At 37.2% G+C, this 144,179-nt stretch overlaps 1 long non-coding RNA gene across 1 annotated transcript; it reads right to left on the bottom strand.

The window, feature by feature from the left end:
* Positions 1-1,982: 1,982 nt before the first annotated feature.
* On the bottom strand, positions 1,983-79,069 carry LOC121232558. Its single transcript, XR_005931212.1, has 3 exons — positions 79,054-79,069; positions 10,616-10,629; positions 1,983-1,992 (listed from the first exon to the last, which is right to left on the bottom strand). It is a non-coding gene; the product is annotated as an uncharacterized LOC121232558 (long non-coding RNA).
* Positions 79,070-144,179: the final 65,110 nt, after the last annotated feature.

A 144,179-nucleotide genomic window follows, 5' to 3' on the forward strand; every position in this document is an offset into this window, starting at 1 on the left:
CTTGAAGAAAAAGTAAATAAACCACTAGATTTTCTCCAGCAAAAATCAGCTAGTTTATCTGACCTAAGTCTCAGATGAAAACTGTGCTTAAAGAAAGTCATAATTTATTTTCCCCTAATTTTTGCTGGAGATAACCAGATTCACAAGCCCAGGAACAGTATTCCTACACAAGCTTATTATTAATGTCATATAGTGTATTCTTGATCAGCCACACATAAAGAGGATTTGCTCTGAATGAATGTCTTATGATGTGTCAGCAGCCCTAGTTTTAAAGGCTACTAAAAAGAAAACATGAAGACAGTGCTCCAACTATGCCCCCGAGCGTACCTAGGAGGCTTTAAATCTGCCTGTTTCTCAACATACATACTCTAAAATATACTTACAAAGTTTTAAATATTTTCCTTTCTTTCCTAAATAGTACATGAAATAGATAAAGCCAATATCTGAGATCAAACTGTTACCTGTATCAAAGGTTGAAAATGCAAGAAGAACCTTGGAGTCCTTAATCACATGGGTACAGGAGAAGCTGGTGGCCTCCATCGTATACAAGAGTTCTGGATCAGGCTGGTGAACGGCCATTCAGGTCAGCTACAGATTGACAATAGTTATTCTTTTCACAGAGGTTCTTACTAGTGCTTGTAAGGACTCTATTGCACTAGAAGCCGTATACATAGAGGGATAAGGAAATCAATCACCGTCTAATGGCAGATTACAATACAAATGTATCATGTTTGTTATTGTAACAGTTTAATGTCACTGCTAGCATGGCAAAGTGGGCAGTAAGAGGCATCCACTCCCAATGCCCTTTTTAACTTACCCTTTGCACGTGACTGTTCCTTTGTCCATAATGATTAGCAGTATTTGGCATCTAGCAGGATTGTTCTAATAGGGGAAACTGATAAAGTACCTCATGCAAAAAACATACACATAAACCCTGTTTCCCTAGATATACAATTACCAAAAGCAGGCACTTCCCTCATTTGTACTTTTGAGTCTATTTCTCCAAAATATTCTGTACCTAAGCAATTCTGCTGCACGTCTTCTTCACCCAGTTTACCAAACAGCTCCGAACTCCTGGTTTTTGCAAAGAGCAGACCTCACAGCCCTCACGATTTCTCTTCTGATCAGGCCTTGCTGGGCAGTGCAAAGCTATGGGTGTTAGCCACTGCTATTTTTGTTTGTTATTGTCTCCAGTTGTTTCAATACATAAAAGGAGCTAAAATTACTCTTTCAATTTAGAAATAAAACAACTCACCCATTTGCAATTGTCTCTGTAGCAAAGATAACTTTGAAGATGCAACATAAATACAATTTCTTCATGCCTATATTCCACAAGAGACCTTTAAAAGGTTTGTAGATGTGCTTGAGGTTATGGCACTTTCAAGAAAACAGTGGCTTTTTCATATAGACCAAAAGGGTCATTTTAGTATGTGTTATACTCTGTATACCTTGTGGAAATTAACTCAAAGTACATACCCTCCTTCCTTACGCAAAGTATTCAAAACAGGCACATTGTTATATTTTTTTATCTTATTGTTTTATATCTTAAAACATGCAGAGCTCATTATGTGCTTAAACAGTAACTTAAATTGAAATGTTATGCAAACACAAATTTGATGTCAAGCAACTAGGGAATATTCTCTTTTGGGATGTTAAACCAATAATGCAATTAAACCGTGGCAGAGAACCAAGATAAGCAATTACAGACAACAGTGTCATAAAAGTGAATAACCCTATATCTTCTTTCTTTTTATACCTATGTGTATATAGCAAGAAAATAGAGAAGTATATATTAGTATAATATATATTTTGGTTTATTTTTTATGCACATAAATATGCACACCAAAATTACTATAAAATATAGGGGGAGGGAAGCCAACTTCTGTTCACCACCTATAGTCACCTTCCTGAGAAATCTGAGCTAGAAAAGCAAAATGTGAGTGACACAATCAGGGATCACAGGTGAACAGAATTCTGTCCTCATAACAAGAGCTTTCAAAAATCTCTTTAGAGGTTCCTGATAGTTAATCTCATTGAAAACTCACTCTTCAAGAAAATAAAACACCAACCCACAAATTTTTAGGGGTGTGTGAATAGCATTGGTAGAAACTGCAAAAGCAGTCCTAGACTTTTTGACAGAATTTGAAGAAACACTAGGAATGATACAAGCAGGTTTTAGTACTTTTCTTTAGTGTATTGGGTGGCAGAGGCTGATGGCTTGTATAGGAAAGCAAACAAAAAATATTGTAAGCCCTTCTGACTTCCAGAATGTGATTCTATAAATAGAGTTAGGTTTTACTGTAAATCATAGGTAAATTGAAGGGCTCTTCCTCCCTATTCCCCGCTCCACCCCACTGAATTTTAAGAGCATGTTCTTGCTCTTTTGACTGCATGGGGATGATTTATAGTGAAGACATCAATTTAGTGTGATTTTCCCTTCCAATGTGGACAGTTGTCCTGGTTTCGGCTGGGATAGAGATAATTTTCTTTCTAGTAGCTGGAATAGTGTTATGTTTTGGATTCAGTATGAGAAGAATGTTGATAACACACTGATGTTTTCAGGTGTTGCTAAGCACTGTTTAGACTAAGTCAAGGATTTTTCAGCTTCTCCTGCCCAGCCAGCAAGAAGGCTGGAGGGGCACAAGGAGTTGGGAGGGGACACAGCCAGGGCAGCTGACCCAAACTGGCCAGAGGGGTTTTCCATACCATGTGATGTCATGCCCAGTATATAAACTGGGGGGTGGCCTAGGGGTGGATCGCTGCTCGGGAACTGACTGGGCATCGGTCAGCGAGTGGTGAGCAATTGCATTGTGCATCACTTGTTTTGTGTATTCCAATTCTTTTATTACTATTGTCATTTTATTATTGTTATTTTTATCATTATTATTTTCTTCCTTTCTGTTCCATTAAACTGTTCTTATTTCAACCCACGAGTTTACTTTTTTCTCCTGATTCTCTCCCCCTTCCCACTGGGTGGGGGTTAAGTGAGTGAGTGGCTGCGTGGTGCTTAGTTGCTGGCTGGGGTTAAACCATGACAACAGTTTAATTACTCTGTGAAAATAATAGTAATGGAGATATATCTCTGTTCACTATCAAGCAAATGATCACAAGCTGAAACAATCGTTAACATCAGGGAAAACTTTTAGTGGATGGAAGAGGGGTATCCTAACCACGGTGAAGGATGGATGGATTTCACAGTTATCTACAGTGAGGACGTTAGATGTCAAACTGAAATATAGAAGGGAAATTTCTATGGCAGGATTCATTTCATGTTAAAGTTCTTGCCTCAAATAGATGACAAATTTCTCTTCAGGAAAGAAAGTAGAATACTGTGATCAGCTAGAGCAGTCACTGTAGAGAAAAAGTTTGTCACAAGCTAAACGTGTCTATATTTAGTTAGGTGCTAGAAAAAAAGCCAAAATAAAAAGGGATAACTGTAAAAATACACAATGCAGTTCTTTCTCCACAGTCTTGATTCCATTATCCACTTTGGTATCCTTTCAGAAACTAACTCCCTGCTGTGAGGAATTTGCAAGAAATCTGCATTACAGTAATTGTTCATTGTAATTTTCTGCAAAGACTGATCTCACAGAAAAATTGCTTCTTTTCCTTTTTTTTCTTTTTTTTTTGTCCAGTTGCCATTGCATAATTAATCTTGCATGCTAACATACAGGACTCTGAATTACCCATATTTAATAAAACATTACAAAACTCAAACTGTGTAACTCCTTTATCATTTCATCAAATATTCCCTCCGGGTGGTTGCCACTGGAAGTCAGTCAAGGAAGACTTCTGCTATATTTATACACCTTTAGTCTCTGATTAGTGTTTGAAGCATGTCCAGAGTATAGCCATTATAAATTACTTACATTTATAATAACTAGGACATCTTCTTTATTTTTTCCTCTTGAAATATCAATATTTCTTCTAAATTATTTACATTCATCCAGTTCCACACCACAAGAAATTTAATCTTTTTCTGTTTTCCCACTGGGCTTCCCCCACACTCTTAAATTTGATGGTCTGTTAATGTTGAGCATGTAAGTTAACTTCTGTGCAATTTTTGTATAAAGTTTCTAAACAAGATTGTACTTGATTCAATGAAAAAACTCATTAGTTCTAGTGCCAGCAGGATTGCTCTTAGAACTTTATAAACAATGTACTTCTAGTATTACTACTGACACCTTTTTATTTAGGACTGAATATACACTTACACATATACATATGGATTTGCTAACACTTTGGATCGTACTTGTAAGTGTCTGTGAGCTTTTACTGACCTAATCCAATATACCCATAATTCCACTTATTTATTATAAGCCTTTTCATAGTCTCTCTAGGTAGCATTTCTTAGATCAGGTCAAGCACTGTCTGAATGTGGCCATTCTGTTTCCAGACATAACACAGGGCTAGCTCAGATGTCTGCACCATCTTCCCATCTTGCAGTTCTAGAAGGAGCATGAGATTTTGGCAACTTTGCATCAACAGGGTAGGTAGGCTAGAAGATTTCCAAAGCTTCCCTGTAAGTAACAGAGTATATTCATTAGTATCAGAAGAACTATAGTATTAATTTAGGAAATTAAACTTTAAATTTCATCTTTTGATACATATTTTTATGGCATCTCCTTTGGTTTAAAATGTAGTATGTAACAAATTTTATATATACTGTATCAATATAAATTTATAAATAAAATTATAGTAAATATAAATTATAGTAAGTCAATATTGAAATAAATTAACCATATCTTTTTTTAAAAAAGTGAAGGCAATATCTTATAGTTTTACATTACTGCAACAATTTCCTTTATAACTTCAAAGTTTATTATAAAGATGATGAACTAAAGTTTTCCTCCCTTGGACCCAGAAGCTGCATGAGCAAGTGGGAAGAGGGAAGCGTGCTCTGCCAAGTTCAGCTTGTTAAGAATAAGAAAACGGGGTGAAAAAAGGATGGGTGAGAGTCTCCCCGCTTGTTACTAGAGATGGCTCTGCTAGAGATCATGCTCTGCTCCAGGATTTCTGTGTGCTTCATGGACAACCTATCTGACAGTGACACAAAATGGTATATTGTACTCTGCACTCTACACACAGTGCTAACAGCTAGAAAAACTAACTGCTATCCAGTTGTGCTCTAACTTACATTAGCAAAACTCCATTGACTTCCTTACAGATGCTTCTAAACTAGTGGTGGAAGTAAATGAAATGGGATGCAGAATCGTTCGCTACAAGAATCTTTTCCAGTTCCAGTGGGCATGGTCATCTCCTGCTTGATTTGTCCATTTTTCTCTCTGTGAAAATTACTGCAAGAAGCCAGATAAAATCTTAGGAGACTGGCTAAAAACTCAGCTAATTCATATAAATAAATTAATTAAATGAAATGAACCATAAGATTTAGATGTTCAATTCTACAGCATTCCAGGGTTTTTCCTAATAATATATTCACAGACTGTATTCATACAAAGACATAATTACTTGCTTTAAAATAAATACATGCACAGAAAACATTGCAAAGCTGATAAGAGCAGACTTTCTTTAATCTCCTCATATTACATAACTTTATTAGAGACACAAATGATTACTCAAGATAGAAGCCAAAGAGGAATCGTATGTTTCCCCTCTGGACAGCTTTCTAGGAAGAAAACAATACACAGTATGACCATGAGCATTTCTTTAAGCCAATGTGAAAACACTGAAAAATATTCGGGATAAACATAAGAAAGCAGTGAATACAGTGAGTCCTTAAGGTGCTTCAGCAATGTCATTTTAACAAGTTAGATCTGTAAGAGAGATCTGACTATTCACACTGCCATTTGGATAAATTCACTTAATGCTGCCTTGTTGTTTTAAGTTTTTACGTGAGTCAAGTCTTTGAAGTGCCACTTGGTATTGAAGTGAAAATGTTTCTATTAATTTTCATGATAGAGATGCCACGTTAACTTTGTCAATACCTTCTAATTCTTCTAGTTCTAATACCTTTCAATTCATCCAATAGCAAAAGAAAGACCCCTTTTTCTGCTGTGAAAGTATATTTTTTTCCTGAAGTATTCTTTTGTAAAAATATATAGTCCAAAGGGCACTTAGCTCCCAGATGAACAGACTTGCTAAAACATTGCTCTTGAAACTGAAGAATGATATAAGCATTTCTAGACAATCCTCCTAAAGAGCTCAGATTCAGAAAGTATTTAAATATGTATGTAAGGATGTGAGAAAACCCCATGAAACTGAAGTAAAGCTAGATCTGTGATTATGTACTTTTTAACTTGTAGTCTGTATTTGCATTTATTTTTACTGTAAATGCAAGCTGTAGGAAGAAAAATACTAAGTTATTTTGAAACTGAAAACATGTGATGCAAAAAACTGGGGCAAAAATGTCTTTTGGAAGGTGGTAACAGCAGTATGCTGCAACCAGTAGTACAACTAACAGGGACAGAATCACAGGACCAAACTAGAGATCTCTTCTGACATATGTCATAAGGTGCAAGTAATCTTAATAATTGACCTAACATTAATCAAGTGACATGTGATTCCTGCAATTTAATAATATATGCTGGTTCATAATTGGCAACTACAGAGCCTCGTATTCTCAAAAGAGGAGTGTCAGCAGGTGAGGAGGAGGAGGGGCAGATGAGGTGTTCTAATGGGATGCATCTAGCCATGAGGCGTGGTGTGACTGCTGCCCCTGCTGTGAGAGCAGCCACCATTGATAACAACGCTCAGTCACCCTGATTTCAGTTCCTTCCTAAGCAGCCTCAACTAACATCACCTGTCATGTGTGAGACAATACTAAAGGTATTGTGAAGCTCTCTTGAATTTCAGCATAACTCATAAGAGCAAACGAGACAAGACAAGACTATGTAATACTTATTACAACAGACATGAGTGTTGGGGGTCAGCAAAAAGCAAAATCTCTGTTAATTTCTTTGATAAGTCCCTATTTTTTCTCCTAGCTTCCCAACATCTTTACAAATCAGCAATAACAAGGGAGAAGTCTGACCTGCCTCCCTCTGAACTCATGCATTCCACCACCAAAGTTTCCTGATTCACTATCATCACAGAAAATGAAGATATTCTCTTTCAGCCTCCATTTTATTAAGCTACAGAAGCCAAACTTGTTTGCTTTCACAAAGCAGATTTCTTCTTCCCTCACAGTTATCCAGATTATATTACCTGTTGATGCCTTCCCAACTGTGAGCCATTAGCAAATTTCACCAACATGCTCCTAGCTATTGCGTTAGGTAAAAAAATTAAACATGACTGACTCTAAAGTGACCTTTGAGGAGCCTCTTTCCAACACAAGATTAATCACAAGCCTTTATCACTCTAAACACTCTCTTTATCAAAACGTGTTTGAATCTTCACCTCTAGTCAATGAATGCATGAACAAAAATTTCCTACTAGTTAATCAGCTACTCTTTTCAAGATGAACTAGTAAATTCGGTGTGCCGAATTCAAATATGCTGAAGTCTAGGTTCAGGATTAGTGTCTCTGTGTTAACTTCATCTAGAAAACCAGTCATTTTAAAGAAAGATACCATGTTACAGCAATATAATTTCCCATTGGTAAAACATTTGGATGGGTAAAATGTTTGCATGTGTCCATTTACATCTGTAATTCTTTCCGAAAAAAAATGTTCTAAAGTCTCTCATGTTATCAAGCTCAGAATAACCCGAATATTCAAGTACTAGCTCTTTCAAAATCCTGAGAAGATATTGTCCATTTAATCTAATTTGAGCACATGGCATTCTTTTCATTCTACTTCACACATAGCCATCAGTCTTTTTTTCCCTGCATTTTTTTCACATTATCCACAGTGCTTGTATCCTCAAAGGTGACAACACTGTTCAATTTTATTTTTTAATATACCTAGATTATCTTTCTCATTTCATAATGGCATGCTTATTCTTCTTTTTACCTAAATGGCTGAAGAGCTTATTACTATTTATTTTTATTCAGTTTGAAAGCCATAAGACTTTAAACTGTCTTTTTGTTTCCTCTCTGCATTACAGTCTTATGCATTAAATGAACTTCAATACCTATAAAACAATTACTTTATTAAACATGTAGTGGGAAGACTTTGGGGTAACTAAAACACCAGAGGAAACAAATACTCACATATTTTGGCAGCTCACCGTTACAAAATTAGTAACTTCTATATACTGTGGAAGACTGACTGGACTATTATTTTCCATCTGACCCTGACTGATGTAGTCAGTGGTTTTTAAAAGTATTTGTTGTAAGTCAAGAGCACCTTGTCCTTGTCACAAGCAAAAGTATTTGTTGTATGCCAGAGCACCTTGTCCCTGAGAAAGCATGAGCTGGTCTTTGCAGAAAAGAAGAACATGTAACTTGAGCTTCATTTAGAAGTCATCATATTAGAAGTCTGTGGATTTTTTTTGTTTTGGGTTTTGTTTGTTTGTTTTTAAAATCAAATGCACTTTTGTAATCTCTTAGTTCTCCTGTTTGTAAAAATGGATGAATGATACCTGCCTGTCTTTCCCAGTGAGTCTTCTCACAGTGATGGCTGAAGAAAATCAAAGAAACATGAAACGATGGAGACGTTAAAACTTGTAATTCCGTCTTTTAGTCAAGATCAACCTTTCTTATATCAAAGCTCTGTTCCTCCCTTCTATCCTGCTCTCATCTGGAAGGCTGTTGCTCCAGTTAGTCTTTCCTGAACACAAAAGGTAATTATGTGAGCAAGCACAAAGTTTTAGAGAATTTTGTGGGAGATATTAAACAGACAAAACACCCCAAATTGCTAAAGGGAAAAATTCATTGAAAAAATCCAAATCCCTGCTTCAAAATTCAAGAGTAATTTAGAAAAAAACAGTTAACAATGGCAATAGCTCCACAAACTAATTATTTTTATCAGAACTTTTCAAAAGAAAATGTCATCCTGAGGTGGAGGTTTGCCATGGAAAATATCCATCAAAATGGTTAAAATTCAGGATTTCAAAGGGTGTCATGGAACATTATTTCATCATCTGACATCTTCTAACAAATTGAAAATTCAGCAGATCTTCTCATAGACCGAACTAAAAATAGTTAATACAGTAGTACTCTACCTTTTAAGATTTTTATTAGGTAAGTGAATCACCAGAAGTGCTGGGGATTCACTGTCCATAGTGATCATGTGAAAGTTGAGAAGAGCTAAGTCTTGGAAACCAAGAAAAGGTCCTCCTTGCAAAGACATTTTTTCAAAAGAGTAGCCGATAACACCTGTAACATGTACTTATCTTGGGCAAAAATATGCATCCATCAAATCTGTGACTTACTTACAAGTTCATTGCGTGACCTTATCTCAGTATATTCCTCACAAACCTACAAGAAGTACATATACAAAATAAAACTAAACAAAAAAACCCTGGCTGGTTTTCTTTTCTTGTAAAGGACTGCTATAATCACTGAATCAAACCAAGTATTATAAACAGATGATTACGTTAATTTAAAATGGCTTGGTTGATGTTTATGCAGCATTTATGCCTGTACTTATTTTATTATGAATGGTTTGTTAAACAGCTATAACTGGTCAACCACCAGCAAAAGTAAATTCGTTTTAAGGATTATTGCCCAATAAATAATTTGCTGAGGCTTACCTAAGCCATATTTAATAAAATTCCTAACCCTTAAAATAGAGAAAATTCATCTGCAGCAATTACTGAGGGTTTATAACTGTCATGTGCTCTGTGTGTTTTACCCTATACTTTACAGAGGGTAATCAGATACCTACAGATAGTTATTAAAATTAAGCATTTTTACTGTGCCGTTAGGTTATTTCCAAAATGATGCATTTACTATCTGTAGAAAATTAAAGCTGTGAATAATGTGTTCACATTATTTCAAGAATGCCTTGCTAAGGATATGCTACTTTTCTTCTGGAAGAGAAGAAACAGAAAATTCAGCAACAGCTAAAATATTCACCAGCAAGAGGAGAGAGAGAGACAATTCTACCTGTGACTCCTAAAGACAAAATGGCCCTTTGGGTCACGGCAGCAGCTTTTCTCCTAGATGTAAAAGAATAGGTAATAAAAATATAGCAAAAAAAAAAATCCTCTATGGAAAAGTTGACAAGGCATTCATAGAAGATAACAATAGGATAAGGGAGAAATATCTTTCTTTCTTAAGAGCAAAAACAGAAGACTAGATCTGCAGTTATGGAAGTAAACTCTGATGCTAGGTTCTGATTTAATTCCTGGATTTAACAGAGAGTCCTGAAGTAATCTGGGACAAGTCCTTTGAACTTCCCATGCCCCTGTTATTTAAACTTCAAAATAGGTTTGTTAATAGAGAGACTTCTCTGTTTCAGAAGGGTGGATAAGAAAGTAAACTTTGTGAAAAGCCTGGCCACATCCATTTTGGCTAAAGGTACACTTCTAGTCAACGGCTGTTTTGAGATGGGCTTTTACCTTGTTAGTTTCTGAACATACTATGTGATATCTTCACTTGGGGGAAACGGTATTGGCTGGCCTGCTTCGACCATGGTCTTGCTGTATTCATGAATAGGTGCAAACACCTTAAATTGTGCTAGATGACTTTTGCAGTATTTGGAATAAAACCTTCCTGAAGTTGTGCTGTGTCAGCTGAATGCTATGATGTTCAAAATTCAGTTTGTATGGACAGTAACAAAGGTACCTGGAATCACAAGGTGAACACTGACAAGTCTTACCTGTTTTGGGCGTAAAATCAGAATACCTGTTAAGAAATTATGATGACTGGTAGATAGATCTGCTTTTTTTGAAAGAAAAGTCCAACTGAATTACAACTACAGTTGAAAAAAAGGAACTAAATTGGTTCTATGTATGTTGTTAGAATCTCCTGAATATTTTATGATTGCTGCCTTAACCTGAGTTTCCTAAAATCATATATAATCCTCAACGTAATGAGATGTAAATGTAATACCAGTTTGTGAACTGCCCTACTTTGTTAATTGAAGTGATAAATTAATTTACATATTCAATTATTATAATTGTAAATATAAATTAATTGCAATTCTTCTACCTGGAGGCTGGTATTGATTAATAAGATTTTTAGTCAGTAACAAAATACTGTCTTTTTTAATTTTTCTTTTTTTCTTTTTTCCTCAAGAGAAACTCCTATCAGTTAAAATCTAAAGATTTTTCAACTCTTAACGTCTTTTCCTTTCAGGAAAGTCTTATTAATGGCTAAACTTATTTCCTACAGAGGAAATGAAAGTAATACTATTTGTTTCCTGAAAGGTTAATAATATCTTTTGCCTTAAAACACAGTCAGAAAACTTTTCTTAGGTCATTGCTGAGAAGTTAAAGGTTTTGAGGCAACTTAAAATTTTATATGCCCTTATGGTTCTACAGTTCACCATTCCAGTATCCAAGAACTAAGTGGGTAGGTGCAAGCTGTGTTTTTTTTCTCATAATACTGCAACTTAACTAGAAGCATTTGGTTTGCAGATTGATATAAGAAAATTGTATTTCCTTATCGCCTTCTGGGTAGATAATGTATTGCAAAGGGAAACTTTAAAAATATACTAAAAATAACTGCAGGGAAAGAGCAACTAGTCACCCTACTTTGGCAGTGGTATAAAATGTGCAAAAGGATCAGAGCAGACCAAGTAAGCAGTTTTCAAAGTAAAATAATATTGCAGCTATCATTTGGTTTACACTGTTTTGGTAACTGCAAATTCTGGCATTTGCCTATGAAATTATAACTAGTGTTGACACAAAACATTGTTAAATTTATACGTTCATTTTCACAAATTAGAAATAATTTTTGTTATTTACCAGATTGAAAAACAGATTTTTCAGACTTAGAGATCTTGAAGCTTTTTTTTTTTTTTTAACTAACAGAAATCACAGCTGTAACAAAAAGCATCTTCTCTACAGATAATTCAGGGAAGAAATTTGACACTTGTTGCACTTCATCATGGAAACATCTTACCCCAAGCAGGCAATGTGATTATATTTTTCTTTTGACCATTTTTAAGAGAGAATATTTGCCTTTTTAACATTTGCAGTGTTATAACCATATTATCATCTGCAGTACTGGCACTCTATCTGTTAAATTATGTAAGATGTTTTATGGAAGGGAAAAAAAAAGAAAAAAAAAGTGTGTGATGTCTGTTTGTAGTCTACATTTTGTTCTCCAAATAGACTTAAAGAAAACCCTGGGAGAAGCAGTGATAAGAAATTCAAGTTCTCCACTGAAATTACAGTGCCATGTAAGTAAGGAATCTTAAGCAACTTTCAGTGTTCTAGCTCTAGAGATAAAACTGTACAGGTAGATCTCAGTTCCATAAATCTTTACGCAGCTTTAGCATTACATGTATGGTCAGCCTCATTAAGCACAAAGAGTACACGGCTTAGGAAATACATTAATAATTTCAAGACTAGAGACACATTTTTTAAATAATTCAGAGACCTTGAAATATGAAAAAATGTTTGTAGACATTTGTAATAGGGTATTTTTCTTTCCTCTTCTATGTATTTTTTCCTTCCTGTTGTGGAAAGTGCACAACAAAAATGTTCCTACAAAACTCAAACAGCAGAAGCTGATCACTTTAACTTGTAGACAGAAACAGCTAGAAATTTTCCAACATAAGATTTTTAAAAAGGAAGTATGGATCAACCCAAATCAAAACTTCTCTCACAGAAATTTAATCAGGAGTATTTTCTTCCACTGAAGGATAAATTGATAGAATAAAAAGAGATGGGGGGGGGGGGGGGGGAGAAAAATGCAGACATCAGCCTTCTTGACCAGATCAATGTGGGCTATAGGAGATTCAGTTCAGTTTGGCTTAGATATACCTAAGCGTCCCAGCTTGCATATCTTAATGTAAATAACTCACTATCTCACTACTGGAAGCATTCTATAGATATACATCCCTAATTCAATATGTATTGGAGTATATCTAATTCAATATATAATATTATCAGAACATTTGGCTTTATCATTAGGTAATAGAAAAATGTAGAATATGGAATAGTAGAGCTGACATCATCCACTTTGGTCTTCTGCTTCCGGACGTGACTTACATATCTATGTGATACCTGACAAAAGTTTATGCAGCCTCTTCATAAATGATGAGAATCTTTCCACAACTTCTTCAGGCAATCCACTCTAATAATCCACTGTTCTTCTTACTAGAAAGACTTTCTCAAATTAAATCAATCTCCCTGACTGTGAATTAAACCTCTCAGTCTTTGTTCTCATTACCTTTGATTATTCTCTTCCTTATGACAGTAGCCTTTTACACACTTGCATAATCGTCTCATTTTTTCCCTCCTTCTGTGTCCATCTGTAAACTAGAGAGACATAAGTCTTTCATTTTCTTTTCACAGGCAATCATTTATAAACTTATGATCCTTCTCCCTGCTGTACTCTGGACCACAAATCAGCACCATCTTTATCTTTTGTGAAGTCTGATGCCCAGAACTGGACACTTAGGATGTTGTAAACTTTGCCTCCAAATTCCTAGTTCTCTATATTAACTGTGTAATCAACCTAGAATCAGCTGTCCTTTGTCAGATGAACTTTAAATTTACTGTTTCTTCTTTATTCAAAAGATTTGTTAGAGGACCTAATAAATCCACGTCGGTTTTCATTGGTTGTATTGCTGTGCTTACAAATCAGTTGGTTATCAATCTGGTATTCCTGTTGGAACTGAAGTAAAGCTGAAGAAATTTTCTTGGCTCACTTTTACACCTATTCTTTCCACTGTGACATAAACCTCATCATACATTGTCTGCTCCGGATATTCATGGTTACTATACATGGGTGCTAAAATGGAATTCTGTCTCTAATTGCCTCTCTGGCTATTATTACAAGAGTAAATTAAATTCAGTATTCTTTGCTAGTTAAATGGCCAGAGTTGTCTATATTCACAGTGTACCTTATGAGCAAACTATTATTACTTTATTAATGTCCTTCCCTACCAAGGCTTCTCTAACTCTAGAACTCCACAAATAACAACTTCCCCTTCTCATATCACGTGGTCTTTCAAGGAGATTTAAAAGGGTCAAAAAGGTATTCCAATCAGTAGAAACACAGAAGTATGAGAATTCTGGTTTTGCTTTCAACCCAGTGCCTTTCTAATATTGTATTTCTAAAAGAATTTTTGCTTCATCCAAGGTGTAATTCTTTGGCATATTCCTCTACCCTAGAATGTCTTTTCCCCTTTCCTTTCTATATAACGACTCCCCTCCTAACTAATTCCCTACACTCCATAAATAATGAAACAAAAATAAATGACCTAACCACAACATTGCTGCCGTCAAACACTACAGTTCCTACTTGAGTATTATACCTGTCCCGTATTTTGGTCTGTTCTGCCTATTCAACATGTCATCTCTTCAAAACTACTGAAGTATTTGTACAGTTTCTACCACAACGTATACTCATTCTTTGTTGGTATTTAGGATCTAGTTAGTGTGATAAATACAATTAGAAATTAACAATGTTTCATATTTCTAAATTGCTGTCATCTTTGCCAGTAGTGGAAATATACAAGGAGGGCGGGCGGGGGGAAGGAACCGAAGAAATGATTACTGAATGCATGGAATACTGCAAGTACTTTGGCATTTTAAATTTTTTTTCTGCAGAATCATAATCTGTTCTAGTTTGCAAATAATACGGACAGCAGGGATAGAGGGCCCTTACTAGGAGCAGGAGAAGATCAAGTTCAAGACCACCTGAGAAGCCTGAACATACACAAGTCCACGGGACCTGATGAGATGCATCCCAGGGTCCTGAGGGAATTGGCTGACGCAGTTGCTAAGCCACTCTCCTTCATATTTGAAAAGTCATGGCAGTAAGGCAAAGTCCCCTGCGACTGAAGAAAAGGGAATATCACATCAATTTTTAGAAAGGGTAAAAAGGAGGACCCTAGGAACTACTGACCAGTCAGCCTCACCTCAGTACCTGGTAAGATCATGGAACAGATCCTCATGGAAGTTATATTGAAGCATATGGAAGACAGAGATGTGATTAGAGACAGCAACATGGCTTCACCAAGGGCAAATCATGCCTGGCTAATCTGGTGGCCTTCTACGATGAAGTGACTGCATCAGTAGACAAGTGCCGTGGTTCAACCCCAGCTGGCAACTAAGACCTGCACAGCTGCTCACTCGATCCCCCCCGCAGTGGGATGGGGGAGAGAATGGGAAGGGTAAAAGTGAGAAAATTTGTGGGTCATGATACAGACAGTTTAATAGGTAAAGCAAAAGCCGTGCACACAAGCAAAGCAAAACAAGGAATTCATTCTCCACTTCCCATGGGCAGGCAGGTGTTCAGCCATCTCCAGGAAAGCCGGGCTCCAGCATGCTAAGTAGCAGTTACTTGGGAAGACAAACGCCATCACTCCGAACGTCCCCCCACTTCCTTCTTCTTCCCCCAGCTTTATCTGCTGATCATGACGTTCTATGTTCTGGACTATCCCTTGGGTCAGCTGGGGTCAGCTGTCCCCGATGTGTCCCCCCCCAACTCCTTGTGCCCCCCCAGCCTGCTCGCTGGTGAGGCGGTGTGAGGAGCAAAAAGGCCTTGGCTCTGTGTAAGCACTGCTCAGCAGTAATGAAAACTTCTCTGTATTTTCAACATTGTTTTCAGCACAAATTCAAAACATAGCCCCATACTAGGTCCTATGAAGAAAATTAACTCAATCCCAACCAAAACCAGCACAACAAGGAAGGAGCAACTGATGTTATCTACCTGGATATTTTTAAGGCCTTTGGTATGGTCTCCCATAACATTCTTGCTGTTAAACTGGAGAGATATAGGTTTGATGGATGGACTGTTAGATGGATAAGGAACTGGCTGGATGGCCACATTCAAAGAGTCAATGTCTCAATGTCCAAGTGGATACCAGTAACCAGTGGTGACCCTCAAGGGTTCATACTGAGACCAAAACTATTTAATATCTTCATCAATGACGTACACAGTGGGATTGAGTGTACCCTCAGCAAGTTTGTGGGTGACACCAAGATGAGTGGTACAGCCGATACACTAGAGGGAAGGGATGCCATCCAGAGAGATCTTGACAGGCTTGAGGAGTGGGACCATGTGAACCTCATGAAGTTCAACAACGCCACGTGCAAGGTGCTGCATCTGGGTTGTGGCAATCCCCAATATCAGTACAGACTGGGGGATGAATGGATTGGGAGCAGCCCTGTGGAGAAGGACTTAATGTCCACCATACTGGTGGATGAAAAATTGGATATGAGCCAGCAATGCATGCTGGGTCAATGGTTTTAAACTGAAAGAGGGTAGATTTAGATTGGATAGAAGGAAGACAATGTTTACGATGAGTGTTGTGAGACAGCAGTACAGGTTGCTCAGAAACGATATGGTGCCCCATCCCTGGAAGTGTCCAAAGTCATGTTGGACAAAGCTTTGAGCAACCTGATCTAGTGAAAGATGCCTTTCCCCATGGCACGGGGGTTGGACTAGATGATCTTTGAAGGTCCCTTCCAACCCAAACCATTCTATGATTCTATGACACTATGACTTACTATTTGGAATAAGTGGAAGTTACTGTTCTACTCATAGGAATCCAGAAAACTTTGTAGAAAGACAAAATCACAGTGCAAGATAGGTAGAAATCTTAAGAACAAACAAGTGCTGAAGTAGTTAAAGACTTCTTTTGCTAAAGTTCCTAATTTTGCTATATACCAGTTGTAGTTCTACAATCAGGAAAAAAAACTCTTTTAATGCTGATATTCAGGTAGTATACAGAAGGCAAGGACTACTGATTTGATCTGGGAATATTTAGTCATTGACTACAACAATGATTTTTTTTTTAATAAGATACAATATATATTTCATAATATCATTCTAATACTACTGAGATTTAACAACTATATAAAGATTTTAAAAGATATGAAAAAAATATTCCCATAAGTTGGCCAGATAAAGGGGAAAATGGACATCATAGACGCTTGAATTTTTTTTCCTGTTGATGTTTTGTTTGTATACCCAAAATGGACACTTTTAAAACTTTGAATAATATGTGTTCCCTAGGTTTTATAAAAACCTCATGGTAAAACCCGTGGAGGAATTTGATCTAGAAATTATTATTTTAAACATAATCTCTAGTTAAAACCTAGCTCCTTAAGTCAGTAAAATGAATTTTTGTCTACACATTTTTAATCATGCTAATAAATCCTAAACGCAAAGTTTTGATTTACAAATCTTCCTTGCACTTGGGATACAAATGACAAATTTATAAATTGGGACTTGAAAGCTGTTCACTTAAGATCAGCATTATAAACTCTTACCTAATTTGAGGTTGACATTCCAAAAAAAGTATCTCTTCAGTACCATGTATCAGGACTCACACAGCAAGACACTTTAAAACAGACACTTTAAAAAAGCACCTGTATTTCAGGTGAGCACTCTAACAACACTCTGTATACATAAAATGAGGCATAAAACCACTTATCACACTGAATTATTTCCTTTCAAACCTGTAGTGTTTTAGAAAGCTGAGAGCATGGAAAACTTCTTAGTATACAATGAATTTTAAACAGCGCTCTCCTAACCCTCAGTAGATATTCAAGCTGGAAAAGAAATAGGTTTCATAGAATATAGGGCACAATGGAGAAGCTGTGATTCTAGCTGTTGCTCAGGTGCAGGAACTGTCTGTTGAACAATCCAGCTTTGGCAACCATCATGTACCCTGCCTCGAATTGTATAATATGGTGCTGCATTTCTTCCATTCTCTTCACTCTAAATCTGGGTTAATAGATCAAGGATGCCAAAACTGCATCGCTTTAGGATCATTCATACTGGGGGGGAAAGGCTGCGTCAGGTGCTATCCCGGTCAAGTAATAAACACCGAAGGGGTTATAAACCAAAACTTCTGTAGTTAGATAGCCACCCAACTTCTTTCTCATCATCCTTTCTGGGTCACTGAGAGTAGCTGCTCACCTGCTTCAGTCTCAGGTACCAACACTATCCGGGGACTACAGCAGGGACAGGAAAGTACAAAGGTAAAACCTGTGTCCTTTTCATACAGGTGTTCATGAATATGTTGATTTTTATTGATCACTATATCTATGTCTGTGAACCTTGCAGAATCTTTCCTGCCTCTGGTGTATTTTATGTACTAAGAAATACAACAAAATGCTATCAGAGGGAGAATTTTGTTATCACCTTAACATGAATCCTGATGGCACTGCAAGTGATATTTTCAGAATAAGATGAATCTTCTTGCCTTATTAAATTCAATCTGCTAGGTGAATTTTCTGTCAGAAGTGTTAGAAAGGACTGCTGAAAACTGTGATTACAGTCAGAAAAGTGGCTGTCAATGTGGAGCTTGTTATTTAAGATATTGGCTATTCTTTGTGTAAATCATGACTACTCTCCTGCCTAAAGTAGGCTTTTACAATAGCTAACACTAGAGTACTAATTCAGCTATAGAAGATGTTGGATTTTACTCCATTTCATGCAGATGTTATTTTTGTTGATGTTATATTTGATTCTGATTCAAGAATCCTTATTACAGATGATGAGAGTCCAGGAAAAAGGAGACAGAATAGACCAATTTTCTAATCTGAGACTGAATTCATAGCTCTGACAAGAAGTAAAAAACCCAACCCAAACCAAAAAAAACTAAAACCTAATCACTTTGATACTGAGCAAACTTCAATAGTAAAGGCTGAGTGAGAGTCAGGAAAGAACCCTGCATTCTCACATACTGTAAAAACAGTCACTCTCTAGAACACAGTCTCGTTTCATCATCAGTATAAGGTTAAGAATGTTTTATCTAAATTCTCCAATGTTAAATCTCTAATTTCTCCTATAGGTTACATCTACATTACTAGAAATGAGCCAGTCACCTGTTTTCATAAAATGCACTACATTTTCCCTCTCACCATGCTTCCTAACTGGGAAAAAAAGGTGGCGTCACCTGTACTACCTAGTAAGAATGGCATTTAGCCCATAATAGCCTCCAAACTATGCTCAGGTAGTGTCTGGGAGGGAGCTCATTGGCATGAGCCAGAACTGTGCCAGAGATTAGATGGGGAGGACAGAGGTAGGGATCTATATCTACAGCTTTAACAAATGTTAAATTAAATTAAACTGAAGCATTTTTGTGTGCAGATTAAATCTCAGTGACATAAAAAGATTAAAATCTTCTGAAAACTTTATTTAAAATTGAAGCAAAAGCTCTTATTCAATAAAAACTCCACCAGATACCTGAAATAATTTGGAATCAATGTCCCTCAGGGAAAGGAATTAGGAAGCAAGGAAAAAGAAAGACTTTGTGACAAAATACTAAGCATTTTCTCATCCAAATTAACTCTGACTGGCTAAAGTAAAAATCCTAACCAATAACATTAAAAAATTTAAGATAACTAACTGAAACAAGTTTTTCTTCTGTGGATGAACTTTTAGGTGCTGTGACTACATTAGGAAGTAGTGCTTTAGTGCTTTACTAGTTCAGAAGTGCAAGATACTGCGTTTATGATATGGAGCAGGAACTGACATTGTATGTCCAGTATTTGTACATGCAGTTAAGAGTCTGGCTGGTGAGTGAAGATAATTTAGCTCGAGTGCATTGAGAAGGTTACCTTCTCTACCAGTCATCTGCTTCATCCTCTGGGTCATGGCCAGCTGACTTGGTCATAGGTAAGCTTCTGACAACTAGAGTCCATTGCATGGACTAAAGACAAATTAAGACAAAGCAAAATCAAACTGACCTTTGAAAGGTTGTAAGAGAAATTTAAACAGCTTAGCATTTGATTCAAATGAAGCTTAGCATGGATGGAGGGTGTTAACTTAGGGCATGACTTTTTTAGATGCCCCAAGATATGTTACTTAATTTTGTACAGCCTAGTTCTTACCTAAAAAGGGCTCCTGTAACTTTCTAATCAGTTTTTTCAGTCATGACTAATAGCTGAAATAATACTGCAAAAATCAGCATGGCCACCTTAATGAAACAATTGTCTTCTTTTTGATTGTAGTAACATTTGTACCACTGGTGCGGTGATATATTCATCTGAGAAGAAGTTAATGTAATTTTCACTTTAATCCTTTTTTTATGTTGTCAGAATTTTATCAAAGAGCTTTTGTGTAAAAAGCAATTGAGTGCTGGTAATGGTCATTGCTGGAAAGCACACATCAAAAGTTCAGTCTCTGAAGTACGTATTAAAATAATAATATATGGTATTTGTTCTCAAAAAGCATTAGTTTTCTAAGCAATAAACATGAATAGTTAATCAATGCCTAATTGCATTTATCTGCATTTGAATACAAGAAATAAATAATAGTAAAGTAGTATCTGAAATTCATGTGGTAAAACATTGTTACACATCATTTATGAAGTGTCTCCAAAGCTCCTTGTGTGATGAAGTGACATTATATATCCATTGTTTTTCTTCTGAGATCAGTCAAGGTTCAAGCACTGTCAATAAAACGGCATTCACAGCCACTTACCCATCCTTCATGTAATAGCAGACACCATCAATCATTTCCACTTCAAGAACAGTTCAGATCTGTCTACGTGAGTTCTGTTCAAGCGAACATCACTATCGTATTTGAGTGCCTTATAAAAAGGAACTTTAGTTTAAGATATGGATGAACAAGTGAGCTGTATTTATCCCTACTCTCCAAAATGTTATTGAGACACATTTTTCCTTCTTTGTTTTTTCCTTTTTTTAGTGTGTATTTCTGTTTTGAGCTTCTTCTTTTGCTGCTGTTTCTGCATTCTGGGAAGAATAAATAAGTATACTTTAGATTCTGTTCTAATGATCATGACGTCTGGGACTTGTCCTGTTTTCACTAAAATGTTACAGTTAATTTTTTCATTTTGTAAAATGCAACTCTTGAAGGAAATCAGGGCCACTAATCAATTGAGACTTTTAAGTAACTTTGTACTCATACATTAAGTACAAAGACTTGCAATAGCTCAGCAAGGAAATCATTAAGAAGCAGACACCCAGTCATTAAACAACAAAAAGATAAATAGTGTTTCCAGCAAACACCAGTGAAAAGGTAATTTTGATAGCCCATGCTGTCCAAAAGCAGAGAACTTCAGAAACTTTCTTTGATTACCAGTATTCCTCAAAAAGTACTGCAGATTAGTCATTAACAACAGATTTCAAGGTTTGTCCTACCACAAGAATCAATCACTGTTGTCCCCTTCTTTGGATTAAAACTTTCTCATTGCTTGTCTTCAGTTTGGTGATTTCAGCCTCCAGTGAAGATTAGTAGCTGATAGTGATATCCTGGCTACAGAATAACCTGGTGCCCGTTGCTTGCTTGTGAAAAGAGTATGTTACAGCAGAAACTGGGCAGTCTTCACTGTAAGGAGAAGAAATTATTTGGAGGGGAAGCAACTCATCCCTACCGTCATTGCAAAAGAAGTAATCCGATGAGATATTCATTCAACATATTAATTAAACAGTAGCCCTTACCACTTTTATGAAGTAATTTGTTCATGGTACTGTCTACTGCTGACTACTTCAGACATACAAATGTCCTCTTCCTGTTGGTCATTTAAACAAGATCATTGTCCAATGTCTTTACCAATACTCTGTACTTTCTCTGTTATAAACTGATGCTTCCTTAGGAGTCGTATAGCACATGAGGGAAGGAAGAAAAACAGATAGCTTAACAATTACTTTCTATTATTTCTTTTCTTGAAAAAAGGTTGGATATTCACTAATTTTAGAGGCTCTAGACAGTTTGTTAAGTGATTTTCAAACCACTGTAATTTACTACAAGCTATTCTAAAAAATGCCTTCACAGTTTCTGTTGGAAAAAGTCAGATATGTCACAGATTTCTTCTACTAACCATAAGGAATATGTTTCTGAATAACACATGGCTTCTGTTGCTTTGTCATTTTAATGGCCTTTTGTGCTGGAAAACTTAAGACTTATTCCTCACAGAATGATATTTGGTGACTGTTTTCCAAAAAGATTAACTCAGATTTGTACAATTTTCTCCAAGAAGCAGGCAGATAGTTTTTAACAATCTGAGGTACTGATTTTAGATCAGTGCACAAGTATTTGGAGTTCATATGATTTACCTATGTTGATAGCACACTTCAATTCTAGATCAGAGTTGTGCTGGTCATAGTTCAGTAACTATATTATTTGAGGATAACTCTCTCTGAACCAGGCTTAGTTTTGGACTAGGCTGAGGTGAAATTCTAGTCATCTGTGTCTGATATGGTCTTTAATTTTCCTCATCATCTCAAATTTTCTTGTTTACCCCCTGACCTGCTACAAGTTATCAAAGGCTCCAAGCAGTTTAAGAGTGTAGTGACAGTCAGGATTTGCATAAATAACACTATAGCATAGCATAGCATAGCATAGCATACCACACTACGTTACACTATATATTTATTTGATTTGATTTACATGTCCAACTCTCTTACCCATGCAAGTTGGTAGGATTTGGGGTACTTTTCTTGTGAAAAGAAATGCCTGTAAGAAGTCCATTAAAAATGTGTCTTCTTACTGCCCATCTACTGTTCCCCATTGAGACAGATAAGAGAAAGATTCTGGTCACAACCAGGTAGAGATGACTTCTTTTTTTTTGTATCCTAACTAGTACTGTATATATTGTCCAGAGGGGGACCAACTTACCGTGTAAGGCAAGAAAATAGAAATACAGGAAATACAACCCAATTCTTAGAGAACAACGCTGATGTTTATCAGATGAATGGAAAGGGAGGTAGAGACCTTCTCAGGCAACAGAAAAGAAGAAAAATGAGATTAGTCTGTGACATCATATCTCAGACCATGCTTCCAAAAAACATTTTAGTTTAGAACAGTTTTTGAAGTTTCTGAGTTCCATTGCTTTCTTCAGCAGGACTATCAGCAGAGGAGAAGGCCTAGTCCAAGGCTGACTGTAATAAACTGAAAATCTTCCACGAACTACAGCAAGCTTTGGAACAAATCCAGAGTTTATGATATATGTTCATAATGCACAGAGTCAAAATTCCCTTTCAGTCATAACATCTCATTAGCCAGATCTTGTAGATAATTATACGGGCCCAAAACTCGTAAGCAGTATTCACAAAAATTTTGAGCCCAACACGCAAAAAAAAAAATCTCAGAAAAACAGGTGTTCTGTGACGTTTCTGAGCTGCAGCCGGAACCAAATCCTCCTTGTAGCTCTGAATCAGACACAACCACAGTGCGATGGATCCTTACATCAGTCACCGATGAGTGGCTGTGTGATTAGGGCCATTAGGGCACATGTCTGTCTCACATGAAATTTTATACTTAGTATCAGAAATAGTAAAAATATAGATGCATCAATGACTTAAGTGGAAAATGGATTGGAAGAAAATTTTCAAATGCCCAAGCGGGAGCTGGCTACTACCACTAGTGTCTTATAAAAACCTTCCTATGATTTCTTTTTGTACTCTTAAATTATGGCTTGGCAGCAGAATATCTGCCAGTGAACTGTGGCAAGCAATAGGTTCTTACATTATACTCTTTGTCACAGGTCATTTATAAAATTAATTCTTTAAGGAGTTCTGAAAAAGGGCAAATCCCACTGATTGCTTGCATTTAAAACAGGAGAACAAACACCTGAATAACACAGCTTTTTCAGATACAGAATTATTTCTTTTCTAGTTCAAACAATACACAATTTCACTGTACCGATAATTTCTTACAGGAATAATTAGTGGTCATATGTTTTGTTATATAAATTATATTTTTAAAGTCACAACATGCAGTTTAGGATGTTCTTGCAATATAATTTATGCAGATTTTATTAAAGAGTCAGACTAGTATCTTTCTAAAGATATGGAATAGTCAATTACACCATAATTTCTAATTACTTTGGGGAACTCTGAATACTCTATGCCTAAAATGATAATGATGTGTTGCTTTAGTCATTATGTGAAGATTTGCACTTTGATATGGGTGCGCTGACCCCATTTTTATCATTGTTTTTCTTTTATTTAATGCCACGTTCCACTAGATATAACACACAGATGTTTTTATAAAAGGTTGGAGATAGGGAATTTATTTTTACCTAATAATGAGGTTTGTGCATTTTTCTTTTTCATTCACGTATCTTTTGACTCACCTAAATCAGTGTGATAATTACAACCAAAATCTCTTAAAAAATAAAAATCTATTTACTATATATGTATATATGTCTTGGAACAAGCATTTCATTAACCTTAACAATGGAAAATGCACTGTATTCTGAGGTACAATTGCATGCATTTTCTTATCTGTTGATATGTAATTCACCTGTGTTTACTGTGATCATCTGATCTATATAATAGAAGCAAAAAGACTTCCCTGAATTAAATCACCCTTCAGTGAGAATATGTCAGAAAACTATTTATTCCTGATATTAAATAGAGGATGCACCACAAAATCTGATAATGCAACATTGGCAATATATACCTGCCATAGTTAATAACTGTCATTTTTAAAAATCTTCACTGTATTTCAAGTCTGAATCTGTCTTGTTTCAAAATTATCAAGGAAGAGCAACATATTGATGTTCACAAAATAGCTCTGCCAGGATGTAATTGTTGAAGGTTGTATTTAAATTGATTTGTTCTTTTATATATATATTATAGAAAAAACACAAAATTGGCTTCTAGGAGTCTGTAAAAAAGTTGATGGGATTGTACAATGCTTTATAGAGGTGCAAGAAAAAAATAAGATGCTTATGGCTTTAGATATCTTTGCACTGTATGAAGAGTTACATATCAGCAACATTTCTAAATCTCAGGTTTTTGGGGGTGGAGGACAGCCTTTTTCTTCTTTTTTCTTGTCTTCTCTTTGTTGCATGGAATATTTAGACTTTGTCACACAGGACATGTTCAGGCATGAATCGAGAGAGTTGCACACCAGTACTTATTTCCTGAACGTAAGCAGACTAATGATCTTTCAGTAGAGTCCTTTACACCAAGGCACCTTAGCACCTTAACTAATATATGATACCAGGAGGCTGGACTTTATTAGCATTTGGAAGGTGAAATTTACTGGAACACAGATTAGGGCAAATTCTTAGGCCATTTCAGTTTAGCACAGCATGAATTCTTAAGCATGGGTCCCAGTGTCTTACTAAATAAAAATGTCTCCTGAACTCAGGTTCTTTCCAGACAGTGATTTCCCAGCCTGCGATCAGTGTATATCACCCAGCTTCAGTCCAACTCACCCGAGATGATCTGAATAGCTGGAAGAGTGAAAAATACATTCATACTATTTGCAAACCATTACCTCCAAAGTTTTGCTAGTTCTTTTTGGATTTTAAATAAACACTTGCTATAGAAATACACTGTAGACAAAAGAAATTAGTTTCAGAAAACTAACTTCATGAATTGACTGGAAGGCTTTTCTTTTTTCCCTCGTTATTATTTTTTTGAGATGGGTAGCCATTTTCTCCAGATCATCAACCTGTTCCCATGGGTACAGTGACAGTGAGCTATGATATATACAGCACTTTGTATGTTTAAAGCCAATTGTAAGTTTATTAATAATCCTTGCAGATCCACAGTTTTGCTGACCTTAAGAGAGGCATAAAAGTTAGTCTGTTTCCTGGAGGTGTGCTGATAGGCAGTCATGATATCTCTTTTTTCCAAGAAAAACAGTGCAATACTGGTAATTTGAAGGCTTTCTTTCTATCATCAGAGCAAGTGAAGTATAAATCATGTGTGTGGTAAACCACATAATGGAAAAGTAAAATGACATCTTCCTAAGCAAATGATTTCAAAGCCCAGTTAAATAATAAATCTGTGAGTAATAACCAAGGACAAGAGAAAATAAGTACTGTAAGCACAAAGAGATTCAAAAGCAATTTAAACAGTTTAAGATCAACATATTTGAGGCTCATTTCCAAAGCTAGTAAATATTTAAAAAAAAAACCCTTCAAACAAACAAGGTTGCTACCAGCATTAGATACACAGTGAAAGAACATTTTTCAAAAAACAACACAAATCCAGTACAGGTTTAATTTTGAGGGAAAAAACCAAACCAAACAACCCCTCCCCCCAAACCCCCCAAAACACAATCAAAAAAACTCCCACCTTTTATACTATGTATTTATAGAGAAACAGCTGTGTAGCTAGTTACCCAGAGAAGCCAGCACTTTGCTATAGAGCCATCATTTCCTCAAGGAAAAAAAGTAAAGGATAGATGCTAGGTGACAAAGAGCTGAAGAAAAGGAACACATGACCACAGAAGGGCTTTTGGGGAAAATATAGAGAAGCTAAAGTTGAAGGACATGTGATCGCAAAAGCTAGGACAGCTAAAAGCAAAGATTGGTAGCAATGGATAATGAATATTCTCAAAGGTTATCCCTTTAGAGACTAATCATTAATTACTGGACATGTTTAATTAATAAAAATATCCTCTAGCAAATAAAAATCCCTTTCGATTTCATAATTGAAGGTCCAAACCACTTTGTCTATAAGCAGCTAAATCTTCTGATTTTCTGAACTGAAAATGTGACCAAAACCACCATTATTTTGCTCAAAATAAACAGAGCAATATGAGCAAATCAGTTTAATTATCCTCTCATGTATTTTGGCATTCTCCATTTATTACATTAATAACTAAATATTTTGTTGTAAAAATATGTTAATAGTGTGAAATAACATTTTTTAAGACTCAGAACTTGCTGAATATAATAAGGGTAAGCAATATATTAAGATTTAATAATGATGGTATAATTTCCTAAAACAAAGGCATCCAATATTAGAGAATGAGCACCTGTCACTTTATAAATAGTTAGTCACAAAGTCTTCATAAGAGTCTAAAACACATAAAGAAGTGCAAGAAGACCAAAATCTGGATTTCCAGATAGAACACGATGTCCTCACTGCTGCAACAAGCAAACCTTAAAATTAATGATCTTCTATCAGATGGTTTAGCATACCAGGTTATTAAGAATATTCAGTCTTCTTCTGTCAGCTTAATCGAAAAGAGTTAATGATACCTGATTCAGTAAACATGACACTGAAAAAAATAAGTTGTAGTCAGTCACAGAAATTTCTTTCCTCCCGTATGGATATATGAGCTATGTATGTATATGTAGCAGTAGGACTTTAATGAAGCAAATAAAAATATAACAATCCACTGTGGAGGAAGACATGTATAAGGACTACTTAAGCAATTATAAGGCATACCTCACAATCCATAAGACATATACAAGTTCACAGGACCTGAAGTGGGACACTCAAGGTGCTGGGAAGTCTGGATAATGACATTGAAAAGCTACAATCTATCACCTTTGAAGGTCGGCCATCACGACAATCAAGGAAGGTACTTGGTGACCGGTCCCTTCCAACCTACCTTATTCTGTGATTTGGAGTTCGGGCATTCTTGGCCAAGGAATTTCAGTCTTCAATCACTGGAAAGGAAAATAGAATGTGAAGGGTTTCCCCAGATTCCTTTTTTTTAAATGTGAAAAGGAGGTTTTCCATTTCCATTTTCCATTGGATGGGGGCTAGAGTATTTTTGAACCATCTCTATTGTACAGAAAGAGGTACTAAATAAGTTATGAATAAGGATGGCAGGTACTAGCAATTTTCTGTAAAAAGGCTTAAAGGAAAAAACAAAAAAGCAAGTAGTCAATAAATTAACTCTTTGTCATGTCCTTAAGGATAATTTATTTTGGGTGTGGTAAGATGTCTTGCAGAACTGAAGGAACAGCAAATATTGAGATGCTGGACCCAACATGTAACTTGCTAAGAGATCTAAAATATACCAGGTTTGTTCTGCCTTCTAAACTTACAGAAAAGACAAGTCTTGTACAGGACTCCCTTGCAAATTTGGTTGGTATGCCTGTAAAAAAATTTCTCATTTAGACTTCTCTGGGAAATTTCTGATGACAATCATTGGTGGAAAAACCTTTGCTTTGTTTTTTTGCCAGTTTCAAGATGAAGAAAAAATTGTAGAATGCTGGAATACACGTATGAAAACAATGTCGATATAGAAAAATCAAAAACTCTGGGTGTGTTTTTTTTTTTTTCTGAAGTGCCATCTCAGGCATACCTAGAGAGTCAGAAATGTGAAGCTTTTCAAATCCATGCTGTTAAAGCAGTCCACACCTTGGGTTTTACCACACTTCCCTGAAGAAATAAGCTAAGAATAGTAGGAGTACTGCGTAACATTCACATAGAAAGGATTATGTGTGCTTACAAAGACAGTATTTGTTTTCTTTTATGTACCCAAGTTTTACAATGAAATATGAGTAGGCACTGAATCACAAAGTTCAACTAGAATGCATGGTACAGGGTCAAGTGACCATCTTTTTATAGATAGTCTAAATTATTTTATTATTGCTGCAGAGATTAACTGCTCAAACACCAGAATCAGCAGACAGAAATCTGACTTCCTTGCAGAAATTACATTAAAGAAGCATTCTTTAAAAAATATATTTCTGTCATAAGAGTCCTCCAATTTGTGCTGGTTTGTTTTGTTTTGTTTTTTTTTCAGCTGTGATAGGCTAAAGCTATCAGTAAAGCAAAGCATATAAGGAAAGATCTTATTTTTTTCAGTATGGTTCCTAGAAATGTTGAAAGACAATCCTAGCAATGATGATATTCCCATCTCTGAACCCAGGCAGCCAAAAAATTCCACACAAATTTTCACATGGAGAAGAAAAATGTCATAGATGCCACAAACACAGATAAGGATATTGATTTTCCTTGAAGACACTTGTGCACAAGAGAGATGGGCAATAATACTAGAAAAAAAAAAAAAGGAAAAGAAAAGAAAGGAGATAGACTGTTTTCAGGAAAACTAAAAAAAAAAAAAAAAAAATTGGTGGAAAAAGAATGTGTCAGTTAAATTGGTATCTGACCTTTCCTTTTTGGAGGGCATTAAAGAATTCCCTATTTGCTACAGCCTTTTGCTGGATGCATACTGGGTTACTTTTCTTGGCTTAAACCACTTGATCCTAAATGTTGATTCAAAGAGCAAAGCAAAACAAAACCCCAATATTGATTCTGAACAGTATCCAGCTACTAGCTCTAGAATCCTTATTTGGTATTACTTCTAGACACAAACTATCCTGAGGTGTCCAGCCCAAACATTAGGCTAACAACTTCCCACATTTAGGTATTAGTGATTACAATATGCCTTCTGCAGATGTAAGACAGTTTAATCAAATAAGAAACTGGAGGATGTCTATACCAAGAATAGGAGCCCTATCAAAACATTCTTTATTCTTGGTGTGACTATATACAGATTAAACCCAAGAAGTACACAACTGCATGGAAAAACAATTGCCTTACTTTGTTCAAGACTTTTAAATTTTTCTTCCTTCAGTGAATTGTTTATTTTTCATGAGGCTGTAGCATTAACCTGACTCTTAACTTTCCTCACTTTAAGAGTAGAAACTGCTGTGAGAGTTACAAAGTCACTCTTTGTGTCTGATGACCTTGTCTCTTTTCTTTCCTTCTTCCACATCATTATCCTCTGTTTTGCCTGGTAAGCTTCTTATTAAAAGCAAACCCTGTTTCTTTTTTAACTTCCTGTCCTTTTCCATGTGGCCATGTGGTCAGCTTTAAAGCCCCTAGGAGAAAAAAATCCCACATCAGGAGATCAAGAACTTCGTTACTAGTCACCTTGAATCCAGGAGACAATAAAGACCCAAAACAAAACCAAAAAACCCACCCCAAAACCAACCAACCAACCAACCAACCAGAAAAACCATGAACAGCCTGGTAAATTCTTCATCCTACTGTATTGTTAAGGAAAAAGTATCAAATCATAATGCCTCATGCTCAGTATATATTTTCTCTACATATTTCTGTTATCAGTAACATTGCTACTATGTAGCATATTTGGCTGTACCTCAAAAATGTGATATTATAATAAAAGAAGCAAAATAAAAGGGCATACAGAAAAGCATATTAAAATGCACATCAGGAGGTGTTTGAGGTTTTTGTGGGTGGATTAATCCAACATTTCAGTGTCCTAATGTATATCCTTTAGTTTATTGCTAAAGTGGAATATAAGCAGACTACAGAGTGCTCAATGAAAATTAAATTGGGGGTTCTTTCTCTGACAGATTGTTTTCAGTGAGATTTTATTAACATTTTAATTACATTAACAGAATAAAATGTAAATATATTGTGGGCTTTACACACCTTTGTGTTCATAAGAAGTGAAGTAGTTTTACAGATGTTCTTTTTGAGACTGGAAAGGAAAGAAGCAATTAATTCCTTGAGATGGTGGATGAACAAATGTTATTTAGAGAAGTCTACTGAAGGAAAGTCTATTAAATATAACATTTTCTCTATATATTTTATACTAAATATCTTTTCAAACAATGAAAAATACATCCTTTGCCTACTTAAGGTTTTCAAACAAGAGAATCATGAGAAAAATTATAGAGTTGATGGCAATAAAGAATGTGAACACCAGACAATACAGAAATTATAATTAACAATTTAAGGTAATACACTAAAGGCTAAAACTCCTATAAATTCCTTAGAAAATATACAGAAAAATAATGATGGGATTCATTACCCCTAACCTGGGAGGCTAAACATGACGTATGTATGTTAATCATTATAGACTCCCTTAATAGTTAGTAGAAGGATATGACCACTTCCAGGAAGACATTCTTCTCATCCTAAAATATGTGCATATAATTGTGGAGATTAATTCCCTTAATAATTTTTTAGTTCCTCATGCTGACTTTAAAGGCAGTCTAAGGCAACCATCTAATTTTTAGAAATCTAAAGATAGATAGAGGCACAAATTTAAAAAAAAAAAAACCAAACAAAACCTATAAAACAGTTCTTTAAAGATAGCTACATGAATGAAATAACCCAGTTCTCCTTGTTCTTCAGTAAAACACTAATATTTCAGATGCTTTTAATAATTTATTGACACATAAGCCTCTCAAAAAAAGTTGGTTTATCTCTCCTGTTCCAGATTCAAGATAACTATGTATTCATCTTGATTCATTTCTGAGATAAATTCAGAAAGCACAGATAAATCATTGGATTTTCAATCCAGCTACAAGGGAGAAACCTACTTTTGACAAAAAAATTCAATCAGTGCACATAGCAATCTTGCCTGTATCTCAGATCTCATGCATATCTGGATCAAAAACTTGCATTCTAAGCCTTCCATTTTTTTCCCCCAAAAGATAAGTACTTTGAAAACAAAAATAATAATTAAGCACAAGATCTTTATTTATACTTATATACTTACAGTTATTTGTATGTATGCATGTTGTGGGAATCAAGACATCTGTAGACCTTTGCAGAAAGAATAGATTGAGGAGAAATAAGAGACAGATAAAAAGAACCCGAGTCTGTTTGATCTAGTAAATAAAATAGGTCATGCAGGGATATGTGTATGTTCTGGTTTCCTGTTACGGTTCCATATAGAAACAAATGTCAGAATAGGAAATGTTAGAAGGAATTACATCTGTGGAGTTCTGGTTTTGGAGTCTGTGCCAGGATGAAAACCGATACGGCTTTGGACGTGCTTCTTTGCTAAAATGGTAAAACTTCAGTGAGGAATAATTCACTCGATCACTCAAAGCTTTATCTAGTGTTACTTGAGACGGGGAGGCCCTGAAGAGTGTACTAAGCTATAATTCTCATTAAGAAACATTCACTGGCTTGTTCATCCTATAATTTACTTAAATGTAATGGGTTTATGTTGCTATGATGCCCCTTAAACTTGACAACTAGCTCACTACCAGTGTAATAAAATTACGCCAATGATCTTAATGTTTCCTTGCTTTTCTTGATCAGTGTGCATCAATTCATTGCATCTTCAGTTTATGCCAATACTCTAGTCTCTGAGACAAGGACTGTCTTTACCTGTTACATTTGTGTAGCATTTAGCAGGAATAATTTATCATTTGAGACTAAGATCCCTTGACACTACAGCAGTGCAAATTATTATAACTTTGTAATTCCTTGTGAAACAATATAAAATTACCAGCAAACCATCTGCCCTTCAGTGCCTATGGGCATTGAACAGATTCATGTGAGGAAAGGCTCAGTCAGAGAATTTGAGTGATCTACTCAAACAATGCAAGATTAGGATGTAATTGCTGCCAGAACATTTGGCAAATGTGGCGAATTCATGCTAGTTGTTCTAGAATAAGCTTGAATAGTCCCTGGGCTCCTGCTTTGATTTTTTATGGCTAGAAAATGAAATTAATTCCTCTGTAAAAGGCTAGTATATGAGTAAAATAATATTAGAAAAATATTCTGGGTGATGGGACTTTTGGAATAAATGAAGCTGGTTACTGACTTTGAAATATCTAAAATTACCCGAGGAAATGAAAAACTAAAATTAGTAATGCATTTGAGCTTGTGAAATCAACTACTGTTCAAAATATTTGGAATATAATCTAATAAATCTTATAATAGATGACTTCAAAAACACAAAAGGCTGAATGAATTCCCCTAAAGTGCTAGAATTAAAGGGCTTAATATTAATATTTTACATGGACTAGGTTTTTTGCTCCCACTCCTCCAAATGATCATTGTCAAAGGTAATAATAATAGAAACAACTAATAAAAGGACAACTATGGGCACATTTTCTGCTAAGGGGTGTTGTGAGCAGTTGCTCCTCTGCTTGCCTGGTGCCCCTGCCCAGACCAGGGATTGAAGGAGAAGACAGACCGGGCTGGGGACGTGAGGCGCAGGGCTGGGACGGACCGGCCACGGCCTGCACACAGCCCACACTTATAGACAACCCTGCCCGCCTGTTCTCCCTTCGCTCCTCCCCTTCCTCTTCCTCCATATGCTCCTCCCACACTCGCCTCTGTGTCCCAAATCCCCATGTTCTTGTTCCCCCTTCTAACGAGTGACAAAGCCCAGGCCGTTCCTCTCCAAAGCTGTGCCCGCAGTTTCCCAGTCCGTCGGTGACTGGAGACTTTTCACCCTTGGCACTGTCCCTGCTGTCCCTCGTCTATCGGCTTCGCGTCTGTGTGTCTTCTTGTTTATCAGTTCCCCCTTTGCTTGTTATCCCCTTTGCACTGACGAGGTCCTTGATGGGGTCACCTCCATGAAGCAGATGTTCTCACCTTCCACATATGTTTACAATTTTTTTTCCAGACATATGATTTTATGGAATATTTTGAATTTTGATAAATAGGCAAATAAAAAAATTATTAGATTTTGGAATTCACCGTTTACTATATATGGCTAACAAACCACAGAAGGAGTATAACTTTATCAGTCCCATCCAGATATCCAAGACATCTTTAATAGCCTAGAGTATGCAAAATGTCACATACGTTCAAGACTAGCAAACTGCTCGTTATGAATTATTGTAGATTGTAAAAAAAAAATCCAAAGACTGTAAGCAAATAAATTTTATGTGATAAGATGAGAATCTGTTCTTTATGTCTTGAGTTTCCCCCTCCTTCCCCCAAAAAGTCTGTTCTATTGACATAGTAATTTCAAAAGTCTAAAAATTAAGTTCCAACCTTTTCCTCTGCAAAATCTTACTCAAATACTTTTGAATCATATTGAAGATGTTAGCAGAATTTAACTAGGGCATAGCTATTTTTCTGAACTTCTTAGTAATCGCTCCTTAAGGACCTCTCACAGATGAGAGTTCAGGATTTTGATTAAAATAGGGATACTATACTAGTTGCTTGTATAATACTTTTCATAGTGGCATTATGATTTGGATGTGGCCTTTAGCCACTACCCAAATGCATACAAAACATGGTAAAAAAACATATATTATAACATGTTATAATTTTTATAAATACTTTGGTGATTTTCCAATCTTGCCATTCAAAAATTAATGCTCTTGTGGAACAGAAGATCTTAATTTTTATGCATTTAAATTAAAAGGATTAGGTAAAAACACATAGTCCATAGGAATCGCTTATGAAACTTTGGAATGGAAAAATATTTCCCTTCTTTTCTGTCCCTTATGTATACTGTAAAATTATTACACATATAGAAGCATATAGCAATAATAATAGCAGAAAATACAGCTGGTATATTTGTATCAGAGTAGTTTAGAAATATGATGAGACATGAAGACTACCTCTTTATGTCTAGAGTGACCTATAAAGAAGAGAATACATTTTGCAGTCAAAATGATTTAACTTTGTAATAATCCCTTTCTTTCCTCATGTGTGATGAAAACATTGTCTTGGGAAGAAGAAGGTATATGGGAAATAGATCTTAGACAATACAGTTACGGAAAATTTTCTGTTCTGAGTAACTGATAACTGAAAGATCATATTAGGCTAATATCATAGATGTCTTTTTGTTTCTCAGTTGCTGCCCTCTGAACTTAATTCAATTTCTTGGGAATATTTTGTATATTGAGCTGCCTAATCTTGTACATTACACGTTTTGCTCAGTAAAAAGAGAAACCCTCTTTTCTTTGTGGTGCTTCAACTGTTGTGTGATTCCTCATTTGCAACCCAAAATTCCATAGGCTTTTTTGGCTGATGTCTTGTACTCTGCTGCAGCTGCTTGAATATGTATGCTACAGTGTTTCTCACTATCGCCAGACAATTTTCTAGACTCTCTTACCTTTCGCATATCTCTTTTTGTTATCTCTTTTCTACTGTTTTGCATTTTCCTGGCTAACTCTCATTTTGTAATCTGCATATCTTCCAGTCTCCACAGGTAACCATATTGTTAGTGTAACCAGTTACCTCTATTTTTGCAGTCTGACCAAAGTAATACTGAAACAGCACTGAAAATTGAAATGATTTTATGATTTTTACTATTTCTTCCTCTTCTTTAATCAACATATTAAATAACACTATGCAAGCATTTAGCCTTGCAAAACAGCAATTTATCTTTTAATTCACTTTTTTTAGTGAAGCCTTATATTGTGTGTATAATCATTAGAATAAGTAACGTAATACAGTTGGAAAGTCTTAGGGGTTGCCAACTGTTACGGGGCTGGGGGCAAAGGGAGGCTCACCTGTCCCTGGCCAAGTGTTGCATCTGCTGCAGTTCCACGTCCCCAGGTCCACCCAGCAGCGAGGGTGAGCGCCGTCTCCACACACACACTCGCACGCACGCCCACACGCACTGCGATAGCACAGCCGACCACAGAGTTAACACGGGCAGGGAACAGCACCTTCACAAGCTTCTGCACAGCACAGATGCTCTAGCCCTGTTTTTCCTCTCCAGATGGTCAGAACTGAAGTCCACTCTAACACACGCACACATTTCTCCAGGAGAAATGGTCTTCGACATGCAGTCTGTCAAGTAACTTGTAGGGTACGGCATTCGGAAGATCTCGCGATGTCACGGAAAAGTAGAAGGCTAGTCGTCACCTCCCTATGACGTATCAGTGATCCCACCTACCGTTGTTAGTATAAAAGGAATTAACTGCGCAATAAAAGACGAAGTTGATGCTCACACCATGTGTGTTATCTGTCTCTTCCCTGGTCCGGGCCGACCAGTGATCTAATCGCGGCACCTTGATATGTAGCAACGCTACATACCTGACCCCAGGTACCTCTCTCTTCCAGTTGCTGGCACCTGGACCTTCAAGCTGTGGGTATTTCATGGTCCTACTCCAGCAGCCGGTACTCACACCTCCTTTCCTACTTGCTGGCTTGTCCATCTTGAGGCGCAGGAGTGACAGGACACCCGCACAGAAGAGAGGTAGGACTAAGATTTGATAAGAAAGTGGGACAGACTGCACTGACCAGATGCAGGACTCTCACCCAAGTGCACTGACCAGCACATGTTTACATAAATGTATCCCCTTTTCCCTCTGTTTTTCCCCACTTGTTCCTCCCTGATCCACCTTCCTCCCTCCCTTTCCTTGCCTTTGGTCCTCCCCCTAAACATTCCATAATAAGATTTACTCAATCTCCAAATGCACTTCCCTCCTGCATCCCATAATAAGTCCTAAATCTCTTTAGGTGTTAACCCCCTTCAGTCTGGCATGTGTTCTGGGGAGTTTTTTTTTGCTTGACTTGGAGCGTTACTTAGAGGTAATTGGTTCCCTTTGACAGTCTTAGGAGCAGCCAAGTCAGTGTACCCTAATTTCCACTGACAAAGTTTTAACTAATGAAGTTATTAGGGTTCACCTGCCTGTTGTTGCTCCTCTGATGCTTGTGTAATCTCTGGTTTTAATTTGTTTAGTGTTTTGTCAGATCCCCTAACCAAGGCATTTGATATTTTCAGGAGTCCTCATGAAGCATGTAAGTCTCCAGGACACTTTGAAAATGTTGCCCGCTAGTCTGAAGCATTAGGTGGTATTTTGAAGCTTACATAAAATAAAACTGTTTTCCAGAGAATTGTATCAGTATAAGCAGTGAAAGCAGAACATAGTACTATAGGGTAGAACTTCTTTTTTCCTATGCATGTGTTTGAATGACAGCACAAAACTGCTGTATTACAACCCAGAAGTACTGTAATGGACCAATAATTATTCCAACATTAAGCCTGTTGCTAATGGAGTTTCTGGCATGCAGCAATATATAACACCAACTGTTTTGTTTATCTAGAAGGGACTACCAAACAAGTTTCAGCAAATGGAAAGTGAGGCTTATGATGTCTGAAAGCATGAATAAACCAACATATTTTCCCCTCTTTCTGCAGTCAAGAAATATTGTAACAACATTTTAAAAGCTTGGGTTTACTTCAGGTTCTTCAGAGTGTGAGGGCTTGAACATTCTCAACAGCAGCAGCAAGACTGGGGCAGAGCACAGAAACTCGTACACACACTTTTTTGGGCCACTAATGTGACAAATCATTTTAATCTTCCTCCATGCTTTTTTTCTTTTATTCTTAAATAAGCTTTCAGCCACATGCTAAAATTAATATTGATAGATTTCTAAAGCTTCCTTTGGTCTCTTTTAACTGTACTGCCAACCTTCTTCTTCTCTGCAGTGCTAAATTAGCCCATGCCATTTTTGCTTTTAGTTGCCAGTTGTGTTTCCAGAGTTGCAGAGAGTGCAGTGATATACTTGGACTGATGATGGTCAGGACCTGAAAAATCAAAAATATCAAGTTCAAAATTTGAGGACAAAACATAACCAAACAAATATGTAAAGCATAAAGGGGTGGGGAGGGGGGTGCAGGTGGGCAGGAGGAAGACAAAGAAAAAGAAAACAAGCAAAATATTTAGTTTTATTACCCACCTGACAAATCTTCCCCCTTCAAGAGCTCACTGACAGCACCATCCCCTCCATTGACTTACAGAAGCATGGATTTTACAGTTTTCTTACAAGTGTAGAGATTTACATGTCTTAATCTGAAAGCTGAATCCTTTTCCCAAAGTCAGAAGTGGCTCATGACTAAAATATATACCAGTGGCACACCACTTTAAAAAGGGGAAAAAAAGTTACCATGTGTAAACAATTCAAATTGTAACCAATAAAATATAAACAGCAAGTATTAGCAATCTGATAGGAAATGTGGCTCTTGTACTGTTGGTTTTCTCCACCAAGCTGTCCTGTACTAGTTGTTATATCCCAAACATACTCATCATTTATCAAGAGTTCTTATCACCTGTCATGGTTTAACCCCAGCTGGCAGCTAAGCCCCACACAGCCACTTGCTCACCCCCCCTGCAGTAGGATGGGGGAGAGAATCAGAAGGGTAAAAGTGAGAAAAGTCATGGGTTGAGATAAAGACAGTTTAATAGTGAAAGCAAAAGCCACGCACACAAGCAAAGCAAACCAAGGAATTCGTTCCCCACTTCCCATGGGCAGGCAGGTGTTCAGCCATCCCAGGACAGCAGGGCTCCAGCACGCGGAACGGTGACTTGGGAAGACAATCGCCATCACTCCAAATGCCCCCCCCTTCCTTCTTCTTCCCCCTTCAGCTTTATCTGCTGATCATGACGTCCTATGGTCTGGGATATCCCTTGGGTCAGTTGGGGTCAGCTGTCCCGGCTGTGTCCCCCCCCAACTCCTTGTGCCCCCCCAGCCTGCTCGCTGGTGGGGTGGGGGGAGAAGCAGAAAAGCCCTTGGCTCAGTGTGAGCACTGCTCAGCAGTGACAAAAACATCCCTGCGTTATCAACACTGGTTTCAGCACCAATCCAAAACACAGCCCCATAGTAGCTACTATGAAGAAAATTAACCCTATCCTAGACAAAAACCAGCACATCACCTTAATCTGAAGGCTAGAGAATGTTTTTGAAATCAGTAGCAAAGTATTTCTATGCTTAGACCTGACATGCAAATGGTATATGAGATAGAAAGGCTCAAAATCAGGAGCACAGGTAGTGTTCTCCCCTATCCTTCCAGTTGCAGGGAATGATAAGGAAAGAAACAGGAAGAGCCAGAAGATCAGTATCTGGCTCTGAATGTGGTGTCACCAGCAGAATTTTGGGTTTTTTGATCATGGGTTAGTCTACCAGACACCAAGCCTGCTGGCAGCAAATGGGGTACACCTGTCTCAAAGGGGGAAAAGGATCTTTGTGCAGGAGTTAGCAGGGCTCATTGAAAGAGCTTTAAACTAGATTTGAAGCGGGAAAGTGATAAAACCAGGCTTGCTAGAGATAAGCCTGGGGGCGGCACACCAATGTTTGAGGGACAGCGTGCTAGCGAGGTCCTTCGGTCTGCCATCTCAGTGGAGGCAGGGGATGGAAATTCACACGGCAGCAAAGACACAAGGGTTATTGATGTGTTAGAAACCATGGAAGCACCTGAGAACAGTCACATAAGAATTAGCGGTTCCTCCCCAGAAGAAACATGGTGGGATGACTCTCACAACTGGAGTGCTGCAATGGATGGGTGTAAACTCTTCAGAAGGGATAGGCAAAGAAGGAGATGCAGTGGGGTAGCCCTGTATGTTAGGGAATGTTTTGACTGTCCAGAGCTTGATGGTGATGAAAGGGTCTAGCATTTATAGGTAAGAATCAGAGAAAAGGCCAACAAAGCAGATATCACGGTGGGAGTCTGTTATAGACCACCCAACCAGGATGAAGAGACAGATGAAATATTCTATAAACAGCTGGGAGAAGACTCACGATTGCTACTCCTTGTTCTCATGGGGGACTTCAACTTACAGATGTCTACTGGTAATACAATAGAGCAGAGAGGAAACAGTCTGGGAGGTTCCTGGAGTGTGTGGAAGAGAACTTCCTGACACAGCTGGTGAGTGAGCCAATGAGGGAAGGCACCCCGCTGGACCTCTTGTTTGTGAACAGGAAAGGACTTGTGGGTGATGTGATGGTTGGAGGCTGTCTTGGGCATAGTGATCATGAAATGATAGAGTTTTTGTTCTCAGAGAAGTAAGGAGGAGGGTCAGCAGAACGGCTACCTTGGACTTCCAGAGGGCAGACTTTGGCCTGTTTAGGAGCCTGGTTGACAGAGTCCCTTGGGAGGCAGTCCTGAAGGGCAAAGGAGTCCAGGAAGGCTGGACATTCTTCAAGAAGAAAATCTTAAGGCGCAGGAGCAGGCTATCCCCATGTGCTGAAAGATAAGCCGGCAGGGAAGAATTAACCGGCCTGGCTGAACAGAGGACTTTGGCTGGAACTCAGGAAAAAAAGAGTTTATGAACTTTGGAAGAAGGGGCAGGCAACTCAGGAGGACTACAAAGATGTTGCGAGCTTATGCAGGGAGAAAATCAGAAGGTCCAAAGCCCAACTAGAACTTAATCTGGCTACTGCCGTAAAAGACAATAAAAAATATTTCTATAAATACATTAGCAACAAAAGGAGGGCTAAGGGGAATCTCCATCCTTTATTGGATGCGGGGGGAAATATTGTGACAAAGGATGAGGAAAAGGCTGAGGTACTTAATGCCTTCTTTGCCTCAGTCTTTATAGTAAGACCAGTTGTTCTTGGGGTACCCAGCCCCCTGAGCTGGTAGACAGGGATGGGGAGCAGAATGAAGCCCCCATAATCCAAGGGGAAATGGTTAGTGACCTGCTACACCACTTAGACATGCGCAAGTCTATGGGGCCAGATGGGATCCACCCAAGGGTACTGAGGAAGGTGGCGGAAGTGCTCACCAAGCCACTTTCAATGAAATATCAGCAGTCCTGGCTAACCAGGGAGATCCCAGTTGACTGCAGGTTAGCAAATGTGACACCCATCTACAAGAAGGGCTGGAAGGAGGATCCAGGGAACTACAGGCCTGTCAGTCTGACCTTGGTGCCGGGGAAGGTTATGGAGCAGATCATCCTGAGTGCCATCACGTGGCATGTACAGGACAACCAAGTGATCAGGCCCAGTCAGCATGAGCTTATGAAAGGCAGGTCCTGCTTGACTAACCTGATCACCTTCTATGACAAGGTGACCGGCTTAGTGGATGAGGGAAAAGCTGTAGATGTTGCCTATCTAGACTTTAGTAAAGCCTTTGAGACTGTTTCCCACAGCATTCTCCTGGAAAAACTGGCTGCTCATGGCTTGGACAGGTGTACTCTTCACTAGGTAAAAAAACTGGCTGGATGGCCAGGCCCAAAGAGTTGTGGTGAATGGAGTTAAATCCAGTTGGCGGCGGGTCACAAGTGGTGTTCCCCAGAGCTCAGTACTGGGGCCAGTTCTGTTTAATATCTTTACCAATGATCTGGATGAGGGGATCAAGTGCACCCTCAGTAAGTTTGTGGATGACACCAAGTTGGGCAGGACTGTTGATCTGCTTGAGGGTAGGAAGGCTCTACAGAGGGATCTGGACAGGCTGGGTCGAGGCCAGCTGCATGAGGTTTATCAACTCTAAGTGTCACATCCTGCACTTGCATGACAACAACGCTACAGGCTTGGGGAAGAGGGGCTGGAAACCTGCCTGGTGGAAAAGGACCTGGGGGTGCTGGTCCACAGCCGGCTGAGTATGAGCCAGCAGTGTGCCCAGGTGGCCAAGAAGGCCAACGGCATCCTGGCCCGCATCAGAAATGGTGTGGCCAGCAGGAGCAGGGAGGTGATCGTCCCCTGTACTGGGCACTGGTGAGGCCGCACCTCGAGTCCTGTGTTCAGTTTTGGGCCCCTCACCACAGGACAGACACTGAGGTGCTGGAGCGTGTCCAGAGAAGGGCAACCGAGCTGGTGAGGGGCCTGGAGCACAAGTCCTATGAGGAGCGGCTGAGGGAGCTGGGGCTGGTTGGTCTGGAGAAAAGGAGGCTGAGGGGAGACCTCATCGCTCTCTACAACTACCTGAAAGGAGGCTGTAGTGAGGTGGGTGTCAATCTCGTTCTCCCAAGTAGCAAGTGATAGGAAGAGAAGAAATGGCCTCAAGTTGTGGCAGGGGAGGTTTAGATTGGATATTAGGAAAAATTTCTTCACCGTAAGGGTTATGAAGCATTGGAACAGGATGCCCAGTGAAGTGGCTGAGTCACCATCCCTAGAGGTATTTAAAAGATGTATAGATGTAGCACTTAGGGATGTGGTTTAGCAGTGGAGTTGGCAGTGCTACATTTATGGTTGGACTCTATGATCTTAAAGGTCTTTTCCAACCTAAATGATTCTGTGATTTTATGATTCAATGAAAATATGCGCATGATTGAATATCTTGGGTTCAAGTATTTTTGTTGTTTTTTTCCTAAAGAGTTGGGAAGATATTGAAAAGAAATACCACCACTCCCTCACTACTGACAAAGATAACCCAACTATATAAATTGGTATGTTAAGAAGAGGTGAGGAGATGCCAATGTCTTCAGGCCCAGAATGGGCACTAGCACAGTGATACCACGATGCTCAATCCTGATGAGTTGCTTTGAAAATCCTACTTAATAGCTCTTTTTCTTTTTCTGGAGTTTCACCTCTTCGCACAAATGTCATGAATAATGGGACATCACCTGACCTCAAATGTTACATTACTCACTGCAGAAAACTCACCTAAATTGTTGTTAGGAAGAGATTGTGAAGAAGCCCTGGACATCACTCATCACTTGATTTGAATAACTTCTTATCCCCTTTCCCCATTCCTTGACCCTCCATTTTACTCCTCTAATTCCCTTTCTCTGCCCCAATCTCCTCCCAAACAACCCACAAACAATTACTTTTCCCCATCTAGTCTTAGTTTTGCTGCATCCATACCCAGATTTGTTAAGCCTGACACTGCTACCTAGGCAGTCTTGGCCTTGTGTGGTTTCGCTGACAAGGTTAAACTGGTCCCTGCTGGTTCTGTCCCATTCAGTTACTTTGCCTTAGAGCCCAGCCAATGGCCTCTTCATTCACCTTCAATCTTAACATATTATGATCTCTAAATACCCTATTACACCTATTATACCCTATTACCCTGTTATTTTTAAAGTATGAAATTAAACAGAAATACAAAGTGCCCATTAGCAGCACTTTTAGCAGTATTCCAGTAAATAGGGAATAATGTGCCAATGCAGAAAGAGATTTAAAACCCCATTGATAAACTGGGTGCTAATGGATTGGCAGGAGCAGGAACACAGAACAAGTAGCTCCAAAAGAAGGTCACATAACATCCCCTAAACACATCTGTGGGATAACCCAGGGCTCAACACAGTGTTGGTCCCAGAAGAATAAATGATGAGAAATGTAGCATCTAGCTTTAAGATGTCTCCTAGAATAACTCTAGGAATTATTCTGTCATTTGTACCAAGAAAATTAATATAAAATATGATAAACATAATTATTAAACAGATGGTCAAATATCACACATAAAAATGTTTCTATAGACTGACCTAACAGAAGAGCATTTGAAGTGGCCAAGATTGTTGTGGGCGAAGATAACATACTTGGTATGACATATTTGAATTGACAAGCCTTTATTTATTTATTACCAGATGTATTAAAGCAACAATGAATCCCTGCAGTAAGAGGTATGGTTTTCTTTTAGACTAGCAACTAGTTAAGACAGGAAAAAAAGTATAGAAGTGATCTGTTAACAACAATGGAAGGCAGCTGCTACAGGGATCACCTGAATGTTTGGACTGCAACTTTTGCAGTTCAACATAGCCCTCTATTTTCTGGAAAAGAAGGATAAAAATGAAACAAATGGCACAAACTTGTTTAGGATAGCCATATCTAAAGATGATTGGCAGATAAAAGTCAGTGTTAGGTAAGTATAAAATAATGCAACTCTGACTATTCACACATAGTGACAGACTGTAAATCCGCTGTTACTACTTGGGAAAGGGGTCCAGGAGCCATTGCAGACAGAGCACTGACTACAACAGTTGAATGCTCAATAATGGGGGAGAAAAAAAAAGAAAAAAAATGCTATAAGAATGGAATAGAGAACAAAAAGAAAATATAATCATGCCACTTGCCATTTATCCTGTATCCATGATTTTCACTTGGATTGCTGTGTCCCAGGAGGAAGTGGAGTGGAACTGATGGTCTTATAAAGGTAGACAAGATATGATGAGGTGTTTGCTGCTTGGCAGTGGGGAGTTGGGGAAATATGGTAAGTATTTCTAAAATCACGTGTGTAAAAAGTTGACAGAAAATACTCATTTGCTAATTATAAAATACATGAAGTAGAAGGAAATAAATTATCAAACAGTATTTTTTTTTTAAAGAAACAAAGGTACTACTTCATCTAAGGCATATCTAACTCATGACAATATTTATTGGACATTCTGAAAGTGCAAAATACAAAGAGGTTCTCAGAAGGATTATGAAAGTGAGCAGAGGGTTGGTTTAGGGCTCCAAAAGCTTCTAACATTGTGGATGCTGACATTTATTAATCTGTCATTATGCTCAATATTAGCATTAAATTTGCCTTTTTGGACTCTAACAAAGACAGAAAATTTTCTATAAACAAGCTTCCCCTTCCCTTAAAAAATGTTTCATTACCAATAAGTCATATATACACACAGATATTTTAGGGGATGCACTATTATGCATTACTATGCACACACTCAAGAAGCATATCTAGTACTACTTCCAGATTGGAACTGTATGTTAATTGCTAGTTTGGAAGATATTTTATTAAATTTAAAAGAATTCTGACTTAATTAGTGAAGACAAGCACCAAAAAGTACAAATGCAGTTGATGGATTAAAGACATAATCAGAAATGTATCTTTGCAACAAGTTAGATATAAATGCATTTAGGGGATTGGCATCAGTAGTACATTTTCCACCTTGCTCCTGGTTCAGAGATTAAAGTCCTGGCAGAAAAAAAGTTCAGCATGCAGTCAAATGTGTGATTAGGCTGTCATTTTGTTCCCATACAGCTGCATGACTGGCAGCAGCCATCTAGATTGCTAAAATATTGCCCTTGGCAAACAGAAGATGGGATTTCTTCTCCATTTCAAGTCCAACCTTATTCGAAGTGGTATCTTAAACTAAAAATGACATTTTTTTTCCTCTCAGAAACCTGTAATGAGGACCTCACGGGCAGCTAAAAGGAATGCTCTCTGACTCATTAGCACCATCATAGAAAGACTAAAGAGTATTAAATAAAACTTACAGAAATATTCATGTCACCTAAAATTTCTTGCCCTGGCAGATCAGTCTATCCAGTCACGGGTTTATCAGAGGAAAATGAGAAAGATTGCCAATGTCATAAATGAAAAAATGCAGTGTCTTAAATTTATCACAGGAAGGGAAGGCACTATAGTTTTTTCTTCTGGTTTAAATGTCTAGTAGCCCTTACACCAGCAAGTGTGTGACATGGTTATTTTCCAGATGCTGAAAAATACCATCACTGTTATGCTATTTTTTTTCCTAAGTCTTGTCCACTGAAATCCTCTTCAAATCTTCAGAATATTCCTCAATGTCCTTACATTTTCACTGAATTTTCTCAGGAGAACCTAACTCCATCCAGTCTTCATGAGGTTATCTAGATTGCTAAACTCTTACTGCCTGCAATTCAAAAAAATTAATTAGCAATGCAAGGTTTGGGAGGACAATTAATAGACCACCTGAGGTACCTGGAAAAACAGGCTAGCTTTTTGGCCTGCAAGAACCTGCTTGGGTCTTTGGGCCTGTATTTTCTCAAGCTATATATATATATATATATATATATATATATATAATTTTTTTAATTTTTTTTTAAATTTTGTACATTATAATGTTTGGGAATTAACTAAAATAGAAACTCTAGTCTTCATTTTATTTTAGTCAATGTATCATCTATAAACCTTCAAAAACCTCATCATTCAAAGCATAAACTGAAAAATCTTTGAAAGAAAGCATCTTTGAAAGAATTGAAAGAATCTTTGAGATAAAAGTCTTCATAATTAAAAATTAACTGTGTATCAGTAATAAAAGAGCATTATCTTCAAATATCTTACCTCCTCTGATTGTCAGCTGAATAAAAGATTCTGGGATAGTGACGTTCTTTGGAATAGAAATAATAGTGGTAACAAAGATTTCCTTTCCCCTTTTTGATAATCCCAGAGAATTTACCTATTTTGCTTGGAAGTGAGTGATCCACTGCTTAATAACTTATCAGCCCCCTCTTCCAAAATGATTGCAACTTGTTTCACTCTAAAATGAAGTACATATCTTTAGTTTATCATTTGTATAAATAGTATAAATAAGTATGTCTTTGGTTTACTGCGCATAGTAACCTGTAGTTAAACAAAAATGGCTTATGGGAACATTTCACAGCAATGCTTTGTTCATTTCCTGATGATTTATTTGACTGTAGAACTGCTTTATGATCTTGATATTAATCTTCCAAACCCTTGACTAACTTCAGTGCTTATTACATGTGAGACCATTTCTCAGTCCCTCAGTCTATGGCCCGTACTGCCAAGAGACATTGTGGTAATGGGGTTCAGACCAAAATTCAACCAAAATCTGAGTATAGGGAAATATCCAACATGTCTTATTATCAGATCTTTCCTTCAAAAGAAAAGCTTGAGACAGAATATTGTCAGACTGTAATGGAAGATAGGCTTTTCTGTATAATAAATTAAGTAGATCTTGAATCGTAAGTAAGTGGTGAATGCTGCTTACATTTCAAGGCTGTGTCCATGTTTTATTAAAAACAGCTTTAGAAATATGTGAAATGGAAAAAAAGGAAACAAGCTGAGTGAATATTACCTAAACAGAACTGGAGTTCATAACTTCCTAAATTGTAAAATGATTGTGAATTATAAAAACCAAGAACAACAAAAGAACAGCTTTCATTTTCCTCTCTATAATGTTATCATAACAATTACTGAAAAATTAGAAAAAGAACATGGTACATGTGGAGGCCAAATAGAGGTAAATGGGCCAACTTTATTCCTGGTCCAGCAGTTGGAAAGAATTGCCAAGAATTATGAACAGAACTAAACTCTTCCTCCTCCTCCTCTGTCTCTACTTGGTAACTTATGGCAGAATTTTCTATGAGAGGTTGTCTTCCTAACTTGCAGCATTTGTGAATTTCATACTTAGGTATCTAATTCTCCATTGGCATTGTGTAACTGTTCAACTGAGGAAACTGCAAGGCAGTAGGCCACAAAGATACTTATTTAATAAATATTGCAACACATGCATCATTTTGAGGATTCAGGTCTGATGAGCTTGCTGCAAGTCACCAGGACGTTTGTGGCAGAGGTGGAAGATGACTTCAGCTGTTTGTAATTCACCAATTAGGCCAAAGTGAAAAAAGTTCGGTGCCATTTCATGCACAGAAAAATAAAGATCATCTAGTCGAACCCCCCTTCCCGTGGGCAGGGACATCTTTCACTACATCAGGTTGCTCAAAGTCCCATCCAGCCTGGCCTTGAACACTACCAGGGATGGGTCATCCACAACTTCTCCAGGCAACCTATTCCAGTGCCTCACCACCCTTATTGTAAACAAATTTATTCCTTATATCCGATCTAAATCTACCTTCTTTCAGTTTAAAACCATTGCCCCTTGTCCTGTCACTACAGGTCCTGCTAAAAAGTCTGTCCCCATCTTTCTTATAAGCCCCCTTTATATACTGAAAGGCTGCTATAAGGTCTCCCTGGAGCCGTCTGTTCCCCAGACTGAACAACCCCAACTCTCTCAGCCTGTCCTCACAGGAGAGGTGTTCCAGCCCTCTGATCATTTTTGTGGCCCTCCTCTGGACCCGCTCCAACAGGTCCATGTCCTTCTTGTGCTGAGGACCCCAGAGCTGGACGCGGTACTGCAGGTGGGCTCTCACCAGAGCAGAGTAGAGGGGGAGAACCACCTCCCTCGACCTGCTGGCCACACTTCTTCTGTTATGGTCCTATTTAAGAACAAAAGATCTTGATGGGAAGAGTTAGACTGGGTAGCTTTCACTTCAGAAGGGCTTAATGTTGATGTTACTGGCCTCACCATAAAGTGAAAGAACCTTATGATGTCATGCAAAAGGAAACAGAATTGATTAGAAATCTCTAACAGGATTAAGATGTTAAATTAAATAAAGTAAAAGCACAATACGAGCAATTGAATCCACTGTAGTCAAATTATATTTGCTCTATCATTTTAGAATCTTTATTCAACATGAAAGAAGGAATCCTCTGCTTAATAAGTAAGTTGCACCACTAAATGAGAGGCAGCAATCAATTAGAGGTCTAAAAGAATCATAAACAATTTAACAAAGTTTTGGATATTTTAATTGCTTGTGCTTCTCTTTTATAATCGCTTTCAAACATAATTCCTCTTTTTCCAAGTGTCTGAGCATTGTGTACATTCTCCTGGGAAATCTGAAGCCAAATTAAATTTTCAATTATAAATACAAACATCTGTGTCAGAAACACTTAAATTATATGATAATAAAAGACTTAGGATTTATTGTTCATGTCTTTTTGTGTCTAAAAAAACAAAGCAGATATTCTTTACAAGCTTTCCCCCATCATATCCAGCAAATAACTTTGCATATTAATTGATTCCTGTATGCTGAAAATAATATGACAAGTAAAAGTGATATTTTCAAATACAAACATGACTGCCTGTAAATATTCCAAGCACAATAAAATATCAGCTACCTAGTTTAATTCCTCCTAGGGAACTTTATTTAGCATCTATACCTAGTATAAACAAACATCTGCATCATCAAAAAAGTTTGATTTAGAAAAAAGTCAAAAGGCTCAGTTTTTACATAGAATAGGCAAAATAACTTGTGCAGCACCAAGACAATTTACAGAGAAAAGGAAATTACAATTTTATATTTTAGAAGGCAAAATGTGGATGGGCAGTCAGAATAAAAGCCATTCAAAGCCTGGCCACAGTAATGGCAGGAAATCAGCATCTTTGCAGTTCTCTTACCTACAACTTTCCAGTTTTTATCTACAATTCAGATATGATGTATAATTTTTTTTGAATGGGAATAGAATGGCAAAAAAGAGTGGCTAGGGGTGGAAGAATAAGAACTGCCTGGAGCTAACAGTTATTCTATACATTTTTCTTTCATGGATAGTTCCAAGTTGCAAAGTAGCACCATAAGGATCAAAAAGTTCCTTTAGTGCAGCTTTGTTGTGCTATTTGAGATTTAGCAAAAGAAATCACAGTCTGTTACTGACCTGCTGGAATTCAATAGATAACAACAAAAAAAGGAGGTGATGGGAATGAAAAAAATAATTGCAGCTTAAATATCCAAAATTCTCATAGATGCAGTTTCCTAAAAGTGGTCACCCTGTGGTCAGTACTGCGTCCAACCACATTGCTGTACGAGGTAGATATCATATAGCCCAGTGAAGTAAAAAGTTTGAAATTTTGTATCCAGGTACAAATATTCTGTTTGTCTATGAATCATTGGAGTCTGTGTACCACACTCCCCTACATACTGTAACAGAACCTAACCACTCTAGTTTTTTGGTTTTCCTTAGGTTATGACTACAGGTGGATGAAATTTATGGTCTGTGGTTTATTCTTCAAGTAGTGTAGCATTGCATTAACCACATGATGACTTCCTGAATTATTCCTGAATATAATGAAAAGGCCTGGAGGGATAGGAAATCTGGAAAAGTAAAAATAAAAGATGACACGTTTTACTTTTTTCAAATGTAATGGAGTAAATGGCATTCTGAAATTTACTTAAAACTAAAGGAAATCTAACAAAACCATAAAATTTCAAGAATTAATTAAACCCCTTTGTGCATAAAGTAATATATTTTGTTTAAAATGAAGCAATCCCCAGATAGTTTATTTCATTCTGCCAATGGAAAAAACAAACAAGTTTTTTAAACAACTTGAGCTATAGCATTGCATCTGCACTGCAATCTGTCCAAGACATTTTTAATTTTTTTTTAAATGTAAGTCTAAAATACATCATTTGGGGTGGGTAACTTGCATTAAAAAAAAAAAAAAAATTACATATGAAAATGTTTTTGCAGAGATGTAACAAAAAGACTTTTGTCAGGACCCTCAAACAGTGGGCAGCACAATGCGGGCCCAAAAATGGTTCTGGCTGCGATAGACAGCTTCTACTTCTCAGCATCCCTGCGGGCTCCATGCAGCATTTGAGGTCACCTGACGAACATGAAGCCAGATCTCTACTTGTTCATATGATAGTGGTAATGAACCATTGTTCATTATTGTTGCTGCGCATCCCATTATGACTGTGAACTTCTAATTTAGCAGGAATACCTGCACTTTAAGTATATGATTTTGATGTGCTTTGCATTGCATTACAAGGACAAGTCGTTAAGCTCTCATTTAGCCTCCCAGTACACTGACTATGCTCAGACATGAGTTTCGCCATAATACATATTAAAAATATGGAATAGCATCACCACCAATACCATGATTTAATGCCGACTGAGAAGAGGTCATCGGAACTGGCGTAGAAGAATGCTTGTACAGATAATTGTGTTAGCAGGCAGCTAGGAAAATACTGGCTGAGAAACTTTGCAGAGTAGCTCTTACGTATATAGAAAGTGTATTTAATCACATCTTCCATTCAAGTGTAAGACAGACATAAATCCTTTTCCACTTTTTTTTTTTCCAGAACAAAAGAATACCTTCATCTAAATATAGACAAAACACAGTCACAGCTCCTGCTAAAACTTCTTAAGATCATGTGTAAGAAGATATTTATATACAGACACTCCCATAGCACGTTGGTAACATAACATGCGTCAGCTCCAGCTCTCTTCCTATGAGCTGGGAAGGCCTAGGTAGTCATGGAGGGTGGATTACTTGCAGATTCCTGTCTCAAAGTGCTTGCTAGTTGCCGTGTTGAGTATGTATGGTTATACAAGGTCCTGTGAGTCTGAAAGCATATGCTCCAGATAGTCCTGTTGCTGTGATTATGGGCTTTAAGTCTGCATAATTAGCATGGTCTTGAATACAACCTTGTGCTATGTTTATGAGACAGAAAGCTACAGCCATAATTGCGTTGTATTATCCCTTAGCAATATCTATACACCAAGTTCAGAGCCTTAGCCATGCCTGAATAATGGAAGATAATACTAAAATAATTAGCCCCCTGGTCTTGCATTAAACACCATAACTTGAAAGCAGCTCATGACCCATTCCTTTCCTCACATGTATTCCAGTAACTAACAAATCAAACTTAATGTCATTGTGGAAAAAAATTAGATATCATCTTTCTGCTCATGATACCTTCGTAAGGTGGTAGGTGAAGATCAGTAGCAGAGGAGAATGACATCTCTGCAGGGTAATTACCCTCCCCTTTGCTAAAGAAGTGATCTATTTTCAAGTCTACATCATTATTTCCTGCATTACCTACAGCAGTTGGAATGGTTTTACTCTTTCACTGTAGTCTTTTTCATTTGTTATTTGTTGCCAGATCATATCAGAATGTTAATAAGGATAATAACAACAAAAATATGTTAAAAAAGAATAATTTGATTATTATCATCCCTGTTAAGTTGTCACTAATGCTATGTCTGCATAATAAATACAAGTAAATAAAACAGTCCAGGGACTTTCCTGCTCAGCCAAGACTAGATGGCATGATCCAGCTTGTGTCCATATGGCTAAGGTTTCTTCTCTCTTGGAGCAGGGTGTCAGGGTTCAAACTCCTTTTGAGAAAAGTCTGTGGCTTGTGTAATTTCCTGGGGATTGACTTGTGCCCACACTGCAAAGCGGTTGGAACAGTTTCTAGCTGGGTAAATGACTGGAGGTCTTTGTGGCTACTTACATTATGCTCCCAGCACACGATGCATGCCATATGTTAGGGCGTAAGAAGTGCTGGAAGAAAGCCTGAGGACTGTGTTAGGTAGAGGGACTGAGACCTGGCATCGTCTGGTTCTTATTGCCTGCAGGACCAATTGCTTGGTTTTCTCAGAGATGGAGTTATCCCATTCCAGAAGGGATCCTGACAGTCTTCTAGCATAAAAGCACAGTAGGTAATGGAGTGAGAGGACAAGAAAAATAAGGTCCAAGCTGACAATGTAGGAAAACCCACAAACAGAAGTAGTTGATGAAGTCATATGGTCATATGTAACATGAGAACTGCTTCTTTTTTTCATACTCTTTATGTTTCTGCTTCAAAAGCAGTAAGCAAACTGGTGTTTAACGAATGGATGGGCAGAAACGGCCAACAAAATGCATCCAACTCCTTTCATGTTTGGGATTTATTCAACATTTAAGGGTGATAAAAACACTGTGGGCTTGAGCTTACAAAGGCTTCAGACGGACATCTCCATGATTGCAAACTGTTGTTCAGATCTCATAACTAATGCTTTTCTCACCTGTACATGAAGACTGCTATCCAAGATGCTTTATTCACGCTCTTTTTTTACTCTTTTTAAAGAAATTTAGAAAGAGAAAATTGCTGTCCAGCTTCTGTTCCATCTTTTTGCCTGTTTTCTGCTAAATGATATTCAGAAAGATTTGGAAGTTGCTTAGTCACCTTTGTAAAATGTGCAAGTATCTATTTACTCATGTTGTGTCAAAGTGACCCAGGGGTTTCTTTTCCTTTTTGACCTACTACCACAATTGATTTTAAAATGTAATTTAATGACCACCTTGAGAGGTCTTTACCAAGTTGCTTTTACTGCTTAATTTCTTCTTCCCCCAATGTTCTAATTTGGCTGTAGTTAACAGACTGACTTCAGTCTGAGTCTTGTTTTGAACGTACTGTGATACAGGGACAAGTCTTTCTGTGATATATAAGCTCTCCTCCAGGAGGTGAACTGTGATCACAAAGCATCACTGAAGTTAGGTTGCAAGCAGACTCTTTCTGAGGCACAGACAGGCACTACAGTAGGTGATGACATCTGAACATTTCACAGTACTGAGACCAAAAACTGTCCTCCTCTGATCTCAGTAAGCATTATCACTAAACCTTTGAACAGGCAATCAGTAAGGCCTGAAAAGCTGTGGGTGAAGGATGTAGATCTCTTTCCTTTCCTACTCTTCAACTGATTTAATGTTACCAGAGACCTTCCTCTCCAGTGGAAGCTGCCGCGCAATATGAAATCGAAGAATTATGACCCCATTCTGGGGCGGTATCGCTCTAAGCCATGAAATCCTTTATCACAGATGAACTCCTCACCTGGTCTCCTTCCAGCCACCTCCTCCAGTTCCACACTGGCAGTTCACATTCAGCAGCTCTTTTCCTTTTGGCACCTTGCTGGAGAAGATACCCAGTCCCAGACCTTTTCTCTACTCTCTAGAGGCAGGGGAAAACCATGTGCAGGTAATACTGTGGCAATTTCCTGGAAGAACAAGAGGTGTGGAAGCATATAGGGTGTGAAGATTTGTTTCAGAAATATTTTATTACCATAATTGTAATAGTACTTTGGTTATTTGTCAGACAATATGATTCTTCTTCTTACTAACATTGCAGGAAATCACAATCTCATTTTTATTTAACCGTAAATGTCATTCTTAGAAAGACAAAATGTCTTGGAGAGGCGGCCTAAGCATAGTTAATACCTTTCTAGTTTTATGGATAACCTGCAGTAACAACTCTGCAACCTCTCACTTAACTTTACTTTGAAAATCTGTAACAGCTTTTAAGAGGTCAGGATCATGGGAAATGGAAGGCCATAGTTTGAGTGTAGGCCTTTAAGGAACCTCAGGCGAGATAGATATTTCTCTAATTTGTCTTAGCTTCAATTTTGTTTTTTTTTTTAAGACTGGGAAACATCAGCTCTTCCCACAGCTATAGACACCTTTTCAAAATGACTTTTTTTTTTTAATCTTTCTATGAATCACTTCAATTAAATATGCATTGCAGTATTATAATATTAAATAGGGAACTCTAATTAACACCTAAATTAGTTCTCAGCTAGTATACACTACAATTCAAAGATACACTGAATCGCAAAATAAAACCAAAAAATAAAAAAACACAGAGCCCCAAATTAAAAAAAAAAAAAAAAAAAAAAAAGTAAACCAAACCAAAACCAGCATACAGTTTGCTAATGGCATTTTACATACAGATGAGTCTGATTCTGCAACACACTTTTTGAGACAAGATGTGTAAAAGTATTGAAAACCCTTACCGCTACAACTAGCTAAATTATTTTTAACAAATAATAAATCCACCAAAAATGGACTGCTGGGAAGGTCAAAATAGTATGTGATTCACTTAAGTTAAAGGAGTTATTTCTGCCTTAATGAAACTGAGGAAAGAGCAAAAATTGCATTGGAAACATGTTTAATAAAGGACATTGAATCTGTCCCTCTCTAAACATTTTTTTTAATCCCTGACTTTCTTATTAATCATAATAAACCATAGTTATAAAGAACATTGAATTACAGTACATCTGTCCATACAAGTGCATTAGACATCTAAGATTGCATTATGACTTTAGAGGCTCTAACCTTTCCAACAAAATACGGAAAAATGAATGCATGATACACCACAGAAATATATTGTTTCAGCCTCACTTAAAACAAAACAAAGCAAAACAAAACAAAAGTTACCCACCCAAGTTAAGGTTGGTATATTGCATGATAATTCTTGATCTCGGTAGGATTGTTATAACTTGTTCTAGCAGGTAGACTAAATCAATGGAGTATGAAGCCCTGAGACACAGCATATTCTTTCTTCACCTGAAAATGCTTGGAGAGTATAAAATACTCCCAATTATAGTAGAGCATCACTTACAATGTAACACTTAGCAGTACATTTTGACCTATAACGGAGAACCTGTGTGAGTATGTATGTAGTAAAAGATGATGAGTGAGTGCATTCCGCTGTGGAGCTACCTTCTCTACTCAGAAATTAAAAGATAAAATATGTTTGGTTACAAAACCTGCAGTATCAGGGAGATTGGTGAGGAGTCTGTCCGTCCAGCTATGCCTCTACTGACTTTTTAAAAAGTTAAACAAACTGGTTCAAATTACAGAGTATTAAAACCAAGAATAACAGCAAAACTGTAAAAGCATAGAAAGGCAGTACAGAGAAGCAAGGAAAATATAAAGTGAACACATTCCTACAAATAACTTAAAATCTATTAAACAATGAATAAATTAAAAAAAAAATAATCTTTGTTTGAATCACAGCACTGCATGTGAAAACTGAATTTGGGGGGCAAAACATGCACTGATTTTTTCTTAAAAATTGAGGCTTGACAGCAGTTATACTTCAGGGAAGCAGTGGATTAGATAGGTAATTTACTGCTGCTACTTGCAGCTGGAAGATAAGAGTACACTAAGCAGTCAGGATGTGAATACCATGCAACTATTATCATGACGAGCCATCTATTAACTGGAAATTATTAGAGTACAGTAGAACTATAAACATGCTTTTCACCAAAGAAGGCTGAAGATCCCTTTTTCACAGAAGATACTTGGCATGGTGAATGGTAGAATGGGATAGGAATTAAGTCAAAAGGAGATTTTTATTCATGCACACTACCCAAGAACCTAGTACAAGTGTTAATATTGATCATCTACAGCAAAGCTCCAGAAAATGTTTTCCTAGCTTCACTGACTTGCATTTCATAACTTAAATCATAACTTTTTCTTTCTTCCCCCCCGCCATCTTATGTGAAAATCTTCACTTTGTCATTAGCTTTGTATCTAAGGGGACTAACTGGCCATTGCCCTTCTGCAGTTGTGCAATGTCACTTATGGAGTGTGAATTAGCAAAGTCACAACTCAAGTCCAATGACCATTTGTAAATGATTATAGAAACAACAGGACCCCAAGACAAGATGTTCAGACTTCTCAGATTTCATGATGTCATTTCTGCAATGTAAAAAACCTAAACAAAAAAGATCTCTGAAAAGGGTGGGAGTTTCAAAAGCACTGAAGGGGATCTCCGTACAACTTTAAAGGACAAAAACTTGAATTACTGCTGAGATGCTTTGGCTGCACAGAACTGTTTTTCATTTTCTGGACATCCATCTCTTTGCACAAATGTCATCAATAACAAGCTGAGACCCACCCGCAGATGTTAGCTTGTGCATTTGTTGTGATTTAATCCCAGCCGGCAACTAAGCGCCACACAGCTGCCCACTCACTCCCCCCCGCAGTGGGATGGGGGAGAGAATTGGGAAAAAAAATAAAATTTGTGGGTTGAGATGAAGACAGTTTAATAAGCAAAGCAATAGCCACACATGCAAGCAAAGCAAAACAAGGAATTCACTTCCCATCGGCGGGCAGGTGTTCAGCCATCCCAGGACCGCAGGGCTCCAGCACGCGGAACGGTGACTTGGGAAGACAAACGCCATCACTCCGAACGTCCCCCCTTCCTTCTTCTTCCCCCTTCAGCTTTATCTGCTGAGCATGACGTCATATGGTCTGGCATCTCCCTCGGGTCAGTTGGGGTCAGCTGTCCCGGCTGTGTCCCCCCCAACTCCTTGTGCCCCCCCAGCCTGCTCGCTGGTGGGGTGGGGGGAGAAGCAGAAAAGCCCTTGGCTCGGTGTGAGCACTGCTCAGCAGTGACGAAAACATCCCTGCGTTATCAACACTGGTTTGGTCACAAATCCAAAACACAGCCCCATAGTAGCTACTATGAAGAAAATTACCTCTATCCCAGCCAAAACCAGCAGAGCATTGTAGAAAACTCACCTGCATTGTTGTTAGGAAGAGATTGAGAAGAAGCCACTGCCATCAGGCTGGATATGGCTGCCAACACTGGTCACACCAGGCGGTCCTTTCCCACTCAGAGAAAGCACCCGCTCCCCTCTGGTCCTCCTGACTGGAAAAGTGTGCTTGACATGTATAGTATGGTCAGACCAACAGGTTGAGTTTGTTGCCGTGATTTCCATTGCAAGGATCAAGAGCAATACTGCTCAGTGGGTACCCCAGGACATCACCCATCACTTGATTTGCATTACTTCTTATCCCCCCTCCTCTCCTCTCCTCTCCTCTCCTCTCCTCTCCTCTCCTCTCCTCTCCTCTCCTCTCCTCTCCTCTCCTCTCCTCGCCTCTCCTCTCCTCGCCTCGCCTCGCCTCGCCTCGCCTCTCCTCTCCTCTCCTCGCCTCGCCTCGCCTCGCCTCGCCTCGCCTCTCATCGCCTCTCCTCTCCTCTCCTCTCCTCTCCTCTCCTCTCCTCTCCTCTCCTCTCCTCTCCTCTCCTCTCCTCTCCTCTCCTCTCCTCTCCTCTCCTCTCCTCTCCTCTCCTCTCCTCTCCTCTCCTCTCCTCTCCTATCCTTGTCATTTTCTATGTCCCGTTCAGTTACAGTTTAACTCAGGCCAGAGCCTAGTACTGACCTCGTCATTCACCTGCAGCCCTAACATTCATTTTGACTTACCACATGGTTTGACATCCCAGAACTTTTCTGTAAATGATCAAAAAACTAATATTCTTCAGTTGTATAGTTTTGTTACACATTCCAAACTTTCACAGGCATATTGATCCCAGTAGCGAGTTAGATTATATTTAAATAAAAATATAGAAACTCTTTAAATTCCTAACATTGATTACAATGAAGTTACTCCTTCTTTACAGAGATGCAAGAGCTATGTATTAACTCTACATGCAATAACATTAAGCCTGTAAGTTATAAGCATTCTCTCCAGCGTAAGAAGAACCAATCTATCAAGGTTAACTTAAGCACAAAACTCATGACACTTTTATAAACTACAAACTCACTGTGACTTGTGATAAAAAAATTGTTAAGGGGCTGAAGACTACAAGAAGTCCTGAAAGACCGCAACTGTCTGGATGTCTACACTGGCTTAGGAATTGCTTAGATATTTGCTTGACAGGTCATGGGAACAATGTACAAGAGGAGAATCAGACTGTGTTGCTCTATGTTCCTCTGCCTAGGCAATGGTTGTTGAATTCTTTTGGAGATAGAGCCCTAGGCCAGCGGAACTTTGGGTGCCCTTCTTGAGTTAACATTTTCAACATGAAGCCCACAGCCATTTGAGACACAACCAGTTATTAAGTAAAAACTGTTTAAAAGCCAAACAAAATAATCATGCACTCATCCCCCATGGATGGCTATCCCCAGATGCATTTTTTTGCTTCTTCAGCTATCTAATTCTGTGTGAAATTACCCACAAAGATGACATCCATCTCTCCTTCCCAGCTGCGCAGGTAGTTCTTCACATTCCCCTAAGAATAGTCTCACCTCCCTTGCAAAAATTCCATTAAAAAAATTAAAAAATTACTGTTATCCATTTAAATGTTTAGTACCTCTGAAATAACAATTACTCAAAAAAGATCACATTATCAATTATACTAATACCTTCATATTGTGGATAATCTTAATATCAAACATCTGCTTAACTAAATAAATTTATTATTTTGAAATATCTGTGTCTTTTCTCAGCTTATTAATAATGTTCATTCCTGCCCTTGAAATGCACCACACATTGCCAATTAGCTTAGAAAATTTGTTGCTGTTCAGGCATGTGTAAATACAATAGCTGATTTCCCCACATGCCTGGTATCTTGTTGTTTTTGTCTCTTTCATACACACAAGCACACATATATGTATATACACACTTATGCATTCTAAATACTAGATATTGAGAAAAATGCTAGTTATAGTATTTTTATATTTTAAGTAATCTATTTATTTTATGTGTTTATAATAATGAGTGATAAATTCAATCTATAAAAAATACATCATTGTAATAAACAGTGATTATTCTTTAATATGGAGAAATTGATATAACACAATGCAGAAAAATATATGGCATCACTATTATTAAACCTTCTTTAAATAACTTCTTTATACAGTGATTTGCCCACAAAAAATGCAGGGTTATATTTGGAAGTGATGTGGAATGTACAATGAATCATGCCCCCCTACAGCCAGTTGAACCACATTACACAGAGACAGACCCTTATACTGAGAACCCATCTGACCTACTTAAAACTCATTTACTGTCATGCAAAGGACTACAAATGTGTCTAAAGTATTCTGACTTGAAAACTGACAACTAACATAGAACGGTTTATAGTCCTATACCCTCTCCTTTTAGCTCACGTACTTTCTTTGGTTGGCCCTTAAAGCAGAACTGCATTAATGGCTACGTATTATTACATCAAATAATACAAATGTATATTTAATATATAAGAACCATTAAGGTGAAAGGTTAGGGGTAACGAGTATTGCTAAGCGACTATGAATGTGACATTGTAGTGGAAAGCCACTAATTTTTTTCCAACTGGGGACAATAAGAGCAAGATTATGCTTCTAAGTGCTGGGAACTAACACAGAAAAGGAGCAGGCCTTCAGTTGAGACATGAAATAATAGAATATGGGAGCTTTTAAAGTCAGATATTGATTTTCAAAACCTAAAATTATGCACTTCAATGTATTTTCTAGGGATAAACATTAAGAATATTTCTTTCTTGCCAGGTTATGACATCAGTCTATGAGTATGCTTTGCAAGTATGTATTAAAAGTTCTTCAAAGAAGTGGTTTTCCCCTCCTCTTTACTTTGAAGTTTCTACAAAAATGAGTAGACATTTCACTAACAAACTCATATTTAAATTGAATACTTTTTTTTAACTTTTTTAAAACTTTTTTTAATCTTATGACTTTTAGCAATATGAAACATTGAAACTTTCACTTATGACACTATTTTTTCATTTTGGCAGTTCTTCATCATAACTCTGGTATATATGGATCACAGTTTTTCCTCTTTAAAATGGATATGATAGCTTTTGAAGAACGGTTAAATCAATCTGAATAGTAATGAGAGTCATTTAGATTCAAATATCCAAAACAGAAACAGAGACATGCAAAAGCAGTTAGTAAAGCATTAGGGATTGATGTCCTGGGTGGCACAAGAAGTTACATTTGTGAGACTTACAAAGGCTGTAAATTTTTTTTTCCTAAATAAATAATATAAGGCAAATGACTGGATATAACATACAACCTGGAAAAGGTACATCCAGTTTGCCTGGCTCTCTTAAGGGCTGATCTTGCAGCTGCGATGAGCTGACAGTAGCAGCACAAGCAGCGTTTAAATTAACAGGAAGGGCATGGGAGGGGGCATAAGGACTACAGAAGAATCCATTTGCTGGAAATTACAAATTCTATCTGCTCAAGCTATTACTGAAACAAGACATTCTTACAGACACCAACAGTCTTTAAAACATGTAATTTTATCAGTATTTACCATTTTTGTTTGCCTATTTGCGTTTAGCATGCTTTTTGTGATTCCCTTTTGGCAGAATGAGTGAATGTTAGCTTTCATTTTGAATTTCTGGCCTCTGTAATCAGTATAACACATATGAATAATCAAAATTGCTCTCTCTTTCATTCATTCTTACTGAGACTGTTCTGTTTTGTTTATACAAATGAATATTCATTAGGTCAGAGGAAGAGACTAACTTCTTAGCTTACTGGTAATGGCACTCACCTTGAATATAAAAGATGCAGGTTCAAAGTTACTGTTTGAAATCAGACAGAGCAGGAAGACAAACTTAGGTCATCAGTGTTCTAGGTGAGTCACATTCACACCTTTGAGTTAGTGACAGGTTAGGTTAGCTCTTGTTGCCCACCTCTTTCTATCCAAAATTTCATTTTGAACAGGAAAATATTTCAGAGAAAAATTGTGTTGGAATTTGAACGTATGTTGTGTAGAGTTCTAGGTTTTGATGTGATGCCCTGTGTTACCAAAAAAACCAATCTAAAAAATTCCTCACCAGCATTTTAATTCTCATCTCATCCTTTCTTACAAGATCCTGTTATGTTAAAAAGGTATGCTACCACCCTATGGAGTGTAGACCATATCTTGCAGATTATTCCTGTAGTAGCTTTTAAATTGGTACTCAACAGAAAGGAAAATATCATATGGAAAACCTTTCACTATTACATGTTGATTAATTTTCTGCAAAGAAATAGGGCCACTTGAAGAAACATTTGTGTAGCAGCCCAGGTCATTCATTTATTTAGCCCTTAATGGTATATCTATTCCTTTGTTCGGTGCTCACCTGACGTGATTTTCTCCCAGTGTTTATTCAAAACCACTCATGAAACGTCCCCTTGTCATGCACACCCAGTATATACTTTCAGAAGTGGAAAACTTTGCTGAGATTATCTTTTATGGAAAGATTATTTTACACTTGCACATGAGAAGAGAAAGGATAAAGGTCTACTTGCAGGGAAATTTTCTGGATGTCATTGTGAGGATTCTTGAAATTAGGAAGGGAGTTTGTTGTCATCCTTCTCACATTCCCCAACCATACTCCCTCCCCTAGCTTCTGAGAGAAACACAGCAAGGCACACACTCATTTCTTGTAGATGCAATTTTCTTTTCTCCTACTCTTGGTAATATTCTTCATTGTATACAATTTTATTTAAGCTGAGATAGTAAACTACTTTTATGTCCCTCCTGTAAAGTTGTTTTAAATTAAATTTCTCTTGAGCTCTGTATGCATTTTAATCTTGGGAGTGTTTTTGTTTGTTTGTTTAATTAGAAAGAACAGAAAAACTACTGAAGCATTATTCTATCAACTTCTGCTGAAAATTAGAAAAACAGTCAAGATTGTTTTACAGGATCCGATTTATTGATATTCAAGACTCATGAGCAAGCCCTGTAACATTTAAAATACTTGATATTCTCCTCTACTTTCTTTTGAAATAGCATTTTCAGTTTTACTGTGTAAGAGGATTTTGGTTTGTTGTGCATTGATATTAAAGCTCGGAACACGAGCATGAAAATATCAATCTTAGAAGAAGAAGGTTGTATAGTTCAATTGCCTTAGATGTCTACTTTTCCTACTCCTCTCAGAACTGATTTGTTCAAACATTTATGAGGTGATAGAATGATTATTTTAAGTGTAGAGGCAAACCCTACTCCTGGTTAGACAAGCATAGTTCCTATTACAGTTTATAAAAACTTTACTAGGATAAAAGAAATGCAAAATCATCATTGAAAAGTACATGTTGCTTCAATCCCAAATACACACTCAAGATCATTCTTGACAGGCTAAATTTCTGGAAGTGTTCAGATCTCAGAGATTCTTTAGTCCTTCAAGAGAATTCTTAACCAGATCCAGTGCATATGTACATTACATGAAGATATACATTTAGACAAATTATGAATGCCCGTACCTTGTATAAAACTCTGCCCCGATGCCATTTTCTTCAGTGTGATGGAATTAGTACTTATTCAATCGAGTTGATTGTATCCTTTTTATTATTGATTTTTTACATATGTTGTAATCACTGAAAATCAATAGTTCTTGGATGGTCTGTAGAGGCATATTTCAAATCTATACTATGTTTCATATAGCATACAATTTTCACAAAAAATGTATCATCTGGTATGAAAAAATTTCCTACCCTCTGTCTCTTTCAGGAGTTTTTCAGTTTTATTCTCTCCTTACATAGTTATGTAACCAATACTAAGGTTCTTCCTTATGGACTGTTTGTATAAGCAAATGTAAGCAAAAAAATATTGTGTACCCCAATGGGTGCTTATGCCATCATCCACCTCAAGCATCTTGCAAGGACAAGGATTTTAATTCCTGTTCTTGACACTGAATCACTGAGAATTGCTCACCAAAGGTGAGTGAAACCTTCACATCAGCTTGAATACTTGTCCCAGCAAAAATAAAATTATCACTGGTGAGGAAAATCCTCTTGATAAATTATTTATATGAATTGCTGTTTTCCTCAAAGCCTATTTCTTTCTTTATATATTCATTACAACATTGACTGAGAGTTTTACAATTCTCTGTTTTCTTTTTGATAATTGTAGTTTTCCATTTTGCTAATCAAAAGGTCTGCCATCATCAATCAGTGACCTCACTTAATGGCCACAGGCAACATGCTGTCCTATGAGAAAAAAATGCTTGCAAGCAAGAGAAGTTAAAATTGCTTAACTCAAACTTTAACATCAGTTAAAACTGAAGCCATCAAAAAGAACCAAGTGCGACATTGCCTGCAGTATGTTACCCTCTCAGTACTGTGCCCATCAGTCAAGAGCAGCTGGGTGTTTAAACAAGATTCTTATGTTCTTTAGGTTTTCATTATATTAGAATACACTAAATGATATTAATTGGCATATTATATATGTCAAGCTGTGCTTATACAGACATTAAAATTCAGTGTAGAAAATGCTGAAAAAAATCCATTGAATTTGTGCTAAACAAATATCATTTCATAGCTAGCTGTAATAACTTACTAAACCCAAAACTTGAAAGAATGTTAAATGGCTGATGAATACATTGCTAGAATATAACAGATTTCTGCTGGAGTAAAGCAGGAGTAATTGCAAATATACCTCTTCTGTAATATGAGGGTGAAAAATACTGACATTTAGAAAATGCTTAGGATGATACTAGCAGTGAGATTTATTTCAAATTCAAATGCTTACATTTAGAAGTCTATATGGGGATACTTATATATGAGATATGTGTTCAAGATCCTTTCATGGTCAATGGAACCATTTTCTGGACTGCATATAACTATGCAGGGGGGAGGTTTAATTTCCTTGCCCACATCAACATTTAGTGCAGTTTGGGATGACTTTGATTGCCCTATTTGGGGGTCAGGTTCACTTACAGAAATGTATAGGTTACCTTCCAGTCGTGTATCATATCCTCAGAGGGCACTCGATACCTGTGTGGACAATCTGAATTGAACCCTTGACCTTGATTTACTTTAATGGGAGTTCAGACACTTAACTGGGATAAAGCTACAATCTCTGTAGATAACCTAAATTCGGGATGTGCGTCAGAAGCATTCAGCTGCTATTACAAAGATTAAGAGCAATGATACATATGATAAAACCAGAATGGAACCCACTTCCAGGCCTGCTTTAAATCCAGTTATGGTCTTTACAGTAATTTAGTTGACCTTCTTTCCACAATCACTAGTCAACTTAGAGAAGGGGGTCTCAAACTTGATCTGTCTTGGTAGGTTTTCAGGGATGCCTACTTCTCTCTCATTCAGTTTAGGAAGCTATAGCTGATAAACTGAAATGCACTTTTTGTTTTAACAATTATATTTCAGGGTGACAGTACACATTAAGCTTCTAAATTAGGCCCACTCTATTCTTTTTGTACACACACACACATATATATATATATGCACACACAAGTGTCCTCATATGTGTCTTCATATATGTGTGCATATGTATACAAATATATATAAATACATACGTAAGGTATAAAATACACCTTCATTAACATGTCATAATTGTCTCTTCAACCTACCACTTGAAATTAGACAATAAAAGGGTTAATATATATATATATATATATATATCAGTCGAAACTGAATTCTGTCCTTTCATCACCTGACGATGCAGAACACTCTGGAAATATGGCAAATGGCCACTTATGGACAGACTATGGTGTCTTCTGGTTGCTAATGCAAACCTTGTGAGCACTTTTAACCACAAGCAACCTGTGTAAGCCCCAAACTCAAACACTTGGCTATTTTATAGGGACAGTACCATGAGTGTTATATTTTTCATCCCCTTTTCCCTTACACTGAGGATAATATTTAACAGTATAAATTCTTTTATTCATCATTAGTCCATAGGCTACCCAATGGTTTCCCAGTTTCTGTTAGAATGTAGCAGAAATTTATGGCCCCGGTATGTTTCTTGTCTTACTTCCCAGCATTTCTCTGGGGTCCCCACAATGTGTCTTTTTCCCTGCTGCTTTAAATCACACAATTTCCTTGATTTTCAAAAATCCAAAATCAGAACAAAATAGAACTTGGGAGGGACAACTGCCTTATTAGACTGATATATATACTCCCAAATGTTGTAAATGTTGGGTTCAAATTCATTGCATTTGGAGCAGCTTGGAGGCGTTTGGGGTTTTTTTTGGTTTGTTGTTGTTGCTGTTTTGTTCTTGGTTTTGTTTTTTTTTTTTTCTTTTTGCTCTGTGTATGTGAGCCAAAGGGCACTATCTCATTAATGACTTTCTTTCTTTGTGACAATAATTAAGGGTCACTAAGCCTATCCTACAGTCCCTGAGGGACAACGGATTTCAAGACAATCTGAATGAATATGGTAATATCTGATTAGATAGAAGACTTGACCTTGATACAGAGAGGTGGTTTCATGCTCAACTGTAGAAATGCTGATATTTTACTGTAATTTTCTTGTAGAAATACACAGCATTTCAGAGCTTGAACTCAATAATTAGAGGTGTTTGATCCCTAGAGATACATAACCCCACCCACACACCTCTGAAGATCATTCACCATTCAGCATATTCAGAGTTTTGTATACTTAAACCATTGCAACAAACTGTGGCAAGTTTAGGCCAGTACCATAAACTGTTTTAAAACTGAAATATAATCTCATCCTTGCTGATTTAAACAAAAATAAAAATAAAACCAAACCAGGATATTTTTCTAAATGATACTTAAAAGTTCCTTTTTAAAAGACATACAGATGATATTCAATGATTATCATTAGCAAGTTTTTCTGACACTTTTTCGTATTTTCTTTCCTCAGAAAATGAACAGGTTGCTGAGCTTGTCATAGCCAGAGTAAAGCATTGCTCTATCCCCTCAGTTTCTGCAAAATGTTGAAGCTGTCACTATTTTCACAGAGAAGAAAGACATGTTGTTTTCTCCTACTTTCCAAAATAGTAGAGGAAACTAACCAAAACAAAAACAGCAAAAGAAGCTTTAAAATCTGTTCTCTATCAGCTACTTAGTGATCAAGGAGATGGCTTTCTTCGGCTGGAGAGTCATGCCCTATAAGTAGTCATTTTTAATCAAGAAAATAGATGCCTCATATTTTGACAGATGAGGCCTTTATATTTTTACACCAGTATTTTCTTAATATAAAATGATTAGGTACATACCATATTGATTTTTGAGCCCTGCTATTGTAAAGATTTATGCACATGCTCCAAGCACTCCAAGTAGACTCAATGACTTTTCTGGGAGTACTTAGAATGCATACAATTAAACACACAAGATCAACCTCCAGGATAGTACTTTGCATTGTTTCAATCAGCTTTCAACACTGCTGTAGCTTTTGAGCTCTGCTTATACCTAAGACTTGGTTGTCGTGAGGGTTTTCTTTCTCTCAAAATTTGCTGTACATAGAACTTTTCTACTGCTAAGTTACCAATAAATAATCTGCTTTTGCACATCTCTATATTTCTTCTATACTTTTCTATTTCTTGGAATCTTCTTTATTCTCAGTGACACAAAGAGAACACAAAGTCTAAGAAAGCAACAGCATAAATACATACCACAGAGACAGTCTTTGACCCTGAGATTTTAAACTTTTGATGTAAGGCAAAGAAGTGACAGAATAAAACTAATTTATTCCGTTTTCTTTTTAAACAGCCACTAGATTACATATGGCCAGGTTCCAAATGCTCAGCAACATGATATAGCACCAAACATGCTTGCTGTTTGTAATTAATGGAGAAGTTTACTTTCCTTTAGTAGGAGAGCATATATGTGTAATGTTCATATATTCGTATATACATTTGCCATTATTTATTCAGCAGAAAACAGTATTGTGGTTACTGGATTACGGTCATACAACTTGAAATGAACTGTTTCAGGAGATGAGCATTAATGATTACTAAGGTATAGTAACATCAGTGCAATAGGAAAATAAGCTATTGACAGGTCCTAAATTTCTCAACCTTGTCAGATTTAGGACAAAAAAAAAAAAATTGTACTCCTTTCCAAATAAGTCACTAAACTTATTAAATTTAATAATTAAAGATTAAATTTTCTGACATTTTCTGAACATCATTTTGTATTGAAGTCACTGGTCACAATCAATGAACTTGAACTATTTATTTAAAGATGTAGATTTTGCAAAGATGAATAAATAAAATCACAGAAGAGCTTGACTCTTTGTAGTACCTGCCTGTATCTTAGGTGCTTATTTTCTTGGTTGCCAACTAACTGACCGTGCCTTGAAATGTGCTTCCTAGAGTTTTATTGTGACACAGCAAGGAAGAAATATTAACCGTCTTTGCCACTTCAGCTTGGTCACACAAAACATTTCAGTCCAACATTTTATACTCTTTAGTCAATCACATTAGTTAGTCACCTCACAGGGAAGCACAATGCAGATTCTGTGGAATTAGGGAAGTGTACTGGAAAGAGTATAAAATAGACAATTCTATGAATTTTCTATATTCTAATTATTTACTGAAATACAATACTATAATTAAGAAAGTGTTGTGAACACTTGACACAGCTATGTATCAGAACTAAAATTTGCAGTGACTTTTTCACAATTATAAGAAGAAGCAACAGGATCTTGACAGACATTTTAAACCACTGGATAGCAATCATTATAATGCCATTTCTGAAATGGCATGTCGTATTTCCATATAGTTCTGGAGTCACTGTGCTTATCCACAGAGAATGCATGAAAAAACCCATCCATAATAAAGACTTTGCTTCCTAAAAGACAAGAAATTTCTTTGCTGTCTGCAACTAAATCTAATCTTAGATATGTTTATATGATTCCTTTTAAATGAGTAGAAGCATTGCATGTGCTTGTAAGAGCCAGCCTTATGCCAGATTTTAGACTATGGATTTTATTTTGCATTTGTTAGGGGTGGTAGTGCCACAGCATGAGTTGTTGTCAGTTGCATATTACCCCTATTAAATTGTCTTCAGAAATAACAAATAATAGGCCTAATCGTACTGCTATCAAAGTCAACATTAAATCATTACCAACATAATTATGGGTAGGATTAAATCCAAAAAAGGAAGAAGCTTTCCTGGCTTTTCTCTTTTTTAAAATGTGTTTGTGTTTAATTTAGAAATAGTATTTTCTAAAATAGAGCCAAAAAAAGCAGTCCTTTTCCTCCCAGGTCAACATTAAAAAGGAGGTGCTATAGGTCATCACATATTCCTTTATAGTGCAAGGAAAGCATGACTCTCCATAGAAATAGTAATACAAAGAGGTACAAAAGGTCTATCTCCTCTGAGTTTAATGATCCAGCTTTAACCAACACAAAAGATAACAGGAGGGCAGATCACCTCATTAGCATAGTTCAAAATTTAAAGACTTTCTTTCACCAGTCAATTTATATTTTGGGAAGATGCGCAACTCCATTTCCATCGTAAGAAACAAGTAAGAAAAATGACTCACAAAGTTCTACTTCAAAACTAAAGAGTCATGGTATCACATAAGCTTAGAAAAAAAATTAAGATGAGATCTTGTCCACTCCTCCCTGACCAACAAGTTCCCATGAAATTCGCAGGTATCACTATCCTTAGAATTGGAAAATTATTCCTTTGTCATTGTCATCATCATCATCTTCTTCTTCTTCTTCTTCTTCTTCTTTGTAATTTGAGTTTCTCTCACTGCAAATTGATCCATACTTTTTTGTCACAGCAGCAGTAGTCATCAAGAATAAGTAGTTACTTTGTGAATATCCAAAAAATGTTATGTTTCCCTTCATGCTTTTCTTCTTTAGGCTAAATAATACCATTGCCATCAATTGTTCCTCATCTGTTCAAATGTCCTGCAACTGATATCCAGCCTGTTGTTCATTCAGCTGCATTTACAGGGAACAAAAGTGTGGAATTTTGCATATATTTTTACTGAATTGCCTCTTAATCTTTGTTTCCAGTCTTTTTCTTACATCTGTCAAGGCCTCTTTGCATTGCAATCCTGTCCTCCAGCATTGCTACTGTCCTTCCTAGTCTGCCTTTACCTAGAAATTTAGTGCAACAGAAAGCAAGTCAGAGATAAAGCCAGCAAAATGAGATCCAAGACAGAACCTTGAGTAGCATCACTCAGTACATCCTTTCAGTTTTACAGTGAGTCATTAGTAACTCTTCTCTGTTTCCCTCACTTGCTTACAAGGCTTAACACAGAATAGATCTGAAATTCAAAATATGTGACAACTGTTTCTTCTCTGCCTAAAAGATTTGTTGCCTTGTCATGAAAGGAAATTAAATTAACTTGGCATAATTTGTTGTTGACAAACCATGTTGATATGACTTATCTCCTTGTTATTGCTATATATTAAAAACTATTTTCCCAGCTGTCTGAAAAGTCTTTTTATCTGAACTTTCTAGTGTAATGGTCTATGGCAGTTGTCCCCAAACCTTGTTACTCTACAATTTTCTCATTGCTTTATTGTTTTACATTAATCACCACTAATGAGAAATACAAAGTAAAGCATAAGTAAAATCGGTGCTCAACTCATGGATCATTTATCATCACCTTATAACAATCTGACACACCTTTTGTGTTACTCTTTTCCTAATAACATGCAATGTTTCTTAGGAAAAGCTCCTTATTTTTGTGTTGTATAACACATAATATGTGAAGATGCAGAGATCTGAAGTTACTTGCTTAACTGTTTGGAATGTTTCACTGGTCATATATCATACTATCATATGAAGGATGGGGATTCATCTCACCTAATTACAGAATTAAAAAAAATCAGCAGCCAGGCTCCCTCTATAGGCACTGGAGAGAGAGAGGCACCTCTCAAGAGATTTGACACTTTCAGATTTACACCTCAATTGCTCATTTCCACTGACCAGAGAAGTAATTTTTACATGATATTTGATGAAAAGGTCAGAGAAATGAATGCCAAGATGTAATGTGAAAGGTAGTACTTATCGTAGCTGATACAAGATCTAACTGTTGGTTGGAACTAGATATACCATTTAGGCATTCCTAGCCTTCATGTGTCATTTTGAGGGAACTTGTAAGGCTTCATCAAGTTTCATTAAACTCATAAAAATGTCCTTTAACATGGTAAAAATGCAGATATTCTTGAAATAGAATGAAAATAATATTTTTTGACAATTCATTAAGAAAATCAGATGTGGAGTCAACTCTTAAAATACTCAGAAAACTGAAACAGAAATTCTTACTATTTATTGTAACTGCGTGTGTATTTTCTGTACCCTGTGTTGGAAATTTGCTTTTAGGTTTGCACTTCAAATTTTTATGTCCATTCATGTGTTTGTGTTTTGCAAGATCTGTCCCTACTAGAAAGAACTGTGACCTTGAAATGTCAATATTAGTAAACTGCAAGGACTTAAGTATACATTTGTTATACATCACTGCTAAAAGATTTGTTTATGCTCCTTACAGGCTTCACAGTTATTTCATTGCTTTGGAATGAAGGATTAAAAAACCCTTCCTCTTCTCCATGGCACCATTCATTTGTGTTCAGTAATAATCTGAAGCAGTTCTGAGGGAATCTTGCAGAATACTCTTAATCATGACTTGTAATTGTCTCTAACGCGCTGTCATACTGCATTCCAGAAACGAAACAAGAACAGACAAATACTGTTCATAGAATTGTTCATATGGGACAAGAAACAGGATTTCCTTTTAAGACTGTTGGTACAACACAGCTGTTTACAGTGTAATTTGATAGGGTTGCCAGGGTTGGAAAGACAAGAAATTCTGTTAAAATGAATACTGTAGGGCCATGTTTTAAAATAAAAGTATAATGCATTTTGAATCTACTGCTTTAGAAATCTTCTTCCTAGAGGGGAATGTGGGAGTCTTAGAAGGCCCACCAGCATTTAATACAAGATTCCCTTGGGATGCTGTGCCAGACTCTTCTGTTCCTGTTCCTTGGTACATTTAGTTTTGTAAAACTTGCACTATATTATTAATAAATTATATAAAGTAAGAAACAGAGGAGAAAAGCTATTAAAACTTTTATGCCACGTGAAACTTACACATTAAGTAGATAAAAGTATCACCGAGTTCTGCTTACAGTGATTTTTTTAAGGTTTTCCCACCAGAAGAAGTTTGAGAGAAATCTTCTAACAAGTAGTCCTGTATTTCAATCAAAGTTTTCTGGTAGCTTCAGTTATCTGCTTTCTACTAGTTGTTGGAATATTTACCAGTCTGTAGCCTTTATCATGTTACTTAGAGAATACAAATAGAAGTGTGACCCTAGTATCTGATACGCACAATACTGGTTTTTGAAATTTGTAATAGAAAACACTTAAACTACATAGTCTTCAAAGTATACTTAGATATACTTTATTCAGTTTTACCAATTCTTTGTTCAAATTTCTACCAAAATTCACAGGAGGGAAAACAATGCCTCTGGTATGTGTTGTTGCAGGTAACTGCTTTGGACTTTTTGGTTTATACGTGTCTATTAAGGACTTGATTCTCTTGTGTAGTTGTTTCCACCTGTGTGAAGCATGTACCAACTGCTATCACTCTGGCTAGGAAGTACTTTGCACAAGAGGCACACCAGCAGAAAGCAGGCATATATTACTAGTATGAGGTCTGTCGAATTGAGTGAAACCACTCCTGGAATAAGCAACCATTGGCTATGGCAAAAGGTGTCAAAATGTAGTTCACTGACTTCACGTTTCTTTCTGTGCAGGTTTACATTTATTTTGCATCACCAGATCAGTGTATATCAGCCTGAGACTATAGGCAACTCTGGACTAAATTTTTACAAATAGCGTTACTAAAGAAGACACAATCCATCACAAGAATGGATTAACTATTTTCTCTTCAAAGACTCTTTGACCCAGTTTTGTAGCCTTTACTCATAACCTTAAAGAGATCTTTGCCTTCTTAGGGAGTGAAGAATGAGAGATAGTTATTTCTTTTGGTCCAACAAAAGATTAACTTTGCCTCTAAAGTGAACTTCCATCTTTACTTATTTTTTTTCTGAAGGAATATTAATTGAAGGATATTTTTTAAAAAAGTAAATTACTCATTTACTGATCTTAAATTCAGGCTCATACCTTGGAGGATATGCAATATCTTGTAATTAACAAGTCCCAGAATTTGACTTGGAAAGCTGGTATATGAATAAAAGTATGGATCTTCTGCTTGCCTAGAAAGGAAAAAATATTGTTCATTAGCTAGACAACTATTTTTACCATCAGTGTAGTTAAATAATTTACTGCTGTATATCTCATATCTATGACATCTAAGTTATCTTTAAAAGCATCTACAATACATCAGTCATAAGACTCCGTCTATGGTAATAAAACAAAAAGTTCACTTAGGTAATGGCTACTCTCCCCCTGTTTTCATAGGGGCTATCTGAAGACAGTGCTTATCTGAACATCTCTTTTCAAGGAAGAGTACTTTGAAAAGGGTGGAGTTACCTATGATGTTGATTACACAACAACATGGAATTCTAATACAAAGAAGAGCAAAGAAAAAAATATTAGCTATATCAGAATACAGCCAATGTTTACTTGTTTAAAAGCACTAACTCTTCTATGTGAAAAAAAGGATGAAACATATCAAACTCAAGAGGTTTTAAGGTTTTAAGAAAGAATAAATTACTTGAGAAGGAGCATTTGATTATGTAAGCGAAGAGCATATTACAGTTCTTATATGAAAAAAGGGTTAGGACACCATTAACATCTGGCTCCACAAGTTTGTGGGATTTTTTTTTTTTTTTTTGTTTTAGTAAAGAATTTTTCCCTTTCATATTTGAGAAGCAAGGAGATGGAAAGAGTCACTTTATGATAAATGCTGTAAGAGAAGGACAGTGAGTTATAATTCATTAGGAATATAAAACCCATTCAGGCTTGCAACTGGATGATTCTATAACCAAGAAGTACTTTTGCCTGAATGCTATCTCCTAAACAGCTCATATGGTGTGAAGGAGAGACACTTTTTTTGCTGGTCATCTTTGCAGGGTTTTAGGAGAAATGCTGAAGCAAAGCTCCTTCCAACCATTTGAGAGTGTCTAGGAGCTCATTCACAACACATTTCATTTTATAAGTCTTTCCAGCCCCCAGATGCCCTGATTACTTTTCAGCAACATTATTCCTTACAGTTTTCACTGCAGCCATGGGTCAGGAATCTTTACTACTTGCATAATTTGGAAGATTAGATCAAATAAATTCTCTGTCTTCTTTTTTGCACCTTACAAAAATAACCTTAAAACACACACTTCTTAGTGGGGCCTGTTTCCATGGAAGATTTTGACTATCAAACCTCACCAATTTTAAAAAGGTTAAAAAAAAAGAATTCAGAAGTTTGGAATAAAAAAGGAATGGAACAGACTTCCTAATTTTTCTGAAATAAATGAAGGAACCATTCTCTTTTTAAAAAGAGAAAGATGTTACAGGCCTGCACATATTTGTGTTTAGAGTTGAATCTGCGTGTAATTTCTGGTTCCATTGAAGTCCCTGATGTTATCTAAGTTCTCAGTAAAGACCTGAGTTGAGACAACAGTTACAGAAAGTTGGAAACAGGAAGTGTGAACAAGAACTACTGGCCAAGTCATGTAAATAAAACTATGAAATATATTGGTTGATCTAAGTGAGGATGTTATATAAGTAAAAGTTTTTCTTGTTACTGTGGAAATAATAATGAAAGGAAACATTTTAGAATGGACTAAAGACCTTTAAGATTTTCTCATGCTGATTTTTATAATTAGATGCTTATGTTTACTAGATAAAGCTAGGTATACAAATAAGGAACCAAATCTTTCAAAAGCCTTTCTCATACCGTTAAGAATCAGGTTGCCTTACTCCAAACAATTGTTACAAGTCTTAAATCTAAAGAGCTGCTTATTTTCATACCCTTGTGTGCATTATGGATAATGTTTCTTCTAGTTGTTTGTAAATGCAAAATACATGACCATAAGAAAAACATGAAAATTACAACAGTTATTTGTTCCTTCCCTAAAGAAAAAAGAAGAGAAAAAAAACCCCAGAATCGAACTGCTCCCTACAATTAGTAACTGGTTATTCTAAGTGATTGTTAAAAAGCTGAATGAATGCTGAATGAACATGGGAGGCAGGTGCTGATCTTTTACGTAATCTGCATATAATACTGTTCTACATTGATAGGGTTATTGTGCAGAAATATAACCTAGCACTGAGAAATCTTATATGTTTACACAGTGCACTCTAAAGCAGGATGGCCACATTAGCAAGAACATGCAGCAAAGCTAACAGAGTCTATTTCTAATCAGAACTAATTAACCTGTGGAGGGTACTGCAACAATTCAACTGTTCTGCTTCTGTAGCAGGTTATTCAGTGGTATCTCTGTAATAGCACAGGTAACAGAGGCAGCCAGCCAAGGCAGTCTCTGGGTTCTCCTTCAGGAAGAGAAATGGGTTGACATGAACCTCATGAAGGTCAACAAGGGGAAGTGCAAAGTCCTACACCTGGGGAGGAACACCCCCATGTACCAATGTATGTTGGGGGCCGCCCAGCTGGAAAGCAGTTTGGCGGAAAAGGACATGGGGGTCTTGGTGGACACCAAGATGAACATGAGCCAGAAATATGCCCTTGCTGCAAAGAAGGTAAATGGTATCCTGGGCTGCATTAGATAAAGTACTGCCAGCAGGTCAAGGAAGGTGATTCTTCCCCTGTACACAGCACTGGTGATGCCACACCTGGAGTACTGTGTCCAGTGCTGGGTTCCTCAGTACAAGAGAAACATGGACATACTGGATAAAGTCCAACAGAGGGCCACGAAGGTGATTAAGGGACTGGAGTGTCTCTCCTACGAGAAAAGGCTCAGAGAGCTGGAACTGTTCAGCCTGGAGAAGAGAAAGCTCAGGGGAGGACTCATCAACGTATACATACCTCAAGGGAGAGTGGGAAGAGGACAGAGCCAGGCTCTTCTCAGTGGTGCCCAGTGGCAGGACCAGAGGCAACGGGCACAAACTGAAACACAGGACATTCCTTCTGAACATAAGAAAACACTTTTTTTGCTGTGAGGGTGACTGAGCACTGGTGCAGGTTGCCCTGAGAGGTTGTGAAGTCTCCCTCCTTGGAGATACTCAAAAGCCTTCTGTGCACAGTCCTGGGCAATCGGCTTTAGGTGGCCCTGCTTGCGCAGCCAGGTTGGACCAGATGACCTCTAGAGGTCCCTTCCAACCTCAACCAGGCTGTGATTTTCTGGTTCTTTTAGGAAATTTTCTAATTTTTATACAAATGTATCATTTCAGAAGTGAGCCCACTACATCCATTTGAACATATTAAAATGACAATGTCTGATTGTTTCTGGTTTGCTTTTCCACATCTGCCAGAGTTGTGGACTATAGGTTTATGAACTATATCATGATCAAAGACTAAAGTTTGGTCTGGATTTAAGGACAAAACTGTAACTCCACAGATAAAACTATCGAAGTTTCCACATGCTGTGAGAATTAAAATTCAAGCTTTATTTTCTGCATTCATTATTTCTTTTTAAACATTGACTATTGCCTCAGCTAGCACAGCTCTTTGATGCAGAATGTTTTGCTATAGGCTAAGTGTAGTAATTTGCATCATACTTTCAAGCTCAAAATGCTTCCTTTTCATTTATAATAAGGAATGTTTTTGTAATTTTAAAAATATATACTAAACATCTATTTTGCTGAACTTTTCACAAGATATATCTAATTAGGACAAGCAGAAATCGAAGATTAAAAAAAAAAAAAAGATTTATTGGCTTTTTTCAGATAAAGCACTCAAACTCTTTTACTTAATTTCATGACTTTCCTGGGAAATTTTGTCCGGATTTGCTCCTCTTTCTCTGTCCTCTAGTACCCATTTGTGTTCCACCTAACGCCACAAGACAAGTCAGTTTGATTATAAAGATGAGATGTGAAATGGATCTCAAATAGAAAACCTTTCTTCATCCAGACCCTTTTCTAATGTAAAAATGTAGAAAACAGCCTGATCACATACAGAAAATGTAGTAACATGGGGTCTTTACTTTTTTTAGTACTTTCCCACTTAGAATTTGTCTGTGGTAGGAAATCTATTCTGCCTGTGTTTTCTTCAACGTATAAAATCAGGCTATATTTCTGGGTCACTGGCTCTCTTCTTTTTCATCAATCTACCTTTCTTTTCCTTCTTACATCACCTTTCCTTCTCTGCCACTATCTAGTTTTTAAAACCACATGATTCTTTACCCTTCAATAATTGAGAAGGGCATATGAAACACTAAAAACATCCTCTGTCATTGTAGAAGAAAGCAAGCAAGCAAGAAAAGGGAAATATAACTATGGTATCGTTTTCCTTCTTTGATTGCTGTAAAAAATAAAAAAAGGAATAAATATCAACACCTGTAAAACCGAACATGGAAAATTAAGCATCCCTGGTTTTTATTTCCTTCTGTAGTCTTCTGGAGAGGGGAATAGGTCTGCAGTATTAGATCTACAGCTGTTTCCTCCATTTGCTTCCCACGAGACTCTGTAACACATTTTGTCTCATCAATTTAACACGGTAGCCAACTTCTGAATACTCAGCGCTCAGTTTTACTTGTTTTTAAACATTTTCCTAAGTGGTGCCTAGTGCTGCTACACATTTTAGATCAACTAACTGCAACATCTCTGCTTGTGACTGCAGGGCCAAAGTCATGGCATGTATAGAGCCTGAACAATTGTGCTTTGCGACTGAATGTAGAGAAGAGTTGAAAAGGTGAAATTCTATCTATCTCCAAATTAGGTTTAAAGTGTGAGTCTATAATACAGCAGTGCTTTCATCCATTCAGCCCTCTCACCCCTACGAATCCCCTGTTGTTAGTCTGGCATGTGAATTGTGCACAAAGCCTACCCTCCATTACATTACAGATCCCAAATTAAGTTCACATGACCTGGAGAGATGCGAGTCAGCTCTTTGCACCAAGCAATGAAGTTCAAGCCACCCATGTACAATCTAATTATTCAGGATGTACAGGGCAACTCATCTGAATAAGGACATCTGTTGAGAGCTGGATTTTACTGACCAGGACTATTAGATTACCTCTCCAGACTGAAATCTTTCTAACTAATAAAATGCCAAGAATATCTAGGGACTTACTTATAATATCAGTAATCATTTTATTAGCTTAGTCAGCTTTAGCATTGCTCTTTTTTGCATTCAAATTATATTTTGACCCACTACATATTCTATATGATCCATTTTTTGTAACATGCTAATTCCTCTTAAGGACATGTTGGACACTAGAAAAAAGTACAGAAATACAAATAATAGTAAGCACTTGTACATATATGGAACAACTTGCATAAAGGACAAGAAGCATATTACCCCCAGCATCTCAGTGCTAATTTGGACATCAAAAATAAAGTTGACCTGATTTTCACAGATTTTACAAGGAGATGGCTATTTTTAAAAGCCAGTAGGACCAATAAGATGTGCTACTTGTGCTATAAGCATAAATAAAACTGTTTTCCACACATCAATAAAGCAAAATAAAGCACAAACCTCACTTATTAACACTGTTCAGCAGCAGGAGTGGAAAATCTTGTTATTAGAGCTTTTCTGTGTTGCCAGTGTTCTCCACAGGCACCTCAAAAAATTCATGCATGAGAAATGAACCCACTCCCACCTTAGTTTCCCAGCTACTGAGGTTTTTGAGCCTGAGACCATAAGGTAGGAACTCTAGTCACTGAATGCTGACAGTACCAGCAGAAGAGAGAATAAATAAAGTCTGCTTACAAAAAATAGTGCAAAGCCATCTTCTTGAGCAGGTGAATAGGATTTAAAAGGCACCCAGACATACCTATTTAAGAACTGATCTAAAAGACAAATTATGTACAATGGACTAGGCAGGAAAATAACTTATTAGTGTATGTCGTCTTGGCTTTTTTTCCTTAATTTTAATTATTTTAAATAAATAAGGTGTCAACCTTTTTTAAAAGACCTGTAACCTAAAGAACATGAATAAACTGAACTTTAGATGAATTGCAGTAATGAGAGCAATAGAAACCATTTAAAAACGGTTTCTAAAAGTAGTATTTAATTACTAGTTTTCTAATTGCAATTAGCAAATTTGTGTACTCAGGCCTACTCTGTTAATTCATATGAATAATCTTTAGACTGTTAGCTTGAAACAGTGCCTGAATTTCCTTTGAGCGAAGAGTAGGTTAATTTATAATCATTCAAGAATTCCTCAACTGACTAAGTTGGTTGTTCATATTTTAATGTCCATACATCTCTAATTTCCACTGACATCTTACAAGCTACAGTACACTTGACAGTGAGCCAACACAATAACCCTCTTGAAGATTTCCAAGATATATCCTGTAACCAGAATTTTTATATCAGTAATTCGTACCTAGAAGAATCTACGTACCATGAAAATGAATACAACTTCAGCTGAAATCAAATGTTAAGCCATCTGCAGAAGAGATGTGTAATTTCAATGTTTCTATTGTTATTCAACAAAATAAAATATGTACTAAGTGACAAATGTGCAAGCTTTGAAAAGATTTAAAAATAGCAATTTGGTTTTAGTTTCTTTTCATACTCTGAGAAGGAAAAGGGAGGTCTCTGTTGACTGGAGAAAGGTAAATGTCAGAGCCTTCTTCAAAAAAGGCCAAAAGGTCAATCCTGGGAAATACAGGAAGGGACACCCTCATTTCAGTTCCTGGGAAAATCATGGCATGAGTCCTCATGGAGCACATTTCTGGGCACATTAAGTTAAACTGGTGATTGGAAGTCACCAGCATGGGTTTACCAAGAGTAAATTGTGCTTAACCAACCTGGTTGTCTTCTATGATAAAATGACTAGATTTGTGGATACAGGGGACAGTCGTGGATGTTATTTGCATAGACTTTAGCAAGCTTTTGACACTGTCGGCCATGATATGTAAGTTGGGATGTTACAGTCTACATGGCTAGACAACCAGATGGATCAAATATGCTTGGATGATGGGGCTCAGAAGGTGGTTAATGGGTCATACTTTACCTGGATGACTGTGGCAAGTGGACTACCACAGGGGTCTGCATCAGGACCTTTCCTCTTTAACATCTTTATCAGTGATGAGTAGGTTACAGAGCACACTATCATCAACTTTGCAGATGATGCTAAATTAGGGGTACCAGTCAATACACTCAAGGACAGGGCTCCAAACAGGCTGAAGAAATGGGCCACCAGGAACATTATGAAATTCAACAGGGACAAATGCCAAGCTCTCCAAATCCCAAGAAACTTTTCCCATTACAGGGGAAAACCAGCCCCTGCAACAACACTGTCTGGGGATGGAGAGGCCATGAAGCAGCTCTGCGGGAAAGGCTCTGGGGTGGAAGGTGGGCAGCAAGACGAACGTGAGCCCACGGTGTGTGCTGGCAGCAAAGGCAACCAACAACCTTCTGGCCTCTATGAACAGTGGCATAGCCTGTAGATCAAGGGAGTGGCTTGACTCCCTCTTCGTGGCACTCGTCAGACCACATCTAGATGCGGCACCTGATTTCTCCCATTTTTTTCTGACAGGAAAGGCAGGGACAAACTGGAGGGCTAGAGCACTTGCCCTGTGAGAAGAGACTGGGGGAGCCGGGCTGGGTCAGCCTGGAGAAGGGACGGCTTCAGTGCACCTAACAGACCCCACAGCTGACACAAGGGTCATCAAGGAGATGGAGCCAGGCTCCTCACAAAAGTTTGGGGAGGGAGGGCAAGAAACAGCAGGTATATGTTTAGACAAGAGAGTTTCAGACTGGATATAAGGGGAAACTTTTTTCTCATGAGGACAGTGAGGTAATGGAGCAGGTTGCTCTGAAAGCTGTGCTGTCTCTGTCCTTGGAGGATTTAAAGTCACAACTGGACCAAGGCATGAACAGCATGGTCTCACCCCATAGCTGGCTCTGCCTGGGGCTGTGGGGTGGCCTAGAGATCTCCTGAGGTCCATGCCAGCCTCATTTATCCTTTGGGACCATAGAAAACAAAGATATGCTTTGGAATTCTTCTGTGATCCTGTGTTGTGAGATAAAGAAAAATGACATAGGGAACCACAGAGTCACTGGAGCTTAAAGACAGAATAAATAAGACTGGAAATAGGGTAAATGACATGCATAAATGGTTATTTTCATAGCATTAGAGAGAGAGAGAGAAATGAATACAGATAATTACATTTAGAATTTTGCAATATATATGAAGTACTCAGCACTCACCCAAAGAAATACTGCATATTTTCCAGTGTAAAATGTGCTCTGTGATTGCAGAAAATTATCTTCCTTTCAATTTCAGTTCAAAGTTATGCATTGTACTCCCATATGGAGATGTGCCCAGTGTTGAAGGCGTTGTAAGAGTATATGATTTCTAAAAAATATTATTCTCTTTTATCTGGCACAGGTGCTGAACTTTAATTGGTTTTCCTCTGTCCTTTTTAGTTATCTAATTTTCGTAACTGCAATTTGAGCTACATGACTGTGTGAAGACCAGTGGACCACAACAGATTTGGCCCTTTAAAAAACCAGTAGTTTATTGCATAAGAACTTGTGTCATTTTAACATGGAGGGGAAAATAGCTTGGCAGGATACTGAGATTGATTGATCCTGGAAAGATTTTGGGTTTTCTTGTGAACAGTTGGATTGGTAACACAGACAGATGGATTGTTACTGCAAAGAGTTGGTGTGTTGCTAGGGAGAGTTGGAATGGTATGCCGGACAGGTGTCAAATTTGTGAACTGGTGTTCAGAATAGATGTTGTATTATCTACATACATATATATATATATGGACAATGGACATATATGTCCATTGCTAACATAACACTTGGCGCTGTAATCACACCCACATTTTCACCACATCCAGAATGTAAAGGCCTCATTACTAAAGGCACCTTTTGACAAAAACAGGACAGACAGAATTCAGAAGATGAAATTGTATATGCAGACCAGGAACTGCACCAATTCCAGTATGTACTGAAATCCCACTCAACTCTTATTATGATGTCTTAATTATCATTTAAGGTAGTATAGCTATCATGCTGCATGTGAATTAACTTCACTATGATGGAGCTCCACAACGAAGGCACAAAGACTAATTATTGCATTCTATGTAGCACTACAAAAGGCAAATTTTGGCTGAGGGTGGTGATTGTTCCATGATAATGAGAAATAGAACCAAATCTTAAAACACCTTCCCCTCACCCCTCCCTTCTTTCCAGGCTCAACTTCACTCTTTGCTTCTCTACCTACTCCCCACAGCGGCGCAGGGGGACGAGGAATGGGGGTTGGGGTCAGGTCGTCACACATTGTCTCTGCCGCTCCTTCCTCCTCATCTCTTCCCTTGCTCCAGTGTGGGGTTCCACCCACGGGAGACAGTCCTCCGTGAACTTCTCCAATGTTCTTCATGAACTGCTCCAGCGTGGGTCCTTTCCATGGGCTGCAGTCCTTCAGGCACAGACTGCTCCAGCATTGGTCCCCTGCGGGGTCACAAGTCCTGCCAGCAAACCTGCTCCAGCGTGGGCTCCTCTCTCTTCATGGGTCCACAGGTCCTGCCAGGAGCCTGCTCCAGCGCGGGCTTCCCACGGGGTCACAGCCTCCTTCGGGCATCCCCCTGCTCCGGCGTGGGGTCCTCCCCGGGCTGCAGGTGCAGATCTGCTCCAGCGTGGACCTCCCTCGGCTGCAGGGGGACAGCCTGCCTCACCATGGTCTTTCCCACGGGCTTGCAGGGGAGTCTCTGCTCCGGTGCCTGGAGCATCTCCTCCCCTCCTTCTTCGCTGACCTTGGGGTCTGCAGAGTTGTTTTTCTCACATATTCTCACTCCTTTCTCCAGCTGCAGTTGCCATTGCACCGTTTTTTCCCCTCTTCTTTAATCCATTCTCCCAGCGGCACCACCACCGTCGCTGAGGGGCTCGGCCTGGGCCAGAGGTGGGTCCGGCTTGGAGCCGGCTGGCACTGGCTCTGTTGGACACAGGGGAAGCTTCTAGCAGCTTCTTACAGAAGCCACCCCTGCAGCCCCCCTGCTAGCAAAACCTTGCCATGCTAACCCAATACACCAGTTTCTGATAATATGTTTATTTAAAAAAAAAAATCTGTTTAATAGTCATACTTACAGTTTTTCTAGCCTACCATAACACTATCTAAACAAAGAATAACTCAGTAAGTCTGTGTGTAACTAAACATCCCTCAATGCTACACCAAGGTTATGCCATTATAACTCTAGTGTTCAGTAACTACTCCCTCACAAAATACAGATGTTGACTTCTGTGTATTAAAGGACATGGTACATTTAAATATTCTTATAATGAGAGGGTAAAATGGCCCACGTAATCATACACTGTGCCAGATGATGTACTTTTACAGAAAAAAATAATGTCTCTTGCTCTTCTAACAGTTTACAGAGTATGTTGAATTGTCAGAGACTTTTCCCACCTTTTATTTAAAAGCTTTTGGGTTTTTTTTAGTATTCTTAATCTTAGATTGTACTGCTACATATCACGTTAAGCCACAAAAAGGGGTCAATCTAGAATATTTGTTAGGATGTTATATTGTATTACCTTCACTGCCCCTGACTGACTTTACAGAAAACCTATAAATTCACAGGCTTCATTAAGTATAATGGATTCTAACTTTTTAGACTGTCCTATGCACTCAGCCTTTAAAATAGCAGCAAATACATCAGTTGCACTGAAAAAAATCCCCAACATTCGCATTTGCAGTGTTTGATTGTTCATATAAATCAGGTTTTTCTCTACGTAGTGACAAAATTGTGAGAACAGAATAGCACCTGTTCATAATACCAGAAAGAGACATAATACCATATATATATATATATACACACACACACTATGAAGTCACAACAGTAGGAAATTGAAAAGTTACCTATTTTTTTTCATCTGATAGTATTGGATCATTTCATGTAACATATTTGAGCTAATGTTAATTTATGAAAGCAATCTATAGTAAGAGAATCTTTCCAGAAGTACCCAAAGGCTCTGAAGAACAAATTTCTGATTTATTTAATGGATTTTTTTAGCTTCATTTTGGAAATTTCCATTAAATACAAGAGGAGTGTAATTTTAAACCATTATAACAGTTACTGTCTTTAGTACTATTAGGAAAGTGTTGAGTAATTAGTCTCTGTATATGCAAACTACAATGTACCGTTGCACTTTCCTACAATCTGTACTGCAGTGGTATGGTAAGTTCTTTAGCCATTTTAACAAATTTTAATTAATATTAGAAGTATTAGAAGTATCAACAGCCATATCCATCTACACGGCATGAAAACAAAAGTTCAAGAAAAATGTTCATAGGACAAATGTGCTCCATGTGCCTTCTATAAGTACAATATGTTTCAGCAGCATGATCAATATTTTTCTCAATATATATTTTATCATTGTAGGAAAGAAGTAATAGAAAAGATTTCAGAAAAGATTTTTTATTTTTAAAAAGTGAAAATACTGATGCCCAAATTATGTCATTTCTTGCAGCTGTTGAGGAAGGGATCTGCAGATTTTGGATTTGGACCAAAGAAAAAAAAAAATCTCCTCCTAAGAACAGATCCAAAAATTTGTTCCTTCTTATTTGGCTACCCTTTAAAGAGAGTGAACAAAGTCACTGTATAGAAGAAAATAGAAACAGATGGAAGAATACTTTCAGAAACCATTTATCCAGTTTCTAGAGGGTTCCCATCTGCCCTTAGTTCTTTTACCTTGTTATAACAAACAGGGAACAGAACAGAAAATCAAAACCAAAAAGCCCTCACAAAGCTGAGTTTGAAAAGTGCCACCAAATGAGTCAGTCATTTTCATCTAACCAAAACCAAATTTGTTATTGTGAGTGCTTCCCAATCCATGTTACACAGGCTGTAGTTCTTGAGATTTCAGTTATTTTCAACTTTTTCATGGCCACAGATTTCCACTCCACTTTCTCCTTTTTTGTTAGGGCATATTTCAATAATTATGTTTATCAGGTTCAGTTTTCCTAGTGACTCAGAAAAGGCAAAGTCTTAGCTATAGGCAAGAAGAAAAAATGTGTGTTGGTATGAATACACTAGAATACCACAACAATCACATTTAATTTTGCTGCTTGTGTTCCATATGATTACGAGAAACTGGCACTTAACTAAGTTGCAGTACGAGCAACTCACAGATCCGAATCTTCTGTTGCTGAAATAAGAGCTGCTGCTGAAAGTAGGTCATACAGGAATTAATATGGGTCTGGAAATATGTTATTTTTGAACAATAGACTTAAAGTGATACTTCTGTCATGCCAGGACTGGTTCTGACATTGCTGAAATATTGTTTCATTGACCGACACTTTCTCATTTGCATGCCGACATTTATGGCGATACTATATAGAAAAACCATAAGAAACAGCCCTTCCTGTAGTGTGTTGATGACTAAGGGACTGGAGCATCTGGCATGTAAGGAGAGGCTGAGAAAGCTGGGACTGCTCAGCCTGGAGAAGAGAAGGCTCAGGAGGATCTTATCCATGTGTATAAACACCCCATTGGGAGAGTAAGGAAGACAGAGTCAGGCTCTTCTCATCAGCGACAGGACAAGTGGCAATGGGCACAAACCGAAACAGAGGAAATTCTGTCTGAGTGTAAGAAAACACTTTTCTAATATGGGCCAGCAATGGAACAGGCTGCCCAGAGATGTGGCACCTCCATCCTTGCTGACAGTCAAAACTTGACTGGACACAGCCCTGAGCAGCCTTCCCTATCTGACCCTGCTCTGAGCATAGAGTTAGACTAGAAGATCTCGAGAGGTGCCTCCAGCCTCAGCCATCCTCTGATCCTGTGCGCGATTCTGCATTCAGGGTATGAGATAGAGAAGGGAAACTTATCCTAGCTGTAAGCCAAACTGACAATTCAACCGTCTTTTGCAGGATGGACTTAAACAGTCATTTTATTAACAACCAGTAACTGTAAAACAACAACAACAATCACTGAAAAAAATCAGATTAATTAAATTATTTCCCACCGAGTAGGTTAAAAATAAGCATGGAGGTCCTGTAAGGTCTTTCAGAATCTCAGAAGCACCCTTATAAGTTAAAATTACATTGGTCATTGATTTTTAACAGAAAATGACTATTCAACTCTATTAGGCAATTAAAGGAAAAGTTTATTTCCCGGACCATAATGTGCTGGACAGAACAATGTTCTGCATGCCCTCTTAATTGCAAACATTGGTTAAGAATATCACAGTATTTTATTTCAGTGGGTGCAAGAGATTAATACTCAGCATAGTATATAATGTCTGAAGTATTTTGGTCAGGAAAAAGACTAAAACTTTGCAATATAGGCAGTGTATTTTCTAAGAGCTATGCAATTTCATGCCAAAAGTTTGGAGAAGATAGTAAAGAAATGGGGCATGGGAAGAGAAAAGCAACCCACATTCAAGAGCAGAAGGAAAGAAATACAGTGTCTGTACCGAACTACAGCAGAATGAGGCCATATGTACCATCTATGACTCAACCATTCCCCCATTTCTGGAGAGTAGTACTATGGTAATGTGACAAAACTTTTGTGCTAGCCAATGTACTACTATATACTATTACCCCATGGAGCATTAGACCAATAGTCTCATTTAGGATCATGCAGGATAGCACATCATTTTAAGAACAATAGTGTTATTAGCAACACAATCTTCTCCTGCTACAATACCTTTTCAAGAATGGAGATATTCTTACACTTTCAAGTGTATTCCTGTTGCATTTTTAAATTTCTGCCTGATGAACTGTATGTAAGGACTATTTTTGATGGGAGAAAACTTAAATTGTCTGTTTCACTTATAGTATTGGCTTTGTGTAAAAATAGCTATTTATAACCTCAACTGTGTTTCTAATGGCAGAACTATGTGGAGTTGGCTGCAAATGACATTACATTTTTCATTTATCCTGACAGTATTTTAAAGGCTGCATTTGACATGAATCATCTGAATTTGTATTTGAGAGATTTCATTTTCATCATAGCTTTTTACAGGAATAGATGACAATGTCACCAGTGTTAGTTGCTTCCTGGAAACAGTATTATTTAGCATTTCTGGTTTGACAGCCTTGTTTTTCACTTCAGTCAAATTAGTTATCACATTTAACAATTATCCCCATTACAAGTTATATTCAGACCAGGTACGCACGATGAAATTGGAGAATGTCACCTGTGAAGAGACATGTTGTTATTAAACTCAAAATTTTCATAGAGTAGCTGTACAGTACAGAAAAATGCATATCATCCAAAAGAGCAATTTATACTGCTTAGAAGTACCAAACAGCTGCTTAGCTAAAAGCTTGACTCAAAGCCCTCTGAAACAAATGGAAAGATTTTAATTGATTTCACTACTTTTTGGATCAGGCCCAAAAATGCAGATTTTTAGCAGAGAGAGACCAAGCATTCATTAAACCGGATATTATTTTATCAGGGAAAAGAAGATGCCCAACGGAAAAAAAGCTTTTCAATAAGAAAAAAGAAAACACCACCCAAACAAATATTTGTCACTGTGTTTCTTTTTACTCATACTTTACACCGCATGTAGCAAATAAGCTAATGTAATTATTTAGTGCTGTAGTTTAAATGACACGTACAAAACTTGTCAGAAAAAAATAATTTCACTTACAACATTCAGCAACCATGAATTTTTACAACAACAAAAAAGAGTGAAATAACACCATTTTATGAAAGATATATCTCCCTTTTACATTATATTTCATAAATTAATTAATTTATCATTAAAAATATCTACTCTGTACTGGAACTGGAACGGAACAATTTTTATTTATATACTTAATGAGGAGAAAGAAAAGCATATGTGAGTTATAGTTGGAATATTAGCATTTTTAGTTTGTCCCACATACACACTCACATACTCATACACAGTTTGTCAAACACAAAGTGTATCCTAAAATGAAGCTATGAAAATTCTACTCTTGTTTGTATTTAATCTTTCTTGTTCAGTAAATTACTGATAGAAAAAATGAACAATTAAAAAATAGAAGCTTATAGAAAAGGTTTTTTAAGAAAAAAATTCTATATACTAATATTTCTAACTACCATTCAGAAGACTTCACAGCTCTCCAAATTCTTATCTCTACTTGATCTTTGACTTGGCTGATCTGTAAATTTGTGCAAGTTCATTGTCCTGTTACGGTTATGTCCAGAGTATCATCTACATGGAGCTGTTTGAAGTTTGAATGAACTGAATGCTAGCTTAGACAGCAAAAACGTTCAACTCATGACATTCAACCTCTGCTAAGAACAAAGAAAATCTGAGTGTGGAGCTTCAGGCTGCCATATAGCTGGACTATTTTGTTGTAATAATGTCATTTAAAATGAACACGTTTCTCTGAGCAGCAGCTAACTACATGCATATTCTTTCACTAAATTCTTACTTATGCTGTTATGGCAGACAACAGTCACTAGAGTACAGAAAGGCACAGAAAAGGGGGACACTCCTCCCTGCCTTCCCTTGGGTTCTCCTTTCAACAAAGAAGAGGATGAAGAGAGAGCTCCATGATGGTGTGTCTCTTTACAAGCACAGCTGTTTGCAGAAAATCACCAGCTCACGCTCCATTGGTCACTAGCAAAAATTTTATGCTTTATACTTGATATTCTTTAGTTTGCCTGCCCAATTTTTCAACCAGTCAGAACCATCTGTACTTCTCTTGAGAATTATATGGATTAAAATAGTAGTAAAAGATCAGACTTGTCAAAGCCAATTTTTTCGTTTTTTCAGATAGCCATGTTCCAAGAAAACTTACATGTGAAAAAGTTAGAATTTCTATTTGAAGCCAGAGATTCATTTCACTATATCCCAGTGGTCATGGTAGTAATTTGTGATGGTTCCTGGTTGGAATCTGTCTGAGCTAGCTTCCAGACATAGTCTTTTATTTGGTGAAAGATCTTGAAATATGTTTGTTTTGTCACAAAGGAATTTATTTGAAATAAAACAACTTCCACACGGTAATAAAGCTATCTCCCAAGTATCATTCATTGTAATTCAAAAATTGCTTTCAGCAAGAAATAGCACATCATGACACAGCATTTTCAGAAAGATGTTTGTCTTGGTTCTGCATGTTAAGGAAGCTTATGTTTATCAGTATCTTTTAAAGAAGTATAAAAAAATCTGTAACCTACTGATATAAAGCAGTATGAAAATGCAGCTGCTTGGGAAAGACATGGTAGTAATTCCTGTATTATCCATGAACTTATGCAGTGAGTGGGCTTTCTTTTCCTGAAGATGAAGAGTAGGATACTACCCTCTCCTTTACGGTACACAGACTGCAATATGTAGACAAAATGTTGCTTAAAAAAGTGACTGTAATTAAACCATTGTATCTGTGACAGAAAACATGGCTGGGAACTGTGTTGGAATGCATTATTAAAAGTGCCTGCAACTGAGCCATTGAATCTGTCATAGGAAACATGGCCAACAACTAATTTGGAATGCATTATTAAACCATACTGTCTTACCAGTTTCAACATTATCCCAAGTTTACTAACATGAACAAGTTTGAAGTGACAAGCTATGAAGTGGATTTGCAGTACATCATTAACTGTTCACTGTGTTATTGCCCATATGCAGGGTCATCTTCTCAGCATCATGAGTGGAACAGGGATAAGCCACGTCACTTCTGTCTTAGGACACAGGTGTGGACTGGGGCAAGTCTTAGGCCAGTTTTAGGTTATCCTCTACCTTGTTTGTATAGCCATGCCATTGAAAAAAAAAAAGGAAAATATATCAACAATGCAATCACACAAAACAAGGAAGCAAAGCCAGCAAAATTTTTAACTTGCAAGTTGTTGGTTCACAGTGGGACTGTGTGTATATATTCATGAGACAGCTTAGTAACATGTTTACATGGGCCACCTGGACCATCATGATTGTAAGACACAACTTTTCTTGTGATCGCCTGACATGGGACACATGCACCCTTTATACTTCAAAGCCAGTACAACCATCTTTCTGCAGCTGAGATTATTTGTCATTCAGAAAAAAGAAGGGAAGAAAAAAAAAAAAAACTCTCCCCACCCAAACCAGTCTTAACAGTGTTTTCAAGGACAACAGTATCTATATGCTTGAGATATTGAAGTAGTTCTGGTGTGATATGAGGATTTATGTGATTGTCAGTCTTACTGTCCAGTCACAATTAAATAGATGGTATCAGCCTGCAGGTAGTTCAATAACCAATTTAACTTCCAACTTTTTATTTCTAATGATGCCTCAATCACATTGCATTTAACTTCAGGAGCTGCAAAGTTTTTCCACAGCCTTTGTGTGCATGCAATGCATTTAAAGATCCTTCTATTTTACTACAGATAGGCTAACAAAGCTTAAGCTCATTAAGGAAAAAGCAGCATGATCCAAAAAGTTCAGATGCAAACTTCTCCAACATCTGTCTGTGACTGGAGTGAAGGTTTTTGTCTCTCTCATTAGCTTGTTTTTCTAGGCCATCATGATGATCAGAGACAGAATGCTTGAGCAAACCAATTACTCTTGATCTATTTGATTTATTGAAAACATCACATTTTGCTCAAAAGTGTGATGTAAATTAAAAAAGTAATTTACTCATAATGTCTTAAACTGTTAAGCAGCCCCAAAATCTTAATTATTCCCAGTGTGAGGAAAAAAACCCTACCCTAAAAGTTTTTTAAAATTACACATTCTGTCTCTTGCCATCAAAATTCCAATAATTTCAAATAGGAGGAAACTGGGAAACCAGTCAGGGGTATCAGAAATCTTAGTATATAATTTTTTTTTTTCCCCCAAAAATAAACCTCTTCAAAATGCAAGAGCTGATTCCATCAGTTTCTGTTAATCAGTACACTGTTTGATGTAAATATTAACTAAAGGCAAAGCCCTATACCCTTGTAATAAACATAGATTTTATCCCTAAATGCTTATATAAAGTATTTACTGAAGATAGGAGAGCGATATGTGTGCAAATAAGGATGGAAAAATGCACTGTAAATCGAGTGAATAGACATCTTTCCTTTTAAACAAAGCTCATGAAAGAAGGTGCTGCTTATTTCTCCCTCACTTGGAATGTACCACCAGCTTCATGAACAGCACAGCAGCTTATTTTTTTCCACTTCTTTCATTTATATTTTCTCCGCTGTTATGAAGAGCACTGTGTTTAGAACACAATATACAATATTTTCTTATTTAATACATATTTTATTGGACAGATTCCTAGAAGCAGACTGGAGAGACAAGGCTGTGTTTCAAAATGCCACATATAATTTAACAAGTGGGTAGTTGTTTGGGATACTGGCAGCTAGCCAGTGAACATTGGGCATATTTGCATTTGGCACAGGGGCAGGAGGTAATGAACAGCAGATTTCAAGACTATGAGAATGGTTTTTAATATTTAATGGTTTGTAAATGTTCTAGAATTTATTTATTATTGGTGGAGTGGGTTTAGTTTGGCTAGTGGGGTTCATGTATTTTTATAGTTAGAGAATTAGTAAAAACCTTTATATCACTGTAGATAGAGTTAATTTCATCAGAGTTGGGCATTTTTTTTCCCAGAATGTTCATGTACATACATATATGGTATCTTTTCTCCCTCGATTTCAAGGCAGGATTCCCAAAGCTAGGAGGAAATACTGTCCTGGCAAATTGCATAAGGAAGAGTCTTTTTGTCTCACTTGTCAGTGACCTCTCCCAGACATGAAGAGCCCATAACAGTTTTCTAAAATAAATTGTGTTTACAAAACCTCATATATTTCTTGGGTGTCACCTTTACATTTGTAAGGCCTATCTTAAGCTCTGAATTGAGGTTGCTTTTCATTTAGCTTTATTTCATTTACAAAAGTGATTAACAGGAACTAGAGCACCTTGGTTAATGGACCTTTTTACCTTTTTACTTAGAGAAACTATTATAACAATTTGATTTTTTGAGTCATGACATTCATATACTGAAGTCGGATGTGATGTGCTATGAAAAGCTTTATAGAAGCACAATCCAAGGGTAAGCTGTATAAATCATTTGCCATTTTGCCTCTCCTGTGAATTGCAACCATCCTAATTCATGTGAATCATATTTTATATCCTATCACACAACTATATATATTTTGAATATACACACACAAGAATCAATGAGGAAAAGTTCATTTCTTGAAAGACAAATGTAATCTATGAAATCTTTGGGTTTTATCTCAGTATTTTTTCAGCTTCAGTGATAGTAAAAACAAATATTTCATGTTCAGAAAGAGATTTATGAAAAAAATTAAAGAGCACCTTTTGGGTGATTTTACCTAATTAAACCTTTTTAAATGATTTACAGAATGTTTGCACAGGAGGATCTTTTCCATTATACCCTGCAGTTCCTGAAGTGATTCTCAGACTGTCTATACTCTTGCCTACTGTGCAGTGAGCAGATACCAGCTGCAGAAAAATCAGCTCCTGCAGTTGTAGCTTGGAACATTCAGCATATCATTTAACCTGCTGCTCTGACACACTCCTTTGCAGAGAACTTTACACAGACCTGCTAAATGCATTGCAGAAAGAATTATGATTTTTATGTGCATATATATATTTTTTGTATCACGCCACTGGGGTGTTTATCTTATTATACTGCATGTGCCAAATTACACTGCAGTAATTCCAGAGTTACGCTGGTGAGTTCAATAGAGGCAATCCAGATTTACAATGGGATGACTGATTGGAATCTGTGTAATGACTCCTTTCCTGAAAAGCTCTTAGTTTGAGGCAAGATTCAATACTAACTTCTATTTAGATGGAAACTGAGAAAATACGATAAACACTACCTTTATCGCCTCCTGTATATAGACCAACTATACAATAGTTTCCTCCAGAAAATTATTTCTTACAAACAAAATTCTTGAACTACGTTAATTCCCTCTGTCATTTTCTATTATTTATGTGAATTATCTCTCACTGATAGAGGGAAAGGAGGGCTATAATTTTATTTAACTAATTCTGTCTCATATCCTTAAGCAGATAAAAATACAAGATTTCTGGTAGGGTATGGGTTTCAGTAGCCTTCCCCCTATAACTAGCATTATGTATAAACAATAATATAAACACAACAGAACTATTCCATTTTCATGAACTTGAAAGACATTTCAAGAAATTAAAGCCATGGTTACTTTTGTCTAGAACAAGTAATTAATTACAAATTTGTATTGATTTGTGTTACTTAATATTCATGGAAACTCTTTTAATGTTTTCTGTTAGTAAATTAAGACTGCTATTGATCTTACCAAAGACAACATGAATGCAATTAAACTTACATAACTCTGTTTTGAGATGAAAATAAAGATATTTTTACTGAATATACATTCATACCAAACCAGATTTTATGATAATAACAGCATAAATAATATATAAGATTTACAGATATGCATATCTTAAAAATCTAATCCTTTTGGCACAGCAAGTGCTATTGAAATTAAACAAAACATTTTTAACGTGAAAAGAAAAACTGTGTCATCTGCATGAATTCCCAGTGTGTATTAATAAGCCAATATCATCTCTGCCTTGAGTTAATGGAGAATTGTAGCAAATATATTTTTGTTACTGAGGAAAAGTAGAAGATTTATCTCACTGCCTTGAACACTTACACTTCCTTATGGTGTTCACTTATTCTTCTTAATGGGGATTTAGACAATGTCTTTTACCAAACCATTGGCTCAAGTCTAAGCAAACTCGTTCTATTTGTCATGCTCCAAACCAAAGCAGTCCAGTAATGATAACAATGCATAAAGAGATATTGCTATATAACTTTTACATGCAAATGAGAGACTGCATTGCATGAGCAATCCAAATAGCAAAACAAGTTATGGTTACGGCCCTCTGAAGACACTTCCCAGAATGTGAATGGTATCTGTGCACAGGCACACAAAACACTATCTGCAAGAGATAAGTTTCTTACACTTAAAACCTGATGCGCACAAGGAAACTATCTATCTAATCTGATTTCCTGCTGTACAGTATCTCAGAAAGAGATGCTGAAGCTCAGTCACACAAACCCCCTGTTTATCTGAAGGTCTACAAATGCGATGATCATGCCTCACCTAAATCAGTGCATTTGTTCTATCAAGATGATAGCATTAAGTATGACTGTTAAAGAGCAGGCTGATTCAGAGAGAATGTGCTGAAAGAGTTCACCTTGAAAAACACACACACACGTGTGCACGACTTTTCTAACAGCAATAGGGGAAGGAAGAGAATGTTTTACACCCCACTGAGATAAGGAGAGATATTTTGGTAGTTAAGTATGTGATGACACAAAGAGGCATTTGAGCCATATAAGTAAAGATGAATAACCAGAAGACGTCTTGGATATCAAAGTGTTAAACTAAACCTGGGGTGGAAGATTAAAATCTTCCTGGAGGGATTCAAAGGCAAGATGGGTTATATCTAGCCCTTCCAAGCAGTACCGAATCTCAGGTGTAGTGTAGGGAGAAAGAGGGGGCAGGACCCCAGAGGCATGCATTAAGAAAGATTACAATAGGTCTTTTGGAAAATTAAGCAGGAGAGCTTTCTGATTTTAAGATTAAAGTAGAGCTCCACAATGATTAGCACTGTTACTGTAAGAGGTAGATACTGTATACACCCATCTCCTGTTTCACTTATGTACTCATTTAGTACAAAACCAAAGCGTTCATGTGAACAGGTTAAGCATTCGTTTTATGTTTCTTTATCAGTGTCACAGTTTTAGCTGTGTTGTTGGTTTTCAATATTGTGAATAAATGCTTTTATCCAAATTTCATCTAAACCTAACATAAGATGAGTCATTCCTCACCAGAAGAGTACCTTGCCAAATGTCCTCCTGCCCCAGCACAGCCTACAAAATAGCAAGAAAGTATAGAGGAAGGGTGAGCAATCCTCAAGCTAGTCACTGAGTCTAACCTTCTGCTTAAATTCAGTGCTGAATTCAGACCAGTTGCTTAGATCTTTGCCAAGTCAGGTCATGAAAGCCTCCAAGGATGGTTTCCACAGGGTGTCTGGGCAACTTGTTCCAATGGCTAATTGAAATGCAATGCTGTAAAAGTAAAAAATCCGTTACTCTACTTAAAACACAAGGCAGTTAGTATATTTTAAGGACAAATGTGACGTTCCAGCTGGTATATAATTCCCAGGGTCATCCCCTGTGCCTTATTCTTTAGTATTTCCTAAGATTTCCACACTTTGTTAATAACTCACATTAGTGGTTCAGAGAATTCTCAGATGCTCTTTTAAGATTCTTTAGCATACATTAAATGGACATGTTAGTTTGTGAATGTGTAATTTTAGCCATGATGTCTCTTACTTTCTTGCTACAGCATCTTAAAGAATCTGTACATGCCTGTGTTTGATTCAGATGAAGTATAGAAGCATTTATCAGTTTTCTGAAATGCTTCCAGTATCTAGCAATGAATACATGTGACCTGTGATTTTTCTTGTTCTTAATACATATTTAAAATTCTTAGTTTTGTTAACTGTTTCCCCAAACAATTATGTACATTTTAAACATATAATTTATAAATCCATGAGTTTTTATATATCATTTTTATTAAATAATTTTTCATTTTAATTATTCCTAGTCAAGTATATCAGCACTAATTGTCCTGTAAAGCATATATACACAAAAGTGAGATTGTCTGTATATTTAAATATGTATGTATATATAAAATATGTTCACAAACATAAACAATATGCACATATGGTAATCTTATCTGGTGCCTCCACATCAGATTCTTACAGACCTCCATTTCTGTTGACTGTGACCCTGCAAATCACTAGAGCTCAAGCAATTTCTTTATAAAGGGAAAGACTTTCACAATAACAGATGAAAAGTGTGCTGTTCAACAACTTCATCACATAGCATGGTGAGCAAGTAAAGACTAAAGAAATATGGATATGACATGGCAAAGTCATTTGGTACAGTGATACGAAATGTGGACAAACAGAAGAAAAGAAAGAACAAGTTTAAGAGAGGAAAAGTAGATAAGCAAAAGTCAAAAGTACAGATAATTTTAAAGATTTATAGAAAAATTGTTTACTGGATCAGACATTTTATTGTCTTTTAAGGAGGATTTTGAGATCTGCAGAGGGAAGCCTCATTGCAAGTATAATTTTAAATACAGAGGAATTCAGTCAGAATTTTGGCAACTTCTTTTTTAATCCTAGGAGTACATCTTATTTATATAAAATAGTGAGATATGATAATCTTATTTCAATCTAAACAAAGCAAATGTTAAATTGATCTGCTACTTAGCACTCAAGCTGTTCCTGCTAAATTTTGGCCCCTTGGGAGGCCCAAGTTAATATCTGTCTCATACCTTCCATATCTGCTGATCTTATAACTTTTTTAGCCTAAGTTCAGTTGGTCTAAGCTAACTGATAGTTTTGTGGTATAAAATATGGAAAACTCATATTTTATAGCAACCTGTTAAAACAATTAGTATTAAATAATCAGTCTACATATGTCTAAATGCATACACAGTTATCAACCACCATGATATATTTACATCAAGTATATGGATCAAGATCCTAATCAATTTGAACCAAGCAACTGCAAAATTTGTATTGGTGGTTAACACTTTGACGCCTGCCAAAATGTAGTTCACTACTGAATTGGCCTTGCTGTATGCAAGACTTACTGTAAGAAATTATTCCTTTTATACCTGTAAAGAAATACAATACCCTCAGTAACTCATGTAGAATAGCATATACAGGATTATTATATACAGCATGGGTGGACAGATTCTTAGGGAGCAGTTTATCTTTAGATACCAGCATTTCTCAGAGAACTTTAGCACTAACTGTTTTAAAAGTTACATGTTTAATTTTTATGTTTTCGTGATCCTTAATCATCTGTGAAGTAATGATATCTTTAATGTAAATATACGCTTCCCTCTTTCCTGTTATATCCCAAAAGTATACCAGCTGTAACTAGCAAATCTACTATCTGTAAGAAAAATTCTGCCACAATTCAGTTATATCAAACATGACATATTTCTTTGAACCTACATGCATCTCCAGCTTTTTCTTTACCATTGACATAAGGAATTACTAAATATCTGCATGTCTGGTTTTGCTTGGGTTTTTTTCAAGTATGACAACATGAAGATTTTGCATATTGAAGTTACAGAACCATGACTACCCTGGCCTCAATCTTCCTCCTTCTGATTAATTAAAGCCTTTCAATTTCTTTACTAAACTATCAGATGGGAAAATGCTGTTAGAGACAAGACAAATCCATTAGAACCATCAAGTATTCTGTAATGGATACCCTGTGTTTGTTAAATTCAGGCTCTTACCCCTCTACCACTTAACTGGGGGCTCTGCTCTTTGTATTTGCGAGAATATTCAAGAGGCATTGCTCACCTTCAGCTCCCTCCACAGGTTCCTGAATTCCTCTATGAACTGCGCAATGGGAGTAATGTCCACATTGCTACTGCCTATCAGCAATACTCATTTACCTGTCAAACCCTGAACTTCGTGTCTGTGCTCAGAAGTGTTCTTCTCTTGGCTGACATTTTCCTGTTCCTTTCAAGACAGCTAAGGTTGTTTATTTTCTTTAAAACATAGCACAGTGGCTTTGCAATTGTTCTTCTCTTTGAAATCCTATTGGGTAAGTTAATCAGGTTCATTATCACAGACTTGTGCTTTATATTTCTTTTCTGCCTGAGTATTCAAGCTCTTACCTTTAATTTAATAGCAGGGAATAAGACAGTCTAAACTCAGTTGAAGCTTGCATGCATACTATTCTTTGTGTGAAGACTGCTCTTCAGCTTTGGCCAAAACATTTTCTGAGATTACGAGATTCATCTGATCTGAGTTAATCATTGGTTAAAAGTTATTTCCTATAGTGCAGAAATTTCTCCTCCCACAGGTTCTTATAAGTTGGCTTTTTTGCAAATATATTTCCAGCATTGGCTAATGATTCAGTACTCCTAGATATTTAGGTATGTACAGCTTGAAAAAATACCCTTCTTCATTGTGCAGTGAGTCTATACAGTTCATTTCCATTTCCTGAAATTGTCTGTTGTCTTAATTAAACAGATCAAAGAAGGCAGTTATTTCAGACATCACTCTGCAATTGTACTAAATTATAAAATGAAAATTAATTTCTTTTTGATTGATAATGACAATATAATTCCTAATATTTCTTCTCTGTAAATTACTAAAAAAATAGTGTTGAATACACAATGTTTCTATTGCCATGTTATAATTCAGGGAATGTAAGAAAGATGAAATTGTGAAACTTTGAAGCAGTAAAGATCAGCAGTTTATGTTCTATACCTTTGAAAAAGCATAAACAATATTTAGGATTAGTTCAGTTTAGAAATGCCAAACAAAACATATTGTATGTTTCTGTGTAAGGTAAGACATCATTTGATGGTGTGGAAAGAAACTTTATTTGGGGGGGCATTCTTATTTTTCACTAAAAGGGGTCAACCTTAAAAACCTGGTTAGTCATCACTGTACCTATAGACAGCAATGGACTCTAGATTAGATACCACTTATAAAAGAGAATTCAAAGCCACAGTTGCTTATCTCTCAAAATGTCAGCTCAGTTTTCCCCAGCAGTCAAAGAAACAACACAGCGTGAAAAATCATTGGGAAAGGAACTGAGAATAAAACAGAAAACAACTTTGTGATGTTAACAGTAGCTGGTGAGTCCCCATCTTGAATATTATGCACAGCTCTTGCTACTCCATCTCAAAAAGAAAATCCTTTACCTAGAAATGTACAGAGAAGTCATCAAGGATGACAAGGCATTCTGTGCAACTGAATTATTTTAGATTCAGTAGACAGACTAAATATTCTAGAAATCAGATGTCCTACCTGAAGAGCCCCAGAGCCAAAGAAGTCTACATATCCCAAGGATACACAGAGAATGAACAGGAAATATTTATTCTCAGAACAAAACTGAGAAATTATCTTCAACGTAGCAAATCTCAAGACAGCAAAAAAGCAATTTTTTTTTTTCTGTACAGAGGATGACTGCATTGTGCAATGCATTGCTGAAGTATACCAAAGACAACAAAAAATGTCAGATATTGAAGGAGAATGTCTATTGCTGGACATCATATTTAAACACAATAGTCTAGATGCAGCCTTCAACTTAAAAGGCTTTGAACTGTTTATTCCCAGAAGCTGAGTAATATAATAAGATTACTTTTTCTTAACTAAACCATAAGCATCTCATACTGCTTATACTCAGAATCATCATTCCAGATGGGGTGGTCTTATAGTCAGACCAATCAAGATACTCTTAGATATTCATGACAAAATGTTTCATTATCTTAATTTGGCCTGAATTTCTACTTATTCCATTTGTCATGAACTTGGGTAGCTCAGACTAGTTAGAATGCTTGTAGCTCCTTTCCCTAGAAAAGAAACTCAGAATGAGGTAACCCTGAACTGATGAAAAAAGTTCTTTAAAGCCTCCTGTACTTTTTTTTTCTTAAGAAATTGTAAAAGTATTTAACTCAAAAAAGAAAAACAAAGTAAGACGCAAGAATTTCTTCCTGAAGTAGGCATGTCTGTATCTTCTAATGGAATATCTTCGCTATATTCAGAAGTAGGTAACTCTCTTTCCAATAAGTATCTCTAAGTCTTCATATATCCTGCTGGTAGAAAGGTAATTTCAACTGGCAAAGCATTCAGTCATTGCAAACAGCAGCTAATACACATGGAGCAATACAATATCTTTAGGCTGCAGAAATGGTTAAGATAGCCAAAGGAGAGCAACCTTTGCATTGCATTCATACCGAGATGTTAAAATACAAATGGAGGAGACAGATTGCACATTCCAGAGTATTGAAAAAAAATCAGGTAACTACCTGGCAAGGCTCCTTAGAGTGCAGAAGGTGTATTGCTTTATGAGAAAGCATACCATTGATCACAAATGTAATTTTAATTGGATTTTTTTCATTTACTTTCATATTGCAAGCAAGAAAACAAAACAGTCATGAAAGGCCATTTTTTCTCAAGCACGTGTGTGATCTCATTGGATTTAGTTACTTAATTTGGTAGCAACTGTACAAGATAAAGCACGATACCACTAACAATGGTAACGAAGGCTTACATTAAGCTTGCATTAAGCTGTTACAGACTGCCATAGCACCAGAAACTTCATGAGAAGCAGCAGCAAACTGAGAATGTGACCTATATTCATACACAAATTAGGTGATCATTAAGTTGAGAATACTTTGCTGACATAAATTTCAGATAATCTTAAGTAGTCCAACCCTTATGAGCTGAAGAACATACATGTCTAGTCTCCAGGGTCTCTTCTAGAAATGATCTTGTGATCAAATAGCATGTTTGATCATATCTCAGTGAAGAATCTAAATAAATCTTTAAAAGTTGTGATTTTGAAAGGATCTCATAATCATCTGTTTGCAGAGGATATCTGTATCCAGCCAGAAGGTCTACAACTAAAATGTAGGAAGAATGAAAGGATAAGACTAGGTACTAAAATGTTTTCAGGAAAAAAAATGATTGTAGAAGAACAAATTTTGTATCAATTGCTTTTAAATGTCTGTGACAAAGAAGTGTATAAAGCAAAGTCCTCTATGACCAGCCTTTTTCAAATAAGCACTTTACCCCTATGATATCTGCAATAGCATCAGGAAGTTTGGACAGTTTTTAAGGACTATCTGACGAGGAAGGTGCTGTCCATGTTTATACAGACAACTTCTCTGACGCATCCATAGCATGCAGAAGTACTCATAAATCACATTCATAATTCTAGTGGTACAACTCATGAGGACACCCTTCCATGGGTTGATCAGAGCAGTTGTGATGATTATAGTCCAGAGACCTGAAACTGTCATAATATATAACAGGTAAGTCGTCTTTCCTTTTTTTTACAAGGATAGAACAGCCTTGCTGCATGGCTGGATCAGATTAATCAGAATGATTTATTCTTTAGATCAGCCTGAAAGGCTTGTCTCTTTAGTAGGGAAGAAAAATTTTATCTGAGGGCTCAACTGTGGGAAGAATGTACTATCTTCCCCTGAGCTTTGTCATGCTGGGAAGTTAGAGTCACACTTGCAGGATACCATGGGAGAAGTCTGAGCCAGGAAGGACCAGAATCTGACAGCTTCCTCAGGAAACCACCATTAGGGCTAAAAAAGTACATGAGGCATTTGAAAAAGACGTATTTGGAAGTTAACATTCATCTGAAAAAAATGAAAGTTGCCCTTGAAGCCCATATCTATACCCTATACATACATACTGGGAGAAGGGGAATGTCTATGCCACTTTCTGAGCAGGACACTTCCTCAGATGGTTTACTACAACAGCCATTAATTTAATAGAAGAGCTGGAAAGTGTTACTTCTCTGTATTGGAGGGGAAGTGCTCTGAAACAAGATTAAGTTACAGAAACCATCAAATCGCTGTAGCTAAATGAAAATGGACAACACATCTTGTTTGGGCATCACTTAAAAACCAGGAATATTTAATAAAGTTTATATTCATGATGCCTATATATTTTCAAATGGCTGAACTCTAGGGAACTCAGTGTGAAGCAGTTCTACGTGGAAGGAAATGTACTTGAAGGGGGGTGCAGAAGGTGAAACATTTTAAAAGAATAATTGGTATGCATATGATATTTGCATTTCCTATTAACCTTCAGCTGTACAAACAGAAAACCTTCTTCAAAATGGTGAAGGGCTCAGTTCAATTTACCTGTTTATAAAATTTAATTTAACCAAAAACCTGCAAGAGAGCAGAAGCTGAAACAAAGTCTATTGCTGATTGGTTTAATGTGAGGAACCTGAAATTGATGTTGACATTTTTCCAGCCTGGAGCAATCACTACACTGCATCTCTTAATTGGCTACCCAAGCTTCTCTCTTTCTCTCACACAGCGGTAAACTCATGCTTGCAGCTGCAGGAATCTCCTGTTGTAAATACTTAGATGGACAAACCAATCGAGCAAACAAAAGGTAATCCAGTTAGTCTTTTAGGTAACTGCGAGCTTCGCAAAAAAATTCTTGGTAACTCTCCATTGTGTGAGAGCATGAAGTATAACATTATTAGCTTAATGTGCCAGCCTGGAAAATGTATAAGGCATTATGGTACAGTCACAGTATTATCTACTAGATTGAGCCAGGTTTATTAACAGTGACAACCATAACAAGGATAAAAGGCATGCAAAACCAAATTCAGTTATCAGAACCTTATGGGAGGTTTGCAATCATACTAGATTTTTTTTTCTAAGAGGTTTACATTTAGAATTTTCCATGGAAATGATCTGGCGCTTTTGTTGGTTTCAATCAGTCTCTCTGTTAGAACCTACAGAAGTTCAGTAAAATATTACTTTTTATGTAGAGTGCCTTTGTCTGATGACAGCATCTACAGTCACTGTCAGATAACACTGGGAGCTGCATTAGAAATTTTTTTATGAGATTTTTTTTTTTCTTAAATCTTCCAAATAAATTCCTTCCTGTCTGCAAATTCAAACAAAAATCACAGTCCCTTGCTGTAGAGACTGTCAATATGGATGTAAAAAAATGTCTTACAGGAAATGTGTAAAAATGATTAAGTTTGGGAACTGTCCCTAGGAAGAAGCTCAGCTTCAGAATTTTTCCTCTTATTGTCAATATAGATCTGTGCTTCCTCTCCAATAACAGTGAGAAAAACCACAACCAAACAAAAAAGCCCCGTAGCTCCTTCCAATACAAGGCTTCTTTTCTGGAAAATGAAACTCTAAATAGTTTTGTGTTAGCCGCACTAGTAGAAGTACACAGATGCTTAACTGAATGACTGTTTGTGTGAATGTCCACTCACATCAGCTGTAAGTCATTTGGAGAAATATTTTCAGTCCAATCCTAAAAAACATTTTTTTCCAGAAGCACATGGATTGATTGTTGGAAATTATTGCTTAAACAATTTTTATTTGTGAAAGTGATTAAGTTTAGAAAGTCACGCCAGGCAGTGTGGTTTAAAGAATTTTAAGTTGCACAGTAACCATTTTCTTTTGTTTATAATAGGCACTTTTGTCGCAAAACATTTGAGTTTTACCATTTTAAAATGAGCTTACTTAATAAATTAAGAAATTAAGTTACTGCACTAAGACTACAAGTGGCAAATTAATTTTTCTTTGTTCCTGTCTGTAACTTTTCTTGGCAGTACTTTCTGTTCAGAGCTCTTCAGAAATTTACATTGCTTTGCAACCTCTTAGAATAAGGATTTGGGGATTTTCAGCAGATCTGTTTCACTATTCAGATATCACAAAACTTATGAAAGGTGTAGAAGAGACAAGCCAGACTTTTTATTAAAACAATTGCCAGAGTGCAAATCAAAATAGAATTTCAGTATCTTAAACTCTAGCTATATGTTATATCTAAAGAAATAACCATAAACAGAACTTCAGCCTGTAGTCATATATAGAAAGCTGCTTTTGACTGTGTCTACTGAAAACCTTATTAACAATCTGAAAGAAAACAGGAACACTGGCAAAACATGTAAAGTTTACAGACATTGCTGGAGTGGTAACTAAAAAAGGCAGATTATTTCCTTTGGCTAAGACACATTCATGCATGTGTTTCAATACATTTAAATGAAAAGGCATACATCTGGGAACTAAAAATACAGGTCTCACCTGTAGAAAGTGGAACTGCATTTCAGATATCAGCAGGAAAGACATGGTGATTTTGGTAAGTGAGGTGAGGAGCATAGGACCGTAATAAAACAATTTAATTTAGTTTGTAATTAGATTTTGAAATTACTAAAATGCATGTGCCTTAGCAAAGTGATGCAGACCGCTGAGAGAATGAAGAGAAGGCATTAGAAGGAGCTGTGTAGAAAACTTTGCTGTCTATGTTGCCAATTCACTATTTGCTAAACCTAGAGCCAGCCACTGAAATAGGAAATGTCCATTAGGAAATTGTAGTATTCCTGAATAAGTGTGGTGCAGTAATAAACCATTACAACTGTCTTCAGTATCTCACACCTCCCTATTAGGTAACACCTCCCTATTGGGTTTAGAAATGTAGGGTATGTTTCTAAAAATGTGGTTTTAATTCACCAGATGTCATGAGCTTGAAATAGGATTCACTTGGTGAGAGATTGCTAATAAACAAGAGTTCATGCTAAAGTAAAATAATATTCACCCTTACATTTTTTAATCTAATAATCCATGAAAGAAGGCTATGAAGCTAGTGATACAAATTACATTGTTTTGCTAGTAAAGCAGAATTCAAGATAAGCATTCCATAGCAAAGAGTTTATTTCTTCATTATAGCTGTTTGGATTGTTCTCCCACACTTGTTCTTTCTTCAGCAAACAGCCTCTTCTGCAGTCTCCCAGGAAAATCTTAGAAAGATATCATCCTACAAGCGTGACTGAAAGGAAGCCCCCAGTGTTTTTAATCCTTTTGACATCTGTGACATCTGTTTCACACCCTTTCATTAAGTAAGCTGTGAAAACCATTGACCTAAATGTGAGCTATATACACTTGTCTTGGACCACGTTAACAAAACAGAGTTCAGTGACTGTGTCAAGAAATTTTTCTCTTCTTACTACAATCACTTCAGCTAAAGCACTTCATTTAGGTTATACATAGATATACACAAAATAATTATATTTTTATATATGGGGAAAAAAACAACACCCCACACAAATATTCTGTTTTCTCTTGTTGTAGTCCGGAATTTTTGCCCAAGCCAGTGTTTCACAACTAGCCTAGAGGAATAATAAAATTAAGAATTATACAAATTGTTTCAATTCCTGTCACTTGGAGCTCAACTTCTGCATTCTTGGATGCAAATATTTATTTCTGATTAATTAAAATAACTTTTGATTTCCTAGATTATCATCCCTTTCTGACAATGCAGTTTGTGTTTTTCATAAAAATAACTGTCACCATTTTATACAGGTGATGTGGGAGGGGAGGTAAAACAGAAGAATCCTTCAGAGGTCAAGAGTGGAACAGGAAGGAGATAAGATGTTCAAAGACAGTTGGTGGGGAGGAACAATCATTACTGCGGTTTCTCATTCTGGAAGATATATGTATAATAATGTCAGGTGGGAATGACTACTGTATGAACTTTCTGAAGCTACGTGCAGTTGGAATGGGATGCTGTTCTTAAAACAGAAACCCTTTTAAAAATGAAAAATTCAACACAACTAATGGCTTGTTCCTCCTTCACCCCAAGGTTTAAGCCACAGGTCTATCATTTACGTAGTTCAACTAAGCAGAGCAGAGCTCATGAGAGAGATTCAAAGATCTTGACATTTTATTAAATTACATTCTCAATTTCAAAACCAGCCCAACTCTTCTCAAGACAAAAGGTGTCGGATAAATTTTCCTGAGAATACTTGAGATATTAAAGAAAACCACAAATCCCTTGCATTCTTTTGAAAGTAATTCCAATAGTGAAAATCAATAATCCTCGCACATACTGTTTACTATGAATAGTCTGTCCTAATTTAAATACCTTTCCTTTATGCACAAGATTTTAGTTATTTTAGACTATACATTCCTTAGCAGGTTTCTCATAGCCCATATTCAAAAGCAAAATTGGTCAGCTTTCAATCTTCACAAACACCCCTCTGCTGAGTATACCATGGCAGGGACGATGCCATGATTATTCTGATAAATCTGTATTAAAAATGTCTCTGTGGACTGAAACTTTTAATTGTAAACACAGGAGAAAATAAAATAATCTTTGGATACCAGACACCAAGTGGATTTTATTGTGATTTTTCATGGTGATGTAACATAATAAGACCATCAATAGTTCATTAACACTGAAGAACTCAGACATGCTGTCAGAAGCAGCATCTTTTCTAAAGTACAAATGCAATTTTTTTTTTTTTTTTTTTTTAAGCATTAGTATTACTTGGCTCGGTCTGATGCACTAACAGCAAAATATTTCTTCCTGATGATTTTTTGAAGTCCTAACAACAAAACCCAATAATAAATAATAATAAAGAAAGCTTCTCCAGAGTAAAATAACATTCAGTGAGCTCTTACCTTTCACTTTAAAGCTTTGTAGTCACTAGTGCAATTGAGAAATCTATCAATATTTTAATGAGTTTGATGTGGGGAAGAAGAGCAATATCAATACCAAAGGCTGAGATTCAATTCCATTACAATTTCAGTTTCTCAATGCAAGCCATATAAATGTGATGAGTTTACAAATTTGGCCTGGAAATATTGTAAACTAAAGAGTTCTTTGTGACACAGGCAGTATTTTCAACCTTTTCATAAACTCAGAAAAGCACCTCTGGTTCTTCTATGTTATCTTCTGTCAAAAGCCTCTGTACTTTTTAAATATACTATCCTAACTTACCTGAATATTGCAAAGGGTGTCTTTAACTTTAAATGTAATTGAAAGTTTGAATTATATTCCTTTTAATTCAAATTTGTTTGGAAGTTGTTCTTGAAAGTGGAATCACAGGGGAAATATGAGTTAGAGATGTCAACATGGCATATCAAATTGACAGTTTTCTGTATGTACTCTGCTCCTGTAATTCTTGATTGTTTGCAAGAATAGGGGTTTTATGGTAAACTTTGTTGCAAATGTGTAACTCCTGACTTTGTTATTTAAGGCCATGGTAGACAAAAAAAAAATTTCATTGAATATAGATTGCCAGTTCACTTAGTAAAGTGACAGAACATGTAGCAAATTGCATGACCTATGTGAAACTCTTGTTTCAGTTAGGTGGCACATTAATTTGCCTGTGTCAGTCTACTGACTGGCACTTCTTTATGAAAATGACAAGTTGGAGTTCACAGTTGTATCTTCATCTAAAAGTAAGAAACCATTTTCTCATCTTTATAGTTGCAAAAGACATTCTGAACAAATATGAATTAAGAATAACCAGAGAATGATGTCTGTCAGTTTTAACCTGAGACACTAAGACCTAGTTATTAAAATGTTATCTCTTCCCATACCTCAGTAGTTCTTTGATATGCAATATTAATTTATCTTAGCTTCTGCATATTTAAATGTAAATGTTTCAAACCTGAAATTCTCCTCGTACGAACTAATATTTTGTTCCTGTGCCATCCTCTTCACCTTTTATCTAAGAGTAATGCTTTATGAAAATGCTAGGCTTGTTGACCAACTGGATAGTGCCAGGAGAGGCCCTTGATGCTCATCTGACTATGCACTGAAGCCATTCAAAGACATAAGGCATCAAAAGATAATATTAAAATAGTCAATAGTTTCTTGAATATTTGGTGCCCTAAACCACTTCAGAATCAAACCACTGCCAGTGTCAGCGGGTGGAAAGTGGTAAGAAAGATTATCCAGGAGTGCAGAGAAGAGCCAGAGGGATTGAATCATTAAGCAATTACTTGCTGTTGGATCAGCACAGCTCTGTGGCAAATCACAATAGACTGAAGTTCTAGCTGGAAAATTAGTAACCCTCCAGTATGGATTAAAAAGAGGCAAACTTCTACATAATGATTCAGATCTCAGGCGATCTCAACCACCTCTGGATGATCCTGTCTCTTTCCTTACAGAGCAAGACTACCACATGCAGCTCCTGGATTTAGAGACTAAGGTTGAGTGGAAGGAATTGAGACCTTCCCTCTACTTATGACTTCCAAAATGTTTTACTATCTGAGTCCTCTTTTTCCTCCATTATTTGTTTAGCCTGCAGAAATTAGGGTTACTCTGAGATGGATTCACTGTTAAATGAAAGTAATTCTCCATGTCTTCCCCAGAGAGAAAAACAGCGAAATTTTAGTGCTTCTTCAAAATTGTCATTGAAGTCAAAATAATGTTCATGACTGCGGAAAATCTCACACTCACTATAGTGCTATAACCTCTTTCCTTTAACAAACAGTACAATCTAAATGAAGGGTTTGAAGTTCAAGACTTAATTATTGCACCTTGTTCAGCAATTAAAAGGGAATTGCAAAAGAGATACTATGGTGTATATCACAATTAAACATGCATTTTACAATAGTATTTTTGCTCCTAATTCCTTCTTGTAATGATGCTGATCAAAGCAATAGTAGGAAGTGAAAATTGTCTTTAAATAGAGGTGCCTAACCTTTAGCACAGACAACTTGCAGCTTCTTAAATCAAATCAAATCTTTATGCAACTAGAAAATTAATTATAGCACTATGTTTTTATGGATATGAAACCTAGCAGCGGTACTGTGGTGCATAATAAGACAATCTTAAGACTAGTTTATACACAGGCTTCTTTTCCATCGCAGATGTTTTATGCCTGTGGAGATAAGTGTGTTGACAACCATATTCTGCTCTGAAAGCTTTGAAATTAGAACCACCAACAGGCAACTTTAATGGCTCTGGGATAGTTTCATGATCACCCCCGATAAGAAAAAGTGAAGGCATAATGGCAAAATTACACATCCTTTTCATGTTGGACAGTAACTGTTATATATGCGCACTACATTTACTTGTTGGAAGATGCTTCTCTTAAGCTCTGTTTCAAGAAGAGAATGGTTATATTTAATCACCACTGTGGTTCCAGTTTGAGATTGTTACACTAATATCACAATGCTTCCACTGAGAACTGCAGTAACTTCTCCTGGAAATGCCCGGTAAGAGTCTTGTTTTTTTCTATACATTGAACTCTGTTAGAGTTTCAAACCCAGAACCAAGTACAATTCAAATATCAGCTATCTACACCCATATACCCACCTATGCAATGTCCACAAACTCTCATGTTTACTTTGAGAGCAGCCCTGAGGAAGAGGACTTGGGGGTGTTGGCTGACGAGAAGCTCAACATGACCTTGTAATGTGCACTTGAAGCCCAGAAAGCCAGCCGCATCCTGGGTTGCATCAGAAGAATTGTGACTAGCAGTTTGAGGGATGTGATTCTCTCCCTCTCTCTGCTCTCGTGAGACCCCACCTGGAGTACTGCACCCAGCTCTGGGGCCCCCAACATAAGAAGGACATGGACCTGTTGGAGCAAGTCCAGAGGAGGGCCATGAAGATGATCAGAGGGCTGGAACACCTCTCCTATGAAGACAGGCTGAGAGAGTTGGGGTTGTTTAGCCTAAAGAAGAGAAGGCTCCAGGGAGAACTTACAGCAGCCTTCCAGTACCTAAAGGGGGCCTACAAGGCTGGAGAGGGACTTTTTACATGTAGTGATAGGACAAAGGGTAATGGCTTTAAACTGAAAGAGGGTAGATTTAGATCAGATGTAAGGAAGAAGTTCTTCACTGTGAGGATGGTGAGGCACTGGCACAGGTTGCCCAGAGAGGCTGTGGATGCCCCATCCCTGGCAGTGTTCAAGGCCAGGCTGGATGGGGCTTTGTGCAACCTGGTCTGGTGGAAGGTGACCCTGCCCATGGCAGGGGGTTGGAACTAGATGATCTTTAAGGTCCCTTGCAACCCAAACCATTCTATGATTCTATGACTCATTCTTTAAAAATATTCAGAGTTCTTTAGTAAAGTCTCTTAGCTTTAGTTGCTGCTGTACAACTCAAGAACTTTTAAGAGTTAACCTCTCAACAAGGCACATATCAATCATATGGTAAAATTGCATGCTTCTGTGTTTTATCAACATCTGAATTAACCTTTACATTCTATCGTACTCTGAAGCAATAAGAGAGGATTCCTGTGCCTACAGGGTTTATACACTAAAGACTACCAAACAGATTATCTCAGCTGAAGTTGAAAAGTATGTCTTTTTCGTATGATGGTGGTGAAGAGGAAGAATGTGGAACATTTCTTTTATTGCATAACTCCAAAATATCATCAGTGAGTCAGGATCTCAGGGAACCTTTCTTCAAGCAACAAAGAAAAGTCAATTAATGTTTTGACACATGTGAACTGTCCCTATGTGCCACTGCTTCTCCCAGTGCCAGCAATATCATAAACTACAAGGTGTACTTTTTGTTTAATGTAGCACATTACTAGAGCCACTGAACCAAAACATCATGAGCTAAGCAGCCTGCAGTAGACTTTACTTGTTATCAGATTCTTCAATTTCTTCCAATTACTGAACAATCACTTCCTAAATTTCCTTAAAAAAAAAAAAGTTAACACAAATAGATTGTTACTTAGAGCAAGTTTTAAATGCCTATCTAATTTTCCAGTTGCAGTGTTTCATAGCCCTTGGATCAAACTGCTGTGACAAAAATCACAAATTCTCTCTCTCTCTACTCTACATCACCACCATACCACCAACTAACAGCAAATACAATAGTCAATATATTTCATCTAGGAATAAATGAAAAACCTGTAACTTTCAAGGTCTGGATTTTCTCTTTAGAAACATTATGCAGTGGAAACAGCAAGAAGATTTCTATTACAGATTCAGGAGAAAAACCACAACATTTTCCTTTCTTTTTGGATGCCTTGTAAGAAACAAATAATCACATATCTTTCTTTTGTTTGTTTGCTTGTTGTTACTTTCAGAACAAGAGAAATGAAAACCATTAAAAACAATCCATGCTAGTCATATAGTTCATATAAGAGTAAGGAGGCAATAGAAGCTAATGGACTAACCCACCAACTCAAGACTTAAGACAAGATACCTTTATCTGTGATTGTCTCACAACATCCTTCAGTAATTTAACTTCTGTATCATGCTTTTGCATTAAAAACTAACATATTAATTATCATTTTACAGGATCGTTACACTTTCATACTAACATTGAAGACCTAAATATTAATTACAGTTAAGTATAACCTTCACATCGGTAGTATCCAACCTCACAATTATCCAGTCCCATACAGCATACAGGGAACAGGACATCGTAGCTCAGAGGCAGTAGTACCAGTAATACAAGCCAGTGTGAAACTGCACCATCCATTTTGTGCAGGTTTATGTTGACACATGTTCTGCATAGGCATAACTATACCCAGAGCACAGTACTGAAATGCAGCTGATGATGGAAATGAACGTGAACAGCATCACTAAAGCAAGCTACATCCAACTTACACGGATGCACAACACCACTAAATGCACAACATTTGGAAGAGAAAGTGAAGAATACCCTGCCTAACTTTAAAATGCCATTAATATAACAGAATATAACAATGCATAAAACTAAACTTTAATCAACACCACACACCTCTTTAGTGGTAAATGACCCTGCATGGAAAAAGTAAACCATCCCCTGAATTGAAAATAAAGCTTCCTTTTATCTTGTTCATTTTCAGACCCACTAATGATCACTAAAACCTAGGCAACTAATGGTGTGAAACAATTTAAGTGCTAATCAGGCATCAGTAAAAGGAAAAGCTAACTGACAACCTGCAGTGGTGATGTCTAATCTGTGTTCATTTGTGATCAAATTCTACCATGACATACCAGTATTGTCACTGAAAAATTACAAAAATCTTGTTGGCAACATTAAAGCATCGTTTACATTGTTTTGAGGGCTTTATGCTAGATCAAGCAAAAGGAAAACAAAACAAATCAAAACAAAAAAATCAGAAAACCTGAGAAAGTGTAAGAAGTTAGGAACTGGAATGTGTCCCTGTAGATTTTACAACCGGGCTATGAAAATCATTCAACTGGAAAGTAGATTTTCATTTGGGTAATTGTCATCCTGAGTTGTGCATGTCAGATTTTCAAATACTGATTAACTACAATATTACCTTTTGTGGAAACTTATCCATTTGACAAACTTCTGAGCAAATTCTACTTACACAGCATGTATCAAGTACCTGTGATATTCCTACTAACTGGCACCATAGGCTCAACAGGGAGCTTGCACTCTTAAAGCTGCCAAAAGAAGAGTGGACACACCAACCACATGTACAGTGATTGTGTTTCAGGGCAAACTAGTAAACAGAATAGCCCTCAAGGTTTTTGTAATATGTTGGAGACCTCTGTAACGCCAAATGGAATAAAAAAGTCCATTATAAATATTTTTGTTAAAAGAAAAAAATCATGGAACATTTAAATATTCATATTTTTCATTCCAGATCAGAAATAGTTGTAAAATCTTTGGTGAAATATCAGAATTTTCTACAGAATTTTGAGTTTTTCTAGCTCTTCGGCCGAAGTTTTCTAATTTACAAAATCAACAATATCTGTAATCATTTGTATATTAATATATCTGTATCTTTTACCTGAATTGACAGATTCTCCACCAGAAAGTAAAAACACAAAAATGTCACTCTAAAAAAAATAATATTCTGTTTATCATCTGCAAAGATCAAGGCTCTGCTACCAGAGAGGGAAAACTATTATGGCAGTTATATCTCCAAAAAGAGTTTGTAGCTTTCACTGGCAGTTCTTTGAAATCACCAGCTGAATGTATAGTAGTAACCCAATAACTAAAAAAAATCTCAGGTATTAACAGAAATGGGATTGAGAACAAGGTAGAGGTTTATGCAAAATTTTGGTTCACCAGTATCTGTCCTGGTCTCTGATATGTAGAGCTCTGGTCTTCCTCTCTCAAGAAAGACATGGTGGAAGTAGAGAAGGTACAGAAAAGAGCAACTAAAATTAATAAGGAGATGAAGAATTTACCTTTCAAGAAGGAAATAAAAAGGCTGTGACTCTCTGTAGAGAGAGAAGGATGAGAGAGAGTATGACTAAGACTTATAAAACCAAAAAGTCAGTGGGTAAAGTTAATGAAGATCTGCTAGTCATCAAATACCACAGAACTAGAAGTAGAGGAGATGCATTGAACCTAGCAGGAGATCTATCTAAAATAGATTTTTTTGTTTAAAAAGTACATTTTTAATACAGTGTGTGTTAAACTTTTAAAATTTACTTTTACAGCAGATTGTGGAGGCAGGAAGAGAAGGTTCAAAAGGTATTAAATTTCTGAATAGGAAATTGTAAATACTGTGGGTATTGTGAACACAGAGCAATGTTTGCCAAAGTTAATATTATCCCTGATAACTACAAACAAGGACACAGTGTCAAAGTTGAATACTGACAGGCTTGGGGCCATGACCACTTCCCTGCGGAGCTTGTTCCAGTGCTTGACCACCCTCTCAGTGAAGAATCTTTTCCCAATATCCAATTTGAACTTCTCCTGATGTAGCTTTAAGCCATTCCCTTGCGTCCTGTCACAGCACACCAGACAGAAGCGATCAGCACCTCCCTCTCTGCTCCCCTTCATGAGGAAGTTGTAGACACTGGTGAGGTCCCAGTATCCTCAGCTGCTCCTCATAAGTCACACCCTATAGTCCTTTCACCATCTTTGTTGCCCTCCTTTGGACACATGCTAACATTTTCATATTGTTCTTATATTGTGGAGCCCAGAACTGCAGACAGTACTCAGGATGAGTCTGCACCAACGCTGAGTATAGGACAACCACTTCTTTCAACCAATTAACTATACCGTGCTTAATGCACTCCAGGGTATGGTTGGCCATTTTGGCCAGCAGGGCACATTGTTGACTCATCTTGATCCTACCATCAACCTAAACCCCAGATTCCTTTCTGCAGGGCTGTTCTCCAGCATCTTGTCCTCCAATCTATACCTACATCCAGGTTTATACCCTCACAGGTGAAGAATCCAGCATTTGTCCTTGTCAAATTTCAGATGGTTGGTGATTGCCTAGACCTCTTATCTATCAGGATCTCTCTGTAAGGCCTCTCCACCCTTGAGGGAATCAATGGCTCTTCCTAATTTGGTATCATAGGCAAAATTACTTATTGTGCACTGAACTCCTGTGTCCAGGTCATTAATAAAAACATTGAAGAGAACTGTTCCTAAAACTGAGCCCTGGAGAACACCACTAGTGACTGGCCACCAGCCAGATGTTACCCCATTTACTACAACTCTTTGAACTCGATTCTTCAGCCAATTGTCCACCATTGTATTGTGTACATGTCTATCTGTATGCTGGACATTTTGTCCAGAAAGATACTATGACAGACAGTATCAAAACCTTTGCTAAAATCCCAAAACCCCACATCTATCACCTTCCCTTCATACACTAGGTATGTAATCTTGTAATAAAAGAATATTAAGTTAGTAAGGCATGGTGTTCCCTTCATGAATCCATGTTAGCTTTGACCGATGACTGCATTGTCTTTTAAGTGTTTTTCAATAACTCCTAGAATAATCTTCTCTGTCATTTCACCAGGCACTAAAGTGAGACTGGTATTGTTGGTATTAATGAAACTGTTTCAGAGCTTCACATAATACCAGGCACTCCAGTACTTATAGTATGTTTCCCAGATCCTGGCAGGGGATGGGGCAGGGGGAAAGGCACCCCCCCAAGAAAATCCCAACACTTACCCCCCTAAAGTTACAGAAAAGAAAAATCAAACAAAAAGCGGTAACATAGAACTGAACTAAAGAATCTTTGCAGCACTGCGATACCTTCTGCCTGATTGTCTTTTGGGCTTTCAAGAGGCTACACTGTTTGAGCAAGGTTATCTAATAATATTGTCTAGCCGTGATGAAGAAAAAGATTCAGAGAAAAAGCAAACTAAAAATAAAATAACAAATCATAGAGTTAAAATAATTTAAAGGGGAAAATGGGAAAAGATTTAAAGGTACACCTGCAGATTTTTGTACTCATCTGTGTTTCAACACCTTGGTAATATTTCCTGCTCTACTACTCATTTTTTAGCATTTATTAATAAGATTTCTTCTTCTGGTACCTACAGGTATAGTATTTAATACTCTTAAACAACAAACTGAATTTTTCTTATATTTCTAATGGAAAGCTTATCAAATTTCAAATAAGCTATCGATTTGAGATAAATTATCCTTTTTTTCTTAATTAAAAAACATTATAGCATAGGACTTCCACTGAAGGCCACAAATTTTATTTTTCTTTTTTGTTAAAGAACTGATTACCAGGAGGTATGTAAGCAGCATTCAGTCTGGTGTTTTATTTGGCAATCTCTTGCACCAACAACAGAAATGTCATTACTGTTCCAGCTGAAAATGAACACTGAAAAGTTAAAATAAGATTATTAGTTTTTAACTGAATCAATGAACTGATTCAGCTCACCATAGAGATGACTTCTAGAAATCAGAGGGTGGCAGCTTAGTATTAGATCCTGAAACCCCATCTGTTAACATACCACGATGGGGACAAGGAGACTGAAGTGGAAACAGACATGAAATGAAGGACATGGACACGGGATAGAAAGGTAGGCAAGCAAAGGACAGCGTATTGATGTACAAACCTTAGGTATAAAATTTCAGTCATGCAATAAATAACAACCAAACTTCTCTACAAAGAAAATACTACGCTGCTTTTGATTGTCACAATACACAGGTTAGACACTATCAGACTATTCATTATACTAAATTGCCTGAATCTATTACTAAGGTAAGTTACCTAACCTTCATCTCTGGCTATCTTTAGCCATGAGCTAGATAAAGTTTGTTGAGAATCATAAAAGTATGCTTAATCTTGCTTTGGGGAAGGAGAGTGAATCAAGTGACCACTAGACTTGTGATTGCATTGCTTTATGCTTTTCAAAATACTCCTTTTTTGAGACCCCCCTTTTTTTTTTTTTTTTTTTTTTTTTTTTTGCTTTCAGCAAAAAGCACAACAGAACAACAGCCCTTGGATGACTAAAGAAGGATATGCCCAGATATTTGGGAAAGCAAATAAAGTACAAATTCAGTGGCTGGATGGAAGAAAAGACAACTGCATCCACTTGCCTACCATTAATACATCTGATATGAAGTGTGATCCTTGACTGCACAACTATGTAACTTTTCCATAACCAATGACTATGTTATCACTAGCTATTAAAAGAGTATAAAACAGAATAAACCAGTGTTGGCTAAATCAAGGGGGAATATTTATAATCTTATCTTTTTTTATAGTTTTCAATATAAATTTCAATAGAATAATATTTATATGTATAGCTAAAATAAACTTCCGTTTGAAGCTCCAGCTTAACAGAATCAATATCTAGCATGCAAATTTCCTGTTCAAGTAAGAAAATTATTTCTGTTACTGCACCTAAGATAGGAATAATTTCTTGAGCATTTTTAAATGGAGACACACATGATCTGAAGATAGAACACTTGATCATTTTCTAAGACAGGATTCCTGATGCATGCAAAAAAGCTGTACCAAATAATTTATTTCACAGTTTTTGTCATATGTTTTGTCAGATTTTATTCCTTTAATAAATAATATGATTTTCTGAAGAGTTAGCATTTGTTTACAAATAAAGCAGATAATTCACGTTCAGACAAATTTTGTTTGCTAGAATTATGTTGTTGGGTATGATAATTAAAATGTAATGCAGGTGAATTCTTTCTGAAAGGCTTTTGCTTTACCATATGTATTTTTATGAAAGAACCACATTTTTGATCAAATAGCATATGACAAATTACTTCCAATGATTTGTCATAAAAGGGAACACATTGGGTAATAAAGCTAGCACTCTGTGCAGAAGGTCAAACTTTCACTACAGTATAAGAAATACATAAGTCACTGAAAATATCTCTCATTCATCCTTTCTGATAAACTTACAAATGCTATTATGAGACACCTAGTGTGAAAGACAACACCTTGCAATACACAGAGCATTTTAAACTTCTTTTCAATATAAGCACATGGAGCCAAAAATTAATTAGAGTCACAATACCTTAACTTTTCCAGATATTCAAAGGTGTTCTCTGATTCCAAGTCTCTTTTTGAAAGATACAGAAAAATAGCATACAACTTTTATTACACAGACTTCAAGACCAAGTAAGGAATTATAGATTGTCTGTTCTATCATGTGATAAATGATTTGGGCAACTACCAAAAGGCAAATAATAATTTTCATTTTACTGTGGGTATTGTGAACACAGAGCAATGTTTGCCAAAGTTAATATTAGCCCTGATAACTACAAACAAGGACACAGTGTCAAAGTTCAAAACATTTGATTTTACTACACTTTCCTATACTTTAACTCTTTTACAAATATTCATAATGAAATTTCATTACTGCCTTGAAAAGTCAATAGACAGTTCACCTTTCATTTACAAAGGAATGAGAAACTATCAGAATATTTTGATATTTTAGTGGCTTTGGGCATAAGTAGCTACAGACCTGCAACAAACTGAAAATAGATTGTGAAATTTCTCTTCACAAAGCTGCGTTTTCTTAGGCAAATTTTATATCTTATTCAATACCATATATTTTGTCTAACATAACTATATGGGATAAAAAATCATCCTCAGAACGTTAGGCTTGGGAATAGAAGGCAATCTGATCTTCAGTCATTTTTTATAATCTATTACTATTCTCAAAATGTATTTCAGTTTTTTTCTTGTAGTCCAATGGTGAAGCAATTTCTATATAGATTTTTTAAATTCAAAGATTCATTAAGTTCTTTATATGCATTACACAGATGTGAGCCATAGAGGTTTGGGATCATACATACAGGAGTTTGCCTCAAAAAAGGTGGTTTTGGAAAACGAAATATCTTTCCATGTAACACAGGTCCAGATTTAGTCATTCAGAAAAATGTGAGAGGAAGGACTACCTGTAATATTTCACTCATTTGTTCCTAGTTCCTTGTCTCACTCTATCCAGATGCTGAACAACACATATTGTCTGAAGAAGAATGCCAGATAATTTTCCTTTCAGGTTTGGAGAATCTTTAACTTTCCTAAACCCTAATCTCAAAGAAAGGCAGTTTCTCTGTTCAGTTCTACTGTACGGTTCTGAGGCATTTTTCTTACAGTCATCTGGGCTTCTCCAGTCCTGTCAGAGCTCTTTAAAGCATGGGTCCTCTCCTGTTTAAAGAAATTTTCATGGAATTTCAGCTTACCTTGAAGTATTAAAATAATTATAGAAAGTGCATATTTGATAAAGAATTTCAAATGCTTTCCATTCACGTTTTACTGAACTTGCAGTGAAAGTGTAGTTGGAATAAAGCATACTAGTCCCCATATGTGGCAAGCATTTGCTATTTAGATGTCACATTCCATGTATTTTGTTCTTTGTTCAGCATTTCATTACCAGGCTGCTGAGTGCTTAAAATGAGGCCTGGAGCATTACATTTCAGCAAGCAAAGTCTGAGGTATGAAGTCACATTATTGATTTTTATTTTAGGTATGAAAATCAGTATAGATCAGAACAACTGAAAAAAAACCCAGATCCCTTTGTTTAGCTTTTCTTTAAATAGTTTTAGTGGCTAAAACTGCCTTGTTACTGTACCCATTAATATATCTGTCTTTCGCCTTTTTTTGAAATAGTCCCAATCCTCTTCACAAAATCTCTCTGTCTCAAAATAACTATTTATATGAGACTTTCAGCATGAAAGTCCATTATTAGATATATGACTCAATTTTCCCAGCTTAAAAAAAAAACCAAAAAAACTAGTTTTGAGTACCTCACCAGTTTCAAAGTCCATCTACTTTCTTTGTACTTATCTTGCTTTTTTCTACACCTACATGGTAAACAGAATAAACATAACTGTATAAAAGGCATAATTACAGTGATTATAAAAGTATAAAAATACTGTAAAATGTTTAAAATATTATCCTGAAAAATCAAATAATGGACTAGAGGTGAAAATTGCTCTATAATTTGCAGTACTTTTATGTATTATCTCTAAGCCAGGAAGGACTTCCATATTGCTTACTAGTCATATTGATTAGAGAAAATACGGAAAATGGCAATGAGTGATCTACCTCTTAGTCTTCAACCTGTCAGAGTACCATGCACTTTTTTTTGGCACATTACAAACATCCGTAATCCTCCTGCTGCCTTACGACACCTGAGATCAGGTCATTCTAAAGGGCCTAGCTGTCTACTGAACGTTAGCTAAATAATTTTTAACTAGTCAATGTGGGAGATTTTCTAGAGAATTTGGACAAGCGAAGATTTTCTACCCCACCTATCTCAGAACCAGGTTCACCCAACCTCATTTGGAAGACAGTATCTCCAAAACAGAGTCTTCTAACACCATAGGAAAGCATCAGTTGAAATGTAAGCATTTCACTGGCTAATTCAAAAGCCCTAGATAATGTTCAGTATCCAGCCCGACTCTTATTGTGGCTTTGTATCAAGAGACTTGCAGCTTACTGGGATCATGCCAAAAGTTGTCATGTTATCGGAGAACAGACATGCTATCAATCAAGATTCATGAATGAGAAATATATCAATGTTTAATAAGCACAATCATGCTGGCCCTACCCATAAAATCCATAAAAATTGGATTCTGAGATGCTGGGAGAATATACTGATGGGTCTATCACTGTATACAAGCTCTTTGTCCTATACATTGCCTAGACATCACAAATCTGTGCTGGCAGTGAAAGAATTATGACCTAGGTGGACATTTGGTATGTCTCAGTGAAACCATTCCCACAAGAGGATGAAAGCTGTGAAGGCTTAAAATTTGTTTGTAATGACCCTATAGGACTTTACAAAGACAAGGAGAAAGTGCCTGAATATCCTAGGGGTAGCAGGAAGGAAGCTAGTGGTAAATGGAACAAGTCACAGTGTGAAGCATTTCAGCACTGTCTTTACCAGCTAGTGCATTATGTCTTAAAGGTTTGAAAAATACAAAGTCTATGAAAAAAAATCACTACTAAAATTGAAGTTCTCTTGTAAGTCATTCTAGAAAAGCATTTTCTTTGAGTGACTTCATGTAACTGGCTGTGCCTGAAGAAGTACTGTGTGGGATAAAACTGATAGAAATGGAGCAGTACATTGTGCTTTCAGGCTTACACTTTGGGGAGGAATAGAAACCCCCATGCACATGATACATTTCAGTTGATCAGCATATCACTGTGACCTGTTTGTAACATACTCCTTTTATAACCACTATGCAGTCCGATTTGGCAGTAGGCTGAAATAATATATAACTCCACAGTAGGTTCTACTTTATCTGTCTTTTAAGAAACAAGATTTATATTTTATAGCAAATTACTTCTGTCTGTAATGTTCAGTTTCCTGCAACTGAGTCTAAAAAAACAACCGTAACACACAGCAAATGGACTGTGCCAGTGGTAGACAGACTACATGTGTAAACATACCACATGTAGTGAACAAGGCTAAAGGATAGAGATCCTGAACCCTATTAAGAGCTGCACATTTTCTCATGGAGTTTCAAACACTGTGGAGTGACAATAAATACTTTTACCTTTTTGCTATAGTGAAGCAACAGGGTTTACAATAGAAGGCGGTAATTGACACACTCTCCAAAAGCTCCACGGAAGATCTCCTAACTGGATACGATTGCAATGTTGTGCTATTTGCACTCCAAGAAACAATTATTATTATTATTATTATTATTATTAACTTCTTGTCTGAACATTCTTTCATTTTTTTGGTGGCTTCAGTAGACGTATTAGGTGGGGGGGGAGAAAAATTATCCTTGGCAGCTTTCCTTAAGTTTCTTAACCACATGCAGGGTGGGGGCGGGGGGGGGAAATCTTTCAAACTTTGGTTACTTCTTGTGCAAACTTAAAATATAAATGCTGAATCACAAACAGAAAATGAACAGAAAAACAGAATGGTAAACTATCACATGGTATTCATTTTACCTGTATTTCCCATGGGAAGAACACAGTATGTCTTCTTAACTAGAGTAAAATTACAGTAACTGTCTCACAAAGTTATCAAATCAAATAGGTACACAGGTCATTAAATTAATAAAGACAATGTAGTACCAACAAGATAGAGAAATAATGTGTGAATAGGTACAAAGGCAAGTCAAGACTGTAAAAATGATTTAATATTCAAGCAGAGACTTGTAATGATTAAGAGTTTCCAGAAGGACTCTCTCAACTAGATATTTCTCCAGCAAGGAAAGTAACTGTGCTATGTGAAAGTTTGCTTAGTAGCAGTTTACATGTGTGTCAGAGCCTGAAAGCAATGTGTTGGGTGTTCTTGCTTTTTATTCTGAAAAGAGGACAGCGAATGGATGCCAAACAGAACCAAGTTCATTTAAAACAGATGAAGGATGTTTTCAAAAGTAACATGCTCTTTTCATAGACTATAGCATGACTATTTGTGTCCAGGTATGAAAACATTTCCACATAGAATAGAAAAAAACCTGCAATAGTCTGAGACTCTGTAAGGAAACTTTCTGTTCTTGGCTGTTCAAGAGTTGCTTTGAATACTGCAATGACACTAGTTCCTCAGCTGACTTCTCATGAGCCAGTCTCTTTTAAATGGCTGTAATGCAGGACTGCAAATTTTTACATGGGAAGCGTCTGTGCTCGAATTATAATACAACTTGGGTTACAGAGTCAAGTATGGATTTTGACCATAACTGTAAGTCCAGTCAAAGGATTTTATATTTTCCTAAAGTATATTAGTAACTCTTAAACCAAATTCTGTAATTCCTAATTACAGAAATACCAAAGGAATTAAAAACAAGCAACAAAAAAGCCTTCAAAATCAAGACTTTGCTTGAGCACAAATAGGAATATAGGGCTGCTCCTCAATCCATCAGAAACTAAGGATTTTACCACTTCATATTAAGTATGTCAATGTGAATGAAGAGCAATATTTTTAGTTATTGAATTTGGAACTAATTGTGATATAGTTAAGAGCATACAGCTACAATGTTAAGAGTAAAGAGAAGTATAGCAAATGCTGATCTGTCAAGAAGTAGAGCTTAATTTTGTCTGTATATATGAAAACAAACATTTGAGATAAAAAAAATGGATTTATCATTTAACGATTGTTATTTGCCAAAGGTTTATTGAATTATATCTTTTTAAGGTATGGAGAATTTACATGAGAACATCTACAATCCTTAAGTAGGAATCTGAAATTATAAAACTGCTAGCAGACACAAATTCTCTCATGCAGATTCCCTGGTTCCCTTGCTCAAATATTAATGAATTGGGATAATTTTCGAAAACATATTTATAGTTTAAGAAACTATTAGGTTCTTTAATTCTGTCCCTGCCCCACAAATATATTTTAACTACCATTTACCTCCTGATATGTGCTTATAGAATCACATTTTTCATTGGCAAAGTCAATATATTTCTGCCTTCACTCTAAGAAAACAACCCCAAGAGAGCTCAAAATTAAGCATTCTCCCATTCACTTCACTGGTGACCCAAACTGGCAGGCTTTTGCCACTAACATAACTAGTTTTCACAACAGATTAGGAAGGGAATAAAGAAATACCACCCCCATATCTGACATCACAGCATTCAGAGTACTTAATTTTTTGCTTCGATACCTGACTTCCAACATCTTAAAAATCACATTTTGGGTTGCTGTACCTCCAGATCTTAAATTTGACAAAGAAATGAAAAAGAAAAAAAACCCAAAAAACAAAAAACAAACAAAAAAAAAACCAGAAAGAAGCTTGTGAATACTTACTACATCAAGTTTTATGTGAAATAAACCTGAATACCTTTCAGGCCTTTCCTTCTCTATCCTCTTTTCTCTTTATCCCATTTCCAAATACCTTAAAGGCTATCTTCTGTCCACAAGGAAATGACCTCTCACTTGAATTTCTATACAGACTTTCAAAGCATTGATACATAATTTATAGAACTCACAAATATCAACTGAAAAAACATTTAATATAAGGCTGCTTTATCTCTTAATCAAATCCAGTTTATCCTGTCAAGCTCTTTAAATTAGCTTTGATTTTTGTTAATTCAGGGAGATTAAGTCCCCTTCAGCAACGCTCAGGGATAAAAAACCCAGAGAGATATTTGGATTTATCTAGTTGTTAAAGAAAGAAATGTTAAATTATTAATGTCTTACATACAACTAATTAGAATGCCCTCTATATTCAGAAATGGGGGGAAAAAAAGAAAAAAAAAACAAATTATAGTATTTTCTCATTTTTTGCCAAAATACTCTCACTTACTCTCACTTGCATTTTCCCATTTACAGATTGCTGATAGTAACTATGATATTAGGTTTCACGAGAAACATACAGTAGCTATTCCTTGATAGCAGAAACACCACATTTGAAAAGGTAAAACAGTTTTGGTTTTTGTCAGCCAGAACTTTGGTTATCTGGTTCCTCTAACACTAGTCTTCTCTCATGCTTAGTGTATTCATCTAGAGGACTGAAGATCCTTCTCTGCCTGAGGGATTTAAACCTTTCTCATCTAAACTAGAACTGGTGGTACATAAATATGTGTATTAACATAAAAAATGCATAATAAAGTAAATTACCCTTGCAAAAATATTCCAAGTGGTTTTGAAATTATACAAACATTGTTCCGTTTCTTTATCAATATTCCATATAACATTTACATGAGGTGTATGTTTTCTCAAAAATACCTCAATTTTAAACATGTATTTGTTATACTCGTTCTGATTTGCAATTTCTTTGCTTGTATTTTACAGAAGCTATTTCAAAGCTATTTGCATAACTTGTGTGGTACTTCTATGAGTTTGGTGTAACAGGGTCAAAATATGTATATTTTATTATAAGGGAAGAAAGAATACTAAGTTTCTTTATTATTGTTGAAATAGAATTAGGAAAATAAATCCTCTGTTTATTCCCAACCAATTTTTGGCAAGTCAGATAAAAGGTATTAAAGCATCCAAGATAAGTTTTTCCTAAATGCTAACAAAAATATCTGTCATGTATCACATGTTCTCATTCTCACTCAGATTGAAGTATCACAGGTATAAAAATACCAAGTTCACCCAGGAACAGGTGCTCCTCTCTCTCAAATAGAGGTCCTTATATTACACATGCTACAGTAGAACAGATAGGCTGGAAAGAGCCTCTAGAAAGATAATTATCCTTCTATTTCAAGTTTAACTGTTAAATTTAGCTAGAATTTCTTGTAGAAATTGCATTCATATTCCCATTGTTCTGTGCTTCTGTCTTGACATGGCTCTTACACAGAGCTTCTAATTAATGTTTTATCACTGAAAGGGTTTCCATTGGAACACTAATCATAAGCATATATCCATTGTAAAGAAGCTCATCTAGCATAAATTTGTCCCCACATCCACTTGGAGATGTAACTATTTAAATTGATGTTGTGGTTTAGGCCCAGCCGGTAACAAAGCACCATGAAGCCACTTGCTCACTCCCCGCCCCAGCGGGATGAGGAGGAGAAAATATAAAGAAACACCCGTGGGTCTAAACAAGGACAGGGAGGGATCGCTCCCCACTTATGGGCACGGGCAAAAGACAGGCTCGACTTGGGGAAGAAACAACATCAATTTAACTTACTACCAATCAAACCAAAACAAGGATATTAAGAAGTAAACCCAGATCTTAGAACACCTTCCCCCCACCCCTCCCTCCTGCCCGGCTCAGCCCCACTCCCGGTTCTCTCTCCCTCCTCCCCCCAGCAATGGGGGTTGGGGTCAGCTCGCCACACCTTGTCTCTGCCGCTCCTTCCTCCTCAGGGGAGGAGGACTCCGCACTCGGGCCCTGCTCCGCCGTGGGGTGTCTCCCATGGGAGACAGTCCTCCACCAACTTCTCCAAGGTGAGTCCTTCCCACAGGCTACAGTTCTTCACGAGCTGCTCCAACATAGGTCCCTTCCATGAGCTGCAGTCCTTCAGTCCCAGCCTGCTCCAGCGCGGGCTTCCCCATGGAGTGGCGGCCATCTTGGGGGGCCTCCGCTCCCCGCTCCCCTCCATGGCTGGGGGGGACAGCCTGCCGCCTCACCGCGGGCTGCGGGGGCATCCCCTCCTGCCTTCCTCCCTGCCCTCGGTACCCGCAGAGGGGTTCCTCTCCCATCCCAATCCCCCACTCCCTGCAGGTTTCCCCTCTTAAATCTGCTCTCCCACAGGTGTTTCCACTGTCCCTGACGGGCTCGGCCTGGGCCAGCGGCGGGTCCGGCTCGGAGCCGGGGAAGCTTCCAGCAGCTTCTCACAGGAGCCGGCCCTGCGGACCCTCACCCAATACCAAAACCCGTGCCACACAAACCCAAATTAATTGGATTCAACCTGGATACAAAGAATATACTTTTTTGCTCTTGTGTGAAGCAAGAAAGAAACAGTCAAAACCCCCCTCACTTTATTTTCAGAATGGGTCACCCTAAATGATTTTCACCTTTTCAAACTACCAAGTGTCTTATTTCTCTAATTTTGTTTATTAAGGCTCCTTAGATTCCCCAAGCAATATTTCATTGCTTTATATTTCCACTATCAGAATTATTCATTAGCTTCCTCATATTCAAAAGAAACTCTTTATCTCCATGGTACATCTTTAAGTGCTGAGTTATTAAATATAAATGTGATATCAACTATTGGGCAGAACTCAAACCAACCTATTCCTGAAGAATGTATTTTTATTTATATACTTTCTATTTGCCCCTGTTAATCATGTTTTTATATAGATTATATGTATGTGTGTGTATAATGACACAGTTTCAAAAGGAGGAAGTAATTCCCAATTCCCTCATCCAAATTAGCACAGGAAGCAAGATATTGACTTCCAATCTATTAAGCCTGAACAGGAACTTCACCTGGGGTCTCCTGTTTCTCAGATAGGGATGGCAGCATGAACACCTCTGTGTTTATCACAGCACAAATATCCAGTCTTTGAAAAAACACTGTCAGTGAAGTCTATACAAGAAGAGGGATTGCAGATTGTGTATTTCAAGTAAATAAAAGCAAATTTTCACAAACGTAAGCCAAATATAGAGGAAATGAAGAGGGGTGAGATTACAGAACTTGCCTGTACCAGTTAGCTAGCCCACTGGCTACTTATAAACAACCATTTTTCAGCTTGCTAGATGTTTTGGATCCCATTCAAAAGGCCCTTCTTCATTGGCACTGAACAAAGGCGGCAGACAACTAGTGAAGGTACTAATCTCCTTTCCACATAGGCTGGCAAATCCCAGGAGAAGAAAGAAGGTGGTGGAGAAACACTTCCTCCTAATGGCTTTACTTGTATGGATGGATATTCAATAACATGTGTAAACATTATTTGTACTTCATGCATAGGTATAACAGTGCTACAGATAAGCATATTTATCAAATTCCTGTTCACTTTTAATTAGCTGATTTAGGATCCAGAAGGGCTACAGATAAGAGTTTTCTGTTCTTGTGAGTCTGCTAGACATCTTTCCTCCTCCTCTAAGTGACACAATTTACCCTAAATATAACCCTGTGCTGCCTCAGGTCACTGATGTACAGTTCTGTGATAACTTTTCTGTATTTAGCAACATGGTACACTCTTAAGGCATTTGAACCCATTAGCTTTCAAATGTAGAATATGTGACTGAGGAGATTTACTTCAACTCTCAAGAAATTCTGAGATGTCAGATTTTTATTTACTAAAAAGTAATTTGTGGAATTTATTTATATTTTGGAGCTTTGTATAACTTCTTTGAATATTCTGCATTTGACCTCATTATAATTAAAGTTCCAGACTGTGTACACAAGTAAAATAACCCCTAAGTATTTTCAAAGGTTATATTGCACATGCAAGAGAACTAATTGGCAACAGTCCCATGCAAAAGTGAACCTGGAATAGTTATGTTGTAAAAATGTTGCCATTCATGTGGATTGACCTATATATCTCATAGATGGCTTTTTTCATGCCTGAGGAATAAATATTATAGCATAGTATTGCCTATCTAAAAAGAATAAAAGTTACATATGTCCTCTGTGTGTGCATGTCTTCTCATTTTCTCTGTGTAATCAAATATAAGTATCAGTAACACCACCTTTCCATACTGGTAATATAGAAACATAATGCATCCTCTGATTTTTCAGAGACATGAAAATTAATTTTTACCATGGAAAACTGTAAGATACGTTCAGATTTAAAAACTGGTCTCCCTTTCCAATTTTTCATTTTACATTATGCATTGTGATGCCCCTAAGGAGCTGCAACATGGATGCTGACAAGACCTTGCCTACTGGGGCTACCTCCCTACACAATTCTGCAGAGCCATCTGAAAGAAAACTGTATTTGTAGCCCTTGTGAATTAAGGAGCTGAGAGAATTCAGACACCTAGAGAAGAATAAAGAAAAACATTTTTATTTCCCAAATCCAAATCCCACTTCTTCTCCTGCAAAAGAAACATCATAACAAGTGCTATATAAAATCCCAATTTTGCTATCCTAAGAGATCTTTACTTAATGTATATGGCATAAGAACATATTTCCCTATTCAACTCCCAGAAGTTCATCAGCATAAATCAGAGTTTTCCAAACTGTTGTTCACAAAGGCATGGCAAACTATCTGCTTCAAGGAAACATATTAAGTAGTATATCTAGTATTGCCTTTAATTAAAAAGATACATAGTTGGTCAGGAGGAAATTTTGAATACTAGCTGTTTTCTGTTAATTTAAGTCCGGTAAGCACTTCTGTTAAACAACAAATAGCATCTGTCTTGTTTTACACATTTACATTCCACTTATTCCCACCCACCCTGCCCCAAATACCCTTTTTTTAATTTGGAATTTTTCAATACTTTTTAACTAAGCACTCAGATTCTTAGCTCATATTTACAGCTAGCAGCATATCAGTGCTCTCTAGTTTTACCTGTCTAGGGAGCTATATGTGTTCATTCAGCCTCCATTGCAATCCCTTTTTTTCCTGATAAATTTCATTTTATTTTCATCATAACAAAGCAGAATTTCAGATCCAATATTAAATTCTTTAGCCTATTTTCTAGGTAGAAAAATCAGTGGGGTTTCTGACTGCTCTGTTCTCTGACAAATCAGTTACTTTGATGCTATAAAATGATTATTTTTCTCCATCACTCAGATTCAGTTCAATTTAATCAAATGGTTTCTTATTTTTTAATCATAAACCTAACAGTTCTAATTTTTAAACTGAGTCACACAGTTATAAAAGTAGAGGAAGTCTCTTTGGAAAGTCTCTCTGCTTTAGCTGGGGTGATAGGCACTATTAGGACAAAATTGTTGCTTATTTTCCTTAAAGACCTTTTCCCATCTTCCTTGACCATGCACAATAGATTTATTTTTTGTTCCTCAAGAAACATGAAGGAATGAAGAAATATATATATCAAACTGTTAAGCATTTTCTTGTTCGGTATATTCAGCAGTTTTATATAAGTTCATTGCCAACCTCAGATTAGTTGCTATGTGAAATTATACTGCCCTTGACACTGACAGCTGCGTATTAAACTTTAATTCTGCAGGAACATATGCTAATATAACATAATAGACTGGGGGTAGTTTTACTGATTTCACAGAGCAGGGGTTGTCTCAAATTTGTTTCATGATTGTTAATCATACATCTGTTGAACCACTACATCAAACAGCATACATCATATAAACACCTTTGATCCATACTGTGTTTCTGTTGAAATAGCCAGAGCTTATACAATACAAATTTTTTGTTCTCTTTATGTCAACTGCAAGAGGACAGACTATACCTGATTTAGCATAAAGTTAAAAAGTCAGGAGCAAACAATATTTGATCTTGCATAAAGCCTGATAGTACAATGATAACAGACCATAAATTTCTGAAAGGATTTGAACTAGCAGAGTGCATTTATATCAGATTAGCATTTTGTATCATGCTGTTATGACACTTTTGATACAGTACTGGAAACTCTAAAAAAAATTTATTGTAAGACTGAATCATGACCTTCCTGCTCATGAAGTTAAGCTCATATTTATTTTCAGAATCAAGTTATTTTACATATTATTTTTATAAACATCTATAAATAACTTTACTAAACAGCTAATAAGCACCTAATAAGTGTCTTTTGTTTGCTTTATGGGAACAAGGAGTAAAAATTATGAGGGCCCAGCATAAGAGAGAATCAGAGAATCAGACTAGAAAACTTACTCCTTTAAAAAAACTTCCTTTTCTTTACAAATAAACCAAATGTTACTACTATAAAAAGCCACCTGTGGAGAACTAATCATTTTAGATGTATGAAAAAATCTTCCCAATGTGAAAAGAGAAAAAAAAAGTCATTTTATTAATTTTTTATATACTAGAGCACTTTTATACAGTTGATTATTGTTACACAATAGGCAGGGCAGGTGAGGTGGAGGAGTTGCACTCTATGTAAGGGAGATGTTTGACTGTACAGCCCTTACAGTTAGGGATGATGTGGTTGAGAACCTCTGGGCGAGGATTAGGGGGATGGAAGACAAAGCAGATGTCATTGTGGGTGTTTACTACCAATCACCCAGCCAGGATGAGTTATTTATTCTCTGGGCAATTAGGAGAAATCTCTGAATCAGTAGCCCTTGTCCTTACGGGAGATTTCAACTTCCCAGACATCAGCTGGGAATACCATACTGCTGTGATGAGCAAGTCTGGGAAATTCGTGAAGTTTGTTGAAGATAATTTCTCATCACAAGTACTCAGTGAGTCAACTAGGAAAGATGCCCTCCTAGACTTGATATTTGTGAATAGAGAAGGAATCATGGGAGATGTGATTGTAGGTGGCTGTCTTGGCCATAGTGATCATGAAATGGTTGAGTTTAAAATTTTTTGTTGTAATGAGAAAAAAGGTCAGCAGAGTTGCTACCTTGGATTTCAAGAGAATAAACTTTAAGCTATTCAGGGAGCTATTTAGCAGCGTCCCCTGGGAATCTACTTTTGAGGGTTTGGGAGTTGATGAGTGCTGGTCAGTTTTTAAGAACCATCTTTTAAAAGCACGGGAGAAGGCAATCCCATGATGTTGAAAGTCAAGCAAGCAGGTTAGAAGATCAGTTTGGCTGAACAGGGAACTCCTTTTGGAACTCAGGCAGAAAAAGAAATTGTATTATCTCTGGAAGCAAGGTCAGACTTTGCAGGATGATTACAGAGCTGTGGCTCACATATGCAGGGAGAAGACACATAAAGCCAAAGCAGAACTAGAGTTAAAACTGGCCAGTGTTGCATCAGGCAACAAGAAAGGCTTTTTTAAGTACATTAATAGCAAGAAGAGGTCTAAGGAAAACATTGGGCCAATGCTTGATGAAGAAGGTCACCTGACAGTCAAAAGAGGGGATTATCCCGCTGTATTCAGTGTTGGTGCGGCCTCACCCCGAGTACTGTGTGTCGTTCTGGGCCCCACAGTTTCAGAAGGATGTGAAGGTCCTTGAATGCATCCAGAGGAGGCAACAAAGCTGGTGGAAGGGCTGGAAGGAATGTTCTGTGAGGAGCAGCTGAGGACTTTGGGTTTGTCTGGTTTGGAGAGAAGGAGGCTGAGGGGCGACCTCATGGCTCTGTACAGCGTCCTGAGGAGGGGACGTGGAGAGGGAGGTGCTGAGCTCTTCTCCCTGGGATCCAGCGATAGGACACATGGGAATGGTTCAAAGCTGAGCCAGAGGAGGTTTATACTGGATATTAGGAAGCATTTCTCTACCAAGAGAGTGGTCAAACCCTGGAACAGGCTTCCTAGAGAGGTGGTCGATGCCCCAAGCCTGTCAGTGTTTAACAGGCATTTGGACAATGCCCTTAACAACATGCTTTAACTTTTGGTCAGCCCTGAACTGGTCAGGAAGTTGGACTAGATGATCATTGTAGGTCCCTTCCAACCGAAATATTCTAGTCTAGTCTAGTCTAGTCTACTCTATACCAAACACATGAGGAAAATCTAAATTTCTGCCTTTAAGATTAGACATAAACTGCATCTGAAGAAATACTAAACCTACTTCTTATTTTCTAATCTAGAATAAATCCTCTTCAGAATTCTACAACTCTTAATTACCCATTCACTCATATAAAAATGACCACAGCTGTGCTAAACCTGTTGAGATCTTAAAATCCAGCTGAGATCATCCCAGAGTAACGTTAAATGAGATTAATAATGATTATCGTACATTTGTTTTATATAATAGATTAGATTGAAAACCTTTCTTACATGCCATCACAGAAAAGCCACAATGAATATGTAGATATCTATTTATCTTAAATATTGCTACTGAGACTTTCCATTGAAGATATTTCACACAATATGAGAATATTTTTCTCTCTGGTTGCACTATTATATTGTAAAAGGTCTATCGAAGCTAGAGATTATTTTTTTTAAGCTGACATGGGTAAGCAGAACTTCCTAAAGCGTTGTGCAGAGAAAAAGAGATTTAATCATTTAGATTTACTTAGATATTTAGGTATTCTTTTAACCAATATCAACAAACGTAGACAAAGCAGTCACAATTTCTGTCTCAAATAGACTTAAAAATAAATGTGTCCTATGAAATCTTCACATAGTATTACACTTGCTGAAATGAGCATGGAACATTCATGCAACGTGGTTCTTTTTTGACTGTTCTTAAAAATTCAGTCCCACAGTCACAGCCTGGCTCCTACTTATGGGAGACACAAGAATGAATTAGTAGTACTGCTTTTGGGAAACAAATGTAACTTTAATGTTGACATCCTATTTATCCCCTGTTGAGAAATAAAGTATTTTGTGTATTGAAATGATGAATTATAACCGTTAAACAAAAATGTAATGCGTTTGTTACAGCCACCGAGTAGACAAATTACCATTATGCTGTGCAAGTAATACTTTACAAACCCATTTGTCACACAGGAGAGGTGTCATATGCAATCTGATTCACCCTGCTTAATGTATGAAATGAAACCTTGATTTTCTTCAGCAGATATAAACCAATAACAACTAGCTTACATTCCAGAACCAGTGATAAATACTTTGTTTTCTTAAAAAAGCAAACAAACAAAAATGCAGCATCTCTTGTGCATTTGCAAGTATCTAGGATTACACTGCATTTTAATTGGCATTAAGTATGCTGAAATCTTCTACATATCACACAAATCACAGCAATTACCACTTTACAGTTACCAATTCAATAGAACTCTCTAAATAAATTCAGCATGATAGATCTTTTGCTGATGGAAATCAGGAAACATTTGGTCAATTTAAGTACAGCTGCACTGACTTATAACTGGTTTAAGTGACAGTACTTCTGTCCAGTACAATTTAAACGCCAGTTTACAGCAGTGGATGACAAGGCCATAGGTATGATTTCCAGTATACAGGGCATTTATTATGATCTTAAGATGAAATAGAATAAGAATTTCAACAAGTGCAAGACTATATACTTTCACACTGAAAATGAGATTTAGGTAAAAATTAAGTTCCAGGTTGAGGAAAGTGATCTAGAAAGATCCCTTCAACAACACTCTTATGCTAGAGATGCCTAAATCAGCAGCTTTTTGACCCGAGTATCAGCTTCTAAGCGAAGTGCCGCCTCCAAGCAGCAGAACTCCCTGTTGCCTATTCAGGCACTGAGTTCTATCCTGAACTCTCCCAGTATTTAGAAAGAACTAGATTCAGACATCTATACTATGGACTTAAACATCAAATCTATTTGTCTAGGTTCTTCTTTATTATCAATAAAGAAAAATTGGGATCTAGAGTGAAACAGCAGATGAATCTCACTGTCTCACTAGCTCACATTCTGTCTATGTCCCTAGATATCCCAGAACAGTAGGCTAGCTCTGCACACAATGGATGCAAATAGAAAACTCTGCATGTGTTCAGCACAAGATATAGTATGGGTACTTCTGGGAAAAAAAAAAAAAAAAAAAAAAAAAGGAAAAAAAGACAAAATAAGAACAGGAGAAAAAAATTCTTTTTATAACAGACAAGTAGATAGAGCACTCAGCTGCGTTTATTTTCCTTTCCAGTTTTAGGATACAAAGTGTCACTTCCTTCCTTCCTTCCAGCTGGTTTGCCAATACCACAAGCATTAGGGAATCAGAAGAAAAAATGAAGTTTGAAACTACAGGGCTGGAAATAGTTGCCACGTCTATAGATGTTGAGTGTCATCTGAAAAGCCACAGGATATCCCACACCTCTGTGTGTGGCAGATGTATATGACACAGGAACAATAGACTAGCAGCCTACTGGAAGGACACCTGGAGAATGAAAAATGACAGTATCATACAATCATAGAATTGCACAATATCTCAAGTTGGAAGGGACCCATAAGGATCATCAAGTCCAACTCCCTGCTCCTTGTAGGACTTGGTGCTGTGACCGCTTAACTGGGGAGCCTGTTCCAGTGACCGACCACCCTCTCAGTGAAGAATATTTTCCTAATGTCCAATCTGAACCTCCCGTGATGCAGCTTCATTCCATTTCCTTGTGTCTATCCCTGGTCACCAGAGAGATGAGATCAGCACCTCCCCCTCCACTGCTCCCCTTGATGAAGTTGTAGACTGCAATGAGGTCACAGTAGATGCCAATGTCTATGTAGATATAGTTAGATATAGTCACTATGTAGATATAGTGACTATAACTAGGACTCTCAAGAAGACTTTTCTAGATTTGGATTATTATTCTTACACCATACAACTTAAATTTAAGACTTAAATTGTGTTCTGGCTTTTGCATTTGGAACTTGTAAATCCAAGCAAGTTTCTAGCTGATATTTGTTGAAATAGAGCCTTTTGTTTTAAACTCAAGGATGATACCACACCAACAATGCTACTTCTCTTTTCCCATAAAAAAGCTGCTAGAACCACTCATGAATAGTGACGATTGTCCATCGATTTGGGTCAGAGATGAAGTAAAAGACTAACCACCATGTCAGTGGCCTTAAGTGAGAACAACAAAAACACTCTACAGCCCTTGAGCAAATGCAGTAGCAGAAACAAAAAAACCATTGTAAATAAAAGATCCCTTTTCTAAAAAATCATGCCTGCCCGTCAGTCCTATTGACATGAATAAGAGCTTTGGCACTGAGCTCCAGAGAGGCATAATCCTTGTGATATCAGCAAGTCATCTGAATCAATGTCTTTTGGAAAGTGTTAAGCCATGGTCCAGGAGCCATGCAGGAATTCAGTAGGTTTCTTGTAACAAAGAAATACAAAAGAGATTTTATGCGTACATGTATTTATGTATACATATGTATCTTTGCCCTCCCAACTTAGCTGCAACCTCAGGTCTGTTGAGATTTAGAAAGAAGAGCTAAATACAGTTATCTACATATCAAATTTTCACACCAAGCCTACTTGTCTAGGCATACCTTTATAGTCAATGCAGAGCAACTGGTATTTAGACTAGCACTAAATAGATATTTTAGCAGATAAACCTTACCTAAGGATTGGAGTTATGCCTTTGGAGAGCCTAGAGTAGCAGGCTTGCTCTGTGCTAAGTGAGAGAGAAAGAGCAAGTAATAAACGTGATCAGAAACCCCCACCACTTTGAGAAGAAAACTGTGATTTAGAAGTCCTGTCTATATAACAGCATGGAACAGGTCAGGGTAATAACGACACAGAAGCCAGGAAGAAAGAATTATCTATGCATTAATGAAAGGTCATTCTGTCATTACTTCTCCATAGGAGAGTTCCTGTGAATGTGTGAACAGGATAGAGAATGTGTATGTTCAAACAGGGAGGAAAAGAAATGTCACTGTAAATAGTTTGAGATGCAAAGAGTTCAGAACAGGAACTGAAAAATCACCTTTGCAGACCGTTACATAAAATTATCATGAATCAGGATGCTGGCATTCTGGAGCATACAGTGAGTTTACAAGTTTCCCACCCCCACCAACATGCACCCACTTTTTTACAGCAGTTCCCAGCAATTTTGTGTTCTCATCACCTGATTTCTGGCATTATTAATGGATGTAAAAACACAGAAAACCATAGCAAAATATACTTATATGATGGGAGCTATGTAGCAGAGTCAAACCCTTTGGTGGTCCTGTTCTCTTTCCTGTAGTAGATGATGGCAAAAAGAAATTAATCTCTTGTACCTAGTTTTGTGGTGTGATATTTTAAGTGTGACTTTTACCTTTGACCTTAAGTTTCCTTTCTGACTTTATTAAAAACATAAGCTTTTCAAATGTTTTAATTCTTTCATTCCTGTCTGTATAACAAGATTAGTTCCATGAACTGGTTTTGTTCCTCATGGATTACTCAAACATAAACTTCAGGAAGGCATTCAGTGCCCTGTAAGACAGGTGAATTCATTCAGTTCTAGAACTTCATTGAAACAATCTTTCATCTACTTTTCTTGTCCCAAAATGAATTTCTTCGTATAAACAGGGCTAACTCCTCATTCTTGGCACTTTTTTATGTATCAGATTGCTAGATTTGGTGGCCTGGTAAGCTCCCCGTAAAAAAAAAAAAAAAAAAAAAAAAAAAGAAAAAGAGCTATATATGTTGGGGTTATTTTTTAGTTCTAAGTTTCCAGAGTTCTCTTTCTGATCCAGCTCAGGTAGTTTTACCCTGTGCAAAATTGAATAAACATATAAAGATTATAGCATGTAATTTTGGCCTTTAACCTGTTCTTCTTGCTCCTTTACAAAAGAAATGTTCATTGGCAGCAGATGCACCACAAATAACTTAGTCTTAAGTAGGGCCTCAATTTATAAACTACTTAACACTGATACTGACACAAAAAAAAGTCGTAACTATTGTTACCTTACATTTTCATTGGTTCTTACTTGCTTTCTCTAAAGCAACTTGAAAAACATAAGAAGACTGTAAGAGGAGTTTACTTTGCCAGAGTCAGCAGCTCTCTTGGGTTACTGTTCTCTTTTTAGCACTACTGCGGAGGTCCAAATTGAAATCCCAACACCAATGAGCCAGAGCAGTTGTCTTGAACTCTCAACCCTTTGTTCACAGCAGATGCCTTCAAGGCAGACCTTCTCTCTTCAGTTCAGACTGGAATAAAGAAGTGTCTATCTTGAGTAATACCAAAGCTGATACAACATTTTACTTTTAATAAAAAAATGCAATGCTGTTTCCCTCTCCAAAAATAGAAATTTCAAATATGGAGTCAATATCAAGTTAAAAGAGTGGTTAAATCTGCATTGTGCTGTACACAAACTTTTCTGATTTATACTGATAACATAATACAGCACAAAATCTCTCTCTTTTCAGTGCATTAATGAAGATTAATTTTATATTGAGGGGGAGTTCAATATCATAGAAAACATGTGTCTACACCACAATATTAACCTGAGATACTAGGTTCTGATTCCTCCCCAAAGTTCTGGATCAACATTTTAGAAATGATCTGAGCGTTACATTTCTCTCTGAGTACAGTTTAGTTTGTTCCCATGATAAAGTTGAAGGGTTATTCAGTTGTACTTTTTCCCCTAAATCATCTAATAAAAATAGCTATAAAAATTCAATTACAATAACTGCACATAACAAACCTGGGTGTCTTTCAACTGCAGTCTACAAAAACAATTAACGTGTATTTTCAAGGGTAAAAAACCTGACTCTAAAACCCACATATTTAACTTAAAAAAAAAAAGACTCATCAAGGTAAAATGGTATTATACATACGTTATATGTATTCCACCTTATTTACATTCAATAATTACAGAGCAGCAGATGTTCACATGTTAATGAACAAACAAACCTGCAGGTGAGGCAAATGGATCCTTACCATCTTACATTTTCAGGGACTATGGAACTGATTATTTCTAAATAGAAGAAGAATAACAATAATACCATGTATTTTTAAAGACAGGCAGCTAGCAATTTTTATATTACTAAGAACACTGATTCACAGGATTTATTTACTGAACACCCCTTACATACTTACCACCACTTAAATACTTATAGTTTATACTTGGGAAAAGGCACAATATTAGCATCATAGAAGGCTTTGTTCAGCTTCCATGGAACAGTAAAAAGGAAGATTTGTTGAAGTAAATTCAATGCAAATAAAGTAAATCCTAGGAATATTTGCTAGTTTCAAGTTGTAGGAGAGCAACTATGCAAAGTGTGAGAAGACTATAACAAGAATAGTTCCTTCCTGGCAGAAAGGAACAGTAAGGTGCAGAACAGAACAGCAAAAGTAAATGCATAGCTGATATAGAGGTGAATTAAATTGACACAACGTAAGGATTAGGCAAGAAGCTTGGACCCTTTTCCTACTTTCAGAGACTTGTGCATAATGTAATGCCTTCATAAATACAACAAAGTCGCTTTTTAGAACCAGCTTTAGGCTAGGTGTAAACTCAATAATATTTGTGGAAAGCAATTATGTTCTTCCTCAAGCTTTCTTTTACCAAGCCAAAGGAGGAACTTTTTTTTAGGTACGCTTGTAATATAGGCTTTACCAGTCCTAGTAAACTCTTCTGAATCTAGTCATGTTTAACCACTTTTATCAAAATGAATGACCAGATCTGTAAATAGTATTCCAGATAACATCTTAGTCTTGCTTAGTGACATGGTACTCATATTCTGATAATCAAAAAAAGAAAGGTAATTTTCTAACTGCTAGGTTTTTATAAGAATGCATGAAAAATTTTCAGTGACTTCCCAGATGTTGGTGCGGAATGATCCAAAATATTTCTACTAATTTACATATGCAACAGATTAAAGATCATAAACACAGTGGAACGAAACAACAGTTAAAGCATAATTAGAAACATGAATAACATTAAAGACAATAATATGAAATAACATGAGTAAGAGAAAAACATGTTTTCAAATGTAGTTTTTTTCTGTAACACAAAGCGAAAAGAGAAAGAGAAAACTCTGAAAGAAAAGTTTACAGGATTATTCTCACTGGAGATCCTGAACATCTTTCAATCAATCCTTCCTTCATAACCTGTTTCACTCTCAACCAGCTTTAAAGAAAAGTCAAGGAAGGAAAAAGAAGTGCTATTTAATTTTTACCTGAAAAAGTAAAGAATGTCATAGACTTTCAAGAACATTGCTGAATAATCAACTAGCACACTTTTATAACTGAATCTTATATTATCAATCTTATCACACAAATCAACACAAATTTAAAACTCAATCTTAACAAAACTCCTGCCAATGTGAGTAAAAAGTAACAGAAAAGAAACAATTTGTTCATTTTGCTTGCAACCACTCAATGTGCATGTTTATATCTTAAGGCAGACAAGCATTTTGGGGAAAGCAGTTGGAGGAAGCGTGATTTAGGAGAGCTCTCATTTGGTGCTGGATGCCAGGTTAACAGCACATAGGGATGAAATGGAATGCTACCAGTTGTGCCCTGATAGCAAACACCTGAGTTAGCTTCACTCAGACAACCACCATGTTTTCTGCTAGTTAACAATTTTCCAATGCTATATCCTTTGAAAAATATTTTTTATATCAAAGACTTATAACTTCACTGATGTCTTCATTTCCGATCTTTTCTCCGGCAATAAATACCAGATTTGCTTTTTAATTTCATCTTTCACTGGAAGAAAATTAGCCTCTTTTCCCAATGCCAAAATTTTCTAGGTTTGTGGCTTGTTAAAAGTTGAAAACTCAGCCTTGGGAAAAAAAGAAAAAAAAAGTGCTAATTTTTTTTCCTTCTTTGTTTTTTTCCCTAATGACAAGAACATGTGTTTCCCACTTTCTGACTGATTTTCCTAGCTCCCTCACAGGACAGCCCTGGAACCAACTCCAACCTCCATGAAGAAATTGCCCAGGTTTCCCACCTGCTGCAGCATTTTTTGCCTTGAGAACAGTTCTCAAACCTTTTGGTCTAGAAGTGCCTTCTCTATAGTATTTACTGTAACACATAAAAAACCCTTTAATTAATTTTTGCAAACAACAATAGTATAGCATACCTACCAGGATATTGTAACCTTTTCGTCTGCCTATATGGGTTTTCTGAAGGGTAGTGAAAGGAGATTTGGAGTGTATGCCTTACATCATAAGGTAGCTCAGTCAGGAACAGAACCGCAGTGTAAATTTAAAAACAAAACTCTAGTACTAACAGTGCTGACTTGTCAAGCAAACAATATTACTACAGACCATGAAGAAACAGCAAATGTTTAACTCCTGTAAAGTCTGAGAGTCACAAGAAAGAAACCAAGAAGTTAGAAAAGTGAAATAAAACCATTTAAATCCCACTACAGAAATTGTGATAAGAGGTGCTTCAGGTGTACTTTGAGGAATCTGAGAATAAAACATACAACAAATGCTCATGGGCATCAAAAATGGTATCCTTTATTCACCTTCCAGGACACTTCAATACCTTTACCTCTCACAGTACTCACCAGATCTTTCTTCTAGGTTCTATCCCACCCTGGTTCTCTGCTTAAAATATGTTGCAGTTCTGTAATCCCTGTCCCCAGATTGTTTTGCCCCAGCCAAGTTCAAGTCATCTCAGCCCTGAATCCTCCCCCCCCCTTTCCTGGTGCACTACCCAACTGACTCCCTAGCAGGTCTCTCCACAGAGATAATGAGTGCATTTTTTCCTGACTCTGCAGGGATTGACTTTACGCTTTACTTCTGCTTGTCCCCCGTTTCAGGCTATACCCTCCAGTGCCCTCAGCCAGAGATCTCCTCTGCTCAGCACTAAGCGGCAGGGCAGGAGCCTCTCCAGACATTGCTGCTGGACCCCCTGCAGCCATGCCCTCCAACAAAGCAGTACCTCCACTCTTAACAAATCTATGTCACCCAGTAGCAATGAATCCTAATCAATTAATAAAAAATTAATTGTTATGAGTTAAGTGCCCAAAAGTCAGGAAGCCCAGCTGTTGGTGTGCTAGTTCTCACTTATATTAGACTCAGACCTTCCACAGTTACTTTAAATTAATTGCCTTATGCAGACATAAGAACAGTTATGAAATATTCTCTCCTGACCTAGGTTAAATAATTTACTGGGATGAGATTATGATCTCTTTTCTTCTTTCATTTGGAAAAAATAGACAAGAAAATCCAAAAAGAATGGATCTCACCCAAAATAGTTATAATCCAGTGGCTGGAGAGAATTGGCATGCAATATGTAGGCTCTTGTCTCTCTGGCTGGGGATTAAGTGCTTTCTAATTTATTTCTTGAGAGAGAAGGCTAGTGGAAAAGAGATTGTATCTGTTCTTATGACCATAGTCCACATTCATTAACCAAAGCTAGAATCCAAGCCTGTGTCTCTACTTTCTCAGGTGAAGGCGATAACTACCAGGCAGTTTCCCACTCCAGTGTAATTCTGCCTCTCCTGTCTCTCTTGCATCTCAGAAAGCATCCTGATTAAGATGTTATCAAGCGAATATAATTCTGCAGCTGTTCAGCTGCATTTGTACCTACATCTTATAACAACAAAATGAAAAACAAGATATTCTTTAAAAAATATTCTGACAGCTTTCTGCTAACCAGTAAACAGAAACCCTATGGTAGTGTCTAAATGAGCGTATGAGCTCCACCAAATACTAAATAATAAATGAGTTCTCATCCTGGCCCTCTTAATTTTAAATACAGATATTGTTACCTTTGGCAAAAGCATATAGTCTTTCCATCTTTCCCAGTTATGTAATAGAGGAGCATTGTTAGCATTCATTAATAACTTTAGTGGATTATATACAAGGAAAATGATAAAGTTTATTATAAAATCTGTGAGACAAAATATTATATAACTAAATGTGGCAGTGTTAATGTTGGTCTGGTAACCACAATTATTTATCTAACATTTCATGAATAAAATCTTAAGTTCCATTTGACTTTTCTATTTTTATTTTATTGTTAAATAAGGACTTTGCATAATGAAGCACAAATTCAATCAATTCCTGAACTTCCCAATGAGCAAGGCTTTTTTTTTAATTTTTTTTTTCTCAAACAAAAAAAAAACCCTCTAAGCAACAAAAATTTATGTTCTTAATATTCCTGTACTTTTTTTATTACTTTAAGGCTACTCAGGTGTCTGAATCCTTCTAAGTCTGGGAAGAGCTGGCTCCTTGACCTGAAATAGGCATGCGTTTAATTAGTTTACTCTGACAACTGAAACCTTTCAGATGGTGACTGAAATGGACAGGTACCTACTGTACTAACTTGTTGACCAGAAATTCATACAATCACAGAATCATAGAATGGTTTGGGTTGGAAGGGACCTTAAAGATCATCTAGTCCAGCCCCGCTGCCATGGGCAGGGACACCTTCCACTAGATGAGGTTGCTCAAAGCCCCATCCAACCTGGCCTTGAACACTGCCAGGGATGGGGCATCCACAGCCTCTCCGGGCAACCTGTGCCAGTGCCTCACCATCCTGACAGTGAAGAACTTCTTCCTTACATCTAATCTAAATCTACCTTCTTTCAGTTTAAAGCCATTACCCCTTGTCCTTTCACTACATGCCCTTGTAAAAAGTCCCTCTCTGGCTTTCTTGTAGGCTCCCTTTAGGTACTGGAAGGCTGCTATAAGGTTTCTCTGGAGCCTTCTCTTCTCCAGGCTGAACAACCCCAACTCTCTCAGCCTGTCTTCACAGGAGAGGTGTTCCAGCCCTCTGATCATCTTCATGGCCCTCCTCTGGACTTGCTCCAACAGGTCCATGTCCTTCTTATGTTGGGGGCCCCAGAGCTGGGTGCAGTACTCCAGGTGGGGTCTCACGAGAGTGGAGTAGAGGGGGAGAATCTCCTCCCTTGACCTGCTGCTTCTTTTGATGCAACCGAGGATACGATTGGCTTTCTGGGCTGCAAACGTACATCGCTGGGTCATGCTGAGATTCTTGTCAACCAACACCCCCAAGTCCTTCTCCTCAGGGCTGCTCTCAATCCACTCATCGCCCAGCTTGTATTTGTGCTTGGGATTGCCCCAACCCATGTGCAGGACCTTGCATTTGGCCTTGCTGAACTTCATGAGGATTGCACGGGCCCACCTCTTAAGCCTGTCAAGGTCCCTCTGGATGGCATCCCTTCCCTCCAGCATATTGACCACACCATACAGCTTGGTCATCAGCAAAATTGCTGAGGGCATGCTCAGTCCCACTGTCCATGTCACTGACAAAGTCGTTAAACAGTGCTGGTCCCAATACCAACCCCTGAGGTATGCCACTCGTCACCACTCTTCACTTGGACGTCGAGCCATTGACCGCAACTCTTTGAGTGTGACCATCCAGCCAATTCCTTATCCACTGAGTGGTCCATCCATCAAATTAATCTCTCGCCAATTTAGAGACATGGGTATCGTACGGGTCAGTGTCAAATGCTTTGCACACGTCCAGGTAGATGATGTCAGTTGCTCTTCCCTTATCCACCACTGCTGTAACCCCGTTGCAGAAGGCCACCAAATTTGCCAGGCACAATTTGCCCTCAGTGAAGCCATGTTGGCTGTCAACAATCACCTCCTTATTTTCCATGTGCCTTAGCATAGTGCCGAGGAGGATCTGCTCCATGATCTTGCCAGACACAGAGGTGGCACTGACTGGCCTGTAGTTCCCTGGGTCTTTCTTTTTTCCCTTTTTAAAAATGGGGGTTGTGTTTCCCCTTTTCCAGTCAGTGGGAACTTCATTGGAACTTCTCAAATATGATGGATAGTGGCTTAGCCATTTCATCCACCAGTTCCCTCAGGACCTATGGGTGCATCTCATCAGGTTGCATGGACTTGTGCACCTTCAGGTTCTTAAATGGTCTTGAACCTGATCTTCTCCCACGGTTGGCAGTTCTTCATTCTCCCAATCCCTGCCTTTGCCTTCTGCTTCTTGGGCAGTGTGGCTGGAGCACTTGCTGGTGAAGACTGAGGCAAAAAAGTTGCTGAATACCTCAGCCTTCTCCATGTCCTGGGTAACCAGGTCTCCTGTTTCTTCTGGAGAGAGCCCATGTTTTACCTAATCTTCCTTTTATCACCAACATACCTATAGAAGCTTTTCTTCTTGCACTTGATGTCCCTGGCCAGATTTAATTCCTTTAGCTCCTTTAGCTTTCCTAACCTGATCCCTGGCTGCTTGGACAATTTCTCTGTATTCCTCCCACGCTACCTGTCCTTGCTTCCACCCTCTGTAGACTTCCGTTTTGTGTTTGAGTCTGTCCAGGAGCTCCTTGCTCATCCATGCAGGCCTCCTGGCATTTTTGCCTGACCTCTTCTTTGTTGGGATGCATCACTCCTGAGCTTGGAGGAGGCGATCCTTGAATATTAACCAGCTTTCTTGGGCCCCTCTTCCCTCCAGGGCTATATCCCATGGTACTTTACCAAGCAGATCCCTGAAGAGATCAGAGTCTTCTCTCCTGAAGTGCAGGGTAGTGAGCTTGCTGTGTGCCCTCTTCACAGCCCTAAGGATCTTGAACTCCACCATTCCATGGTCACGGCAGCCAAGGCTGCCCTTGAGCTTCACATTCCCCACCAGCGCTTCCTTGTTGGTGAGAACAAGGTCGTGCATATTACCTGTTCTCGTTGGCTCCTCCATCACTTGGAGAAGGAAGTTGTCATCAACTCATTCCAGCAACCTCCTAGATTGCTGATGCCCTGCCGTGTCGTCCCTCCAACAGATATCAGGGTGGTTGAAGTCCCCCACGAAGACCAGGGCTTTTGAACCTGAGGCTGCTCCCATCTGTCTATAGAGGTCCTCATCCACTCGCCGCAAACTGCCACGCCACGCCCTGGCTGAGGCGCCACGCCCTGTTTGCCTGCTCTGGTCGCCGGCGCTCCCGTGGGCCGCCCTTTGTGGGAGTGGGACGGCCGCTGTTATTCCTGGCCCTGCCTGCACCTCGTCAGCCTCTCTCCCTTGTGAGAGCTGCCGGCTCTTGGTGGGTCTCCACGTTCCCCTGGGTTTTCCCCAGCTCAGGTATGCCATGAACCCCCGCTCCGCTGCGGAACGCACCTGCACCAGGGCTGATCGCCTCGGCGAATTGCACGCATTTAAACTGTCAAACAGATTAAGTCCCACAGTGACAAAGGGCAACAGCTTGAATTTCTTTACAACGTAATTGTGTTGGCATTACACATGAAAGCAGAAGCCCTCATTGCATTTTGTCAACATTGTATTCCTATTTTGACTAATTTATTCCAGTGTTTTAAGATTTTTTTAATTCAAAGACATATAAAAAGAATTTAGTAGTATTCTTAACATATGATCTTGTAAGTTACAATACACTGAAGTGTTTTACATCAAATATCTAACACATACTTTATAAATCAAGATATAACTCCAGTATTCTTCTCATGACTAGAAAATGTACAAGTCAGACTGAGCTCCCCCATCTTTTCCTAAGGATAATTCTAACCAGTAGAACTGTAACTTCTAGCACAAGTAGACAGAAAAGATATTACCTATAATTGACTATTTTGATGGTGCAACGTTCAGCCTTAATACAATCATGCGTCTTTTCTTTTCTTATTATTTTAAATACATGTGAGTCATACCTTTAAATATATGACTCATGCATATGGCTAGTTCTTCGAAGTAGGCCATTACCATACAAAAGCTACAGGCCCATATAATGAACTGACCAAAGCAGAGAGGACAAACAGCTTAAATTGAAGAGCATCACTATTTTTAATTCTTTTTTTTTTTTACTGCATTATATTTTTATTTCACCCTTCTCTCTTTCCATTAACAGTCCATAAAATAAATGCCTGATACTCTATCAGAAATGTTGATTTTTTTTATACCTAACCTAACTAAACTTAGTAGTAATATTAATTTAATTATAAGCTTAAGAAAAAAACCCGACTTATTTAATTATCTAGTTAGTCTGTGAGAAAAAAACTTTCTGAAAAGCAATAAGCCAGTTGAAGCTAGCTGATGGGTCTTATTCATATTATACAAAATATTTGCAAATTGTCACACTCCTATCTAGTGAAGCAGTTTGCGGTATTCAAGAGTCTTATCTGTGGCGTTAGATATATTCTTCTTGCCACTTCTGAAAGACCCAGTGGGATATTTGGGGTGAAACTAAGTACCTCTGAATTGGACATAAACCAGGCAACAGTTAGCTCTCAGGCTTCAGCATCTTGCCCAGAGTTTCAGTGACATATCCAAAGGGGGGAACAAAGAAGACAGAGCCAGGCTCTTTCAGTGGTGCCCAGTGAAAGAACAAGAGACGATGGGTGCAAACTGAAACACAGTTTGAGCATAAAAAACCCACTTTTTTTTACTGGGAGGTTAATCAAACAATGAATGTGATTGAACTAGGTAGTGCAGAGGGATTGTGGAGTCTCCATCATTGGAGATACTCAAAACCTGACTGGGCGCAGTCCTGGGCAACCTGCTGAAATTTTTACCTTTTATTTCAAAATTACAATTAGAACACTAAGAATTAGAGCTGTTAGTGTTAATTCTCAGGAGTGTGATACTCAGGCTCTGTGGGAGGCAACACAGAAAGTAGTATCTCAAGTGGATTAATAGATGGCAGAGAAAGCAACGGCATATACAAACACAGACCAGCAGAGAGGTTTGGAAAGAGTTAGGGTAAATATGTGTACTCTGTGAAATTAGGTAACAGCACTTAAACACCAATTTACCTGATAGCAGTTTGCATTTCTGCAAGTTCTTCAAGGTGGAGGCTATAATCAAGGTCCTAAATTCATCAGGCTTAATTTTACATTTCTGAAGTGGCAAAGAGGGCACTTTTAAGAAGACATTATCACTTGAACAGCTTTTTTCCTCCCTTACTGCTGTTAACCATTGTCTCTCACTAAGGCACTATGGCCTATTTAATCAGTGTAGAATTTACCTTGAGTCCATAACAAGAGCATTTACTTCCCATTTGGTTCTACTCTGAGCACTCAAATGGGGCCTAAATGTCCATAGACCTTGCACTTGTCCTTTGAAATGGATGAATTCACTGTCAAAGAAAAATAAAGATGCCCATTAAGCAACCCTCTAGTATTAGAAGATATTCTTCCTGAAATCATTACACAGGGTGAGCTGTTTGTATAGCCGTAGCAGAAGTTTTCCTAGCATTGATCCATTATAGGTTACTGTGAAACTGTTTATGTCAGTGCATGTAGCTTTAGGTGCTCCCTTACCCTTAGAAAGTGTCATGTCCTAAAATACACAGAGATAACAGCAAAAGTAATTCTCACAGCCTACATTTTGTTCTGTCTAGGTGGACCTTTGTAACTGCGCCAATTTCCACAGACATTAGTAGTTGTCTGCAAGTAATACAGAATCAAAAATTGGTAGATATAATTATTTGGAAATTTAAGTACTTCAAAGCCATAATTCTTTATTCTTGGAGACATAATAGAAAAGCAGAGGGTATGAAAGCTCCATCTGACCCCATTCATGTTTATTATTACTAATACTGGAGTCCTTTGACTTTTATTCCAGAGAACAAAAAGCTTTTCTTTTGTTGCTCTCTATATCTCATACTATTTGAAGTGCCTTAAGGGAAATCAAATGCAACTAGCCCAGCACTGAAATGTAAATAGAGTGTAACAGATCAAATTTATTTCACTGCAATCCAGTAGGACAGGAAATGAAGGTAAGAATAATACAGGGAATTTATACATGTAGAATGTGTTTACCCCAACCTAAATACAACTAGAACTTTAGCATACCTATCCACGAGAAAAGATCACCACATACTGACCACATACAGCTTGTGTACAGGATGTGTATCTCCAGTAGATCCGGCATCTCTTGCATAGTATCTCTTCAAGGATCACTATTTTAGTGTTGATTCTAAGATATAGAGACATCTGACGTGTCCTGTGCCAGCCTGTGAAGATGACTTAGAAACCTCAGGATGTCTAACGAGGGACTAGGTATCACCCCAGGGTGATAACCTTTGTCATCAAAGGATAAAAAAGGGCATTCCTCTCTGTAAGGGAAAACACTACAGCAGGGAGGGTGGATGGAATCTTAAGCAACTCATTTTACCATTGATTATAGAAAGAGAACATAGCATGGGCTCAGATGTGGATGCCTACGTTATGGATATCTGAGTTTGGCTGATAAAATTGAAAACCACATACTTTGCTATAACAAGATCATGGCCACTAGATCAAGAGGAGTTGTTTTCTCCCTCTACTGGGCACTGGTGAGGCTAACACTAGTGGGCTGTGTTCACTTTTGAGCTCTCTTGTTCAAGAAAGATGTAGCTAAATTGGAGATTGCCCCAAGGAAGTTACTGGGGCGTTCACAGTCTAGCTGGCATCACCTAGGAGGGGATGCCAAGAAAGCTGGGCTTGTTTAGTCTGGCAAAGAGGAGGCTAAACTGTGGTCTAGCACAGGCCTGCAGTTATCTGAAGAGCAGTTGCAAAGTTATGGAGCTAAACCTTTCTGGTTAGTGCAAGGAGCACTAATAGA

Source organism: Aquila chrysaetos, chromosome 23, assembly GCF_900496995.4.
Source record: "Aquila chrysaetos chrysaetos chromosome 23, bAquChr1.4, whole genome shotgun sequence".
NCBI classification, from domain to species: domain Eukaryota; kingdom Metazoa; phylum Chordata; class Aves; order Accipitriformes; family Accipitridae; genus Aquila; species Aquila chrysaetos.